The sequence below is a fragment of the Onychostruthus taczanowskii genome, unplaced genomic scaffold (assembly GCF_017590055.1).
Source record: "Onychostruthus taczanowskii isolate IOZ18803 unplaced genomic scaffold, ASM1759005v1 scaffold53, whole genome shotgun sequence".
NCBI classification, from domain to species: Eukaryota; Metazoa; Chordata; class Aves; order Passeriformes; family Passeridae; genus Onychostruthus; species Onychostruthus taczanowskii.
This window is the reverse complement of record NW_024502902.1, coordinates 1,548,350-1,689,236: the sequence shown is the minus strand read 5'-3', so window position 1 is coordinate 1,689,236 and position 140,887 is coordinate 1,548,350. Positions and strand designations below refer to the sequence as shown.

The 140,887-nt window shown below is 45.1% G+C and overlaps 4 protein-coding genes across 17 annotated transcripts; 2 read left to right on the top strand and 2 right to left on the bottom strand.

Moving 5' to 3' along the window:
* Positions 1-2,461: 2,461 nt before the first annotated feature.
* Positions 2,462-5,766, bottom strand: CHADL (chondroadherin like). The gene is made up of 4 exons (XM_041416780.1): positions 5,614-5,766; positions 3,862-5,523; positions 3,024-3,190; positions 2,462-2,687 (listed from the first exon to the last, which is right to left on the bottom strand). The coding sequence occupies exons 1-4, from the start codon at positions 5,764-5,766 to the stop codon at positions 2,462-2,464; spliced, it is 2,208 nt and encodes a 735-aa protein (XP_041272714.1).
* A 24,034-nt stretch (positions 5,767-29,800) lies between these two features.
* Positions 29,801-52,365, bottom strand: RANGAP1 (Ran GTPase activating protein 1). 4 transcript variants are annotated; one of them, XM_041416696.1, is made up of 18 exons: positions 52,188-52,362; positions 51,648-51,685; positions 49,545-49,684; positions 48,214-48,341; positions 47,226-47,285; positions 46,387-46,566; positions 45,423-45,557; positions 44,097-44,255; positions 43,810-43,923; positions 42,219-42,318; positions 41,439-41,523; positions 40,897-41,047; positions 40,308-40,421; positions 39,884-39,986; positions 38,047-38,135; positions 36,107-36,228; positions 32,896-32,950; positions 29,801-30,864 (listed from the first exon to the last, which is right to left on the bottom strand). In XM_041416696.1, exons 3-17 carry the CDS (start codon positions 49,654-49,656, stop codon positions 32,938-32,940), a joined length of 1,665 nt encoding a protein of 554 aa, XP_041272630.1. In that variant the 5' UTR covers positions 49,657-49,684; positions 51,648-51,685; positions 52,188-52,362; the 3' UTR covers positions 29,801-30,864; positions 32,896-32,937. The 4 variants fall into 4 exon arrangements, with proteins under 4 accessions (XP_041272630.1, XP_041272631.1, XP_041272628.1 ...); XM_041416694.1 differs by lacking the exon at positions 32,896-32,950 and having other exon boundaries at positions 30,088-30,864; positions 52,188-52,358; XM_041416695.1 differs by lacking the exons at positions 32,896-32,950; positions 52,188-52,362 and adding an exon at positions 51,890-52,069 and having other exon boundaries at positions 30,088-30,864.
* Positions 52,366-56,421: 4,056 nt separating this feature from the next.
* On the top strand, positions 56,422-103,523 carry ZC3H7B (zinc finger CCCH-type containing 7B). Of its 9 annotated transcripts, none has more exons than XM_041416981.1 (23): positions 56,422-56,442; positions 63,088-63,148; positions 65,058-65,091; positions 65,473-65,670; positions 66,514-66,672; positions 69,286-69,366; positions 70,846-70,902; positions 72,296-72,338; positions 76,296-76,555; positions 78,034-78,382; positions 79,366-79,472; positions 80,317-80,479; positions 80,565-80,726; positions 81,349-81,554; positions 82,884-82,984; positions 83,661-83,842; positions 87,351-87,436; positions 92,824-92,957; positions 94,539-94,644; positions 95,714-95,822; positions 97,472-97,605; positions 98,399-98,562; positions 99,322-103,523. In XM_041416981.1, exons 2-23 carry the CDS (start codon positions 63,096-63,098, stop codon positions 99,512-99,514), a joined length of 3,081 nt encoding a protein of 1,026 aa, XP_041272915.1. In that variant the 5' UTR covers positions 56,422-56,442; positions 63,088-63,095; the 3' UTR covers positions 99,515-103,523. The 9 variants fall into 9 exon arrangements, with proteins under 9 accessions (XP_041272915.1, XP_041272908.1, XP_041272914.1 ...); XM_041416974.1 differs by having other exon boundaries at positions 79,363-79,472; XM_041416980.1 differs by having other exon boundaries at positions 70,843-70,902; positions 79,366-79,421.
* An 8,171-nt stretch (positions 103,524-111,694) lies between these two features.
* On the top strand, positions 111,695-134,434 carry TEF (TEF transcription factor, PAR bZIP family member). 3 transcript variants are annotated; one of them, XM_041416917.1, is made up of 5 exons: positions 111,695-112,014; positions 122,472-122,798; positions 124,275-124,495; positions 125,136-125,347; positions 127,289-134,434. In XM_041416917.1, the coding sequence occupies exons 1-5, from the start codon at positions 111,912-111,914 to the stop codon at positions 127,308-127,310; spliced, it is 885 nt and encodes a 294-aa protein (XP_041272851.1). In that variant the 5' UTR covers positions 111,695-111,911; the 3' UTR covers positions 127,311-134,434. The 3 variants fall into 3 exon arrangements, with proteins under 3 accessions (XP_041272851.1, XP_041272849.1, XP_041272850.1); XM_041416915.1 differs by lacking the exon at positions 111,695-112,014 and adding an exon at positions 116,438-116,786; XM_041416916.1 differs by lacking the exons at positions 111,695-112,014; positions 127,289-134,434 and adding an exon at positions 116,442-116,786 and having other exon boundaries at positions 125,136-127,269.
* Positions 134,435-140,887: the final 6,453 nt, after the last annotated feature.

Here is a 140,887-nt window from a genome sequence, read left to right as displayed (position 1 = left end):
TATTGATCCCTTCATCCCCCAGCTTGTAGCTTGTGTTGATACCAGGTTTGCCCCAACCCAGGTGCAGCACCTTGCACTGGGTCTTGTTAAGCCTCATGAGATTCCCTTGTGCCCACTTTTGAGTCTGTTCAGATCTCTATGGTGGCATCCCATCCTTCAGGTGAGTGAAGAGCACCAATCAGCTTGGTGTTATCTGCAAGCTTGCTGAGGGTGCACCTGATCCTTTTGTCTGTGTCAGTAATGAAGACATTAAAAAACATATGTCCCAGTACAGACCCCTGAGGGACACCATTGGTCACTGATGCCCACTGAGACTCTCAGCTGTTGACCACTACCCTCTGCAGGCAACCATCATAACAATTCCTAATCCACCAAACAGTCCACCCATGGACCCATCACTTCACTTTGGAGGGAGTAGTTGTGGGGGACTGTGTCAAAAGCTTTACAGAAGTCCACCTGGCTTGAGAAGTTATCTTCCATGCATTGCAGGAGTCTCCTGGATTGCCTGCAGTTTACCTTGGTACTTTCCAGTAGATGTCAAGGTGGCTGAAGTCCCCCAGCAGGACTGAAGGGTGTGAGCACGATGCCTCCTGTAACTGGGGCAAGAAGGCTTTGTCAGTGGGCTCCCCTTGGTCAGGCAGCTGTAGCAGAGCCTGGCTGCAAGGTTCCTTTTGTTGCCTCAGTGTCTGATTTTTACCCACAGTCTTTCAACCTGCTCGTGGCTGTTCTTCAGAGACAGCTCTTCAATGCACCTCTTGATAGAGAGGGCAACCCCTCTACCTCTCCCTCCTTTCTGTCTCTTCTGAACAGCTCATAGCCATTGATAGTCACACAATTTGTCCCACCAGGTTTCAGTATGGCAACAAGGTCATAACTTTCCAGCAGCGTGGTGGCATCCAGCCCCTCCTTTGGTTTGTTGCCCATTCTGTGTGCTTTGGTGTAAAGGCACCTTGGCCAGGCTGTTGGCTGCATCACCTTCCCAGAGGAGCACCCCTTAATTCCTTTGAGATATTTCCCTGCTGGTATCCCTGCTGGCTTCTGTTACCTGGCTCACCTCTGTAAGACTCCAAGTGTGCTCCCCTGTGTCTGCTATCTCTTCAAGTCACCTGCAGAGGGACTCACTACCACCCTCTCCCTCTGACCTTTTCATACCATCCTACAGCTTGCCAGGGAAGAACATGAAATTGTCTCCCTCACATCTGGTTTAAGCAAGCAATTGGATTACCCAAGAAGCAGTTTAGGAGGATTCACCCACAACCATAAACACCTTCGGTGGTAGCTCTTTGATGCTTACTGTGAGGGACAGTCAGGGAACATCATTCACTGCACTGATTGGTGTGATTACTCCCCTGGAGGAAGCCATGGAACTTTGGAACTCGCCTACACTGAGTTCTTTAGTTTAAGGCCCATTTCACCAAATTAGGCAGTCAAAGATTCTCTTACTCTTTATAGACAGGTGGATCCCATCCATCTAACATGTTACAATCATTAAAGCACACCCACTCTAATATGTTACAATCATTAAAGCTCACACCATTGTCACAAAAGCCAAAACCTTCTCCATGGCACCGGCCTCAAAACAAGTTATTCATCTGCACTATGTGTCTGCTTCTGTAATTTCTTGCTTTTGAACCCAGAATTGCAGAGGACTTGGAGTGTGGTTTGACTTTTTAGTTTTTTTAACAGTTGTACTGTAAATTTGGTCTATGATCCTAAAGCAAACCCTAAAGCCCTGTGACCAACATCAGGAAGAGGCCCAAGGCTTGCATATTGCTTTCCAAGCCACCAAAATCCAGAGTTAGCCAAAACATACCTTTATCTGGACATTTATCTTTCAGAGCCTTTTCAATTTAAGCAAACTTCTGGGGTCCCAACCTATGCAGTCATGGGGAATAGGTTGAGCACATTGTTTATCATGGGATATCACTTATGGGTACTGATTGAATTTTGCAGGAAATAAAAAGGCTTCCATGTGCATATGTTTTAATTCTGAGGAACTTCTGGGAATTAAGGCAACATTTTCATTAATAATTTTTAAGCTTTCTAGCATGAGATTTGGGCCAGTGCAGGACCTTACTGGATGGTGCTGGTTGCAGTCCCACTCTGGGTTCTTCTATGATTTTGGGAGCTGTGAAAGCGCTCTCAAAAACAAAACCAAACTTCTGGATAGCAGCTTTTCCACATGGTTGGATGAAGCCTTGGAAAGAAGCAAGTATTTGGCTTCATTGTTTGCATCACCAAAGCATGCTGCAGATTCTATGCAATGTGCCTTTGTGTCCTGCAAAAGCAAATCCTGCATCTTTGGCAAATTAGCATTGTTTTGGTGGCACCAGGCTCTCCTGTGCACCTAGGGCAATATTCATGTCGCCATGATGGGGACAAGTCTAGAAAAACTGCTCTAGCCAAACTGTAGGTATGGCCCTGTTGTGTCCAGCACATGTCCTACACACCTTAAGAAACTCTAAGCTCTGCTCTTACTGAAGCCTCTGGCTGGAGATTTTCCTGACCTCTTTTTCTTGCTGGGCTTGCTTGCAGCCTTAGTCTTGTTAGGATTGGTTTCCCCAGCTTCGCCTTGTCCCCAGCCAGGACATGTTTGGAAAGTGGTGGAAAGCTTCACCTTCAGCCCCTGGGCTTCTGCAGGGGAACCACAGATGGCCCCTACGCAGAGGTTGAGTTTGTTGATCCACCTGGAAATGTGGTAGAAGATCAGGGAAAGAAATGAGGAAGGACAAAAGAAGGGGCCTAAGTCTATGCCCATAAAGGCATAGATCTATGGATGATCACTTCAAAGTAAGGCAGGTAACCTGGGTGACCTCTGAATGTCTCAATATTTGCCTGCCCCAGCTTGGGGCTGCTTTTCCTACACCCAGAAAGCCCAGGCAAATTCCATCCCTGCACTACATCTCGCCACTATGGGAAAAGACCAAAAATGGCCAGTGTGCTGTCAGCTTGTGCCTTCATCATAGGAGGTCCCGCTGCCCCCCAGGCAGATCCCTGAGGCTGCACCCCCTTGTGGCACTCACCTGTGCAGCGGAAGGAGCTGGCAGTCACAGTGGAAAGGCACATCCTGCAGGTTGAGGATCTCCAGCCCCGTGAAGTTGTTCATGTCGGGTATGTTACTCATTTTGTTGCTCTCCAGGTGTAGGCTTCTGATCTTGGGACCGAGGCCAGTAAAGGCATGGGGGGAAATCTGCAGTGGAGGAAGGGTAAGTCAGGGGCATGCTGATAAAGGCAGGGGAGTAGATCTCTGCCCCTGCACTTCTGATAATTTTGGGGGGCCTGACAACCTGTCCTGAATCTGATGGCCCCACAAAAGAGCTGCTTTAAATAGGGAGGACTGTTAATTAATTCAAGCAGTTTCAATCACATTTTGGAACTCATTAGACTCTTGTTCAGTCTTCTTAGAAAGGAGGTCTCAGAGTGATCCGTGGGTGCTGCTAAGATACACAGTTTTTATGAGGGTGCTGCTAACACCACTTCCTTGAGAGAATGGAAATATTCAGGATAATAGCAGTGGAGAGGCCTGCAGGACAGCCTGTAATAAGAGAAAGAGAAATCTGGCCAGAGCTGGGGGAAGGAGGTGATTTAGGGAATGGTCTGGACTCCAGTGAAATTGGGTGTTTAAGGACTGGAAGGAGTAAGCTTCTCCCAAGGGAGCCAGGAGCAAAGTTGAAGCAAGGGAATGTTACAGCTGGGCCTGAAAAAATCTGTCTTCCCAGCCAGGCTATGGAACATATGAAGGCTTGGGAATTTGAGGACATCTGTTTGGGTGACCCTATAGGGGCCACCAGCCCTGGGCAATGTAACCTGTTACGTGCCCTGTGGTGCCACTGCCCCTTGGGAGTCCCATAACACACTCACCCACTCCAGGCCCATGTTGTCCAGGTAGAGGTGCTGCAGGCTGGAGGCCACTGGCAGGAAGACACCGTCCCCCATGTGCTTGATGGGGTTTCGTGACAGCTTCAACTCACTCAGGGCAGGTAAGCCCCGCAGGGCTGCTGTGGGCACCTCTGACAAGTGGTTTCCCTCCAGCTGCAGCTTTTCCAGCATCTTGGTGGGAGCCAGGGCAGCTGGGGCAATGTGCCTGATGGCATTCCCAGCTAGGTAGAGCCAGCGGAGCCCCCTGGCTCCGGCCAGGTCGCCCTCCACCAGTTCCCCGATGGCGTTGTGCTGCAGATGGAGGGAGATGAGGTTGGGCAAGAGCCGGAAGGTGCCTGCAGGCACACGGGTGAAGGCATTGTGGTCCAGGTCGAGGTAGGCCAGCTGCGGGGCCCCCTCAAAGGCAGCAGCCGCCAGGGTGGAGAGGTGGTTGTCGGTGAGGTACAGGTAGACCAGGCTCTCCAGCCCCCGGAGTGCCCCGGGGTGCAGCACCCTGATGCTGCACTTCTGCAGGTGGAGTGACACCAGCTCCTTCAGGCCAGGGAAGGCGTCCGGTGGCACTGTCCTGAAGGGGTTTCGGCGCAGGTCCAGAAGGCGAGTGTCCTCAGGGAAGTCCCGAGGGATCTCCCGCAGGTCCCTATTCTCACAGGACCCATGTTGGAAATCAGGGGAGCAGACACATCCCCGGGGACACTGCCGGCTGCCAGCTGAACTTGGCTGCTCTGGTGGTGTGGTGGGGCTAGGGGGTGGGTGGAGGCGACTGCATCTCATCTCAGGTGGCTTCAGGGAGTTGAGAGACCGGCCATGGAGGGCAGGGGGTGCAGCACAGGCACCCTCAGCCTGCACTCGTGCCCTTGCCAGCCACTTGTAGAAGGGGCGCAGGAGGCAGGAGCAGAGAAGAGGGTTCCCTTCCAGGCTGACCCTTACCAGCCTCCCTGTCCCAGCCAGGGGTGGCAGCCCCTGCAGCTGGTTTTCCCGGAGGTCCAGAACACGGAGCTGGGGACTGCGGGCAAAGGCATCGGGTGCCACTTCCTGGAGGGAGGCATGGTCCAGGAAGAGGTGCTTCAGCGACGCCATGGCCAGGGCTTCCTCGGCCACATAGGTGATGGGGTTGTGGCCCAGGTCTAGCCAGGTAGCCGCATCCAACCTGGCCAGGGCCTCGCCAGGCAGTGCCTGCAGCTCATTGTGGTCCAGGCTCAGCCTGCGGAGGGCAGGCAGAGCAGCAAAGGCCTCACTGCCCAACACATGGAGGGCATTGTGAGACAGCTGGAGCCATCTAAGAGACTGCAGACCCTGGAAAACCATGTCTGGGAGGTAGACCAAAGCATTTGCCCTCAGGTCGAGGACAGTGAGGGACCCCAGATGACCAAAAGCACCCGGCTGTATCTCCTCAATGCGATTCCCCTCCAGAATGAGCTGCTGGAGGGAGAAGAGCCCATCCAGGGACTCCTGGTAAAGGAGGGCTATGCCATTGGAGGCCAGGTTGAGGTAGACAAGCCTCCCCAGACCCCGGAAAGCCCCTTCCTCCAGCCTCTCCACCTTGCAACGCTGCAGGTCTAAGTGTGTCAGGTAGGGGGTAGCAAGGAAGGATCCAGCTGGGATGACCATGAAACTGTTGCCCCGAAGGTCTAGTTTTCTGGTGAGCTGTCAGTCACAAATAAAACACCAAATTACCCTAGGACTGCCATACCTATCTTCTCTCCCCATCCCTTGACCTTTCATCCCCTTTCCCACCTCTGGGATGGTGTCAGGGATGGCAGTCAGGCTCCCATTGAGACACAGGACATGGGCACGGAGGTTATCGCAGACACATGGTGCAGGGCAGCGGGCGGCAGCCGTTGCCCCCAAGGCCACTGCAAGAAGGAGGAGCCCCCAGGATGGCTCCATATTTCAGGGCACCTGTGGCTGGGGAGAGACAGATGTAAGGCCAGGAGAGAGGCGAGGTTCCCATGCATCCCCAAACAGCATCGCCTGCTTGGAACCCCCTGTGCCAAGAGGACTGCTGCTGTCACCTAGTCAGGTCTCACTTTCTCTTGCTCTCACACTATGATTTCACAAGTTATAAATGAGGAAGTGTGGAAAAAAGGAGGAATTCTTGGAATGAAAAGTGAAGGTCACAGCTAGCAGGTCACTCACAAGGAGCTGGCTTGCAACAGACACCCACCCCACCCCTGCATTTTCTTCAAATATCACTAACTTAAGATTGCCTTGGTCTGTCCAAGCTATTAGTATCTCTCCTACAATTCTTTTTGTCAGGCAAGCAGGTGTAGCCATCCAGAGAATGTGATCACACAGGCTTCTGAGCTGCTACCCTTCTTTAAATGGCAGATGTCCCATGTCTCCACCATCCTGGTAATCTGCCTCCCACCCTGCAAGCTCCCTGCTTCCCTCCTAAGCTATTCATAGCATAGTGTTTGGAATAGAACTCCACTGTTTAGCTGCAGGAAGGAGAGGTTGGTTTTGGCTGGGCAGGAGTGAGCCCCTGGGGTGAAGGTATCAGAGAGAGGCCAAGGCTGGGAGAAACACAGAGGAGGCAGCAGGCTGCAGATATGACCAATACATCCTGCTAAGCTCCCAGACAGCATCAGTAGGGTCTGCAAGGCTTAAATTTTTGGAGCCACTGTAGTGCACAGCCCCATGCCCACTGTAGCTCGTTGTCCCCTGTGGTCCCATGCACCAACACTACTCTCCTGCTGTCACCCGCTCTACTCCTACTGCAGCCCACACACACACACACACACAGGGCCAGCCCTCTCCTGCACACCCCTTGCCCAATGCCACCAGTGTAATGTCACTAAACTCAGTCCCCATGCTGTGCCCGGAGCACTGCCACATGCCAGACATCATGCCATCACTCCCTCCCTCACACCTGGAGGGTTCACACACCCGGAGTTTGGAGTACCTGGACTTCAAGATGTGTTGAAGAGAGGAAAGTGTCCCCTACCCTGTCTAGCAGCTGCCGAGCTCCTGCACTGGTGTTTGCTCTCCTTGCAGAAGTGAGAACTGAATGGGCCCCGTTGTGTTGCTTTCCCAGCAGCTCTCACCGGGCAGAGCCACAAACGTGGGAGGAGGAAAACGACGGGGGGGGGAGGAAGGGTAAGCCACCCCTGGAGAGAGGGCAGCAACCCAGACATTACCTCCCCCTCGATTCACCGGGGGCTGAGAGCACCAACCCGGCAAAGCCCATGTGGGGTTTGCGTTCACTGTTTCCAGGGCTCTGCCTTCATTTTCCAGGCTGTGTTAGTCACAGGAGCTCCAGAGCTGCAGGGCAGAAAGATGACATCCAGCCAAATTCAAAGATGAATTGCAATGGCAGTTGTAAGCCTGAGCAAAAGGAGAGGCAGCTGACCAGTCCTGCCACGTTTACAGCCCTCCACTCCTGATTTTACTTTTTTGCTTGTTTAGAAGAGGCTGGATTGGCATTGCCTGCATGACACATCATTAGCTTACAGATGGACATGGGAGCATTCATTTTCCTCCCAGACTGTTGTTTTACTCTCCCAGGGAACAGGAATAGATCTGCAGCCTTACAAAAATATTAGAAGATTTGATACTAGTATCTTGTTCCACTTCAAGCCCTTCTCCTATGCAGCAGCCTCGAGAGAAGCTGAAGCAGGTGAGATCATTGCTGGGTAAATGAGCAAAATAAGAGGCTGGGATGAGGCTGGAGAAGGGCCAGATGTGACACTCGGTGCCTGGTACAAGGCCTTACCCTCTCCATGGTTCTCCAGCAAAGCCCGGGCCACCACCAGGGAGGTTTTGCTGTACAGGCTGCTGACAAGCCAGGGAAGGGGGCTCCTGGCCACAGTAGTTGATGGAAGGGCCAGGCAGAGGGGAGCAGGGCGGGCTGACAGCGGCCAGAGTGGAAGTTCAGGTGTGCTACCTTCACGTCCCATGCCCCATCAGGGAGAGCAAAGAGCGGCTGTCTCATGGCAGCAATCTCAGCTGCCAGAACCAGTATGTCCCAGTAGAGACACTGGCTTCTTCCACGACCTGCCACACATCCCTGCTTCTCTCACCTCACCGTTCAACATGAGTTGGAAGCTGCACCTGCTCTTGCTCACTTACCTCATTGTCCCACGGCTTCTGCCAATGGACGATGGCACACTGAGGCCTGAGAAGCTCCAGCTCCTGTGCCTGAAGGGAACCGTGACCCAACAGCCCCACAGGCTGAGCCTTCAGACACCCAGTCCTAAATGATATTTGCCAATATTTTTTTGCATGGCTAAGTTACATTAACATTAATAGAATAAATTTTTTTTTGCTTGTTTTAATATAATCACTTCAGTCTTTGTTCAGAACAGTGCATTATACTACTCTGGTTTTTATAGCACCTTTATTGTGTAGTAAACAATTTTGATTAAGATACTTTTGTCTAGTTATTATCATAATAAATCGTACAAATTTATATGAATATATTTGGTTTGCAATCCTTTATCCTGAAGGACAAAATTGTATAAAGGTTCACTTCTATAAAATCTTCTGGATTTGCCTTTGTCTGTTGACAGATCTGGGGCTGAGACTGGATTACGCCACACCCAGGTTCCTCTGTGAGGAATTTAGAAAGCAAGAGGGTAATTTTTGCACCTCATGACTGAGCAGGAGGGCTTTTCTAACAGATTTTTTCTGCAGCTCCTATTCTGCCCATGACAGTACCCTTCTAAATTATCACAGGTCTTCAGCTAAAAATGTCACCTCTTTCCCTTCCAAGGTATCTCAGATTTTCTGTCAAAGATGCTGCCTCAAAATGCTGTGTTACAAAAGACTGTGAAAAACTCCCATCACTTGTTTTTAAAATTTTAAAAGTTTAATAGTAATAAAATTGTTATAAAAATAGTAGTAAAATCAGGGTAATAAAAATGTGGACAATTAGAATTAGGACAATACAAGACAATAAAATCAAAGAGTTACGGACAGTCTGGGTACCTTTTTCTGGGCAAAATAAGCCCAAAAAAGGACAAACGTTAACAGAGGATTAAACCTTAAAAGCAATAGCCTGTTGCATATTCGTACATGTTAAGAATATAGTCAGTAATTTGTGGAAATAAACGCTGTATGAAAGTACATCTCATACAAGATGCACAAATTCCATTCAAACAAAGGATTCTGTCTGGTCAGTGTCAACTTTTGCCTCCAAATCCTGACAGCATCTTCAGGGCTGAGTGGGGAAGGAGTTAGTTTCTTCTGAGAAGGGAGCAATAAATACTTTTTCTCTGAAAGATTGAGCTGTCCTGTGGCTGCTATCTTGGTGAAAGTACCCTATTCCTCTTTTTTCAAAAAGTATCTTACATAGCATAGTTTCTATGTTAACATTATGTTATAACCTAAAAGATATTAACACTACTTGAGAAAATTAATACAGCACAACTTTCTAACATAACACATATAATATTCATTTTAATATTTGCAAAAAGCCAATCATAAAATACACATTTTTCACACTTTCCCCTCAGAAATGCCCATTTTTCCTCCCTAAATTACCCCAAATTCACCCGCCAAAAAAGCGCTAATTTGTTTCATGTAATTTATCTCAGGTTTTCTGGCAAGTGACTTTGGACACCCCAAAAGATTACCTCTTGATTTTCCCTCCAAAATGTCCCCTAGCTGTATCCTATGGGTCACCTAAGATTTTATCTCAAAAATATTTTTCATGTCCCATATAGATTACCTCAAGTTTTCCCTGCAAAATGTCCCCTACAGGTTTTGCACCCAAAATATCCATTCTGTCCCTCACAGATTCCTTCAGATTTCCCCCCCCAAAAATATCTCCTACAGATTACCTCAGATTTTGCTCCTAAAATGTTCTATGCCATAAAGATTACTTCACATTTTACTTTCATTCATTCCTTGCAGATTACCTGAGATTTCAGCCCAATGATATTCCTTCAGGCCCTTTAAAAGGACCTCATGTTTGATCACAAAATAAGGAGGGAGGCGGACACAGCGGGTCCGGGTTCCCACTGTTATAAATGAGAAGCTTGACTAGGCCAATATTCAAGCAGCAATTTATTAATTAATATGTTAAAGTATGAGCAATACAGCGCTGGGTACAGTGGGGGAAGTTTTCCCTCCAGCTGCACACCGATAGTTGGGGCTTACAGATATTTATAGGGGTACTCAAAAGCTTTCTCAGCAGTTTCTATTCCCAATTTTTACGTCACAATTCTATACACTATTGTGATTTAGTTTTTCTCAGGATGTATCCCAGAAAGGAGTATCCCCAGATGGTGGGGGTCCGGCTTCCGAAAGAAAAAAGAAGTCTCCGAGCTGGTGAGGTCCAGATTCCAGATGTGGGTCCACCTTTTAATTTCAAGGACTATAAATCTCATAACAGTGATGTCCAGCTTCCCTTGGTTGAAACTATCAATCCTTAAGTTGATGTTCATCTTCCTTTCTCAAACTGCTTTTCACTGTTTTGTTAAGGCCTCGAGATAAGCATGTTTCCTTTTTATATATTCTAAAGCTACAGTTTCAAAGATCCTTACTACAACAACATTCTAAAATTATACTTTAAAAGGTTATTATTGCAAATCTCTTTAAGGCTTAGCTACAAGCCGAAAGTTCCTGTCGAACAGCAACACCCTTAAAGCTTTAGTTCAAACGCCCCTAAATCAACTTAAGACTTATAAAGGTGAATTGCGAACAAAGGATAGGCTCAAAGGCCTTCTTCCATGCTTTACTCCCTCAGTTATTTATTAGAATTCATCTTTATAGCTGTCCCATGGTCGGTTTCCGCTCACAAAAGCACACGTTGCCGGTGTGTACCAGACACGAACCGCATCTCGGCGTTGCCCAGCGCCGCCGCGGCTGAGGGGAGCGGCGGGGCGGGGCCGCCGCGGCCGCGCGGGCAGCGTCGCCCAGCGGAGCCAATCAGGAGGCGGCGGCCGCAGGACGGCCACGCGCCCACCGCTCCCCTCAGCCTGCCGTGGCCCTCAGGGCACAGCCGCGGTCCCCTCAGCGGCAAGGCGGTCCCGCGCCGCCCTCAGGGGTCCGCACGGCCCTCGGTGGCATGCAGGGCGCCTGCCGCCGCCTCAGTTACAGGCAGGGTGCCCGTATGCCGCTCAGAGACCCTCATGGTTCCTCAAAGTCCCCCTCAAGTCACCTTTGTGTCCCCTCAGCAGCGTGCAGGGCACGCACCATTCCTTCAGTGAGCCTCGCGGCCTCGCAGCAGCACACAGAGCATTTGCCACCCCTCCAGTGACCCTCGTGCCTCCTCAGAGGAGCACGGGGCACCTGCCTCCCTTCAGCTGACCCTCATATTCCTCCTCAGAGGAACACAAGTGGCATCTGAATCCTAACCTTTTTTGTAACCTTTTTGTAACTTTTTGTGCAATATTGTAACAAGATGTGCAGGTAAAACAAGCGAGATAGCAAAGCCAGTGAGAGACCAAGCACCATCAAGAGCAAGACAGCAAGTTCCAACTGAATTTCCGAAAGGCAAAATTAGCTAAAAACAAATTACACGGACCAAAAAGAAACACCAGGCATGTGCTGTAGAGGTAAAAGGTTCAAACGTGAGGAAGACTGCAGAAGTTTTCATCAAAACTTCATCAAAATTTTCATCCACCAGAAGACTGATGACCACCACAAAAGGAACTGATGCATCCACAAGAGCAACAAACTGATGACACAGCTTTATGCAAATGTGAGCATGCTAATGATATTGTGATGTTGCATGGAAGGACTTTTAAAATGTAACAGAAGGCTAAAGAAGATCGAGTGAGGTTTTGGCAGAGAGATCCACCTCACTCCCAGCACTGAATAAACAAATACCTGCTCTGTAGCCTTCTGACAACAAAGTTTTATTTTCTTGCACGTTTACCTGCCCTCAATGACACTCGTGGGCCCTCAGCAGCACATGGGGAATCAGCCATTCCTTCCATGACCTGTTATGCCCTCAGTAACACACGGGGCACCTGACATTCGCTCAGGGACACGTGTCCCCTCAGTGAGACTCACATTCCCTCACTGACCCCCACATCCCCTCAGCATCACAAGGGGCACCCACCTCTCCCTCAGTGTTCATTGTGGTCCCTACAGATTAGCTCAGATTTTCCTTCCAAAATGTTATATTCCATTGAAAACACCTCCGATTTTCCCTTCTTAATGTCCCCATCTGCACCTATACATTACCTCTCATTTAAGCCCCAAAATGCCACCTACTGATTACCTCCAATTTTACCTCCAAAATGTCCATTTTGTCCCCTACTGATTTTCCTCAGATTTTCCCTCACAAATTTTCCCTATTTGTCCCACACAGATTACCTCAGATTTTGCCTCAAAAATATTCATTCAGTCCCCTGCAGATTACCTGAGATTTTACCTCAAACATTTCTTTCTGACCCTTAAAAATAACCTCAGGTTTTATCACAAAATTTTCTCTGCCTGTCCCTGCTGAGTTACCTCAGACTTTTCCCACCTTTTCCCACAAACAATTTTCCCCTCTAGAGATCTCTTCAAACTTTCCCACCAAAAATGTCCTCCACAGATTACTGCATCTTTTGTTGCCACAGTCCAGTGGGAATAAAACTCCTCAATTTTACCCCTAAAATGTTCATCCTGCACCGTCCAGGTGATGCCAGGGAATTCCAGCATTCCTTCCCTCTGAAGTTCTTGCTGTTGCCTCTGAGTTACCTCAGCATTTGCCCTCACAAACTGGAACACCGTGCAGTCCTGTGACAGTGCAGGCCTATCCATTTTTTGCCATAAAATCCCTGTTCTTGGTTTTTCAATTGCTCACAACCATTTCTCCCCAGTGTGACATTTCTTATAGTTCTTCCCTTCCCACCCCACAGGTTTCCAATCTCTGTTTTATGTATCCATTCCAATTGTGCATCACAGTTTTATTCTCTTCCTACCATCTGTCTTCCCCAGTATCCTGTTGTATTTTCTCCCCTTAGCATTCAAGTAATCTTCTTCCAGCTTGCTCTGCTCTTTCTTATGAACACCCCCAATCACATCCAAAGCTTTACTTTCCTCTTCTTGAAAATAAAGCACTTAACCCTTCTGGATGCTCTCTGGACAAACTCAGCTTGGGAACAGGCTGGTAGCACTTTGACCCTCAGTCTGGGTGACAGCCTGTAGCACTCACAGGTGACCCCAGAACCTTACCTTAATGCTCTGCCATTCCCAGGACTGGAGATCTCAGTCAATATATTCTGGACATTTAATGACTAAATTACAAATCCATAACAAATGTGCAACTATATTTTTTTAAGGCTGTAAATGTAAACACTTTTGTACAGTTTTGGTGCAGGAGGAGAAAGAGTGTACATCTGAAACAAAACCTACCACCTTCTTCCCCCTGATAATTTTTAGCCCTCACTCCAGATTTTGGGAAATTTAGAGACAGGTTTACCGTAGGACTTTGAGCACTGTTTAACAGCCTCACCTCTGGGATGGCTTTGTGCCCAGAGGAACTGCCAGAGAGCCGAGCCCCGTGGAGACAAAGGCAAACCCTCACACAGCTTCAGAGCTGCTGGGAGAGGAGAAGCTGATCCATGGACTTGCTCCCCAAATAGCACCCACTGGGAGGTGCCCGCCTGGCCGATACCTGTGGTGTTTCCATCTCCAGCTGAGATGAAGTCTGGCGCCAGGAGTCCTGGGGTGGTTTCCTTGGCAACCAGAAGAAATGCAGAACCGAGATGCACGTGACTTTTCAGGTGCTGTTTTAACTCCTGTGAAACAATGAGCTGCCCCACCAGAACTCAGAAATAAATAAATAAAACCAAGGCGTACAGCCAAATGGTGAACAGCATTTATGTTCAAGGGCAAATTTGAGCTGAGCCTGAAATCTGCCATGAAGCAAACCCTCAAGAGAACTGGAAGTATTTCCCCTATTCAATAGAGCAGAGATCTTGCAAGATTATCTACTTATGTTATTTAATAGCCTTTAGATTAGAAATTTCAAGAGATGGAAATTTACCTATATTTCCATGGGATATATAGGTAAATCTAACATTGAATTAATTTTAATGTCTCCATTAAATCCAAAGGCTTCAAATTTCAAATTTTATTGCAGAAAATGCACTGTTCATCAGAAGCACTAGGGGCGTTTATCGTAATCAGAACATATTTTGAAATTATTTTAACAAGACAGTGTAAATTTTAAGCCAAGTCACACAACATCAATAGGAGCAACAGTATATGATTACTCATTGTTTGTATGTAAGCATGTCACAAATTTTCTATGGACAGTAAATTCACTGAAAAATTCATATTTTCATCTATTCAAGTTACGCTAAGAAACATTTTTAGTTCAATTATGTCCAATATTTTTTTTCAAGGAAGAATTCCATTATAAAATATCAAAATACAAAGGAATTTCAAAAGGAAATGTTATTTTAGGTTTCATAGTTTTGGCATTTTGTTTGACAAATTAGCTACTCTTTAAGGGAAAGCTTAAAACAAAAAAAAAAAGAGAGAGAGAGAGAGAGAGAGAGAGAGAGAGAGAGAGAGAGAGACACCCCCAAGAAGTATCATGTACAATGCATTGACAAGTAGTGTTAAAACCAAAAATATGTTGGGGAATTTTTTGTCTTTTGTTTTTAGCCCTTTTAGATGGAGGACCAAAATATTATTACTCCAGTTGAACAGTTTTATTTTTCAGTTCAGTAAACAGTCAGAAACATCCATTTCCCTGCTTTGTGCTTGGGAGGAATAAGCATGTGTGAGGAAGGCAAGGAGAAATTGAAGCAGATGCTGTGGATCAAATAAGGAAAGTAGAGGGAGTAAAGGAAGGACTTATCAAACGTGACAAATCAGATGACAAATGTAAATGTTTTCGAACTCTATCTGCTGACATCAGGATACCTCATAACCACTTCCTTTCAGACCTTTCTGATAACTCCACTCTTTCATTAATTCCTTTGCACCGAGCTAATAAGGAATTACTTTGTTTAATAATTCTCTAAAGATCCAAGAAGGCTTAATATCCTAATAAGGCAGTTTTAGTTCACTAATAATATTGCATTCACCAATATAATTAAATTGTCATGTTTGCTGCAGTAGGCCGTGTCCCTAGCAATGGGGTATGCAACATCCTAATCCACAGGCAATTTTAGCAAAATGAACTTGTCCTTTCCCAGAGCTAAGTATCGGTCAGTGGAAAATCATCAAATAGATGGTTTATTCTGAGAGAATATTTAATATCCCAAGAAAAAAAGAGAAGAACCCTGATCACTGACTTCCTCTGGAGTAAAATTCCCCATGCTTGGGGTTTTGCAATAGCTTATATCCTCGTTTGGCTGTAGGTGCAGCCTCAGGAAAGGAAATTATTCTCAAATTGTCTTCCCCCTAATCAAAAAATTCCCTTCTTCAGGAAAAGAATATCATAGATGCAGGCTCTGAACCAAGGTGTCAAGGATGACTTCTGCTTAAAAGACGGAACTCACTGATGCAGCATCAGAAAAATCTTGCAAATAATTTAATCAGCTGTTCTTTTACCTACATTTCATAGCACTAATTAAACATATAATGTAGAAGTCACCTTTAATTTTCTGGAATTTCGGAGATGTTTTAGGACAAATCATATTGCCTGTTTAGTCTGGTTTACAGCAGGTTACTGCAGCAGACACTGGCTCAAACCCTGAAAAAATGCACTGCCACATAACATCCTGAAACAAGCACTGAGAGATCCCACAAAAACCCTTCCATTTCAATTTCTGTGGATCCCAGTGGTTTAGAGAGAAATTAATATGTGCTTTTCTCTCAGGGTCCTCCATTCATTTGCAGAATGAAAGGTTCTCTAAGCTTTTCTAGCTGTAGGTCAGACCCAACTCTTCACTGTGTATTCAACCAAGATGCAGCTATTAAGCTTCCCTTTAAAATATTCTCATTTCCCAAGCCAAGACCCCTGGCTCAGCACTGTAATTATATACTCCAAGTTCCAAAATTAGCAAGTGATAAAGGTGAAAAAGGACCGAAGCACACAAAATTGGATGGGAAAACTAACAAGCACTTTGTGCTTTGAGCTGACTCAACAAAATGCATGGGAAGGGCAATTTTCATTGGATGCACAGCAAGCAGAGCTCCCACTCCAAAGGCAAAGATGCTTGTCTTGTGTTAGTGTGGAACTGTGGTGGCTTCAGCTGACGAGGGACCTGCCAGCTCTCTGCAGGGAGAGACGCTACAAGTGCAGGCATCAGGTGTACAGACAACTCAAGTGTCTGGCAGAGACAAAAGCAACAATTTCACAGAAACAATAAAACTTCTGTACGTTGGAAACTGAAACATTGTAGTATTTTTTAATTTAAGACAGCAGTTCTTTCATAGCAGAAGAGAAGAATTCAGGCAAAATCTAACAACATATCCTGGGAAAAGCTGTTGGATGTGATGGAGGTTGTTTCCTAATCCAGAAGTGAGATTTCCTAATCTGAAGACCTTCCTTCTTCCACAGTAAACAGGCTTTGTTAAAACAACAAGGGAAGTGCACTGATTTCATGTTTTCCTTTCTTGCTGCTTGACTGCACTCCTTTGCTTTTATAATGAGCAGTAATTCCCCCTCTCATACCCCCTGCTTACATTACTATAGTAGGGCTTGAGTGCTGTTCAGCATGGAAATAGCATCAGATTACCCATCTTGATATTTTGCCAGAGTTCAATAATTGTAGTCAAAGGACACTTTATTTGTATTTCAGCTAGTAAAGTACTAGCTTTTCCTCTTTATTCTTGAGGGGAATTTTAAAATCCTGGGTTTATAACAAGCTAAGCTTTTGTGTTGCTCAGGAGATCTGAAGTATGTTTAAAAGAAAACCAAACAACCCAACATTTAAAATCTTCAAGTGTCCACGTCATACCTGTCCTGTCAGAGCTGGGGCTCAGCACAGAGAGCAGGAGGCTCCATAAAGGAGCCGTTGTGTGGGGAGCAGCAGGACACAGTCCTGCATTTATGGAGGATTGACTGTTCTCTCAGTTTTTTAATCAAAATTTGTCTCAGAGCACCACGGTCAAATATCCCAGCTTACTTTTGCCTTTCAAGTGCATCCTTCACTTGATTGTCAACATAATTCATCCTTCTGTAAAGACACTCCCGGCTTTGTTTTGTTAAAGAGATCACCTTCTCTCCACGGACCACCCTCACTGCCTTGAACTGGGCTGCTTTTTCAAGCTCCCAGACTGATTTTAGTGCCATTTCTATTGTTAATTTTCTCTTTCTCGGCATAAGAACAATGACTAAATAAAGCTATTTTTAAAAAAAGTTTAACTTTTATGTCTTGCCAAATTACCAGTTGCTGGAGGTATCTTGGAACTTGGAATAAAAGAAAAAAAAGGAGGCAAAATTGTGTTTTGCTTCTCTCCAAGCACTATTTTTTTATAAACAAATTTGGGAGAAAAAATGTGGTGAGAAAGATCTGCTTTCCACAGGTGCTGAGTGCCAAGGTGCTCATTGCCACAACTTTTTAAATTCGATTCTTTGAAACTGATTTTCAATCCCTTTACAAATATTCCATGATTCATGGGCAAATTTTCTACATATTGCTTAATTCCACTGTCTACCTACTCCTTGTATGCTTTTGAAACCACCAATTTCCACAAAGACCAAAGAGTCTCCACTCAGGTAATGCAGTTCTGCTTATTCTGTCTTGATCTACAGGCAGAAAAAGCAAGATTTCAGTCATCGCTTTTTTATAGGGGTGTATCATGGTTTGTGAATGGTATTCTCCAATTTACAGCTCCCAGTAAAACCACTCCCTCTTCCCTCGGGTGGGATGGAGAGGAGAACTGGAGGCACAAAAGATAAACCTCTCAGTTTTTGTCTTCAGTTTTGAACTTAAATTATGTTAAACATTATGCTTTTAGTTTCAGCATCAAGAAACCTTAATTAAAAGAACACTTTAAATTATATCATGAAGATATACAATGATGGCTGCATGTAATTTTTTAATACTCATGGTTTTAATTGATATTCTTCACAAAGTTTGCAATGGAAACATGAAATAATTCCAAAGGGCTACTTTGCAGTGTATATATCATGGGCCAGCCTCCCTCTCTCATAAATAGACTGTGCTTGGAAACTAGAATTACTCAACACAGCTTTGTTTAAAAGCCTTGCCTTGGCACCCCCATCCCCCCTGAACCTTCCAGCAGGGAGAACGAGGATGTTTTGGCCCTGTTTCACTTAAGAATATGCCTAATTTCATCACAGTCAGGAAAATGCTTAAGCACCTGCTGTGCTTTGTCTTTTATTTTCTTTTTAAATTGGCCTCTTTGTTAGCCCTTTACTCCCTTTTCAGAAAGTAGAGGGATTTGCAAGTGGTTTCATATCCCTCAGAGTTCTGTCAAAACAGAAACAAGATTTTTACTTGTCCTGAAAGTGGAAAAAGCCCAAGCAAAACAAACACCATAAATACACTACTTTTTCTGAGGAGAAAGATTTTCAGGAGATCACAAGTTTTCCTAGAGCAGCTGGCACAGTGGGAGAAAAAAAACACGATCAAGATTTCCAGTCTGCAAACCCTTCTTCAGTTCCAATACAGAAGCTCTGTAGAGCACAAGGAGTTTTTCAGTTGAGTTTTACTGCACCAAGCGTAGAAACAGATCCTGTAATACATTGGGAGCCCCAGGGTGTTCCATGGACATGGAGATTTTGTGTGTGCAGGAGCTTCAGTCCTTCTCTCCCACATTACTGGAGCAAGTCCTGCAGTTCCTTTTTTTTCTGTGTTTTGGGCAGCTTTTTCCCTTTCTTCCCCTCCCTTTTACTAGAACGACAGCTCTTATGCCTTCCCTTGAACATTTTATAATAATTTTACAAATTTGTACTTTGGGCCAAACTCATATCATAACTAATTGCTTGCCTTGAAAAAATGAGTCATAATTGGGACATACAAGCACCCGGTTTCCCTGAGAAAACACAAATTTTAGGTAGCTGCTGCTAATTTCACGTCCTAAAATGCAACCCTTGTCAGATTCAGCTGGAGTAAATCAGGGTGCAAACAGACAGTAGGAAATAGCCTTGTTTTGACAGAACAGGAATAACCTGGAGTGTATTTGCTCCTGAATAAAGCAAAGATGACTATTGACTCAGTCCCGCTCACTGGGATGATTCGAATTAAGCACCAGATTCAGGTCTTCATATTCAGATCTCAAACACATAAATTTTCTGAGAGCTTGCATGCAAAGCTGCTGGTGTCACTTGCAAACGAACATTTATGGCAGCTCTTCTGCATGTCAGAAGAGAGGAATAGCTTAGAGATAGCTCAAAGACACAAGTAAAACCTGCCAAATTTGTGTTTGAAATACACAAATAGAAGCTGTCAATTGTTTGTTTGTCTGTTTACAAGAGGGCAAACAGGGACAATACAAGCCTGGGATAAGGGTCAGAGAGAAGAGGCTGGGAGAAAAAGGTACTGAGAGGAATCTGAAAAGGGAAAGAACCCTAAAGAAGATGTTCTTCAGAGCTGAAATAAATGCTGGAATCCTAAAACTCAGCAGTCCTTTACTGTCTGCATGTATTTATTAAACCCAGTGATAAAAGGCACGGTTCATTTCCCTCTAAGGTCTGGGCTCACATCTGTGCTGAGCAGAAAAGACAAAAACCAGAGATTCCTCCTCCAGATATAATAAATAATTAGAACATCCTTATTAGCAAGCATGCCCACAAGAAGCTTATCAAAAGCCACAGAAAGAACCTAACTTATATTTCTGACTATAAAAATGTTTATTTAAAAGGCTATTATTATTCAGGATTTTTTTTCAGTGTGGGTTAGGTACATTACCAAGCACACTGTAAATGGTCTATTCTGTTGACATATTCTTGCAGTTGTTCCATGATCTGCTCTTCAAAATGCTCCAAATTTCAAAAAGGTTACAGAATCTAAATTTGTAACACTGGCTTTTGTAAGAAAGTCTTGAAATATTGAATAGTTTCAAATATATAATCTACTTTCCCCACTTTTTCTTTTTGAATTCATAGACTATAAATAACAAGGAACTCTTGCATCTTTTACCTCTTTCTGCCAAAGCTTATGTGTGGGGATTTGACAATTAAAGTTAGATCACAGGTGAAGAAAGGAACATACGATCTCTTTTCCAAGGACAGAGATCTTTTCAGGGAGTTTCCCTTCTCAGGAATATAAGAACTATTTTCATTCTAGAAATGATTGACTTACCCCCTTCAAGTGGCAAGTACCAACTGGAAACAATTACCTTTGGAAAGAGGAAGTTTTTGACTTTAGGATGAGTGAGCACCATCTGTAATTTCGTGCCTTTGGGCTGCCTTAACTAAAACATTCAATACGTTAAAGCCCGGAAAAGGGAAGAGGTGGGGGAAAAAAAAACAAACCAAGACCAAGAAAACCCCAAAACTTTAATTATTTCCAGGAAAACGAGTCTTTTAGCTTTTTGCTTGCATACTAATATTATGCTTGTAGAATGGTTGTAAGTAGTGCTCTTCTTTTTAGCATTTTTTGAGTTTGTTTCAGGTGTCAGTGCTACAGCATTGTGAGGATGAAGTCTAGATATCATCAATTTGAAGTCCAGGGCAGATGATGGATGACCCTCAGTACTGTTTGTAAACAGAGTGCAAATACAGAGCCAGCATAACAGCCTGGCTTGTCTTCCATTTCTGAAATATTAAAAAAATATAAAAGATATTGGTTCATTCAGAAGAGAGTTCTAGAAATTCCATTTTAAAAATGCATCATTTTACATAAGAATAAAGCCCCAAATATTCACATAGAAAGATTTCCCCCACACACAAAGGAAAAGTTTCTTTTTTGATCTTCACACAAAGCAACTGGTGAACTGGTAACCTATCACTTCTGTTAGAACAAATAACTAAAAATGGACTTTTATCTGAATCTTATCCTAACTCCCAGGCAAGCTCCAATCTTGTACCACCTCATTTAAATCACACAGGCCAAGAGACCAAGCACAAGAGTGGGACTTTATGAATTCTGATCTGTCATTGAGTTATTTTACTTAAGTTTTCAAAATACTTGGTCACAATGTATAAAACAAACCTGGCATTTAAAGTACAAGAGCCTTCCACAGTGGGGAGATTTCCTGAAGCTGACATAAGAATACATCATTTCTCAAATCCAGCCTTGATTTCAAGCCTCTTTTCCTCCCCCTTTTCAAGTCACTATTTTTATGGGTTTTTTTAAATGTAGTATTTAATTTCTAATTGTGGACACTCTATTGGTTAAAGCTAATTCTGTTGTTTTACTGCAATATGAGTTGATGCTGATAGAATTATATAAAATGTGAGGAACAAAAAATACCATGAAAAAATAAAAGCTGTAGTAAAAGGGATGAGGCAACATAAACATCTGTAGAAGACAAATTTAACTTTTATCTCCATGGCTGTGATAGCAACATTGCCCATAAATCTCACCTATGAGATTATTAGTAAGCTAAAGCCTTTGTTGATGGTTTGAGCTAATTAATTAAAGAGTAAGTGAACTGATGAGGTGAATGAAACACATCTAAAGCTAAGCTACAGGTCAATGACAGAATAACCATTTGAATTGCTACTCCTCTCTGTGTAATAAAGAACAGCTGGCCCTGCCAAGGATCACAACAATAGATTGGTATCATTTTAAACAATGCCAAAACATAGCTGCAACTCAGAGCAGGGTGGATGGAAGGTGCTCCAAACTTAAAGAAGGAAGTTATAGAGCATTCTTTGCTCAAGGATGAAACAAAGACTTCTATGAGGAGGAGAATTCCCATAAAGAATTATAGGAGAATTATATGGGGAAGGAGAACAGAGCAGTTCTGGGCCTCTCTATCAGGGAGACATGGGTCTGTCACTTTGGCACTAATTTAGGCTCTCCAGGGACTTTCCAGAGGTTCTGAGAGCTACGGAATCACAGGTGACAATGGTCAGTGTCCCACATCCCCCCATCAATTTACATCATTTGTACATTTTGTATTTTCACCTGCAAAGGTCAGTGGTTTCAGGAAACAGGCAACAGTCAGTAAGAAGCTCTCTATAAAAACATCACTGCTAGTCCTTCAGGTCAATATAATCAATGATGTCTTGGTAACTGCTCAGTACAAAATGAAAAAGGTGTGTAAGACTTTGCTTTAGATAAAGGGGAGATGTTTTAGATATAAGGTACATAGGGATGATGCCAATCTCCTCAGTTTTGATGTCTAAGCTGAAATATTCTTATACACAATGACATCTTCATGATCCAGGGACATATAAGCCTTCAGGGTGGCACTCCCTGAGATAGGCAATCTTGTGTCTATTGTATTTTCCAGGAAAAACATTTTTCAAAACTAGAGGGAAAAATTCTTCTTTAACCTTTTCCTGTGTTCACAGTTAAAATTTATGCAGTTTAATTTCCCTATCCCTTAATAGCACTTGAGCTCTGGCATCTTTGCTTAGGATGAAGTGCAGTTGACTTCATTAATAGTGCCGGTTATTTTTCTTAGAGGGAAGCACAAGTAAGGCAGATTATATTGCCTGTCCTCAGCTGCACTTTGTACTGCAGCTTTGTTTTCCTCTTTTCAAATGCAAGGTGTGAAGGCAAAACAATTGCTGAGTGGGCTGTTTCATATCCTAACAAAATATAGTGAGTGACAGGGGAGTTTTATGGTATAAAAGGAAAAGAAATAGAAGATACATGCAGTACTTAGAATGGAAGGAGCTATAGGGAGGCAGAGAAAGGAAATGATCCTTTAGGAATCTGGCACATGGACTGTTATGCTGTTAGTATTTAATAATATTTCTGGGGAGAAAGAAAATTACATTTTTCCTGTCATTTTGCTGGCATCTTATCTTTCCAATTAAATTTTAATAACAAATGGAGTTCCTTCAATATGCTTCAGTCAATTTCATGGGCACATGTCATTCCTGTTTTAAATTCCATGTTCTGTACTGAGATTTTTAATACATCTACTTATGGGAAATGGAGAGGAACAAGAGTTCAGATAATAAATTTGAATAATTGTCCCATCATTAACTTCAATGCAGTGACAACAATTGGCATCACTAGTAGCTGTATCCATGTTATTCATTATTCCACTCTGTGTGGTTGGGAAAAGGGGATGTTTCCCAATTGACTAAGGGCTTTAGTACCCTCCCTTGCATATATATTTTTCAAGGTTTCCAGAAGTCTTCAGGTTCAGCTGCCAAAAATTGAAACCAAGCTGAAATTCTATTCAGGCCCTCTTCCAAGTCTAGCTCCATTTCAATATCTCCTGAGGAAAGGATAAATAAAACAGCTGCAAACAGAGCTGGAGGGAGGAAGGTGGAGGACCAGACTCAAGAGTGCCAGCTGTGGGTACCCACTGCAAAAATATTTAGACAAAACTAGAGACTTCCTCTCACTTCTTCCCACCTGGTAAAAAATCTTCCTTTTGCCACTGACATATCAGACAGTCCTACAAATTATTGCCATTTCGATTTCCATTGTCTCATTTCTATGGCTGAATATTCAGCCGTATAAAATAATCAATCAATCTTAATATTGATGTTATCAAGCACATCTCTCTTTTCAAATGTGTTCTTAGTATCGTGGCATTTTCAGACTAATAATATATTAAACATTAATACATAAATATATCAGCAAGGCTACTTCCTTCAGATTTCCTTCTGAGAATTCAGCATCTATTTCTGGATAAATTTCTGTCATCACAATGCTACTGATTTTAAATATCCTGAATTTTGATCATATGGACATTTTCCCTTGAGGTAGTTGAAGACATTTGTAATTGTCTGTAATTGTGTATGGATTAAAAGGTGATTAAGTTGTACGAAAAACAGAGGATAAAATGCTCTGTCCTCTGCAACACAGTTTAAAAATATTAAAGTTCCTTATCAGCATTTTTAAGACTATATTTTATACAGCATTTTGCAACGCTGAAATAGCTGAGACGAATGTAAAATTTAGTGAGTTTTCGTGAGTCTGGAATTATTTGTAAAAAAAAGAAGGGAATTAAAAAATGTAATTAAAGAATGATGAAAAAAAAATTAAACCCAGAGATAAAAGCCAAATAAGATTTGATGTCTCCTACAATAAAAGATACGTGGTCATTGGATTTTGTAATGAAAGAAATTTGCTCTGAACCTGAGAATTCTTTGGTTATAAGGATATTTCCAACAGCACTGAAGGCGAATGCCAGCTTAAAGATTAGCCAATAAATATATTCTAAATATCAATTGTCAGTGCAATAAATATGTGGTGTCACTGTCAAAACAACATAAAAACAGAAGAAGATGCAAACTCAATGGAAATATGAACTATAGTTACCAAATGACAATAATCTAAAAAATCAGACCAAATTATTAGCAAGATACTGGCAGAAATATTGAACTGTGGATAAATAGTCTCATATTTTCTTAGCCAATCCCAAATTTAGAGATTTGTGGTTTGACACCAGAACAAAATTTGTTTAAATTTCGATTATTAGTATTATGGACAAGAGATGCTCTGAATTATTGAAATTTGACCAAGCCAGGCACCTGTTTATGTAGCCAATAAATACATTTCATCACTATGGTTGCAAAAACAAATGCTGACTAGCAAAATGTGGCTAAGTGATACAAAATGATTGAGAAATAGAATGAGACACGGTCTGAATTGCATTAGCCTCCAGAGTGCTTGAGCAAAAGTGGATTTAACTGGATGAACTGGTGGAGTTTGCTGTCTTAACTGCTACAGCAAGATACATTTTATTCTAATTTAAACTGCAGGACCTAAGAGCAATTCCTACTTCCTTGATCAGGGACTTCAGTCCTCACTGCCACATCAGAGTGAGATCTGCTCTGAATCATCCCCTCCTGTAACTTCATTTCCTTTGGAAGAAAACCTAAACGTGTGCATGAGCTGAACCACAGCTTTATGAAATTCATCTGTCCTTCATTCTGCCCTTCCATTGCTCTTCATTTTCCTTCAGTAACTCCCTTAACACATACAGAAAATACCTTACAGCCAACTCTAAGTTACTCTATAACTACAACTGACAAACAGAAAGGCAACTTGTTTAGATGTTGAATGTTTGGGCACAGTGGAGGGTTGTCAAATATTTTTTTGATTTATAGATCCCCTACCTTTTCCCATTGATGGAAAGGACACTGTGCAATAAATCTGACCTACTGACACTAGATTCTTGTTCCAAATCCGCTGGCGGGCCACAGGTGGAACAAAATCTCATTGTTGCATAGCGGGTTCCAGAGTAATTTACAATTATCCTGAGGAGCACACTGGACCTCCAGTGCTTGACAGGAATTTCACCATGGCCTGCAGTTTTATGGAGAGTCAGATCTTTTCTTCTGGGGGCAAAGCATTCAGTAGGAGTCAAGGAAAGTTAAGTTGGAATGATATGTGTATTTTGAGTCTGATCCAAAGCACACTGATTGTCAGAGGGAGCATTTGCCCACATATTCCTCTGCTAGCAAAGATAACTTTTATAAGAAGCAACCATTTTAATGACTCAGAGTATAAACGGATAACATGAGGTCATAAAGGTATTTCCACGAGGTCCATAAAGGCATTTCCTTTGCCTCCCCTGAAAATCTACGGTTCTTTCGTGGCACAGCAGTTCATATTTTGAGCCAGACAGGCTGCTCACAGACATGCACTGCCATTCTCTATAACCCACAGCGGCAGGACTCAGTTTTATGTGAGAAAAGATCTATTTAAAATTAGTAGACGTGCACTGAACCCAGCACAGATCCTGAGGCCAGGGAACATCTCAGCAGTCACAACTTCACAGGAGAGGTGATGGGTTCTCTGTCTTGTAGTGACATCACAGCCAGGCTGGATTTCACTGTGCACCCAGAGTGATGTAAATATGCACGTAAATTAAAGGCAATGAAGTGTGGTATGTATAAAAAAACCTTCTCATTTAAATCTATGATTTAAAATTTAGAAACATCTTGCTGAAAGGAGACCCTGAGTTTCTGCCTCTTGTAAAATGATGTATTCCAACTCTGGTGGAATTAATTATTTTAATTAAATTCAAGAACAAGTGGAGTGTACTGAAAAAAAAATTCTTTTTGACTCAGTTTTTGTCTGTGCTATTAGAGGATGAGAGAAGAAAAAGTTACATAATTCCTTAGGACAGGTAACTGAGCCTTTCCCAGCTCAGGGATACCTGCATGCTGTGGATCTCTGTTTGCTCAGAGTATGTCAGTGTCCCAACCAATTTCCATCACAGTTTTCTCCTAACTTAAAAATTGCTGTAAATTACCCACGAGCACCACGGCTGCTTGTTTTTTCAGTGGATGAGTTCATCCCTAAAGAATGTCTAGGAGCTATAAATAACCCTTAACCACCTCCTGATTGAACTGGTGGAATGAGAGCTGGCAGTCAGAAGCCAAATGCTTTCACTATACACCGCAATTATTCTTTGCAATAAAATAAACTCCAAATATTTCAGGACTTAAGGCACAGAGGCTCAAAAAATCCAATGTCAGGACAGCCCACTTTGGTAAATAATTACATTTTGGAAAAATGCAGGATAAATTTCATGATGGGAAAAAGTGTGTTAACTTTCACAGACATTTTATATAAGCAGAGGAGTTACACCATGGGTGTCAGAGGGATCTAGACTTGAATATGCCTCAGGGGATGGAACCACTGTCATTTTTGGCCTTTGCTGTCCCACCAGAAGTTGTGAGCAATCCCTGCATTCCCAGAGCCCGCTGGAGTAGCAGCTTGTGGCAGCAGTTATTGAACAGGTTTACCTGACCTTGGAAAAACCACAACTCTCCTCTGTTTGAGATCAGAGGAGCTGATTTTAACAATTCCACAGAGCTCACTTTAGGAGTTTATCCAGCCTTTTCAAAGGCCTGACAAATGCAAGGAACAAAGAGAACTCATGCTTATCAACCCAGCCTTTCAGGATATTGTATCTGGGAGTACGTATCAGCAATTTAAAGAATCCAAGGTCCCAAGTTAGAACTTTATGCCCCTTTATCTCCAGATTACAGCAGTGCCAAGAGGCCAAGTTTAAGCATGATTGTGCCCACTGGGAGCTCTACTGACCCTCAAGCAAACAGGCTCTCGAATTGAAGAGCCAAATTAATCTGAATTAAAACCAGCAGCAGAACAGAGGCAGCCAGCAAGGCCAGGGAAGGAGAGACAAAAGTCATTCACATAAATCAGCTCTGGAAGGAGTTAGTAAAACCTAAAACCAGAAACATTTTATGTTCCCTGAAAGTAACAGGCAAAGACAGGTATAAACCAGTGGAATCCACCTTTGTTCAGTGCTTTGAGATCTAAATGGGAGATCTAGAATATGGGGGGTTTTCTTCAGAAAAAATAAGAATCAGCATCCACAATCAATATAAAAAATCTGTCACCACCACCCTTCAGAAAAACCCAAATACTACCAACACCAAATCCCCCCAAAAAAGATATTTTCTTTGAAGACAGACAAAACCAGGTTGTTATTACCTTTAAAAGCTGAGTCACACCATGTGGACAGTTCTGGATTGCAGCAGACCTCTGAAGATTGGGCATCCCTCACAGCAGAGCTCTGACATGGGATTTGATGGCTACTAATGGTAGTAGCCATCAAAAAATAACTTTTTTTGGTGTAGATGAGTACAGGATGATGTTCAAGCTTATTATTTCATAGCAAGTGGATATAAATTTTAGGTAGAATAACCCTAACTGATTTATAACTGCATATTTTTGTTATCTAATTGTCTATTTCTTTTAGAGGGGATCACATAAATATGAATCTGGCCCTGAAAATAAACAGTCCCTCATGAAAAGAAGTGTGGCATTGTCACAGATCCTACATTCACTCAGGAAGAGTAAATTGATACATTTTTTAAGAAGAATTTTTAATTTCCTAGGCGAGCTTTTCCCTGTTGCTTTAAAAAGGGAAATTGTGAAAAACTTTGATCAGCTGGGTAATTTTTCTTGAAGAAAATTCTTCCCTGTGAGGGTGGTGAGACCCTGGCACAGATTGCCTAGAGAAGCTGTGGCTGCCCCTGGATCCCTAGAAGTGTCCAAGGCCAGGCTGGATGGGGCTTGGAGCAGCCTGGGATAATGGAAGTGTCCCTGCCCATAAGGGGAATGAGATGAGCTTTAATGTCTCTTCCACCCAAACCATTCTGGGATTCTGTGATTTAATGAAAAGACCAAATAATTAACTGATAGCATGATTTTGGAAAGTTTGATGAAATTGGATTTCCCATTTATGCTTTTTCTTCAGCACTTGTTGTATTTTAGGACCCAGAACCTCTGTTAGTTTCACAGGCTTGCAAGAAGTCAGAGGTGATGTTTTACAGCAAAGTTTCCTCCAAAGGTATTAATGAGCTTAAAGAATTCTACCCATCATTTTTTTCTTCTTTTGCTCCTGCTCATCCTACAGTCAGGAACATTAAATCTTTTTTTCTTGTGTTTCTTAGATTAATTTGCAATTCAGGTTTTCCAGCTCTATCACAGAGAAGCCCTTCTTACTCCAGCCTTGCTCTCCTGCTTGTCTTGCCCTTCCTAAAAGACTAATGAAATAACTGAGTGATGTAGTTTGGCTGCTGTTCAGCTGAACTCAGGGACACAAAGAGAGTGCAAGTGTTCCCAAATGAAAGGAAGAGAAAGGACCTTTAGATTATACAAATAATCATCATTAGCTGTCAGCTAATTTCTTTTGATGTCAGCACCTCAAATGATGTCAGCATCATTTCCTGTCAGCTGCTGGATCCAAGGGCTTCTTTCCTCAGGAAGGTGAATGAAACTGTGGAAGAGTGAGGGACTCTGACAGTTCTAACAAGCCAAAATTAATCTAAAATTATTTTGTTCTCATCCTCAAGAAAATGAGGCCATAAGAGAGGTGTTGCTGTCCAACAGAATACATCAGAACATCCTAACTCCTATTTGTCTGGAGCAAATCCTCAGCTGCAGTCTCAGAACTGTGGCTGACAATCTGAGCTGGAGCTTCCATTTTCCTCACCTGCTTGTGAGCTTTGCACCCACTACCCAGCACACTATAAAAGTTGTAGATGTGCAAAATCTCGGAGGGAGGACTCCACACAAAGCCAGGGTGCTCTGAGAGCAAGCACAGACACATTTTGGCAAGATGAGTGTTCTGGTTTGCTAAGCAGGCCACGTTTAAAAATATTGTTTTGCATATTTACAAAGGGCTAGTAGATATAAGCTAAAAAGCCCCAAATCCTGAAGAAGAGCAAGACTGACCGCACCAATTTGGAATCTGGCCAAAGCCCTAAATGCCATGTTGCTGTCATGAGTCTGTAACCCTCTGACCTTTATGAATGCAGGGGCAGTACAACCTTAGCAAGTCCACCGAGCTCTGCCTAACAGATCTGGCCCTTTGAGAACATTTATTTTCTCACAACCACTGCAAAATTCAATAACTACTCCATGCAGTTTGATAAGAGGCAGGGAAATAAAATCAGCATTTAAATGGTCAGAGCACCAAGTCACAGCTTTCCAGAGGGAAATCCAGCAAGACATGGGCTGGCCAAATCTTGGATGTCCATGAAGTCACACCAGAAAGACTTGTGATAAAGTTTTTAGTCCAATCATTCTTAATATTTACAGGTTCCTGTGAATTTTCCTGTGAATGCCTGCCTAGTTTTTTACCCAATGAGATGAAGTGCTTAAATTTACCTCATCCTGGGAATGTGGGACAGTAACAAGTTCAACGTTTGCCTCACACTACTTACAGATGAGTAGCAGCCTACTGCTAATAAGTGTTGGCACTGCTTTTCCTATTTAGACTGTGCTAGGAATTCAAAGATGCCTGGAGGGAAACGTGCTCCTCTGCCACTTTCCTGTTTGGACAGGAGCAGGAGACCACCAAGCAAAGAGAGGGGGCGCTGCAGAAACAAGGTTTGTGACTCGACAGCTTGGCTGGTCACTTCACTGGTGCCTCTCTCCTCACACAAACCAGGCTCCATTCCAATCCCATTTTGTGTTCCACTGCAAACTCTGCAATCACATAAAGCCGCAAAACAGGCTTCCAAAGCCCAGTGTAGGTTTTATAAATGATGTGGAGTTAATTTTTTATTTACATAACATTTCAGGCAATCGACATAAACATTTTTAAGTTGTGTGGAGGAATGTCATGGTGGCTCAAAGGCATGTATGGGCACATGGACAATCCTCCAGACAGATTTAGTGGCATCTGCTGCTACTTGTTCAGTGCAAGAGAAAAGCACCTTCTCTCCCTCTTTTTACATGTGCTTGGCTTTCAAACATGTGAACAGTGCACACAGGTCCAGTGTTTTGTCAAAGGGAAGAGAAAGGGACACATTCCACAGGAATTTCATGGATTGTATTAATTTCCAAACCAAGCCTATTTAATTAGGGTGAGAAGGAAAAGGGCAGGAAGAATAAATGACACAGGCAATGGCAAAAAAAAATTTACAATAAAATATGTTCGCTCCCTTAAGCAATGGCCACCAGGATCAGCCACACTACACAAATATTCCAAGCCACAGCAGAAGGGGAAAAGTACATTAAAATAAAAATCAGCCACACACTGCCTTTGACAACAGACTTGAAAGAAGAACCAAAGGGGATCACACCTCACCCCTCTGGCCCGGAGAAGGGCAGCAGCAGACGCACAGCTCCCTCTGGCACAGTGCTACATGCTATAAGGCAGGAGTCAAAGTCCAATAAAAGAAAATGCCAAACTGGGTTGATCCAGATGAGGGCTCTTCTGGGCCCTGTGTTAATCTTGGCACCCTTGCCAATGCAACCAAAATGGAGAACTCTTCAATTCATGCTGAGCTCACAGCAGTACAGACTTATTTTAGCGTAAGCACCTGCCCTACAGACCAGGGAATCACTTCAAGAGGAGTAGGAAGACAGTTCAGCAGGATTTGTTCGAGTTTATGAAAGCAGAAGGAAGGACAGATTTCCTACAGAGAAAAAAAAAGGACAGCATGTCTGTATGGGCTCTGGGATCCTCTCCCAGAATGCAGCTCCGAGTTCTCTGCTGCTGACAGTCCTGTGGGGAGGGAAGGGCTCATCTCCTGTCTCCTACAGCTGGTGGAGGGTCTGTAAGAGCATGTGGCGAGCAAACGAACAGGAGTCAAGGGCACGGTTGGGTCTGTGGAAAGAAGGGAGAGAGAGATTTAAAACACTGAATTTAAGAATGGCTTTGTGTCTGCCTTTGACTAAGCAAATAAACACTGTTTCCAATGCATTAGGTGTGTATGCCCTGTTATCTTTTCCAATACCATTCCATCACTGCTGCCCAGGTCACTGCTTCCCATTCAGAGCCTGCTGTAGAAAACTCTCTCTCCTGATAGTCCAAGTCAGGAAGACAGTGGCCAAGAATCAGAACATTTATTTCCATAACTACAAACAATCTGCTACTGACTTTTATCTCTGCAGCCCAGTGTCTCATTTTGGGTAGCATGATGGATGTGGAAACCCCCTTCCCTCTCTTCTGGCAATGGGTTTTTCCCATAAAGTTTCACTGTTTAGAGCCCCAAAACACAGGAGATGATCCTGTGAGCACTCCAATCTTTTTTCACCAAGTCATCTGCTAGCTATAATCAGATGGTGACTTTGGTCTCAGGATTTTTAAAGTCTTTAAAAGAGGCAGCATAACCTCCTGTTACACTTCCCTGAGGTTAAGTAACACCTGACTGGATTTGCTGGGCTCATGCTGTTTATGTTTTGCCTTTTTTTTTCTACATTTTCTGTATTCTTCACACATGTATTTGCAGCTCTGTGGTCTATTGTATTAACGACCAGTTTTCCCAGTACTTTTGCATGGCCTTTCCTTAAGCAGAAAGACAAAACAAATTCCAGAGCTCCAAGCCTCCATACTGTCTTGGTTCTTACCAAGGCTGAGAACAACTCTTCAAGATACATTTCATGGACAGAGCACAACTAGTGCTAAAGGAGGGGGCTCCAGAGAAGGGGCTTGACCTGGTGGGGAATTGCATCACCATTTGTTCTTCTAATTGGTGCTTCTTATCAATTATGCCAATTTCCTAAAACCTATAAAATGTACTCACCCCTGATGGGGGTGGACTTTTGGGGACATCTTTCCATAACTGCTTCTGCAGGTCTTCAGATAAAGATCACCTTTTGTATTACCTCCTTACTAAAATTATCTCGAGTTTCATTTCCAGGTTGGGAAAAAGGCAACAGGGCCACCTTTCAGGGTGCCTTACAAACAGCCCACAGAACATGCAGAATGTCACCTGAAAGGGCCCAAGACAGAGGCTGCAATAGTAAAATCAGATTTACACAGAATAATCTGCTCCCTGAAAATAAACCATGGAAATACACTCACAGCAGGGTTAACACGAGCCTAAATTTCTGTAACATTTCCAACGTGTCCCAGTAATGTATATTTCTGTTTCTGCAGGCTAATTGCTGGCTCAGCATCACTGAAACTTTTACCAGTCTCAATCCATCCATTAGGGAACTTCCTCCAAAGAATTTTAATCCAATGCTTTCCACTGTTCTGAGAATAGTAATCATTAAAATTTTACCTCTCTCCCCCCTCACTGCAGCACAATAACCTTTAACAATGAACAGCTGTAAAGCCTACTCAATCTAGGGAAAAAGGTGAGCTGAAATAAAGAGTGGAGTATCTAGGGAGGAGCAAGGAGTTCACCTCCAGGTGTAGAGCACACGACCAGTAGCTGCAGAGGTTGTTTGGTGCCTCGCTCCATGGCTGCTGCCATGAACAGAAGCACATCCTGGAGAAGACTCAACCATTTTATCCCCCCAAGAGCCATTCAGTGCCTCATATTGAACACAGTGTCACAGAATTACAGCTTGCAGTTGATCTTCACAGGGGCTGGGAGACACATTTCATCTTTGGAAGACCCAGCCCTGTTTGCCATGAGGGAGCTGCTTCCATCCAGGCAGCTGCCCATTTTTGGAAATAGAGAACCTGGACCACTGATGTTGATCACAGATCCCTCAGCCCCCTCTCCTGACACTAAGCCTCCTCTAGCAATAAAATCCCCTTATTTGCTGTGGAGTTACCTGCCTGGCCCTCTATGCTACAGACTGTTGGAAGAGACCAGTGATGTGATGCAATTCAACAGCAAAGAGCAATATAAAAAACAAAACAAAAAAAACCAAAAAACCAAACAAAGACAAATCCCATCACCTCCAGCAAGTCACAAGTGGGCAGGCAGACATCCACATACTTTCAGTATTTCCACCTAAAAAATTATGGGAAAGAAAGCACATGTGGATTCACAGCACCCTCTTGCGTCCAAAAAACCCAAATAAGGCTTGACAGCAAGCAGAGTAAGATGGATGCTGTTTACAGTCTGTATCCAAAATTCTGTAATTATTGACTAGAGAACACTGCCTACAACAACAAACTGTCACAAAAGGAAGGAGGTAAATGCCTGTTCCAGAAGCCTCCTTGCAGTGAAAGAAGCAGAGCTCTGGCCTAGGCAGCTACAAGAATTTTACAGCTCTAAAAGCCCAGAAGAGCTAACTGCAAACCAAAAGGAAAAAAAAACATAGAAAATACCACAAAAAATGCATATTAGTTTTCTGCAAATGAAGGAATCAAGGAATCATAGTTTGACAGAGCGTGATTAGATTTGTTGCAGAAACAGAGGCCAGATGAAGTTCTGAATATTACTAGGCTAACCAGGTAGAGGTTTAACTTCAGGTTTGCAACTATACTCTGGCTTAATTCCAAGAAGAGATAAGGGCTAGAGGCTAATTGAGAAGCTGTGTGTTGGTTTTGGCTGGGAAAATTTTCTTCACAGGAGGGGCTGTGTTTGGATTTGTGCTGGAAGCAGTGCTGCTAACACAGGGATGTTTCAGTCACTGCTGAGCAGGGCTCACAGAGCATCAAGGCACTTTGTTTCTCACCCTACCCCAGCAGCAAGCAGGCCTGGGGGCACAAGAATCCAGAGGGGACACAGCCAGGACAGCTGACCCCAGCTGTCCAAAGGGATAGCACATGGCATCATGCTTATCAGGTAAAGAAGAAGGAAGAAGCTAGCTATGATGGAGCTTTCCTGGAGATGATGGAAGTGATAAATTAATTCTTCATTTTGCTTTACTTGCAGATACAGCTTTTGCTTTACCTATTAACCCAGCTTCATGTCAATCCCCAAGTTTGCTCACTTTCAGTCTTCTCCTGCTCTTCCCCATCCCACTGGGGTGAGAGTAAATGGCTGTGAGGGCTTTGGTGGCAGCTGGGTGAAACCACACCAGGCTCTTTTAACTGGACTGTGGGGTTCTTGAACTGTTTACATTTACCCAGACACAGAGTTAAGAGCTGTTGTCCTTGTTCCCTAAAGGGGAAGCATTGCAAGAAAGGCCTATGTTCACATAAGAGACAGATTGCTTGTCTCTAGTGTGGACTTCATTACGCAGCACAGGACAAAAGCTTCCCTCTAAAAGCACAGCTTGCAACAAGTCTGTAAAGCAGAAAACTTCAGCTCCAAGCACTTCATAGCACCAGGGCCAGTGGAGGCTTGGATTAACACTGGCACACAGTACAGGAAGGCAGGAAGATCTGCCTTCCACTAAGAGAGGCTCCCAACTTCCACAGAGCCTATGAACAGCCTCATACTTCCATCAAGAGACTCTCCCTTCTTGTTCCTGTAGTGAAATGCTGGCTCTGGCTTCAATAGGGTTGTTGATGATGAATTCATGAAGACCAAAATTTTACTCATTATTTGGTCATATACAGCATCAGCTACAGCTTAAAAGTATTTATTAGGAAAAGCCTACATGCACATGTACAGGAAGAGGGGAGACAAGTGCCTTTTCTGAGCAAAATTTGTTAGGACACTTAGAATTAAGAGGCTACTCTGGGCATTGCTACCTGACATAAACAATTAGGACAGTCAAATGCCCTGAACCAAAGTCTTTCTCCTCTCTTCTCAGCTTCCAACAATTTAAATTCCATTTTGAGGGCTGGAGCTTGATCAATAAGCAAGGGTAAGGTAGCACTGCAGGAAACAGCAGAAATTCAGTGATTTTCTTGCTTAAACCTACAATGATTGAGCTGGAGGTATATTTGTTCAGTTGGTAAAGCACATGGTCACTGGCTTGTAAGTGCCTTAACCTGATCAACACAAAGAGAGGAGGCAGCAGGAAAAGTGTTCCACAAGAAGGGCCTCCAGCTAGCATTTGCACATGTGTAAACAAGATGCTTTATTTCCCAAAACTGACAGTAGCATGGTTGGTGTTTATGCAGCAGTGGTTTGTGTCCATATCAGTTTCGACAGCTTCAGCCACACCAATGCTTGGAAAAATTCTTTTCCCCCATCAGAACTGGCCAGTGTCCAAGCCCAGTAGAACCAAGACAGACAAGCAGTATTTGACTGCATTCCTACTGCCTACATTTCATATTGACCACAATTATCAAATGCCTCCACCTTTCACCAGCAAGGCATCCTAAGCAGCTGCTGCCAACCCATATATCATGAAATTCAGGAAGGCTTAAGCCTCATTCTGGAACCAGCTAAAAAGCTGCTCTCACCCTGCACAGCACATGGTCCATGCTGAGGCAGCCACCAAGCTCCAAATAGATTTCAGGCCTCTGCTGTTTCACCTGGAGTGACGAGTTTGGACTGCTTCCCCTCACACTGTTGAACAGCAGTATCAATGCTACTGCAAATCTATTTGGTGGGTGTTTTTTCCCCAAATCTCATCAATGCTAAAGTTGACACTGATTTAATTCAGGAGAGATATGGTTTCCGTAGCCATTTAAGGCATTAAAAAGCAAAAGCTGGTGGGGACAGGGGTTGGCTCTATACCTGTTGTGGAAGTAACAACATTCAGTACAGGCAGTCAGTAAAAGCAGCTTCAGTACTTATGCTCCCCATTCAGTTCTCAGAGAAATCACTAACTCTGTTGCTGTCACAGCAGGAAGTTCCACCATTAAAAACAAATCCAGTCTTTGTGTTTTGCAGTTTTCATCTGCTGGTGTTCAGTGTCACACAGCATGAGAACTCTGGCAGAGCTCTGCTGACCCTCTTAACTCTCAAGGAGGACTTGGAGGGCATAGTTAGATCCAGTGTATCCACAGCTCACTCATGCAGTGGCCAGAAACCCAGCAGGTTTCCTTAAGCTCAAAACAGCTCTTCCATGAGAGGCATTAGCAGTCTCTCCTTCAGAGCCACTTCCTTGCAAAGCCAACTTCCCACTTTTCACTCTTTAGGATTTTTAACTCTGAACCTCACATACTGCAGTAAACAAGATAAAATAGAGGCCCATTAAGCTATTAATGTTTCAGAACAGACATTTAGTGGCCCTTCACAACAGCTTACCCATAGCTATTAACCCTCAAAGAGTTGCACAAGCTCCCACAGAGAAGACTGCATGGCAAATACAATACTCACTTTGTAACAAAAGCTGAGAGAACTGGGGCCAGGGATTTAGGGAAATAATCCTGCTGGACCATATGGTTCAAGGTCATAAGAATACCATAGAGGCTTGGTACAGTTTTGATCTTCTCTTCACTCTGAGAAATGGACAAGAAATCAGACATCAGGCAACTGGGATTTGATTTAACCCACTGTAATTCCCAGACAAAGAATCCTCTGCTGAATGAAGTGCTCCCACACACTGCAGGACAGAAAGCTGGTCAGATCAAGTACAAGACAAAGGTAGCCAATTCCATAGCCTTCCAGCACCTGAAATGTATCAAGAACATTCTAGTACTTATCAACTGACAGTAGTACTAATAGGGAAAGGGAAGTAGTGAATCTGCAAGTGAAACAGCCAAATCTTCCCAGAGGCTGTGTCAGTGTTCTCCTGAGGAATTTTACCAGACTTCAGTCTGCAAAAAATTCAGCTGCCTTAATTTTTATTGTATTATTCTGTAGCTCATTTTTATACTACCTGCAGCTCTCTGACAGGCTCCCTCCAGCACCTGATGCAGGGTTCCCAGAACTGGTCCCACAGCTATGTACAAGATAAGGCCAACAGTCACCCCCTTGCTTACATGATGCATAAGTTATTCTTATTCCTAATGTAATGATGCCCCACGTGTTCTTACATTATTTTCATTTATTTCTCTACTGGCATTTCAACAAAACTCTCATTCTGCAGTCAGGACCCAGACCTGTGTTCCGCTGTATGACCTTCGAGTTCCAAGTATTAAGAATATCTGTTGCTCAGATCCTTCCAGCTACACAGGACTGAAAATGCAGTATGCACCTTCTCCACATGCAGGGGACTGGGGATGAATCAGGCACATCACAGATGCGAATCAGCAAGCTGATCTTCCTGGGCTTTATCACCAGTGCCACTTCCTGGCTTGAAAGAATTCTTCAGGAGCACAGGTTTGTGCTTTGTGCCTCATGCATTTTGCTATTTTCCATATGGGCAAGAGGTAGGTGGCAGTCCTCAAAACAGGCATTCTGCAGAACCAAATGTCACCTTGGGCTCCATTGACCTTTCTGGGAAGTGCTCAGTGCTGGTCCAGTATACAATGAATCCAGGGAGAGGCAAAACTGATTTTTAGGAGATTAAGTCATATCCATGCATGTCGACAAGGGTCTGAATGCCAAGTTGGATACTACCAGAAGGACTTAAACCTGTTTAATTGCAGGCTGCTATAACAGATTTATGGCATTTCTGTAGTTTGGAATTGTCTTAGTCCAAGTTTATATTCTCAGCTTCCAGGTCTTGAGGCAGTGAGAAACTAACTCTTGTAGCACAAGCAGGCAAAGATGTTAAAGGATTTGCAGAGAATCATTCCACAGTCACCATTAGTAGCTTTATTTTCAGTCACCTCACTGAAAATAAAGCTACTAATTCTATGAAAATCACAGGCTTCCTACTGACCCTCCATCTTCTCACAATAAGTTTATTCCTTGCAACTAATCACTTAACACTAGCATTTGGCAAAGAGTCTCCAAAGCATGAAGTGGAATGCCATTGATCTGGCACGAGTAGATGATACATATTTTTGAGACACGCTCTCAAGAAATGCCCTAAAGGACTCCAGTAACTAATAACATTGACATGGCTTTCATAGGCACTATAGCCCAGCAGCAGCATTATTGCCCTGGCTGAGCCTCCCTACCTTCAGGGAATGACTGAGAATACAGAGCACATTGAGCAGGAGATGTACAAAAAGGCGACACATCCTTCATCCTAATGCAACCTTGTAATTTGCAGTTTCTGCTGGACCTGCAGACTTCCATTGTCCCTGGGCATCAGGCATGCACAGGCACCCAGCTGCTTCCATGGCAACATAATTACCCAAAATCCTGCCAGTCTGGCCTTCAACAGCCTAAACAGAACATGACTTAACTCTTTCCTGCTTCCTCACCTTAAGTAGTCCCATGTGGACCAAGAGGTTTGAGATGAATGCATCTGAATTAAATGTGGCAGAACTGAAGGCTTTTTTCATCAAGGCATCTAAAAAGAGATAAGCACATTAGTGTAATGAACACAGAAAAAGGACATTTATGGATTGTAAGATTGTAAGAAACTCAGCTGTTAAATCAGTTTTGTGATATAGTATCTGTTAGGATTTCATTTGCCTCTGTAGCTATAAGCTCTGAAACATTAAGACAGGTAAAACCCCTTAAGTATAAAGGAGAAAAAACAAAATTTAAAACATCCAGCAAAACACACAAAGCCCACATGAGAATTCCCACACTGCCAAGCTTCAGATGCAATACACCCCAGTCCTATGAACCACCAAGCAGATGCTCTGCTCAGTGCATTTCAGCATGCATGCTATGAGTATACATGCATATAAACATGCATACAAACGAGCAGATGAGCTAGAGCTCATCAAGAGGCAGAGCCTGACTTCTTAAAGGCCAGCAACAATTCACCTTTTAAATGAAACCACAACGAATGAGAGAACACAATGAGAAAGTTTGTCAGCTGTTTTCTGGGCTCCCTCAGGACCAATACTATGCCACAAACAATGGGCAAACCAATGCTTTAACCTCTCATGTATACAAGGTGGCAAGGCAACCCATTTTTGACCTCTGACAATTCTGTCTGGGCTCCCTCAGGACCAATACTATGCCACAAACAATGGGCAAACCAATGCTTTAACCTCTCATGTATACAAGGTGGCAATTCTGTTTCTTAGAATGGGCAGAATTCACTAGAGTGGCTGTAGAACAGTGCCAGACATTAACCAGGGCCCTACTGTCAGCTGATGGCTGCTTTAATGGAAGGAAAGTAACTGCCAGGTTCTACCTGTCCTGAAGAAGCAGGGATAAAGATAAACATGTTAACAAACACACTCGGGACAACAGTAATATCCTTTGTTCCATTTTTTACTGGAGACAACTCATAACAGGCAGGAGCCAAGGTGCACTAGCTCAGTGAGGTGCCAAATGACTGTTTTTCACTGATTCAACCCATAACCAACTGCAAGAGCTACTGTGCTGTTTGTAAAACAACAGTTTCACCACATCTATAAAGCCCAAACTAGGGAAAAGCACAGTACACCACTTTAAGTGGTCTTCAAAATAACTGATCCAATTCTTTTACACAATAATGATGGGTAGCTCATGTGTGGGAGAACTGAACTGCTGGGGGATTCAAAAAAGATGAAAGACAGTGGTCAGATGCCCAGGATTGTTTGGAAATGCCTATTTCCAAGCAAAACCATGAAGGGATATACTAGTAGTCCACACACTAATCAGAGCTAACCCAAACTACTACTCCACTATAGTGTGAGAAGTGGTCCCTTCTTTGAACATTGGTTTCTGTCTTGCCCCATGCTGGAAATCTCTGCTTCCTGAAGAAATTAAAGATAAGAGACATCAACTAGGAGGTCTCTCTTTACAACCTCATAACACTACACTAGGGAGGCTACTTCCTGCAAACCACTTTTTAAATAAACAGCCTTGGAAAGGTAACTGGCCTTAGAACACAGAACTACTGGCTATGGACTGCCCAGCATCAAGGAGATGCAGCAGTAAAGGCAGCATTGGGCCACTGCAACAGAGACAGGCTTTGGCAGCACAGAATATAGCCAGGTTCAAAATTAATCTTCCACTCTACACAACAGCAGAGCACAGCTTGGCACTCTTATCTGCCAGGGACAAAAAGGCCCAATGAACTGGCTCACAGGGGCCTTGTCCACCTTGCAGTGGTGTCTATGGCACTGAACACAAAGTGAAGAAAGGCCCAATCACCTGTTGTTTCATGCACTGCTGTTTTCACTGGGGCCTCATCTTTGAAGACTGAGGATATCCTTAGGAGGGTTGCAACTACTTTCTCTACATCAGATGTATCTGTCTGAAAGAGAAAAAAAAAATAGAGATCAGTTAACTGCTAGACAGCTACACCACATGGGTCTCTGCTAGGGCTGTGCAAAGAATTAGTCTTCAGCTGACTGACATCAGTTTTGCCTTGGCCATATCACAAGGCACAAGCAACACAAACACAATTATTTTATGTAGAAGCTCTGATGCCAGTTTAAGCATTAGCTGCATCATCTGCTTCCGTAAGATTCTTTGGGATCACTGGAGAAAAAGATGCAAATTTAGGTCAAGTTATCATCTCTGGCAATTAATTTTGAGAGAAAAATCAAGCCCAGACAAGCACCAGCTCACCTACCTGCTGAGCTATCAGCACAGAGCACTTTGGTCCTAGTCGCAGCAGCTTCTCTGGTGATGGGAAAGCAAGGAACGTGGCAACATCCACAGGAGGAGATGGCACTGGAGTCGAAGCCTGAAACAGGTGGAATCCATCTCAACTTTATTCTTGGAAGTAAATCAATTGGTTCAGCAAAAGCAGATGGGACAGCTCAGGGCACAGCTATACCAGGCCAGAACCTGTTCTGCCTGAAAACAGCCTGAGGCTGACCCAAGCCCAGAGCTGAAGTGGCCAGGATCGGCCAGCACGAGGGCACGGCACTGCACGTACAAGGAACCCACCACTTCTGAACATGGAAGACTTCTGCCACCCATGTGCTGCTACAACCACTACTCAGTGTTCCCTCCACACACGTGTACAACATGCCCACTTTAACCAAACACATTTTCCAACCAATCCATTTCATCTCCTGAATAGTGGTACAAAAGTGCCAGCCCATGCAGGAATGTGACTGCCTGTCAGCACTTCAAGTTCAGACCCCACAATCTCATTTCCTCCTTTACTCTTCTCTAGCTGATGAAACCAAAAATCCATCTGGCAGAAAGCTTACCTGTGAATCAATTATCTTCTTAGGAGTCAGTGATTCCTGTTCTTCTGCTCCTCTCTCCTTCAGCTGTTGCTGTTCCTCCTCCTCTTCATCCTCCTCATCTTCATCTTCCTCCTCCTCCTCCTCATCATCATCCTCCTCCCCTTCATCATCACTAAGGTTAGAATGTTACACATTCCATTAATTACACACCTGGAACTCCCGTACATTGGAACTCAATTTTTCAAGATCAAAAGAGCAGCCTCTCCTCAAAGTCCTACTGCAAGAAGCACATCCCACCTACAACATACCAAGAGGACACTCAGACATCAGTCACCCAGCTGAGAACAGCAAGAAAAGATCAACAAACACAATCAGTTACTTATGCTGAGGTAAGTCCATCAAGGAAAACAAGACAAGTTTAAGACATCTTTGGCTGTGCTCCACACTCAGAACAACATCCACCACCAATGAGAGAGTTCTTATTTTAAGATGAGATAGGTCAATGGAAGTGTAGATTAAAATTGTCAGAAAACATCTGATTTAAACTCTGGTACCATGCCTACCTCAAAGATCCTAGCACTGATGCCATATTGAAGCCTTCCAGGATCTCATGGAGCTGCTCACACACCTCTTCTCCCAGACAGTTACCTAGGTTGACAGAGGAAACAGTAGACTTAACAGATGCACACAAGTTTGTTCTTGAGGACTTAGCTGTACTTTCTTGTCTATCTCTTGTTTCTGAAACCAAACACATGTCATTTTTGCACAACACCTTAGAGGCAGCAACACAAACTGCACTTATCAAACAGTTGTTAAACAAATTTCAGCAGCATTACACAATGGTTGGAGATGAAAATCCCCTAATGCTTCAGAGTTTGAGAGACTTGCTGTTATTTCTCTAAATAGCTCTTGTTCTTAGTGATTCTAAAACAAGGACACACAGCACAGCACCAGTGAAATGCAGTGACCCAAAGTATGAACAGAAAAAGCCAACAAAGTCAAAGTTCTCACACTCTTCTGCAGAGCTACACACAAAGGTTTTTGTTTACCTGTATGAAGTATCTGAGATAGAACTGAATAATTAAGAGTTTTACTGAAAACAGGTATAGGTATCAGCTTAATCTCTGCACCTTCTCAGGTGTACCAAAAGTGCTTCCCAATTAACTCAGTTCATGGTTCAAAAATTCATTTCCTGCCCCAAGGTCATGCAAGTTCAGCTACTGAGTACTGTTTCTCATATGCTGACAATTGCAAGAATAGAATATATGGATCTGTCAACATTCTTCCTAGTGTTTCTCATTGGAATCAAACTATACATACTTTGATCTAGCAAACCTACATACCATTGAGATCCAACTTCTCCAACTCTGTCTTATCTTCAATAGCTTCAGCAACAGTCAGAGCAGCATCTCGCTTGATCTCACAGAAAGACAAATTCAGTTCCTAAAAATGCAGAAGAACATTTTGTCTGCAGAATTCCTATTAAGATCTATCATATCCATAAATTTCATGTCCTCACAAGTGTCCTGGAAAGACTTCCATTTGAAGAGGCTCCTAGCAAAAAAAAAGTGCTATTAATTGAAAATAAAGCCTGATATACTTCTACCTCATATACTTGAAAGGGGAATTTTGAAATATACTGGTGGTAAAGGGCAGCACTATTAAAGGTGGCAATTTTAAAATACCTAGAAATCACTGCTCACCTAAAAGGTAGCAGACATTTCAGTCCTTAGCAGTCACCTGACTGGAGATCTTCACTTATCAAGGGGCTCAAGAGCACTCCAAAACTCCCACTCTGGTAAGTCTAACAGAAGAAGGGCAGCTACTGTACTAAACAGATTGCACATTTCCTTTGACACCTCAATTGCAAGTTAAGGCCTTAAAAAAAAAAAAAGCCATGAGTGGTATTACTTCTGACAGACCCAGCCAGCAGAGAAACCATGTGGACTAGTAAGAGTGAAGTAATTCAACAGCCAGACACCATCCCCCACCATTCCACACTGTGCTCAATCAAACTCTTCCTGAGAAGGGATTGAATATTAACAGGAGAAGGGAAGCAGTCCTTGAACAGAATGAATCAGCTGCAATTGCTTCATGCTACCTTCCCTTAACCATTTCTGCTCTGGAAAAAAAATGACAACTTCTGTCTGTTCATCTCAATATCCCATAACTTAAGTTTGCTTGGGAGATTCAGATGAGTTCCAGCAGAATGAGCAGAAGCCCAAGCAAGGGATCACACACCACAAAGAACTTACTCCTTTCTATACCAGGTTCATACACACAAATAGGTATCAGGTTAATTTTTGTCTCTGACTGCAAGATTAGGAATCACACATTCAGCATCTGTCTCAGGGTAGTTATGACTCATGGCAGGTGTTTCTAAAGATCCTAGCTTGCTTATGTCATCAATTTGACTTCAGCCTATCCAGAATGTCGTCAGATTCAAGTCCTGTGCAAATACCGATGTAGGAGGCTATGGTATTGCCAAAAAACTAAAAATACTCAGACCCTTGACTGATGTTCTAACAGAGAAAAAGCATTAACTGTATGAGCTATGAAATGCTGAAAAGACAAGCTGCTCATGAAGTCCCCTTCATGTCAGCCCCCACTCCTGAAGCTCTGGAAAGTTCTAACCGCAGGTACTTCCATTATCAGATTTCTTGAGTAGCACTTGCTGAGTTGAGCCAACAGCTGCAAAAACATCAAGCAAAGACTAAACAGATCACTGGTACACCTCCACAGAGCACAGCCCTCACTGGATGGTGGGATGCCACTGACCTATAGCACAGCTTGTTGGATTCAGTTGTGAGCACAGAGCCTGCATGGGACTGAATTCTATCTTAAAGTTATCAGTAGCAGTAGGAGAACAAACAGAAAAACATGAAATGGAAAACGTGACATTTTTCCAAAGAGCTGAACAGCAAGCAGACATACCTTTAATTTATGAAGCCCTTCTTTAACAGCATCAGCAATAGCAACAGCACCCTTGGAACGCACCAGGCAGTCCCCAAAGTTGATCACTTCAATCTGACGAAGCGCCTTCAGAGTCTGCAGAGCAAGACAGCACAGATTTGAAAGTGATCATGCAGGTAAGTGAGCATCCTATTACTTCTGGAATGTCATCCTTCCTATTGCAACGTGACATGGTTCCACCAACCCAAAGGTGCTAATGCCAACCAGACTGGAGACAAAACCCAAAATAACTGCAGAAAACAACTCACGTCTGCCATGGCCACAGCTCCTTTCTCTGTGAAGGTGTTGTCATTCAAGTTTATAACCTTAAGCAGTGGGTTGATAGCAAAGGCCTGTGCCAGTGCTGTTATGCCAGGATGGTTGATTCCATTCTGTGGCATATGAACCTCTTCTAGAGTCCCAATGATCTGGGAAAGGACAGAGACAAAAAAAAGCTTTTAGAAAGTATTCAGCTTCAATTGAACTTCAGCTCAAGAATATGCTGCTCCACTCTTAGGATTTAGATTAAATTGTTTTGAGTTTCAAAACTCCATTGTTCTTCTACAGTGAATTATTGACCAGCAATTCTATATCAAATCTAAGTGAAATCACAGATGCATGGCAAGTGTCAGATAAATACAAAGCCCTGATTCAGAGACACAAGTATCATTGTCCTATATGCCTACTCTAAATAACTTAACTGTTCTTTTCCTGTGGTTCAAGAACACTGAAATAGACCACACATCACTTTAATTTTCTAATTAAAACCTACATTTTGTCCTGACCTGAGAAGCAAACATGTAAGAAACCTAGTACAAATACTGTTGATGGACTAAACAGCATGTCACATAATGCAGTAATTAACTCCCTTTTGGTAGTGCCATCTTGATTCTCCACGAATCACATTGTTATACAATTCTATTATTTAAAAAAATCTTTATTTTGTCATGATTACTGATTAATCAAAATCACATCTAGGCAGTTCTTTACGAAAAAAGTCAACTTGTAACCTGCAATATCATTGCCAATATACCTGACAATATGCACTGTAATTCAGAAGTCACTTTTAGCAACAGCTGAGGTCTGAAAAGAGAATTAGGTGGCCCCAATCACAGTGAACTGCCTTCCTCCCACAAAAGTGCAAGTGGGCCAGTGACAGCTAGAGAAAGCCAGGCAACATTTCTAGCTCTGACCAGATGATCCTAGCAAAAACACCAGGCTGCTTTTGCCAGATGACTGAGCAAGCAGCACTCATGAGAACAAGCTGGGATACCCAGCCCAGTGCCAGTCAACAACCATAGCATAGAGAAAGGAAAAGGAACAGGACTATTACATTACTCAGGAGATGACTATTTCTCCCTCAGGTAACTACTTTACACAGCAACTAGCTATGTGTTTGGAAATTTAGGTCATAAAAACACTCAGTCAGCAACTCTAATTCCTCTTGTTGAAGACTCCAGTTTTAGCAGCAAGAAACATTGTGACTTTAGTGAACAGACCACCAGCTCCTGCCTTCTGGCTGAGGCAAACTCTCTGTGCACTGAGTCATACCTTACTCCAATTTGCTGTCAAAGCAGCTCTGGTTTGATACTCACCCCGAAGGCTTCAGCCAGGGCAGTGGCACCATCATTCTCCAGACGATTTCTGCCAGCCACAAATATTTTTAAAGCAAGAGGCTTGCCCTGGGCACTTGATTTCCTGTGACACTCTTTCAGAGCAGCTGCCAATATCTAAAGATAAAACAAGCAGTTTATACTCCCCCAGCATATGACTCTACAGGAATCTGTGCTTTGTAGATCCACCTCTTGAGAAATACTTTGGGCATCACTGACACTTACCTGCTTCTACAAGAGGGTATACAATAAAACTCTACCTGCAACACTTGCACACTGGTCTCAGGCAAGAATTGATAATTTTGCAACACTAAAACACACAGAGCCATCAAGTACATTTTGCTTCTAATCAGGCAAGCTTATATGGGCAGGAAGTTGACCATGAGCTACCAATACTCACTTGAAGCAAAGGAATTCTACTGGGCTGCCCTGGGAAAAAGCACCCACAGAAGGTCAGATCCTTCTCCACTTAGCCTTGTGAAATTCATCCTGTGAAAAGCACAGTATCCAGGCTCCCACATGGATTTACTGGGGCAAGTCCAGCAAAGTGTACCGAGGACAACTGAAGAACTGGAGAATTTTACTCACTAGGATAATACTGACCCCTGAGATTATTAAGTCTGTAGAAGAAAAGCCTCTGGGAGACATATTAACCATGTGTAAAAATAGCCAGAAAAACAAGATAAGGAGAGAAGGTGGTATAAAGAAGACAGAGCCTTTATAAAGACAAAACTGCACCCAAAGTGCAGAGAAAACACCATTTTTACACAAACTCCTTTTTTTACTGTGAGGGATAGGCTATTCATAGAGCTTGTGAAGTGTCCATATTCAAAACCTGACTAGACCAAGCTTGAAGAACCCGGCGTACTTGCAGTTGCCTTAAGCAGGGGAGTTGGCAATCAAAGATTGCTTCCAACTTCATTCCCAAAGAGGAGATAACCCTTACCTTGCCACCACCAATGCCCATGCCACAGTTATTGAGCTTGAGTTCCTGCAGAGTGTAGCATGCAGGGCTCTTCAGCAGAGCCTCAAAGCCACGCACACCGTCTGGCCCAAAGGCATTGTCACTCAGGTCCAACTCCACCAGCTGGGCTCCAGCAGCAATCAGTGCATCCCCCAAAGAGATCTGTAAGGAAACAGATGGCAGTGGGAGGGAGGGAATGGATTAACTTTCAGTGACAGCATCACTGCAGTGGCTAGGTATGACAGTGATGCTGCAAAAAAAAAAAAATTCCACTTTGAAGATCTGCAAAGCTGCATGAGGAAATAAAACTTCACCGCTACATCCAGAGAGAAAGTTGCACAAATTAAGCTAAAGATAACCATAAAGCAGTTACCAAGACATTATCCCATCCCTTTAGGTTAAATACTTTTCAAAGTGAATTTCCTGCTCTACACTGCTGAGGGAAATACTGTTTCCATCAATGCTGAGCTTGTGTTCTGGCTTCACAGGACTCGAGGAGACGAGGAGCTCTGTAATGCCTTAGAAGACACAGCCATACAATTTCTTTAGAAAGCTTAGCTCTCACTTTATCTGCTGGGTCATGAAGATGGTTTTTCCCAGTGAAGAGCACCTTCACATGGACTCACACTTAACCTTTAATCAACTCCTCTCCATCTCATACAAGAAGAGCAAAAGAGAACCACTCACCTATTCTGAGACATTTAGTGCTAACAGCACAGAGAAGGATCAGCTCTGAACAAAACACAGACTCCCACAAAAAGCATGACAGGTGAGAAAAGAGGTTATATTAGTCAGAAGTCTCAGATCTAGTTTTTACTTACCAAAGCAGGAGGGATCTCAGACCTTAGCCTTCCTGTGAACATGTCACTCCAATGACACCTCTAAAATAAGAAGCATACAGATAAATCCACTAAAATATTTAGGTCAACTCAGCTGTAACAAACATTTACACATACAAGATGCTTTATATCACTGGAGGCAACTTAATGCTGTCTCCCTTCCCTTGGGTTGTCATTTGATTGTACTAAAGAGCTGCAAGAACCAGTGTTACAATCACTTCACCTGAAAGGACAAAGTAAATGAAATTCACACTATAAATAAACATTATACAAGAATTCTTGTTTGTGATCAAGCTGGAATTATTTTCTGCTGAGAAAATTGCTACAAAAAAAAAAAAACAACAGGAAAAGAAGAATACATTAGCAATGCAGATTTTACTAAGGTATGAAGCACAACAATCTGAACTTACTGGAAAAGCCACACTTGGGTGATTAATGCATATCAATGTCTCATACCACTCTCCTTCAAGGGACAGTGTAGTGCCTCTAGTAGCACAGCATCCCCCTAACATTAGGCTAGAGCAGTAGTAGGAAAACATAGCTTGAGCAAAGATGAACCTCCTGTTGCATTTCCTCCATTATTTCCTCCCTACTCAGACATTCTCTGAAGATGCACTCTCCAGAAGATTTGACTCAGTTTTTCAGAGAACTTCATTTGAACTTAGTATTTTGTTGCCATGGCTTTGTTTACAGATGCTGCCTTCAACAGAGGCTCTTCCTCTCACAGCTTCCCAGCTTTAAGATTGGAAGCCTTCTACACAGGAAGTTAGGGATGCCAAAGGTATTCCCATTATCCCAAAGTCTCCAAGTTATGCTGTATTTTCATAAGATTGCTCCTCCCTCCTGGAAGAGCCACCAAGTAAGCTTCAGGGGTAACTCAAGGCAGGTTTCTGCAGGAAGAGCCTAGACAGGCCTTCAATACTTCCACATTATGTCTTCACCTTGACTACCCCTCACTTAAGAATCTCACCTTGAGCTCCCTTTTCTTCTCCAAGGCTTTGGCAATAACCTTTGCTGCCTCCACTCCCACTGTGTTGCCTTCCAGGCGCAAGGCTTCCAGGCCATCAAATTCCTCAATTTGTTTGATCACTTCTTCAGCTGCAAGAAGCAGATAATCTAGTTGGTCTTTTAACCATTGTCTTGGTTAACACAGTAACCCTCTGAGATCCATTAAAACTTGTTCAACCTCTAGCAAAAACAGCTAGAAAAAGACCTGAAACAGCAATGGGAACAGAGCTGAAGTGTCAGGTCACCAGAAAGAACACTCTCCATTCCCTACCTTGCCTTCTCAGGTTTTTTTTTTTTCTTGTTCTATTCTGATAGTCATCCTCCTATTTGCAAAAGTAAGTTTCTTTATTTCCCAAATAAAATTCTTCTGCCATTCAGCACATGCTTTAAAAGCTACAGTGTACGTCCCTGGAGAGGTGAAAGACAAAGTTAAAAGTTGATGGGCATTAATGTCACATCAACAGGAAAAATCTCCCACTGACTGGCAGAAGTAATGTTGGTTTAGCAAACACATCAGGGTGGAACAATTTAGCTCTACAGTAATCCTATGCAAGGCAAAGGGGAAAGCTGCAGTCTCTCCTGCCAATGGGAACTTGATATTGTTCCCATGCTCCAAGGCCCTTCCCATAGTTCAGTGCCTTTGAACTACTAAATCCATCTGTAAAAAAGCTCCACCTTCAGCATCAGCAAAAAGAAAAAGCTATATAGTATACATATAGTATATATGCTATATATGCTATGATTTGCTATATACTATAGCAAATAGCCTCTCTGAAAGTCATGCTGTTTTCCTTGCAGAAATGTTGATCTAATCCATACATTTTCTCCAGGTATTTCCATGAGCAGCCACTGTAAGACTTATTGTGAAACACACATACAGCAACAAGACAGAAAGAAAGTGAACTATTGCAGCAGGCTAACATATCACCCACTGCTCTGTGCAGGTCTTGTTCCAAGAGCTGTGATACTGCTGTTTTTAAAAGGAGCACTGACTTCTAATGCCCAGTAACTGTCAAAAGCACTTGGAGAGAACACCAAGAACAAAACCACTGCAAACCAGGCACCCAAACCCCAGTTACAGCAGCTGCAGCACTGCCAGGGCACCAGGTCAAAGCAGGGTACCAGAAGGGCAGGAAACATCCCTGCCAGAAGCAGCTGTAGCTGACAGACCCCTGCATCACAGGTATGCTATGACAATTTGGCACATCTTTCTGCAGGATTAGCAGAAAGTTTACCACAAGATCTGACAACTTCAGGGAGATGCTTTCAAAGCACAAGGGTATTTTCTCTTACCATCTTCAGCTGTGTTGAGTTTAAGGCTCTGGCCTTTGAAGCTCAACTGCCCACCACCTACTTTGGTTTTGGCAAGTGACTCTGCAAGCTTCGTGATGTCTTCTGATGCCATTTTCCCGTTTTTTTCCAAAAGTTAAGAACTGTCAATTAAAATAAACAGTCATCATAAAAACTCTCTAGCTACAATAGATAATCTATACAAATAACCATACTTATTTGAACACTAATGTGGATTTTGTTACTCAGATATCTAATTGAGTTTTCAATGTCATTACTACTTTTCCCCAGAGCTCAATTAAGACAGCTAAGCTAGATTAATATTCCAAAGCCAGCCAGTCAGTCAGATGGTGCTGATTCTTCCAACACTGACAATATACTTCATAAATAAACAGTAGGTAAAACTATGGATTAAGGCCACATTAAGACATTACTCTTTGTGCAAGATTAACAATTACAAAGCAATATTCCTCTCATTTCAACCTCCATCCTTTAATTATATGTGCTGCACGCTTCCCCTGCTCGCCAAAGCAAGCTAGAATGAACACAGTTGCTTTTCCTTTTCAGTTATATTCCCAGAAGTGCCCTTGTCAGCACAGTTCCAGAAGCACTGAGTTGCTGAAAACATTGTGTGTGCTGCATACAAAACTCTCCCAGCTTCCTGGGTGCTCGCTCCTTTCAGATGCTCCACACAAACAAACAGGATGATCTTACACCTACAATAAATTACTGAATCTACCCTTGAGGCCTAAGTTTGAAGCTAACCATGCCTGGTAGCATCTGCATAGCATTATTCAATGAATATTAATCACTGTCTGAAGGAACTGGCCTCCATCCACTGAGCAGGATAAACAGAGTACATTTCTTATCCCACTGCCTCTGCTGGGATAAAAGGCTACACACAACCAATGCTTAGAAACCACACACTTAGATTTCAGAAGTCATAAGGAATGAAGTTCCATTCCTGCAACAGAAAACTGGTTCCCTTCCACTCCTGTCTGATTAGAAGTGACCCCACACTCTCGTAGCTGTTTGAGGTCAACAGTGCTGGTTTTAAAATATCCCCTATACAAATGCTCCATATTTTCCTCCACATACTTTCCTCTGGATACCCATCTGTAAAGCCTCCAGCTTCCTCAGAGTATGACTTCTCTACAGAGGTCTCTAATTTTAATATTTCTTTTGGAAACAAGGGGTGACGATCTCCAAGGCTGAAGAACGTAACTTTTCTAGGATAACTATCCTCTCAAGGAGGTGCTGTCAGTAGAAAGAAACCTGATGCCTACTGAGGCTACCTGGAGCAGAGGCTAGACAGAGTTCAAGGAATAAAGTAGGTATTTACTGAAAGGCATTCAAAGGATACACCTTGGGCAGTACAAGAGCCTGGCCATGGCTCCACCCAAGATGGACACCCGGACACGAGTTTTCACACTTTTATAAGTTTTGGTCCATTTATATAATGAGGTTAATTGTCCAATTTCAGGTTGAGGTTATGAATTCCCATCCTCCCAGACTGCTCCCCTCAGTTTGCTGTTGTTTACACTTTTTGGGCCTGAAGCTGCAACAGTGCTCTTGGTTCCCAGGCTGGAAAAGGATTGCTTTGTCTGACTGCCCTGGGAAGAGAACTTGCTAACACTTTATACGAAGTTCAGAGTTACACACTAAGGCAGCAGTACAGAACTTGAAAAATATGAAAGCTAAAACGTAAGGCATCAAACCCACATAACTTACTCCATTCCTATCAGACCACCCAGATACCAAACTCATGGTTATTTCCAGCCTCTGCCAATCCAGCACTGAGAAGGAAGAAAAAGAGGACATCCTCCAAACCATGAAGGCTTCACCAGACAGGAACAGAAGTTAAAATCTGCAGAAGTTAGTCTGTCCACCTAGTTCAATTAACAACTTTACTCTTAAAATCAGTTCCATTCTACTATGATCATCTTCCTTACAGATGTTTACATCGTCCTGGCTTCTCTTTCCCTTGAATCTCCTTTGTCATTCTTCACTTTACACACAGACACCTAACCTCAACATACAAATCCAGCATCACATCCTGAAGCACGTTTTCTAGCACGTGTCAGCCACACCCAAATGTCAACCTACCAGAGGTCTCCTCACTGTCAATCCTTCCGCAGAGAAAGCTTTGGAGGGGGGGAAAAAAAAAAAAGGGAAGAGTCAGTCTGTTTGGCAAACACAACAAAGCTCTGAAAATGCCTAACGACAAGTTTCCTTTTCACTTAAGGGCTGTATGAAACTTTACGCTTCCTGAGGATCACAGAAGTCAGTTCAGACGAATACTTTAATTACCACACTTCTCCGACCCCAACAGCCAACACAGCGGCTACCTGCTGCTCGCCCAGCAACGGGGCGCCTGCCCGAGGCCCCCGCCAGCCTCCGAGCGCCGCTCGCTCCAGGGGTGACCCGGGGCTCCTCTCTTCCCCCGCCCCACGCAGCGGGGCCGCAGCCGCGGGCAGGGACCCGCGGCGGGACACGCGTGACGCGGCCCGAGCGGGGACCCCGCCGCGCCTGGGAGCGCCCCCCGCAGGCGGGGCCGAGGAGCGCGCCAGCCCGCGGGATCGCCGCCGCTCACGCGCGGCCCCGCCGCCGGCCGCTAACGGCAGCGGCTGCCGCCTCCCCCCTCACCTGCTCGGGGATGCCGCCGCCGGGGAAGGCGCGGGAGCCTCACGCCGCCGCCGCCGCCGCCGCGCCGGGGCCGCTGGGTGAGGGGCGGGCGGGGGAGGCGGAGGATTTGAACGCCGGCAGTTCTGCTCCCCGCTCCGGGATTGGCTGCTGCGTCGTGACGTAAAGGGACGCGCTCCATCGCCGCGCCGCAGCCGGTGTCGCCACGCCGGGCGTGGGCGGGGCTGCGGGGGCGTGCGCGGCGGCGGCCGCGGGGCACGCCGGGAGCTGTAGTCTTGTTCCTGCCCTGGGCTCCGGGTACTCCGGCGGCCTGAGCGGGGCCGTGCCCGGGCCGCGCTCACATCCCCCGTCCGTGAAGTGTCGCTGGGGCAGCTGCCGCAAGCCCGCAGGTGGGACACGAACACCTTCTGATGTGAAGCCTCGCCTAGATAATGTCTATGGAGTCTCCAGTTTGTACTCGCAGACCATTCTGCTAAGGAGGGCATTTCACAGAATCACAAAATCTGTTAGCTTGCAAAAGATCTCTGGGATCATCGAATCCAACCTATGAACAAACAATACCTTATCAACGAGAACATGGCACTGAGTGCCACATCCAGTCTTAAACACCTCCAGGGACGGTGACAACACCACCTCCCTGGGCAGCATGTCCCAATACCCAGTCACCCTTTCTGTGACTCAATTCTTCCTAATGGCCACCCTAAACCTCCTCTGGCACAGCATACGACTGTCATCTGTCGCTTTCACCCTGGAGTGCAAAGTCATTCCTGCTCCAGGATGGAAAAAAGCCTTGGTTTGTGTGACAGCCTTGTCTGCACATTGTGCGTGACGTTTTCTTCCTGAGTATGGAAACAAAAGCACATCGGATGAGTCTGGGCACAGAGCTGCCTGCTTCTGCATGGGTTTGCACAGCGCCTCTGTCCCTTCTCTGCACCCTACAGACACCAATGTAGGTTCCATTTCAGGTGGCAGATACCTGGAGAGATCGCTGTTGAGGAGGGCCATAGGTAGGATTTGTTCTGCTGTTTAGTCCCGAAACATTGTAAGAGGCATTTTCCAGTCTCTCACAAATTTCCCACCGGTGGTTTTAATAAGCAGCAGCAAATGCTTATATGGAGCCAAGAAAAGATTGTCAGTAGTTGATGGTGCTGGGTGACCAGCCTCATAAATAGTAAGACAAGTTTCTTTTGCAACTGAAGAAAATTAAGAACCTCTTAGACACTAGACTGGCTGTATGTGAGAAGCATAAAGCTGCCAGAATACATAGAGCTGATGAGGAACTAGATTAGTGTGATCTCAAGAAGGAGCTTGAACCTGGAAAATACAAGCAAGAAATTTGGCATGGGATATTAGTTCCTCACAATTTTTAGTAATAAACAGGATCTTATCAAATACATCAGATTCCCTTCCCTGTCATTCTTCCAAATTCTGGTTTTGCCAGAGGGGCAAGAATAAAGGCATTGACTATAGGTGCAGCTATATTGGAATGTAGGTGTACCTTGCCACTGTAGTATAGATCCATACATTCATTCTTCCTAAAAAATAGCTTTACAAATTAAAGCAACTTCTATGACACTGTATCTGGTTTGTAGCAGGGGTTTGCAGTGTTTGACTCCTGCTGACTACCTGCACATGAGACTGAGACCTCAATAACTGCACTTGCAAACTGTGAAAATCTTCATGTTAGCTGCTAAGGAAAGATTTTACTTCATGAGAGGAGCGGTACATGCCAACCCGTGACCTCGCAGGACACCTCTCAGTCTTACAGACAAAGGAAATTGGGATGGAGGAAAGCACAACATGACTTTAAATGGAGAAAGGCAGTCCTGTCAATCAATGCTCTTAAATTAAAAACTAGCGTTTGTTCCAGCATAACTCTTGATTGTGTGTAAATTTAGTTTTGTTCCTCTTTTTCCTCATCACCTCTTAACCTTTCTTCTCATCCAGCGGTGATGTCCTTCCCTTTCACAGGTGCTGCAGGGTTGGAGGTGTCCTCGGCTCTGTGACTCATTTGGTGATGGCTCTGCAGGGCTGCCCTCCCACTGTGAGCTGGCATATCTGCTCTCCCTGTGTTTGCTTTCTGCCTCCAGACCTGCTCCACCTTTCTTCTGCCCAAAACCATTCCATCAACAGGGTTTGTCATTTAATGTACATTTTACTCAGTACCAGAGGCCAAGCTTAGTTTAGGTTCTAGTCATTATCAGTGTCACCACCTTAAATTAAGAAATAACAAATTTTCTGAAGAGTTAATAAAAATAAACATTGTCTTATCCATGGATAGGAGCAATCTTTGGATCAAAACCATTACCTAAAAATGTGCATTGCAATAAAATATTGTGAAGAGCATTAATGTTGTCCAGTATCATAAGGTGCTCTATACAAGTACACAAGCCTGTATTTCATAAATTACCAGTTTATTGTGAAATAAATAGGCAGGAGATCTTTCTCCTTTTTTAATGCCTTTATTAAAGAGAATCAGCTTAGGTGGGGAGAAATCGGCGGGTCGCGCCCACGCCGCCGCTGCTCCCAGGAGTGGCACGAAGGAGGAGGATGATGATGATGCAGCTTTGTCCGCTGGTCTGCAGGCAGAGCTGGGGACTGTGTCCTCATGAGAGATTAGCAGATTCCACCTTTTCAGTCCAACACTTCGGGTCCTCTCCCTAGTTAACATCTTAGGTTAGGGTGAGAAGCAAAAAGGATCCAAGCAGGCGCTGGACTACGCGCCCATCCTTAGACATCACCTAGGTCCCTTAATTCTATGTTGGCTCGTTGTTTTTAGGGGTTTTCCTGGAAAACTGTAAGATTTAGTGCAATGCATTTCTCGTCTGCGTTCTAGCTCTGATGCCACTCCCCTGCCCTGCTGCTGCAGGGTCCCAGTGTCGCTCCCTGGCAAGCACCAGGGGGACAATGGCTAAATCACCAGCCATTAACAGGCAATTGAAGAAGAACTCTTAACAATGAAGCTAATTTAACAGCAACTGGTCCAACCGGTTTTAACTCTGCAACCTTAAAAAAAAATAGATAACTTTTTATTCATAACATATTGTGTTGGCAATGCTGTCAGAAGCCAATCCTACTCAGTGTAATAAAGTCCTTCCTTTTCTGATCAATGATTTTAAATATCAAGCAAGTTTGGTACACTTCAGGTGTTACCTTCCATCTGCCTTTGAATCTTGGCAGAGTACACAGTTGCAGAGCACAAGCTGACATTCTTGTGGGTCACTGTAAATAGAGAAGTGAGACACTCAGGAGTAAACAGGTCACTGATTAGATTGGGAAAAAGCTGGTAATTTAAGCCAGTGTCAGTCTGGAAATTATTAATCTAATGGTAGACAGAATCCTTTAGGGAGAGGAAAACTGTTCTACCAGGGAGGCTGTACAAGCATAAAACTCCTTGCAGAGGTTATTTGAAGTTAGTGCAGGTGGGTGGGGATGGGTGAGCCCCCAGCTAAGATGGTCTGTGTGTCTGCACCTCCACAACCCCTCCCACGGTAGAACACGTCCCACTCAGCCTCCTGAACCAGCAGGTCTCTTCCTGGGGCAGGGACTGCTTGGAGATTCAGACCACTTGCTGGAAATATTGAGGGATTTGGGATGAAAACAATCCAAAAATCTGATTCCAAAAAGTGCCTAAACTCACATGTGTATGCATAAATATAAATATATATATCATCTACATACATATAATATATATGTCGATTGTATATTACCCAATAATATATAATTTAATATTAATATGGTTTATTAATGCTGCATATATGCATCTACATATATATAACATATATACACGTGTGTGTATATATATAAAATATATGCAGATTGTATAATACCCAGACATATAAAATATAATATTGAGATTTAAACAATTTTTTGTTTTATTTTTGTATTTAGTTTGGTTCTGCTGTTGTTGTTTTGGTTTTTTTTTGTTTGTTTGTTTGTTTGGCTTTTTTATTTTTGTTTGTTTGTTTGTTTGCTAATGTATATTCCTTTCCACCCAAAGATTTATGTTTTCAGATAATCTTATTTACAGGGAACCCCCTCAGCAGCGCAGGGTGGAGTGAGTGAGGTCTGGCTGGAGCAGATAATTGCTCGGCCATCAGCGATGGCCCTGGCCCCCGTCCAGCGAGCACAAATGGGTGGGCACAAGGGTCACTGCTTCACCAATGTGATAATCCCAGGGGGGGTCTCACAATTCACTTCCTCGCCGCGTTCGTATGCATGCATTCCCTCTGCAGAGGCAGCTTTGCTTTCTCTTGGGGTATATTTTTTTTATATCAGCAAAGATAACCAGGAAGAAAAAAATGTTTCATTAAAATTAGAACGGAGAGTCGACTGCTGAAGCGCTTTATTTTTTAAATTTTTTGTTGGTGTTGTTTTTAAAGCCTAATTCACCTTAAAGAATCTCAAAACCAGCCTCAAGGGAAAGATTTGTGGATTTTTGTAATGGAAAGCGGTAGCCTCTAGGGCCCAGAGGATATGCAGGGAGGCATTTTCTCTTGCTGGTGCAGCTGAGAGCGAGCGAGAGAGAGCGAGACCTGGAAATGAAAGTAAAGAGATCAGGAGGCACATGGAGGGAGCTGCAGGGGCAGCCGATCCAGAAGCAGAATGCTGCCTTCTATAATTAAATAGCACTTACTATTATTATTACTTCTAGTAATAATACATTAATAATATCTCTAGTAATACAATACCATTTATCAAGGAAAGTTTATGCATAGTGTGGGGGGAAAACCCGAGGAGAGGTGAGTTCTTTATTATTATTTTGGGGGGATTATTTTTGTTTTAGATCAATTTCGTGTGTGTTTGTGTATGTAGAAAGGGGTGGACTTGAGAAACAAGAAATTCTGGATGTTGCTTCGTTAGAAAGTAAAGGTTTCAGATAACTGCATAGATGAAATGTTGTGTAATTGGAAATTAAAAAAAAAATGCGGTGAAAATAGTACGGGTGAGATTTTGAAGCTAATCCCTCTTCCGCCAAAAATGTGGGATTTGCAAAAAAAAAAAAAAAAAAAAAAATATTGTCAAAGATCCTAATCCCACCCCCTGGAAAAAAATGTGGTAGTCTAAAATTGCATAGCTAGGGGGAAAGACCCTGGGTTTACGTGGAAAACTTAGTATTAATCGCGTTCGTGCCTGTTTGTGTTTTGTACGTTCGGGATGTGTGTTCTGGTCTGTATTTAGGCTGCAGTTTTCCCCTCTTGTTTGTTCCAAACCCCATGAAACGGCGGAGAAGCCCTTTGGAATTGCTTTTCAGATGGACCTTCCGTAGGGTCTTCTAAAGTTTATCAAATAAGAAGACTGTGTTTTGGCTTTTTTGGGTTTTGTTTTGTTTGTTTTGGTTTAAATTCTTTAATGTTTTAGACAGTTTCCGGGTGGCAGGGGACGTTATGTGTTGGGGGTTGTTTTTTTTGTTTTTTTTTTTTTCCTCTTAAAGCCGTCTCCCAGACTCTTGGAGATGCGTGGTTTTTATTTAAGCGGGTGGGGGATGGGGAAGGAGGGAGAGTATGTTTTGGTTGGTTTTCCTTTTCCCGGGAAAGCCTGGATGTCTCCTGCCGTGGGAGACCCCTCCCAGCAGGGCCGCGGTGTTGGGAGTGCCGGGGTGCCGGCGTTCGGCAGAGTGGCGGGGGTGCGGGAGGCGCCGCCGGCCCCTCTCCGCTCCAGCGGCCGAGGTAGCGCCTCTCCCGGCAGCGGCCTCTACGCAAGGCCGGGGATCGGCGGCCTAGTGCTGGCAGCGGGGGGAGGAAGCGAGCGAGGGTTCCCGCGCCCTCTGTGTGGGAGCCAGCCCCTGGATTTAGTTTTTCAAATGAGACACGGGAATGCGAGCTGGGTGGGCAGAAACCCAGGAAGAAGTGGTTTAGGCATAGGCAGCGTTACCCCCCAGCTCTGTCCTGGCTCCTTGGCTGCGCTGCAGTGGGGGCAGGAGGAAGGGTGGCCTGTGGTACATGAAAGTGTTGTGTGTGGAACACAAGGCTGAAGCGGGTGGAAAATGAGGTAATGGGGGATGATGTGGTCAGTTGAGGCTTTAGCCCCCACCACCATCTCCCTCTCAGGGAAACTTAAAGAGTCACCGCTTTTATTTTCAGTGGGGGGTGAGCTGGTTGTTGCTGCCTTGCTCTGCATTCACTGGGTGCAGTGAATATTGCTGGGTGCAGCTGGTGGCACCCCAATGACCCCAGTGATGCTGCAAGGCAGGAGTGGCACCAGTGGGGTGCTGGGATGTGAGATGGTGGCCGTGGAAGTTCCTTGGGGCGGCTGGTGCAGGGAGGGACAGAGGAGTCAGCCCCGCTGGGCACAACACAGTGGTGGGGAATCCAAGAGCGGTTGGCTGTGAGAAGCAGTGAAACCCAGGGAGTGGGGCATGGCAGAAAGCAGCTGCAGGAGCGAGCAAGAGCCCAGTTATGTAGTGAGCTCTGTAGTTTGTCCTTTATTTGATGTATGCCCCGTTAGCTATTCTGCTGCACCACTAAGGTGGTCAAACTGCAGACAGAAGAAGACTCCCATGTTTCAGACCAGTGCATCCTGGAACCTTTTTCCTGGGGAGCTCCAGTCTCAGCTCTACAACCTGCCACTTGCATCTGAGGGTACTTATTTGTAGCTGAAATGTTACAGTCCGTGCCTGGAAGTCAGTCAAGTGTCAGTTCATTGCCATCTCAGAAATACAGTATGAAAAACTTTGCCCAAATTCAGCTCTGGCAGGGTTATCAATAAGAGCTGTGTCCTTGGTAAGATAAACTCAAGTCTTTCTGTTCATCTCATTTTTCTATTATCTACCCATCTAGAGGATATCCACCCAGTTTGTGATTCAGTCACCCAGTTCAGTGGCTCATGCTTCCTTCTAAAGGCAAGAAAACCATTTTGCCTGTCTATATCATTTTAATCCTGTCTGGCAAATGGTTTGTAATTTGTTGACAAGCTGTGAATAAAGTTCTCTCTAGATGCTAGACCAGGGAGGATAAATGTCTCTGGACTAAAAGGATAAGAGTTTTGTAGTGGACATATAAATACTCAGTATTTGAATTTTGCTGGTGATTTGAGTGGACAAGTCTGGACAGAGATTTGGTGGGGGAGAGAAAAGGGGCACTTAGACACAGTGCTTCATAAAGTATTTTCTACTGTGTTTCTAAAAATATTTGAAAGCCCAAGAAAACAAAAGCTAAACAAGCTTTGCACTTAAAATTAATTATGCAGTAGCTGTGGTATAGTGTGTAGCAGAACTGAAGTGTTGCTCATGTGGGTGGCTCACTGTGTGTTGGGTTTGCTGGTGTAACAAGTGCATGGCTTGGTCTGAATGTTAAATGCAACACGGTGAAGAGGCTGGAACGATGAGGGGACGCAGAAGTGACTGAGTTTGCTGGTGAGGTGGTGGAGGAGGAGGTGTGAGGAGCAAAAAGAGGAGTCTGATTGGCAGCCTCCTGCAGTGGTTGGGGCAGGCAGGACAGGTGAGGGGTCTGCCACACGTGAAGGAGATTGCAGGTGTGGAGTCACATTGAAGGGGAAAGAAAGGTAGTCGTTGTGAGAGATGTGCAAGAAGTTGTTGGGTAGAGCACATGGTGAGTGCTTTGAAGGTGTTGCGGTGAGGGGATGAGTCTTATGTGCAAAGTCATGACATAAACCTGGAGGTGTGACAGACCTTTAGCAGAGAAAGCTGGTCACCCACTTGCAGGGAGGGAGGAGTGTGGGGCAGTACCAGGGAGCTCCAGTCTAGAGGGGAGATCAGGCCTATGGTTTATGTTTAAAGAAGGCAATGGAGGGTTTTGGGTTGAAGAACATTTACTCTGGAAGATGAGGGTAGAACTGCAGAGCATAAACAACATTCAGGGCACAGAAGGTTGCCTTTTACCAGGGTTTTATAGCAAGGATCAAACTGTAGCTGTGTATTGTGGGACTTACAGAGATGTTATAGGCTGGTCAGCCATCCACATGAAGCAAGGGTGAGTATAGTCAAGCTGCATGCAGTAGCAGTAGTGATGAGGAGAGGAAAAAACAGAAGGGGAGCTTCAGGATGCAAGAAGAGCTGGGTAACTCTAGAAAAGAGACATTCTGTAGCCATTCCCAGTAGTCCTTTGGCTGCACTCCAGGTTTGGGTCAGTAACATTTGCATGCCCTTCTCTCTGGGCAAGCAGCAGTAATCAGTTCTCTCTGTAGCACAGGCTCACATCCTGCGGTGTAGGATGTTTTAGCAGCGGGGTCAGGGTAGCTGTGAGAACAGGTACTGATCTCTTCTTCACTCCTTGCAGTGTTTTAAAGGCTGAGCTCAGAAACAGAAGTAGACCATGTGTATTGAAAGCTTTTTAAGGTGGTGATGTGTTTTGTGGATATACACAATTGTAAAGGTGTGCCACAGCATTTTTGGAATGCGGCCATTGACTTGGTGGTGACCACTTGAACACTGCCCTCCCCACAGTCGCCAATAATCTCCCTTTTCATCAGATCCTTGGGCTTCTGCTGCACTTCCCTGACTTTTGTTCCCTCCAGCATGACTCAGGGAGCAGCAAGAGCAGGGCTGCACCTCCAGGCAGGACAAGCAAGTAGCTGAAGGTGATGGCAGTCACCAGCAATGCCCTCACTCACAGGGTACAGTCCCACCACACATGAACAGTGTAGGTAGAACTAGATGCCAATAAGAGTGGTCCATCAGCAGTCCCAAAGAAGATGAGGTGGTGAATCTGGTGCAGGTCCACCCAGCGATTCCAGAGGTAGGAGATGGTGCCAGAGACAGGAGTGGGAACAAGCTGCCTGCAGTGGAGGTCTAAGGTTTGTCCCAGAGATAGAACTGAGGACAAGTTCACCTACAGTATAGCTCAGACAAGGCAGGAGCTGGACCTCTGCTGAAACGGGGCTCCTAGACAATGGACAGAGGACAGAGGTGGGGGTCCAAGGTGAGGCTATTTGGAGTGCTTCAAGACTTTTAGTGTGTTCAGCTAGAAATTCTTCTCCCTGTGCTTTTCCCATGAGCCTTTGGGATGGTCCACTTGACTCCTTCGCCTCTTCTTCTCCCCTATGGTTTCTCTCTTGTCATTTCCTATGGAGGCCCTTTCCTCACTCTTATCTCTGATGGCCCTCACAGTTTCTTACAGTGATCTGGGGTGCCTCTGTCCTTTCATGTCTTTCACTGCTGCCTTTGTGGAAATAGTTCCTATTGCTTCTCTTCTGCTTCTCTGTTCTCTCTTACTTCCTCTGTCTTTGCAGAATTTCACACAGGGAGAAAAAAGAAATTAATTACCTCTCTCTCCTTGTCTACCTCTCAAGCCTGTCTGCCTGTATCCTTAGTGATCATGTTAACCTCACAATCTCCTTGTTAAATTTCCTTCTTTCTTCCTGATTGCTCATTATCCAGGCTATTTGTGAATCAATGCAGGCCTTCTGTTGATGTTGTGCTGAAGTATATCGGCTCTTCTCCAACACTTCTGTTTAAAAGCCTTTGTAGAGATGTTGATCATCCCTCACCTTGTCTGTTGGCTTTCTTGCTGCACTGCCCATCCTGTTCCAAGTTCAGCTGCTTCAAGTCTCCTACCTGCTGCTTGAACCAGATTGCTCCCAAATTTACTGTCTGATGACTTAGAAACTGCACAGTGTCACTTTCAAGCTCTTGCTTCCTTCTGCTGCCACTTCCTCTCACTCCAGTCTTTCCTGCTTCCCCCAACTCTTCTTGTTGGTAAAGGGCAGGTTCAATTCTACATTTTGTGTGGCACAGAGCATAATCAATAAGGGCTTGCTGAGTTGTCAGGATTGATTTTTATGTACCTTAAAGGCCCCTTCAACCTGTTCAGACTGAGTGTGTCATTGATACTGCAAGATATCTTAGAATGATAGGGATGGTCTTATTGTAAAAGGGAGCTGGATGATAATGCCCTCCAAGTTGTTGTAGTGTAGAGGTGGACAAATTACTTTAGTATCTTCTCAGAGGCAATCCTGGGTTGGGAATGTACAGTCGCTTCATCTCCATCTCCTTTCAGTGTTTCTCTACTTGCTGCCTTTGTTCCCAAGTTCCTATTCTTCAAATGCTGAGCATTTTTTGTGGTCGCAGCTGGTTGATGTGAAATTTGCTGTCATCAGCAGCTCAGTTTTGCCACAAAGTGCCATCCTTTCTCGCCTTCATTATTCTTGTGTGACAGACCTGTGTACCTTGGATAAAGGTCACTGGGGAGCCATTCCAAGATTTTCTCCCAAACTGCAGAGGATGAAGTGCAGATAGCTTTTGAGCCTTCATAAGGTGCTGCCCACCCCAGTTTAAAGCACTGCAGGACAGGGCTCTGTTCCCTCTCCAAAGAAGTGTTCCCCAGTCTGTGCTGCTCTTGTCTGCTGATTTTCAGCCTGAAGTCCCCATTGCATGAGTTCAGTGCTGTCCTTTTATGTGGACCACAGCAAGCATTTTCATCTCCTTCCTTTACATCTCCCTTTGTGCTGTATCTCCATAAACCTTATGTAGATAAGGTATATTTCATATGCTGTGCAGTAAACCAGTTTAAATCTGTCCCAGATAAATAGTGGTCAGAATTTCATATCATGGGAGGGTCTAGGTGCAAATTCCTGAAATGACTGCCAGTGCAGGCAAAGATGGTGTTGGGTTTCTTCCCTTTCCTAGAAGGCAGTCATGATAACAGTTGGTTCCCATTGCTTTATTTACTGGCAGCCTAAGCAGAGAGCTCAAATTGAAGTAATTCCTCTTTGCCCCTGTATCCTATCAGTGGCATGTGAGAAAAAGCAGATTCTTGGTAGTGAGCTGCTTGCCATGCTGTATCTGCAGTGTGGATAAATCATGGGCTTTGCTGTTCAGGGCTTCTGGTCTGGAACATTTTGTTAGTAGTAAATTCAGGCACAAACAAAATACTTTGCTGTTTAATTGCCAACAAGACCTAAAATGACTCACTTTGTGTTGTTTCTTTTTCTTCTTCCTCCACAGCAACCATAATGGAGAGGCAGAAGAGAAAACAAGAAATAGAGAAAGGACTTCAGTTCATTCAGTAAGTGGACAACCTCAGTGTTCCCTGTGGATTTGGAAGCAGTCATCTTTCTGTTGAAGATTGCAGGAACTGAGTTTTTCCTATTTACTGCTTTGGATTTGCTGCATGGGAAAGAGATACTGTCCTGAGGATTTTGACTGTGATTTTTTTCAGGGTGTTTCTTGTCCCTGAACTTAAAATTCTGTAATTTTAATTTCCTTTGGTTTTGCCCTCCACTGCAGTTCCAGGATTATCTTTACAGTCAGCATAATGCTAATGGCACTTGGACCTTCTACGTCATCTTCAGCATGATGATCTCAAAGTGCTCTCTGAACAAGGTTATCCCACCTTTGTTAGGAAGGGAGGCAGTGTTTCAGTTCTGTACGTGGGGAAACAAGGCACCTTACTTGTTAGGCACCCCATATGGTGCCTATAGGAAAGATATATAACCTGCGTTCTTTTACAGTTGCCAACCTGTAATGTGGATGTCTCAGATCACTCTTCTGTGAATATCGTGTGGCCTTGTAGAGCTTGAAGTGATTGCTTATGTAGTCGTTACAAATCCTAGTACTTCCTTATAAGATACAGTAGCATTCCTCCTCCAGTGTTTGACTTAGCAGAGGCCTCAAACTCAGGTCTAGGTTCCATGATGAGTAAGGAAGTAGTAAGATTGTAATCAGATTGGTTTGGGGTTTCTTAAGGTCTGCTTTGTGGCCTGCAATTACTATGCCTGAAATCCGTGCCTCTACAGTAGGAAACCCCCTAGATCTTCCATGTTACATATTTGTATCCTGTAATATGGCCATGATATTTTCATTCCAGTCTGAGACTAAATAGGGCTGATAGCCCAGTTTTGGAGAGGTAATTGTGAGATTTATATTGGTAGCACTTATAAAAATGCACAAGATTCTGGGAAAAAAAATAATTTAGAAATATGAGGTGTAGTTCATGCATCTGGGGTGTATCTTGCACTCTGAACCAGGAGCAGTGCCATATGTTGGCTTGTTTTGATACAAAAGAGGGAGTACAAATATGTAAGCAGCATGAATATTTCTGACAAAGCCATGACATTTCCTGTAGTTAGTTTGAAGGAGTGATTAGATGAAATCTAAAAAACATTTATTCTGTAACTAGTAACTTCATGTATGCACTGTAGGTGAGAAAATCTATGAAAGGTGCTGAGGATTCCTCTGGAGCCTATTGATTTGTCCTTGAAGAGAAACAATAAATATATGTGGACCAAGCCTGGATGAATTGGGTGGTCCAATTTGAAGAACCGAACCTTTCTCTTGAGTCTCAGTGCTGTTGTAGGGTAGATGTTATCCTCACAAGTGCTGCCAGTGTTTGTGGTTCAGCCTTGGCCAAGAAAGTTGGAGTTAAATGAGCTGAGCTCCTGAATCTGCACTGTTTTCTCCCTTCCTTTTGTGGGATAGGCCTAAAGGCATGTGGCTAAGTTAAGACAGAGAAAAGTTATCGCATTTATCTCTGTTTGTCTCACAAAGAATTTGAAGAGGTCTTGGAGTGCCACTCTGGTGTCTCTCATTAGAGCCAGATGCACATAAAATACACTTGTATTCTTCATGGCAGTCTCTCATGGGACTTTATAAAAGATGGGGTTTTCAGGTGATTGTCAGAAGGCACATTACAGAGGATCATGTGTGCACAGAAAATAAATGAGAATAAGACTCCTCTGGTCTCAAGTCCCTCTTAGATGTGATCATCTCTTGACACTGCTGTGACTGTCACTGAGCGTAGTGCTCCCTGTGTTCTCTTTGCCTCAGCTGCCTTTGCAGTGATAAAATGTTCAGTAACTTATTGAGATCACCAGCACAAGACCAGAAAAAGGATCTCTTCATCAGACAAAAGCCCTTGTTTGCGTTGTTTGTTGCGTTTGCCTCTTTCATGAATATTTTCTCTTCTTTGTCTTCAGGTCCACATTACCCCTAAGCCAAGAAGATTATGAGGTAATGGAGATTTTGTTTGTTGAAGCTGGGAGCCCTCTGGTTAGCAAGATTTGTTCTGTTGCACAGGCATTACTTTACATGCCAAAAGTGAGGAATGTGGGATGGTCTGTCACAATTTGCCTGTGACTTAAAGTTTTAATGTTCTGATGAGACAACTTTCAGTGAAAGGAGAAGACACTTCAGTATTCAAGAAGAATGGGAATTTGACTGGATTATTTTCCTCTACCAAAAAACCTGATGTTTTACAGGAGAGTAGGGATGCACTAATATCTTAGTGGGCAAGCAGTTTGCTAAAAGATATGGAAATGAATGGGAAATTGGGAAGCCTCTCCTGTTTCTGAATATCCACTTGAGTCTATTTGTTCTCTCCCTGCTGCCCAGGCCTTTTTGCAGAAGTTGGTGAGAAACTTGTTTGCAGAGGGCAATGATTTGTTCCGAGAGAAGGATTTCAAGCTTTCCCTGGTCCAGTATGTAGAAGGGCTGAATGTGGCAGACTATGCAGCCTCTGATGAGGTGACCATCCCAAAGGAACTCCTCTGCAAGCTCCATGTCAACCGAGCTGCCTGCTACTTTGCCATGGTGAGTGCTTTCCCAAGTCATCCCCAGGAGCCAGGGTTGCAGTGCTGTGCAGTTGGAAAAGATGCCACGAGGCATTTCACCTGGTTTTGTCCACTCCCTGTTCAAACACTGCAGGAGACAGCAGCACACAGAAAAATCTGCAGTCTCCTCACAAGTGTGTCTTGCAAGACCAGAGGAGGAATGTGAGGGGGGGGGCCAGGCCTAAGGTACTGACAATGCAGTTCTGCTCTTCAGTGGTGAGGAGTTAGACCCATCCAGTGTCTTCCAGTGCTGAGCAAGTATTTTTCTGGAATACTGTTTATTGCTCTGGAGGCTCTGGCCTCCTCCATTGAGACACTGGAAGACAGTAGGGAGGCTTTGGGTCTTGAAGGAACTTGCAGCATACACATGGAAAAGGATTCTGAAATACCCAGGCTTTGAAAGGCTGCATGCTTCCATTTTACTAAGGCATGTAACAACTTTCCTTTATGGCACAACCCCAGAGCAGGCCCATCCTGTTTGTAAGGACACTGAGTGCCCTGAAAATTAGCAAGCAGTCACATAATTAAAGACTTTCAAGTGTAATATGCTCAGGGTAGAGGGGGAGACAAGATATGGTTGCTCAGGCAGCCTTAGTTCTGTCATTCCTTGACTTTGAAGTGTTTTGAGTTTTGCAAGATTTAACAAAATGTTCTGTTAGTGTAGGTGTGTTTTCACGCTGGTCTGTGCATGAGGTAACATATGTACTTCCACCTGCTGCTTGTATTCCTGTTTTCTGCTGAGAGATAGAACACTTGCATTCACAGAGAAGGACAAGTTAGCCTGCTGTGCCTCAGCTGACTCCAGGTGGTCTGTTCCATGCAGGGGTTGTATGAGAAGGCGCTGGAAGACAGCGAGAAGGCTTTGAGTCTCGACAAGGAGAACATCCGAGCGCTATTCCGGAAAGCCCGTTCCTTAAATGAACTGGGAAGACACAAGGAAGCGTATGAGTGCAACAGCCGATGCTTGCTGTCCCTCCCACATGTAAGTTTTTGACACACAACTCATCTTGGTTTTTGTGGCTCACAACCTTCCTCTCCTGCTCAACATGCTTAGTGTGAGGCCAGAGGATAGTGGAAGAGAAGTTTTGTCTGTTCCCAAGAACATACTTATGCCCAAAAAATCTGTTTCTCTGACTCAAAGATGTTTGTCCTCACATGTTTCTTCAGGACAAGTCACCTATTACAGATAGTGCCAGCCAGGGACACCAGTTAGTGACAGCAGGTTCGTGGTCTGTTTGTGAAGACCAAACCCCTACTCTAACAAAAGGTGAACTAAAGCCATGAGAAGGCTTTAATTGGCTGCTTTATTATCTCTAATGGAAGTGACTAGGAGCATGGGATAAATGAGAACTGGAGCTCTGAAAGGAAAACATGGCTGGTTTTCCTGTGTTGGATACAAGTGTCTCACATTTCACTTCCTGATTGCTAAGGCAAAGTAATCAAGCTTTTTATTTTCTTGAGGAAGATGCAAAAGTGTCCTTGACATCACATGGCGTAGTTATTTTTGTGTTCAGGGGTGTGTGAATTTTTGCATGTGGAGAGGACTATCTGCATATACTAGTTACTAAATATTCCTCATAGTGCTTTTGAGCATCCTCTTAGGCCAGATATTGATCTGGAAAGCAAACTGTGATTACATGGATTCAAGTGAACACTTTGCTGATGTTGGTTCTGATTCATCACAGTAATGTTATTACAAGAAAAATGCATCCACCTCAGCAGGACAAGTTAACATTCCTTTACTATTAGTGTTATAGAAGCAATCTTTGAAAGCCTTGTTAGCAGTTAGTTATTCCTTTTGTACAGCTTGTAAATTCTAGCTTCTTTGACTTGGCAGTACAGGGTTACCAAAAAATATTAAAGATATAATTTTTGGGGAGTCCCAAGGAACTGTTTTATAAACAAACCCTTTGATTAACAAAAGCATCTAAGGTAGGTGTTCTTGTAAAGCTATATGTGGCTATATTTTACATTGCAGTTTAGCCACTTAATTTAATCGTTATTTTAACTATATAGTTATGTTTACATAGCTGCCATTATTATAATTATTTTATCAAACTTTGTAACAGGAAAGTTCAGCCTAAAAATCTCCATATTGAGTGATCTGTGTTTCCTAGTCTAAACAATTCAGCCTTGTAAATTAACATACCCCATTGTCTTATTACCTGCCTAACAGAAATCATAAGCCTTCTCTGCATCAAAGGCAAGTCATGCTATCCGTCATTTCACTCCTGTTTCCATTACCCTCTGGAGCACACTTCTATCTTCACATTGCTGTAATTGCTGAGAACTTTGTTGTGGTCAAAACAAAATCTGTCTTAAAACTTTTGATAAAGGATGTGCCACTCATTTGGCTCACTGTCTGTCAGAGTTCCCTTATTTCTGGGTGCAGATAGTCAGTGCTGCAAGTTTGCAATTCTCAGTATGGTGAAGTTAATACTTCTCTGTGGTACACTTGTGTTTGGTATGGCATGGGGTGTTTTAGAAGAAGAAATGGACAAGCTAGATTTTGTTTTCACTGAGTTCAGTGAAGATGGTGCCAAGACTAATGTTGAGGGTGTGGGGGAGCACAATCAAAAAATGTCACTCCAGATTGAAGGGAAAAGTTACTGATATGGTGGTCTGGAAGAACCAGAGGCTTCTCAGCTGTTGAAAGGGAAAGGATTCAACGTGCAGGGAGAAGGAGATTAGAAAGACCAGCATGGCAAGTAGAGAGAAGAGGGCAAGCTTCAAGGTTGGTCATGAGGTGGGAAATGTTGGAAGATTAAGGCGGGCTATCACAACAGGTTGGGCAGATAGATACTTCTTTTCCTCTGGAAAAACTGTTGAAGTACTCTGATATTTTTGCAAGCAGGGAGAGAGAGGAAAACAGAAGGAAACAGTTGTTAGTGATATATAAGTGTAGAAGACTGTGGCAGGTTGTTAGTCTGGGCAGGAAGCCCATGGTGGTGTGTGAGTGGGCATGGACACTGGGCAGGGAGGATGGTAAAATGACACACAATGGGGAAAGCTGAAGATCTGCTTGACTAGGCTGAGGCAGTTTAGCTGGAGCTGGAGACAGTCAAAATGCCTTCTAGCTAGCAAGTAAAACTGGGGCTTGGTTTCAGCTTTAAAAAGTAACAAGCAGAACAGGCTAGTGGGTACTGTCTGCATATCAAAACTGATGATTAACTCTGCAGCTGGCAGAGAGGGAAGACATGCAGCCTCCTTCCCAGGCATGGAGACCTTGTGGAAGCTGTATCAGCAGCCAGCCTTGGCAGCTCCTTCAGCCAACTTGCCTGCAGGACTCCTGAACCCTGTTTTTGCAGAGCGGGTGCTTTGTTGGAAGCAGATACTTGATACTGATTTTCTGCAGCATTGAATGAGTATAGGGCAAAACTCCTGGTGCAACTGCAGCACCTTGGCAGCACTAAATGACAAGAATGCTGAAGTCTGTCTGGACTCTCCTGGGGCTGTTCTGGAAATTATCTATCCTGCTGCTGTCTGAAGTTAAGGCTTGGTGCAGCCCAATGTGCATAACTGCATTCCTCTTTATTTCATCCTGTGTGCCACAAAGGCAAAACTGAAAGTGTCCCATCAATTGTTTTGTCCCCAGGATGAAAGTGTCACACAACTGGGGCAGGAGCTTGCCCAGAAGCTGGGACTGAGGGTTCGAAAAGCATACAAAAGACCTCAGGTATGACTTCTTTTGTCTTAAAGGCTGTCCTTTGCTTGTACAAATTTACTTCAGCAGAAGTGGTAGTTGCTTTTCTGCAGTTACAGACATGTGTACACAACCCTGCCAACTCCAGCAGGCCGCTGGCAACCCTCCTTGTCCTGACCCTCTGACTCACTTTGCCTTGATCCATTTCTAGCCTCATAGCTGCTCTGTGTCTACTGCCAGGATGTTTTCTGAGACTCAGCTGGTCCTGCAGGAGAAACTTCCAACGCAGTAGATGCCTACTGTGTGGTTTGCAGGAGAGGAACACAGGGCCTGATCCCAAAGCAGGTTTTGCATCATAGTCCTCTCCCTGTTATGCGATGAGAAGGATGGGATCCTCTGCTGCAGTGGAGGCATGGCTGGTTTTATAGTGCAGTGGATCATGAAGGGTTTCTGCCCCATTTCTAGGCATACACTTCTTTGTGGTGGGGGAAAGGCTTGGCTGTGGGAGAACAGTGGGTGCACACCTGGTCAGAAGCTGATTGACCCCAGTGGCTGGATCTGTAACTTGGCTCTACACGGAGGTGCTGTAGATGTTTACACATGTACCCTGGGATGGAGCTAGAGGGCGTTAGGCCACTGCTAGCCATAAAGCTGCTCTCCAATAAGCTGCCTTGGTCACAGATTTTGTTCTCAGGAGCAGAGAACACGAGCGAGTAGCGGAGTCTGACGTTTGTGTTTGCATCCTCGGCCCCAAGCATGGGGCTGTTAAACAAACAGTGTGTTCCATCTGCAGAGGGGCCCCTCTGTAGCATGAGGTGGCATGATTGGTGGGCATCTGGTTTGCAGGGAGCTTTTAGGGTAAATCTGGCTGTAACATGTTAATCCTCTCCCCAACAAATGTCGTGTGTGATTTGCCTAACCTAAGAAAACTCCTTGATCTCGTAGCAGCTTTCCACGCTCTGAAGTGTTTCTGTCTCAAAGAAAGGGAATTTTATGTGGAAATACTTTTTGTAGCTGTTCACTGTGTTGGCCTTGCCACCTTTTTTGCCACTGTCATGTTACTCAGCTGAGATGGGCTTAAACCACCTCTATGTTAGAAGTATAAAAATTAAACACTCCAGAATGCTTTTTATTATTTGAAATTCTGTGATTGGTATTTTGTTAACACTTTGCGATCTTTTGTGTAGCGTTCCAGCTTTCACTCCAGTGTGGTAATGCCTTCCCAAAGTGATAATTTCTTAATAAAAAGCAAACCTATCTGTTTCTCAAGGAAGTTTTTTTTTTCTCCTGGTTGTGGGTCGGATGTTCTGAGGTGTATGGAACAATTAAATGTCCCTTTTCAGTATTGATAAACGTGCACTCTTTTGTCACAGTGGGGTAGGGTAACCTTTTGGGTGGCTTTTATTTTTGGGCAGTGCTTGGAAGGAAACCATATTGTAACCCAGCTTTACCTAGTTTATGAGCATTCGTGGGCTGAATTCTGCTCTAAGACCTCTCTCTTCCTTGCAGCAGGAATTGGAAACATTCTCACTACTCAGTAATGGCACGTCAATCAGTTCATCAAACCAGGTAGAGTTTGCATCCTGTGGTTGTTACTATTTATGGATTGTGCTACTAGAATACTTTAAGGTTTTATTTACATGCAAATTTATAACTGACTTTTAGGTTTGAACTGTTTTAATTAGTGTTTTCTGCTCTTAAGGGATATTGCCAAGAAATTAATTTCTTTGAAAACATTTCTCCTGACATAATTTTTTATGTTGGTAATTAGATCACCAAAGATGGTTATTTTTCTTAGTTATTGTGAATGTTTGCTATCTCTTGCATTTTAAATAAATTTTTGTTTTCAAAAATGAATGTTTTGAATGTCTAACAACGATGCTAAGAAAAGTCAGAAAGTGCAACTGCTGAAGAAACATATAAAATTAAATTCTATGGTGTACTGAATAAGGTACATACACAGTTTGTGTATTGTTTGTATTGTCCTGGGAGACCCAGCTGGGCAGGGCAGTGTACAAATACTAAGGTAAAATATAAGAAATTATTGGTTTCCTTGGTCTACCACTAGGCAAAAAAAAGTCCCAACAAACAAGCACTTGCTATTTTTACAGGCTGTTTGGTATTTCACAATGCTCCTTAAATCAAATAAACAATAAAACTATAAACATTGTAATTTTGTACAACAAACTACTAAAGAACTAGTTTACCTCTCACTGTTCTGTGATTTGGCTTCACATCTTTCTAGCAAGGCCAGTCAACTTTATTTAATAGTTGTGCCTAGTTTTTAATTTCAAAATCTTTTCCTTTTATAAGAATTGAAAACAGTGCAAACCCCACTGTAGTAGATGCAATATTACAAGACAAATGCTTTACTTGTGCCTTTTTAAGCTTAATCTGAAGGCACATGTACTTACCTCTATTTATGTTTCTGTAAAATATGGACTCAATTTATTCCTTGCCTTGAGCTCCAAGTCAGCAGTTGTCTTGGCAGAAACATTTTCCTGTTTTGAATTTGCTGTAGAAGTTTGTGGTTGTTAGATTGCAAAATATGTGAACTAAGAAAAGGAACGTTGTGTAAGATCAGGCTAATCAGATCTCCCATGCAATGGGCTGACCAATTGATGTGTCCTGGGACTTGGGACACAGTGTTCTCATCCACACATGAAATACCCTGTTCTATGTATGGAGTTGCTCACATGGTTGGACATTGTGCAGGCATGGTTTTCCTTTGTAGCAAAAGGATTTGTTGGCTGCTGAAGGTAAACATGAATAGTTTCCTTGGATCAATGGCCTCCTAAAGTCCATTGGTTTTACTGTTCCAGCACAGAAAAAGGCCATAAAGGAAAAGAAAGGGTCATATACATTTAGGAGTAGTGAAGAGTCACATATGTGAAGTGTGGATGTCTGTTTAATAACTTCTTACAATATTTGTCCTCTCCCTTTCCCTACATCCTCTTTGCAGACTACTTCCAATGGATTGGGCTCAATAGATGACATCGAAACAGGTAAAGATATTGCTCTCCTCAGACTTTTGTGGCTTCAGTATGGTGTGTGACCAGGCTGGCAGGCTCGAGAGGTTCATCATCTGCATTTGTGTCTCTTCTGCACACTCCTAACTTTGGTAATTGGGAGAAGGAAAAAGTGGTGCAAACCAGGAGTGTTTTTCTTGAAAAACCAGATTTTGTCCAGGCACGGTGAGAGATGTGTCTGGGGGTTAAAAGGGTCTGCTGAAGTACACAGCTCTTTCCAATTGTGCTTTCTTGAAGCTGCTCTTGGCAAAGCTTCTGAAATTCTGCTCCAAGGTAAAACAATCCAGATAAAGTGAAGTTAAGGTTGTTTTGCTCTGAGTGCATATGGTCCTCCAAGACATTGAGGTGGAGGAATTGAAAACAAAGGAATTGGGAGGAACCCAGGGAGAGCCGAGTTCAGAGTTAGGCACCCAGGAGAAGAAGGAAGATAAGCAGGGTTGCTTTTCTCATGCTGGGAAACAAGTGACCTTAACTCTGCCCCTGTAGAAAGGCTTGCTACCTTGTGTGCTGGAGCACTGAACTTCTGCCTCTGAGCACATCAGTCTTGTTCCTTTGTAAGGTCGCTCTGTGTGTGTGAAGGTAAGTGTGAGGACTTACTACTGCAAGTAGCAATTGCTCTTTTTGTAGAAAGAAACTAATTTCATGATTAGGGTGCTTTGGAAAGCATGTTAGTTCTCTGTTGAATGCCAGTTTAGTATCTGCTTGCTACATGAGATCATGAGACCCAGTTCTGTGAATTAAGGAGAGTTTTTCAGGTTATCTTGCTGTGCTAAAATTAACTGGACTCCTACTACAGACTAACGAATGACTGCATCCAGTAAGCTCTTTATCTAATCTGGATTTGGTGTAAGAGCAGCATGCCACCTTTACTGCAGATCAGGCAGACAGAGCCTTTACTGCTAGGAAATCTTTGCCAAAGCACTGGAATTGTGTTATCCAATTGCCCTGAGCGTGGTGTGCCACCAGGACGACTGTGGGTGCTGGGTACCCTGAGAGTTTCAGATTTGAAGAGTTTTTTTAGCAAGGGTTTTTGTGGTTGTTGTTTTGTTTTGTTTTAAAGTGCAGACTCTTGAAGCCTTTCCTCCATGATTTGCTTGAAGTTATCTGATTAACTCAGCCCAGTCCTGCAGAGAGATGATGGCTCAGATCTGGCTCAGTATGGCCATTGGCCAGCTAATGCACCAGGGAACCACTGCTGTTTTGGAGAGCAGAGCTAGAAACAGTGCTTTTAAAAGCTTGTCCCTTGGAGACAGGCAGGTGTACAGCCAGAGAAGCTACCAGCTGGGGGAGCTTGGTATGAGAGACTTGGTTCATGGGCATGTATGGACAAGCCCCTTGTTGACCTTATAATAATACGTGGGGCTGAGTGTGATGGCAGGGGCAGAAATCAGCAGGTGTGGGTGTGCCTGTGAGCTACTCATCAAAGAAAGCTGTTTTATTCCTTTAAGATGGAGCAAACGTTAGGGGAATGCAGAGGATGCCTGAGCCTTCTGTAAGGAGAGAGGAGATGTGGGTATAACAGCTGGTGGTTAGTGAGGTCAGCAGATCTGGTGTCCTGAGGAAAGCAGGAATGGGAAAGGAGAAAGAGGGGAAAAAGACTGGACAGAGTAGAGTGGGAGGAAGTGGCTGAAGGAATAACAGTGTTTGGGTGGTCAGGGAGAGGGGAGTGGACATCTTCCCTCTTCCACTTGCAAGTAGTGGAACCTGTTGGTCCCTGCTCTTTTCCTTGCCCTTCACATGCACTGAGCTGGGGGGGGTCTCATGTTGTTGTCTGCCTTTTGGTCATGCATTCACCATTGCTGGGTTTGGCCTCTTAGAGTGTGTGAGGGCCTCTTTTCTTTGCTTCCCAGTCTGAGTGGAAAATGCAGGGCCTCATTTGGTCCTCAGAGATGGTCTGAACTGCTGGATCCTTTTGGATGCCCTGTCATTGTGCAGCCTTTTGCTCCCCGCTGCACGTGTCCCCATCCCTCCTGGCATGTTCTGAACTTCTTGTTGGCCTCTGTAGGGATCTTGACAGTACTCCAGATTTAAACATCTGAAAAATTGGAAAGCACAAGCCATCCCTTTGTACTGCAGGGAATCTGGCCAAGCTTCCAGCCATGAGAAAAGCTGGATAGCTGGCTCCATGGCGGCTGGTGGTTCTGCACCAAAGGATGAGATAAGTCACTGCAAAGGGGGCATGGCGTTGGAGCAGAGCCCGATTGGTGGGGCAGCTGCAAAACTAAGGACATGCACAGCCTGTGGGAAATGCATTCAGCTGCACACCGAAATCCTGTGTTGGATCCCATAAGGTACAACATGTGTTTGCCTTCAGCGGCATGTTTGAGGATGTGGAGAGGGACCTGTGTCTGTTCCTTGCCACTTCTCCTGCTTCCCTGTCTTTTTTCATGGCTCAGCCTCCAGTGCCTTGCACAGTGACCTTTGCTGCAGTCCATCCATGTGGGCCATTCACAAAAAATACTGGAGGAAAGGTTGCAGGGGTTAGTGCTGTGCTCTGGGTGGGGTGAGAGATAAGGAGGCATGCCTGTGTTTGTCATCTCTGCTGTTGTTTTGTTCAGGACTTGGGGGTTTGCTGGAATTGCTGATTTGCTGAGCTCTCTGAGAAGAAGCTCTCAGTTTGCAGCCAGTAACAGGGCTCACTCTCCTGGTCCCTGATGCAAAGGAATGGCCAAATTCTCTTGGGGGCTGAGTGAACAGACCTGGTACAGACAGGATGCAGCATTTCTTGCTGCATCAAGTTTTGTGTCTCTGAAGCTTGTCTAGTTTCTTTCCCAATTTTATCAGTCTTTCTAATAAAAGCTATTGTCTCTCCTTCCAAACTTTGCCTTGCTTTTATAGCCTTACTCTGTTGCAGTTACAGTGCAGCCAATGGGATGTCGATGAAGAAAGCAGCATCTTTGTCTTATTTCTTTTCTTTTATTCCAGGACATCTGCACAGGGGCAGAATTAAGGTAGTTTGGGTGCTTGGTTTGAGAAGTGCAAATGTAATGCTGCATTTTCCAAATTTCTAACATTTGAACTTTTTTTTAACCTTTAATTTTTTTGAGAATAAAATGCTCTTCTGTGAAGAAAATGTGCTTGCAACCTTAACTTCACTTAACAGAGGTTTATATTGCATGATGGAAACATCTTATTACTTCAGTAATGTACTGGAGAGAGGAAGAAACCTTAGGGAAACTGCCTCTGCCTCTTTCCTGCCTCAACCCCGCCTCACATGAGTTCCCAAGGGCATGTTTGCTGATCAGATATTGAGGGGGGAAATGAGTAGCAACCTCCCACTTTTGGACATCAGGAAGGACTCAAGAGCAGGGAATTTACTTGGGTAAAGACAGCTGAGTGAGTCTGATGGGGATTTTTGGGACACATTGTTAGCACAACCTGATCCAACCACTCAAGCTATGACTCTCCTCTCAAAAGGGCCTTGTGTGTTTTGTCTTCTTCCATTTAGGATGCCTGGGTTTTTAGAGAGGGTGTGCAAGTAAGCAAGCTTTCAGCTGGGATATCAAAGCTCCAAGGAGTAGAGAAGGCAGTGATCTCTGCCAAATGCATTAGTGAGGAACATTAAAGTAAACACCAGGTGGTGGGTCATAGAGAAATTGTATTACTTGCCTCTGGCCTTTAGTCCTGGCCATAATGAATTTGGTAACTGCTCAGCCACAGGTTTTGTGTTGTTCCTGGTTGCTGTATGTGCTTGCCAAATCCTGACAGTCAGACTGCGCACCGGCCCTTAGAATGTATTTTAGCTGTTGGTGAGCCTTTGGAAAGTGGGAACAAAAATGAAAGGGCAAGTAGAGCCTCTCCTCTCAGAAAATTGGCATACTTGGTTTTTGTGATTTGATGGAGTTGTACAATATTGGTTTTGCCATGTTGTGCTCTGTTTGTCTCCTGCAAGAGGCTCTCCTGGTGACTGGCTCTGTTTCTCTCTCATCACAGACTGCCCTATGGACCTGCAGTGCCTCCCAGCTCCTGTGGCCACCTCCATCCCTGTGAATGAGGGGCTGGCCCCTTTGCCTTCTGACTCAGATGCAAAGGGCTTGCCCACCTCGCTTCCTGCTGCCAGCTTGCTCCCATCTCCAGACTGTGTACCCTTGCCAGTGCCTGAGAACACAGAGGATTTCACAGATGGGGATATCATTGGGGAAGAACTAGACTCCCTCCTGGATTCCCTTGCTGAAGGGTCACCATACCCTCTAGTAAGAGCGGGTGCTGCATGGGTCTGCTGCTTCTTTGTTCCAAATAGGTCCTTGGAAGTCCTTGGAGCATGAGATGTGCATGCTGCCTCTCATTCTCTTTCTGTAATTCTTTTCTCCTACCTCTTCCTCTGGGAAAACTCATTCATTCTTTCCTTTATTTCTGCTACTGTGAGTATGTAGAGTGCTCCAAGCGTGCTTTGCTGTGTGCAGGTTCAGGGAGCTGTCTCTCAAAATATACCCAGGGTAGCCCTCCCCTGACATCTCCTTCCACCTGGCCTCTCATGTCCGTGAAGTTGAAGCAAGTGTGAGAGTAGTAAAGGAGTGTGGTGAAGCAGGAATGATGGTTGTATTTTATACAGTGGGCATGCTCTAATCTCCTTGTATTTTGTGCAGATTGCAGTCAGCCTAAGCTTGTTGAACAGGTCTGGGAGCTGCATAAACAATCTGTATTCATACTTATGTTAGATTTTAGTTGCCAGTGTTGCTTATGTGAGCCACCTTGGGTCTGGAAGGAGTATAGTGATTTTCATGTTGGAAAAGCCCTGATGAGAGGTGTCAATGGGTTGTGATCGTTACCCTGACCTTTGCACTGTGTGTACTCAGCTGCCTTGTTTCTCAACCTGAGCTGGTTCAAGTGCCCAGTGCAGGGCACTGCCTTGCTGACTGATGAACTCAGGTATCCCAACATCTCCTCAGGGATCCTGGTCCACACTGTTTGCAGTATGGAAAGATTGGGAGGTCTGTGGGAAGTCTGCAGGTGGATTGAGCTGCCAGGTATCCTTTTGCTCCAGCTAGTACAACACACCCTTCACTGGGAGCCTGTTGCTCTCTGTTGTCATGGTATGACCCCAGACAGCAACTAAGTACCAGACAGCTGCTCACTCACTTTCTTCCTTCCCCTTCCCCAATGAGGAGGATAATTGAAAAAACCCAAACTTGTGGCTTAAGATAAGAACAGTTAAATAATTGAAACAAAATAACATACAATATTAACAACAACAATAATAATAGAGAAGGAGAGAGATGGAGGATTAAAACCCAAGAGAAACAAGTGGTGCACAGTACAATTGCTCACCACTTGCTGACCAATGCCCAGCCTTCCTTAAGCAGCAGTCAGTGACCCTGACCAACTTCCCTCAGTTTATATCCTGGGCATGATGTTCTGTGGTATGGAATATCCCCTTAGTTTGTTCAGATCAGCTGTCCTGGCTGTGCTCTCCCCCATCTTCTTGTGCACCTGCTCGCTTGGCAGAGCATGGGAAACTGAAAAGTCCTTGACTTAGAGTAAGCATGACTTAGCAATAACCAAAACATTAGTGTGCTATCAACATTATTCTCATGCTAAATCCAAAACACAGTGCTGTACCAGCTACTAAGAAGAAAATTAACTCTGTGCTGGGCAAAACCAAGACATCTCTTTTCAGTCTTTGCTCCTCAATACTAATTTGCTATTTATCCTCCTTCCTGCTCCCCTGAAGTCTTTGGTCCAGGGCACCATTCCTACCAACCTGCCAACAGAGATGCCCCAGTTGATTCCTGTGTTTCCGGGGGGAACTCCACTGCTGCCTCCAGTTGTGACAGCCAGCATCCCTGTCTCTACCCCTCTGCCACCTGCCTCCTTTGGCCTGGTGATGGATCCCACCAAGCAGCTCTCCTCCTCCTCTGTTCTGGATGCCTTTGAGGCCCCACCAGGAGGAAGTGGCGGCTCCACTTTAGATTCGCTGGATTCCCTGGATCTGCTTCCATACACAGATACACGGCTTGATGCCCTGGATTCCTTTGGGACAAGCAGGGGGTCGCTGGATACCTTGGATTCCTTTGCCATTGGTAGGTGCAGGGTGATGTGGTTTTGTGTTGCCTTAGCTGTGAATGCATGCCAAAATTATTTCCTTCCTATTTGCTGAGGACATATGTCTTGTAGCTTTCTCTGCTGGTGTGGCAGAACAGGAATATAAATGTAGAAGAGAGCAGTGAATTGTCTTGGACAGAGTAACTGATAGTGCTTAGCTCAAAAGTAATGAGAAAAATCTGTTGGTATGTAATCCCAGATAACCAGTACCTGCATGGAGTGAAATCTAAAGAGGAGAAAGGAGCAAAGGTGTATAATGATGAGTGATGAGATTTAAACTTGGCTTGGTGTCCAGAGCACCTCCCTTGGCACAATTTGCTGGACTATAGCATGATTCCTCCACCTTCCTCCTCAATGACTCTGACATTTTGCACAAAGTGTGCAGAATGGTAATGACTGCTTTAGATGATACAGCACCTTGTTGTTCTGGTCAGAATGGTAGAGGCCAAGGTAGGTCTTTCCCATCTTTGGATTCAGGGCAATGAGTGTACTCTCAAATGGGGCTCTGAACTCCCATGTCATAAGGAGAAAAGCTGTGGAGGATGGTGGGCAAAGACTAAGTCACCTCCTGTTCAGGAGGGAAGTGGGCTTCTTCTTGGTTAGTTTGTTCCTGGTATTGCAGTATATTGGCAGTAAAAGTATTTTGAGAACAGCAGAAATTGGCCACATTGGCCAGCAGTTGAACACTCACATTCACCTCAGCTTTGGGTTGCCATCTTAGTAATGCCAGTTCTCAGCAGCATAGAATCGGGTCCAGTAGGATTTCTGGGACAAGAAGGCATTTCCTGGAGTTTTTCTGAGTCTAGACAGATGCTTTGGGAAGAAAGTATTAAAACATTAAATAAATAAAGCAAATTAATATAATAAGCTGTTGTTTGTCCTTTTGTGAGTAGAACTGCCTCTGAGAGTGAAATGATTGGTTTTGTTTTGTGGGCTCTTTTCCCCTTCTTTTGCCCAGAAGAAACTAGCTCTCAGGAACTGCGACACCCACCCGGCAGCCAAAAACCAGCCCCAGTGGTGAGTGAGCTACTGCCCCGTGCCGACGTCCCAGGGTGCTCTGGAGCCAAGGTAGTAGTGGTGGTGATAGTGGTCACTTGGGTGATGTAGGTAATTTGGGCCCCTCCTCTTACCCTGCCCTCGTGAGTGTTGCCTCCCATGTTGTGGGAAGGCAGGTAAAGATTCCCACTGAGTCAGTAGGAAGACATTTGTTCCATCTTTGTTTTTATCCGTAACTCCATATTGCCAAGGTAAACATGGCGTGACCAAGGCTGTAAGGTCAGCAGGGGATCGTGGAAGCTGAGGTCCCACTGTATCTGGCAGCCACATAATGTTCAAGGACAGGGCAGAGTAAGCCAACTTTGACTTCAGGCTACTGAAGTTATTTGTTGCTCTCTGCCCCTATCAGGAGGCTTCTCCAGATGTTCTGCTCCTGTCGTATGTCTCCAGTCTTGGAGAAAAAGGGCAGGATGAGTAAGCTTGGAACAAAAGTTATTCTTGAGTTCCTGTCCCCTGCTGGCCCTGTTAGCATCAATGTGAATATCCTGAAGATTGACTGATAAGCAGTTTGCATTTTTTCTTAGCTTGGGATAAAGTTGATTTAAAAGTCTTTCATTGCAGAGTAGATTGTGATGGAAGGAATGGGAAGGAGTGAGGAAGGCATTTTGTTCTGTGGCTCATGATAGAAAACTGAGGTCTCTTACCAGTAGGAAAGAGGCCTGTCTTTGAAGTGAACACACCACAGTGTTCATTCTCTTTGAAAAAGTTGCGGTCATCTCTTCTGGAAATGTCATTTCAGGTGTGAACATTTTGATGAGAGAGAAAATGAGAAACTGGAGTGGGGCAGGGGGGTGGAGAGGTCTCTTGCCCATGTGGTTGCAGAGCTGAACAGAGAGGTGTGTGTGTTTTCACTCAGGTCAGCCTTGGTGGAGTGAGTCACCCAGCTGTGCCCAAGGCCACTGAACACCTGCTGTCCCAGCCAGAACCAGTAATGCCCAACACGGCTCTGCTGGTGAAGAACCCCCTGGCATCTACTCACGTTTTCAAACAGGCCTGTCATATCTGCTACCCCAAAACAGGTGATGCATTTACTCTGCCACCAGAGCACTAGCACAGACTAGGAATTGGCTTTCCGCAGGCTGATGGGGTTGTTCTCTCTGGCAGGGCCCAAGGCTGGTGATTACACCTATCGGGAAGGCTTGGAGCACAAGTGCAAGCGGGACATCCTGCTGGGCAGGCTGAAGAGCTCAGAAGACAAGACCTGGAAGAGAATCCGTCCTCGCCCAACCAAAACCAACTTTGTAGGATCCTATTATCTGTGCAAAGGTGATCCGTGGCAGTTGGTTGCTGGGAAGGGGCTGTACCAGGGGAGACTGGGAGGGAAATTCTGTTTGATATTGCCTGCTGGCTCTACGGTGTCCTATTCCATCAGTAGCAGGGCTGTGGTTCTGCCTAGGGAAGTATTCTCTGCCTGCTCCTTTGCTCCAGCCCATCCCACAGTACATGCAGGCAGTGTGACCAGACTGGTATCCCAAGGCAGTGTCATTACAAAGTACCCAATGAGGTGGGGAGATTGCAAGAACTAAGCTAAAATGGCCCCTTACTGCTCGGCCTATGGGAGAACTTAACCTGTACTTCAAAAAGGTGTTAGTTAAGTCATGATTTATCCCTGGCCAGGCACTGAATTAAAGAGGCCTCTTGTTTTGAGATGGTTTCCCCAATAGCAGCATTACTTGAGATTGTCACCATTCAGTAGTTTGCATTAACTCCTGAATGTCTTGATATAGGGGAACTTGGGAGGAGATGTCTTTTCCTTTTTCTTTCAGCTCTCTGTTTTCTTGCTTTCAGTTCCATGTGAGGTGGGCAGTGGGAGAAGATGAGAGAGAGTTTAGTTTCTGACTGGACCGCCCTGCCTGTGTGGTGGTGTGTGCTGTTTGTTGCTTTGTAGATATGCTTAACAAGCAGGACTGTAAGTACGGGGATAACTGCACCTTCGCGTACCACCAGGAAGAGATCGACGTGTGGACGGAGGAGAGGAAGGGGACCCTCAACCGTGACCTCCTCTTTGACCCGCTAGGTGGGATCAAGCAGAGCAGCCTCACAATTGCCAAGCTCCTCAAGGAACATCAGGGCATCTTCACCTTCCTCTGTGAGGTACAGAACTGGTGGGAGGGGGCAGGCATCCATCATCTCTTCAGTATGTATCTGGACCATTGATATGTTGATAGTTACCACCACAAAAATACAGTGAGATGACTCATACTGGAGTGCTTGCAATGGAAACTCTGGGAAGGCCAATAAGGTGGGAGTCTGTTACACCCAACCAGGGTGAAGAGGCAGACAAAATATTCTATAGGGAGATGGGCTAAGTCTCATAATTGTTGGCCCTTTTTCTTGTGGAGAACTTCAACTTACCAGGTGTCTGCTGTAAGTACAGCGCAGCAGAGAAAAACAGTCCAGGAGGTTCCTAGAGTGTGTGGAAGAGAACTCCTGACACAGCTGGTGAGGGTGACAGCTAGGGAAGGCATCCACTGGGTCTGGTGTTTGTGAACAGAGAAGGACTGGTGGGTGATACAGTGGAAGCCACCTTGGGCACAGCGGTCATGCAGTGGTAGAGGTTTCAGTTCTTGGAGCAATAAGGAGAGGGGTCAGCAGACTGGCGCCTTGCCACTTCACCTTCTGAAAGGCAGACTTTAGCCTCTTTAGGAGCCTGGTTGGCAGAGTACCTTGGGAGGCAGTCCTGAAGGGAAAAAGAGTCCAGGAAAGTTGGACATGTTTCAAGAAGGAAATCTTAAAGGTGCAGGAGCAAGCCACCTGTAACTCTGTGTGTCCCAGCCAGTGCCCTGCTCCCAGAAGGACAGTGAGCATTGTACAGAGGAGTGCAAGAGAAAGGAGTATTTTCTCTCCTTAGCCCTGCAGCTGAACCAGGTGCTCACAGCTTCATGGGATCACCTGTCTCTTCCCCAATCTTGACATATTGCTTTGAATTGTAATTTAGCCCCAGTTACTTCAGAAATTGGAATTCCATAATGCAACAAATTTCCACTTGATGTCTGTGCAGAGCTACTGATTGGTCAGTTGAGAATTGCCTCATACCACTTTAATGCTCTGCAGCACAGAGTTTCCCATGTTGGCAGTGCATGTAAAGGGACGTGTTCTTTGCTGTGAAGTGGCTGTTCTTTTTTCTCCCTTGTTCTTGTTCTATTGGCTAACAGGGAAAGAAGAATATGCGGCTCTGACCAAAATTTTTCCAACCACAATGGAAAATACTGTGGAGAATAAGCCAAAAAGTGTTGTCCGGAAGCTTTTCCAGAGATTGACTTGCTTTATTTTAAAGCCCTACCACAAAGTTTTCACCACACTTCTTTCTAACTTTGAACATTAGAATAGGCTGGCTCTGGTTCTTCTTTCTCCTCTAAGTGAAGTTGCTCTGGTTCATTGCTCTCTAAGATTTTCCCAGTATGCTAATTCTTCTCTTCTCAGATTTGCTTTGACAGCAAACCCCGGATTATCAGCAAAGGGACCAAGGACACACCATCTGTCTGCTCCAACCTTTCTGCAAAACACATTTTCCATGACAACAAGTGAGTGAACAATTTTTTCTCCTGATGGGAACCATGTCTCACAAGTCCAGCCAGTTTAACTCCAGGGCTCTGGTCTCTTTCTTTCTTTCCTCTCTATGGGTTCCAATCATAGGACAGCTCAAATGATGATAAATAGCATTTCACCCTGCATGTTTGCTTCTGGTGCTGAGGGATTTCAGGCATCAGCAAAGCCCTTTGGCATCACTCTGTTAAGTTTTCCATTGACTTAATTAATAAGGCCTTTCAGTTTGGCCTTTACAAAAACGTCAAAACAAAGATCCTCTAGCTCAGGATCCTGCCTCTGTCTGGTAATGAATGTTTAGGAAAACAAGTATAACAAACATGTCAAGTACACAGTCATACAGTTCCTTCAGATTCTTGGTAACCTGAGACATGGGGAGATGCTGAACCAGAGGAGTTGGTATCTTTGCTGTGTATTTTGAAACTTGTCTGATCTCTGAACTTAGGCAGAGCATCACCCATGTGCTCAGGGTGAAAATAACTACCCAGGCTTGATCAGGTGGGAGGGCAGGGGTTTGCTTTTCCCAGAGGGAATCTGTCTCTCCTGGTGTCAATTTTCTTGTGTCCTTTGCCTGCCCAGTCAAATGTCTGGATGTCATATGTAAGTAGGAGGTGGCGAGGGTGTGATCCCCTGGTGCTTTGTATTTTTCTGCAGGTGTCTGGTCCACATTGTGCGTTCCACCTCCCTGAAATATTCCAAGATCCGTCAGTTCCAGGAGCACTTCCAGTTCGACGTGTGCCGACATGAGGTGCGTTACGGCTGCCTGCGTGAGGACAGCTGCCACTTTGCTCACAGTTTCATTGAGCTCAAGGTCTGGCTGCTGCAGCAATATTCAGGTGAGTGTGACTTGGCTGGTGTTGTGTTCACCTGAGTTTCTTCCAGTGTGTACCCAGGGCGAGTTGAGAGGGAAAGAAGGTGATTTGGGACTGCTGAGAAAGTGTCACTCGTTCCTGCATATTGCTTACTCTGCCCTCAGGGACACAAAAGAGATGACTGTGAGGTGATTTGGCCCTTGTCCATTTACAGGAACAGGGCTAATATAATTTGCAGACCAGAAAGCCTTTCCCTTGGGACCAGCTGAATAAATTAAAATTATAATTAGGTAGATAGAGCTGAATCCCAAGAGCTGTTTGGTGCTTAGATCTTGTGCAAATAGCAGCTGGACCCCTGAGCGAACATGTCTTGCAGTGAGAATGGCAGCGCAAGTGACAAAGCAGTTGGTTATATAAAGAAGGCTGTGAATCTCCAGTTTCTCAAAACAAATTCACCAACAGCAGGAAATTGCAAGATACTTGGTGTTTCCTAAAAAGCTTTTGATGACATGCCTCAGGAGAGGGTTTTACAGAGATTATACTCAGGGAAATCACATAGCGACACTGCCACTTTGAGTCCTGTCTCTTTTTCTCTGTCTGATACATTGGAGGTTTTCTCTGACTGCTGTCCTGTTGGCTGTGTAGGTATTAGTCCACACACAGTGCTACCTACATGTTTTTTCACCACAGGGTCTCATTTAGTGCAACACCCAGCCTGGTAATGGGAGTACTTCAGAACTGAAACACATTATGGATGTTTCTCGTCATTCTTTGATGTCATAACTGATGTTCAGTGCAGTCCTTGGCCTTGGCTTCAGCTCATGAGGGACAGTGATGAACAAATAGCACACTGTGGCAAATGCCATCTTTAATCTTTCTGTTTGCCCTCATTTTCTTGTGGCCTCAGGAGATTAAAAAATTACAGCTCTGGAGTTTCTAAGACAGCACATTGCCTGTGAATCATGGGCCACCATTGCTGCCCTACATGCTTGTGATACTGCTCATTGTACTCTGGGCACTCTAATATTCAAGTACCTTGCTTTTATCCCCATCCCAAGGTTGGTTTATTTTAGTTGTTTTGGTCAGGTTTTGTTACTTGAAAACCTTTCTTCCTTCCCTCTGTGTTCCTTCCTCTTCATCCTGCAGAAGAAATAAACTGATTTTTTTTTTTCTTCTTTCCTTCTTTATTTGAAGAAATTATTTCAAAGGGAAAGTTGAGGAGATGAAACAAGCCATGAGTTAAGCTGCAGAGTTGATCATTAAGCCTTGTGCTTAATGATCCACCTTTTCCAATGATAGGGGAGACATTATCTTGTGGGCTTTTTTTCTGCAGGGCTGTATATATGAGCCTGCTTTCCTTGTTAGTTTGCCTCTCTCAAATGTAGCCTTCATTATGGAAACCGAGATTAAAGGTAGTTGTTGCCATTCTCTGGGAATGATTCCTGCTTTGGAGCAGGAAGTTTCATTTGGACACTATTTGCTTGGCAAGAATAGGAAGAGGGCAGCTTACATTTGAAACACTTTACAGCCATTTGAGCATTTACAGAGCTTTTGGCTATGTTCATGGGGATAAAGGATTGTATTAGTGGAGTAAAGGTTCCCAAGATCTGAAAATTGGACAGGCGGGACTGTTTTCTTGTTCACTGTGGCTTTTCACAGGCATCTCTTGCTATCTTCTTCCACCAGTGGTAATAACAGACTCTTTGTCTTCACTAATGATATTGCAAAAGATGCAGAAATATTATAAGTAATCAACACATGGGCCTTTTTCTTTGTGATGGGTCATGCTTTGAAAAGCTGGTAGATTGGAAACCATCCTTTCACATTTGTGAGGGTTTTTCTTTCCCAACCACCACATTTCTAGACTGTTGAAAGAGTTGAGAATTCTAGAACTGGAAAAAGGCAGTCACAAGAACTACGTTTGAAATTCAGTCTTCTGACAAGACCTGTATATGCTTCTCCCTTTGGTTCTGCACCCCAAGGATCACAGGTGTGCAGAAAGGAGAAGGTAGGAGCTGCTTCAGCCCTGTTCCTGCCAGGTCCAGTGCAGCATGTTAACTTTTTGTTGTTGTTTCCCCAGCTTTAGAGTTTTTGTCTCCAAAATACAAATCATCATTGTGTCTTAGCCTGGAATACTTGGGCATGGAAGAGAGAGTTGCAATTTTTCTAACTCTATGTCATTTCTTCTGGGATTAATGGTTAAGAGGTAGAATATTCACCAACAGCTCTGATCTGTGAGCAATACCAGTTATGCAGTAGCTGCCATTTTAAAGACCTGAGCAAATGTTCTTGAAAAATGAGTCTTCTGAGTGCTTTTCATCCTGTTCAAGTCCTGTGCAAATGGCAGTATGGTGCCTGATGGGGACATGAACAGCCAAAATCACAGACAGAAAAACTGAGGTCAGGAATGCTGTGACTTACCCAAGCTACACACAGCCTAAGCTGAGATGAAAACTTTGTTTGGTGGCCCTTAAGTTCTGGAATGTGCTGTCTCCCAGATCAGTGATTGTGTTTATGTAATACTCCTGGGGAACAGCTCACTTCAGTAATAAAAGCTATAGGCATCAGCAAAGCAATCAAATTTGCAATGTCTGTGTCCTGGGGATGCTGCATCAAGGCCATCCTCAGCACCCCCCTTGCAATCAGCTGCCTGTGCAAGATATTTGCATCAGTTTCTTTTGGCAGCTGTTTTGGGTCTTTAGAGCACTTAATAACTTGAATGCCCATCTAGCTGGCTGGTGCTAACAGAGGCTGTTCCCTCACCACTTGAGCTGGTCAGGAGCTAATTCCTTAGATAAGGTCTGACCAATCCTTTTTCTTGTTGTCTGATGTTGTATTTCTGATATCTGAGACCTTGCAGATCTTTCCTTGCTGGTTATTTACTAGCAGCTGTTCCTTGGTTAGTTTTGCACTGCTGGTCTTTCCTTGCTGCCTTGGTTGTGCTTGGTGTCTATTTGTGTTGAATTTCAACATTCCTCTTTGCCTATGGGGAGCCCTCTCAACTTGAAGGTGTAACAGGCTAATTAATCCCAGCAGGTAATAGGTGAGACTTCTGGGGTCTTGGAAATGCTAGATGTCTCAGTGGGTCTCTTCCAAGCTAGAAGCAAAAACTTCATGTACAGTAGATCAATAGTAACAAAGCATTGCCTTTAGGACCTTGGTAGAATCTGCTGATATGGGGGTCGGGGACAGCCTTGGTCAACCTCTTGAGCCTTGTGAAGAATTATTTGCTTTAGAAGCAGCACCTGGGTCCTTTGCAGACTGCCTGAGTAGAAAGCCAAGTCTGAACAAGTCCAGGAGACCGAATTCTTCTTTTGTTTGGCTTGTGTAGAGAGGAACTTCCTCAGCAAGGGATTAGACATATTCTGTGGTGGATTCTGCCACAACTCAGTCCTGACATTACCGGGGATATTGTTGGGAGCTGACAGCTACTCAGGGATTACTAAGCCCAAAATAAAAAGTCCTGCAACACCTCCTTTTCTTCTCTTGGCCAAAGGAGTGTAGCTCAGTTCTGTCTCATTTTTGTTCCCAGGAATGACCCATGAAGATATCGTGCAGGAGTCTAAGAAGTACTGGCAGCAGATGGAGGCACATGCCAGCAAACCAGCCAACAGCGTGGTAAGTAAGGTCCACCGAGGGCTTGGAGACAGATATTGCTCCCAACGGTTCCAGCCCTTTCTCTCTTTTCCTCCCACTGTTGTGCCTGACAGGTCCCAGGCAGACCAGGCTGGCCATTGAGGTGGAGGAGAGCTGAGAGCTTTCCTGGTTGCAGTGCTAGTGTTGAGCTTTGTGCCTTGCTTTGCAGTGTTATTATCTGCTCCCTGCTAGGGTGAAGCCTCCAGGTCACTGAGGGCAACACACATGAGAATGTTGTTTCCTGTGACACCCTTCCTGGTGAAACTGGGAGGTTTTGGGGCAGTGGTCACAAAGTGGGGACCAAATGTGTCCTGCTGCCCTTTAGTGGCCAAAGGGCAGTAGAGCATTTGAAGGATTTCTAAGGAATGACTCATGATGTATAGGACTGATCTAAATGCAGGAGTGGGTGGAACTGGCAGCCCAGGTGCTGACAGAGATCTTAGTGGTGCTTCACCAGGAGGAGGCTGGGAGCTTTGACTTACATTTTTGCCACCAGTCTCTCAGTGTGGAGGGCTGAACCCTCCAGCACTGCCAAGAGTGTACCAGGGTAGTGTGAGAGGCATTAGAAGCAAAGGGCTTTTCTTTGTTTACTTTCCTCCTTCTTGTTGGCTGTGGGCAGTGCTGTCTTATCATTTTTTTAATCCCAGAGGGAATTTCTGTACTGTAGGAGCAGAGCCCACCCAGTGAGGACAATTCACAGCCCAGTCCTGAAGCTGAACTAAAGCAGTTTTTGCCATTAGAACAGGACAATGGTGAGGAAAGTGTGTAAATCCTTTTTGTTCCCATTTGACAGCTTTCTTTAACCTTGGCAAACCTGAGCTTGCCATCCCTTGGCCTGTGCCTTACTGTCTGAGCAAGAGTGTTTCACTTTTGTGTGGGATCTGTCACCCAGGAGTTCCTCTGCAGAGACCAGTGCCAAGTGCAGTCTGTGAGCACCCTGTGGAGTAGGTCTTTTACAGGAGAGGAATCTGAGTCACTCATGTGATGTTTAGCTGCTGTTTTTTGTCTTGGTTGTGTGCCATCAGAAGTGTTCTGAAGGCTGTAGGGCACTGATGCTGGGGAAGCATCTGTGGGAAGGTCTGGTGGGCATAGCTTAGCCTAACAGAAAAGATGCAGGTGATTGCACTGACTCTTGCAGTGGGCTCTGTGTCCCCCTGTGCACTGGTTATGCTGCATGAGTTGGATTCATCTTCAAGGGGATGCTCAGCAATAAACCTGTGCAGCTGTTATGGTCTGAAATGGTTGGAGGAGAGGAATGGGAAGCAGCAGTCCAGAATAACCAAGAAACACCACGGTCTATAGTTCCCAGAACTGTCTGACTTGCTTAAGGAATATTTTCTAAACTCTCAGGAAGCTGAGCAGGACAAGTTTCTTTCTACATCCTGTATTATATGAGAAGTGGATGATCTGAATGGTCCCTGCAACCAGAGCTGGCTGTGATCTCTTTCTGCGTGGTGCGGGGACAGAGGCAGTGGCCTGCATCTCCACATGGAAGGAAACTAAATGTGAATTTGCAGCAGTTTGTGACAGCTGTTGGATTTATATCAGCAATCCCTGCTCCATATGTGCCTTGCCATGAGAGCACAGTCCAGAGATTGGTTCTGTCCTGCGTGCTGTGAATTTACCTGCATTTTCCTGAAAGCTCTGTCTTGCCATTCTCTGTGCAAAATGAGGGGATTAAAAAAAAAGATAAATGGACAGCTGTTTTCCTGTAAGCCTTGCAGCTTCAAATTCACCTTTGTCTGGAGGTGCTGTTGCTAGAAGAATAAGCTGTACAGCAGGTATGGTCAGAGCATGTCCTCTGAAGCACATGGGATCTGGATGCTAAGTGAGGGTTCCATTTCTGGATGCTGGGGCTTGCAAGGGGCAGAGGATCAGGAAAGGAAATGCCAGAGCCTGCTAGATCAGGAGATAGGTAGAAAGCTACAGTTTCTGGGCCCTGTGGGCAGTGCTAGGGCTAATGCCCAGTGGCAAAGTCTGACTGTGGCCCATAAATGCCTGTGACAGAGTTGGACTGCACCCACAACCCTTGCAGGGTGCAGAGGCAAAGCAGCAGCCGTGTTGGTGCGGTGAGAAAGTGCCTACCAGCAGCACCACCAGCTGTGTGTAAGGATTGGCAGCCTGGCACTGGCACTGTGCAGGGAGGCAGTCAAGTCAGTCAGATGTGTGTGTTTGCAGTGGCACACCATGGCTTTGGCAACAGCACGTCCTCAGCCAGAGGGCTGTGCTTTGGGATGAGACTCGGGCTTGCTGCCGAAGGCCCTGCGGGCGGGACTAGCTATCTGTTGAGAGATGTTTACTTTTGCCATTGTTTTCTCCTGTCCAAGCAGGCTAACGTGACTCAGAGTTTTCTCATTGTCCTTCCAGCTTTCAAAGTTGGCTGCCTGGCAAAGACAACTTCCCAGGAGTGCTGTAAAAACAGACCCCTCCTTCCCACCATCCCGTGTGATCCACTCTCACTCCAGTTCCCTCTGGTCAGCGGAAGCAAAGTCGCTGTGGGAGATTTTGCTGCAGTTTTGTCACAGCTGCCAGCTGGACTCAGCACCCAGGGCTGTCCAGTTGTGGAGAAAAGAGGCAGGCAGCATGCAGGGGCCCAGTAGCTGTGACAGTGAAGGTCAGGAGGCTTAGCAAAAAATAAAAAATGAAGATACGCTGTTTGCCAAGCACCTGCCCGGAATCTTGCACTTGGCTCCACAAATTTGGCCTCACAGCAGCTGCTGTAGGAGTAAACCCAGTGGCCACAGATTGAAGAGCCAGTCAACAGCAGGAGGGGCTGTTGTAGGGAGCTGGGTGTCCTCTCATCACATCCCAGCAAATTGAGGGGTTGTAGCGCTCATTTTTTCTGGTTTTCAAAGCTGCTTTGTTTTTATTACCCTAGCCAGCACCAGAACCCCCATGAAAGCTCATCCCAGAATTATCAATTTAAGCATAGAGAGGAAAAATGTCTCCATTAAGGAGTCCTTGCACCTAAGTACTGCTCACTCAGTTAGGTGGCTGAGTAACCTGGGCTCCTCATATAGTCCCCTGAGGTATGTAGCTCCTCCAGAGAACATTTCAGTATTGCTGAGAGGAGTTCCTGAAGCTGGGAGACATGAATGGCCGTGCAGGGTCTGTTGCTTTCTGCAGAGCCTGAAGTGGAGAGCAATCGTGCCAGAGACTTGTATTTATTTGGTTGCCATGGTGCTTAGCTAGCACTATATTCTCTGGCTTCATAGCAAGGGGTGGTGCCATAGCCCAAGGCACTTTTGCTTGGCTTAGTCTGCTAGAGCCTCATGTGATATAATTTCCACACTGTTGGTTATCAGCAGCCTGCCAGGTATGTGTCTTGCCTTTACAAATACAGTCATGTAGCATTAACAGGAGCCACTTTGAATTTTTGCTTGGCTCCTAATCCCCTGGGAGCACACATGCCCACTGGATTGACCAGCAGATTGCATGACTCAGATGAAGAAATGCACAGGGCTTCTTTTGGTTAAGACTTTGTGGAAAAAGCAGCCCAGATTACCAGAACTACCTGAGAGATATTTTCTTTCTCTCTGATCTCTTGTCTCTTCTGCAGACACTCAGTGTTTAGTTTTGCTGGGTCAGTAGGTTTGAGCAAAGCTTCCTGGCTGTGCTGAGAGGTATGTCACCAGGAGGATAGCATGGGATTGATAAAAGAGAATGCTAGCAGTGCCATTTTGTTACCATAGGCCTATAGGTTTGATGGGTCAGTAGTGAGTGGTAGTGGAATTTCCTTTGAAGACCAAGTGGAGATTAAAGCTACTGTTCAAAGGCCACATATCTGAGAGGGAGGCACCTTACTGCCTTTCATGGTAGCCCAAATCCCAACTCTGCTCATCTCACAGCCAGCTGCTTTGATGTGTTCTTGGTGGTCACCAGCACAGGTGACAGCTGACAGAAAGTGATGAACGAGTCATGTGCTGAGAGCCACCAGAAAGGTCATTCTCCCAGAAGAGAGACTACCCTCTTTCAAAAGAGATTATCTCTTTCAAAAGAGATGCTGGTTCTCTGGGAGGGTCCTTTTGCTGGGACATCAGAGAGCTGATGGCCTCATGTATGCAGCACAGGTGAGGTCAGCTCCCCAGTCAGCTTTCACAGTGACAGAGGACCCTTTACATGTCAGCTCTGGTTCTCCAGAAGACTATGTCTGGAGGATGCAGTGGTAGTTGATAGCTGATGTGGCCTCTCCTGGGAAATACTTTGATTCTGTGCTGCCTGTGCTTGCTGTTTCCCCTTAACCTAGGGATGCAGCCAGGCTCCATTCTGCTGCTAATCAATTGCTGGCAGAAACCTGCTCTTCAGGGACTCAGCTTGCATGTCTGGTTATTGTGAGATGCTCAGGGTTAAAGTCAAGGCATGGCAGGTGGAACGGGCTGCTGATGTGGCTGACAGTCAGAGAATTGTTTTGCTGGTGCATGACCTTTGTGCTTCATGGCCAGCTCGATGACCAGGGTGTTCTCTTGTACTCTCACATACTCCCGTGCTGAGGGCCACTGGCATCCAGTCGGGTTTGCTTTTTGGTTCGGAAATGAACTGGAGACACCAGCCTCGTGTTCTTCCAGTGGTGATACAGAATGCAAACAGTTTTCCAGAGATTTGCTCAGAAACCATGAGGCACCAGTGATATGAGATTACCTCCTTTTCTTTTCCTTCTCCACAGTCTGTAAATCATAATCCCAAACTAGCCTTTTCAGGTGGGGTGGGGGCAACAAGTGCAATGGCTGAGAAGATAAGAAATATGTGCATTGTACCTCTGTCCAGAGACTGTGATTTAACTGCTTGTGAAAGTCCGTGCAGAGGAACTGTGAGAGATAGAAACCTATCCAGAAAAGGCTTGGAAGGATATCAACAAGAGGACCCAGCTCTGACTTTATTGTCAAATGTTGGGTGTGACACAAGGTTCTTGGTCCAAAAGCAGGAGTTTTGTGTCCTGCATTGTGTTATGGTCCAGCTTCCTCCCAAGGGGCCTCTCTCGGCTGCGTGACCAAGCACTCTCCACAGGCAGAGTGGGACATGGATTGCCCTCTCTGCAGGGAAGTGGGCATTAAGCTCGGGGGTAAGTCTCACAGAGCTTGTCTGTGCACGAAGGTACACTGCAGGGGTTTCACAGCCAGGCCTGGTCAGTGCTGGAAGCTGCCAGGCTGTCTGTGCTTTTGGCCAGATGTCAAAGCCCAGGAAATCATGCTGAAGCAAGCAGTGGTTTTGCTCCTGTCTGGTATCTCGTCGGGCCACCGGCTAACATTGGCGAAGGAGAGCTGATTGAATCTGGCTTGTTGCTGGCACACAGGCGTGCAGGAAGCTGCCAGAATCTCTGTGGCAGGTTTGGGGGTGCATTTTGCCTCTGTTCACCTGGTTCTTTTCCCCAGGCTTCTCCCCGGAATCCCACGTCAAGCACCTTTGACCTCCAGATGAAATTTGTGTGTGGCCAGTGCTGGAGGAACGGGCAGCTGGTGGAGCCAGATAAAGACCTCAAGTACTGTAGTGCCAAAGCCCCCCACTGGTGAGCAATTCAACCTTCCCTTTCCTCTACCCCTCTTCAAGGGCAGGAATTTTTCATCCTGTCTTCTCCAGGGCTTCATTTGGCATCTTTGGAAGAGTCTGTAAGGTTTTCTAGAAGCCTCTCACTGTTCGGGGTGTTTGTCACTATAGCAGGCATTGCAGATAGCTGTTTTCCAGCTTCCTTCTCTCTTTACTGTGGGTATTTGCTGCCAGCATCGTGCAGACTGTTAATCCTGGCACAGGCAGTCCAGCTCCTACAATTCCCTTTTTTTCCAGTTCCTACAATTTCTTCTTACAAAGGCCACTAACAGAGTTCTCCTCTGCACATGTTTATACACTTACCTGTTTGCAGATGTCTGTCAGGTCACGATTAGAAATTATTCAAGATACTCTGCTTCCTTTTAAATTAGTTTCCCATGGCTCTTTCATTGCTTTGGTTGCTCCTCTGTGATGCATGCCATGTCTGTTTGTACTTCTTGACTCCTTGGGGCCCATGAGAATGTTTGGTGTGATAGAAGCATTGAATCCTAGAACAGTTTGGATTGGGAGAGACCTTTAAAGGTCTTCTAATCCAGCCATCCTGCAATGAGCAGGCACCTCTTCAACTAGATCAGGTTTCTCAGCCCGACCTTGAATGTTTCCAGGGATGAGGCATCCACCACCTCTCTGGGTTGTGCCAGTGTTTCAACACCCTCATCATAAAAGATTCCTTCTTTATATCTTGTCTGAATCTACCCTTTTTTAGTTTCAAGACAGTACCCCTTATCAAAACACTATAGGCCCCACTAAAAAAATTTGTTGCCATCTGTCTTGTAATCCCCCTAGGAGAGAAATATTGGCTGGGAAGTCACTGTTTGGTCATGGAAACTGTGGCCTGTCTCACCCAGGCAGCCTGCAGGGATAGGATGGAAGAGTTTATAGAACTTGTCTTCCCATAACACAAGCCACAAAGGCACAGTCCAGCTTAATATTGTAAATGTAAGACTTTTGTTGAAGAAGAGACAGAAGCAGCAGTTTCTGGAGGAAGTAAGCAGGTGAGGATTGTTTCTTGGGATAGGAAAAATAGCACCTCTTTATGCAGCTGCTGACTAGAGCTGGGGTTTTTGCTCAGGGTATCTCCTGGTGATCCCTTGCTGGAGCTACAGGAGAATAAATACTTCCTGGCACTGTTCATAAAGTAGTGCTTGTAATGACTTGCATTTCTATTGCACCTTTCAAGCTGAAAATATTCCCAAGTGTTCTTCATGGATCTGATTGCACAAGAATTGGCTGTGTCAAAGGATGGAATGCAGCTCTTTAATAATCTGTGGTGATGCCATGTGAGATTTGGGGAAAATTTTTGTGGCTTTATGAGAAGTGGTACCCCAGGAAATAGGTAACATTTACAGGGAGAAGTCCTCCTAAAATAGCCTTCTTGTGGCTTCTCCATCACAGATGTGCATGTCTAGGAACCACCAGATAGGGCAGGGACAAGCTGGACAGGAGGATCTGCTCATCTCTCAGTGTTTAAGGGTCTCTGAGGTAAAGAACCCTTGTTCTGCTCTTTCTTAATGTCTCTCTTGATTTATTCTCTCTTCTTCAGCTGGACGAAGGAACGCCGTGTCCTGCTGGTGATGTCCAAAGCTAAGAAGAAGTGGGTGTCAGTCCGACCGCTGCCTTCCATCCGTAACTTCCCACAGCAATATGATGTAAGCCCCACGCCCAGCATGGCCAGCTGCCCCATCCCTTTCCCTTTCCCTTCCACCAAGGTGCAGTGTTTTAAGGGCTGCTCCCTTGAAGACTTGTCAGGGAGGCAAGCACATGATGGTTGAGATGGGAGGTAAGAACAGACTGATGGCAGCAGAATACATCCAGCAAAAGGATGGAGCAGAAGAAGGAGCAGGGCCCATTTAAACCACTCTGTGCACAAATGAGAGTTTCCAGTGTTGTTGCTAATGCATAGCAAGAGCTGTTAATGCATCTCTGGCTGGCACAGGGTTTGGGAATGAAATTTAAGACTCCCCTTAGGTCAGGGTTTCTCAATGTGGGTGAGAGGCAAGACGCTTGGGAGAAGCCTATCCCTGCCTTTGCTGTGACTGTGCACTATAGATTGTGAAACTTGCTCACAATGCCTTTTGAAAGTAAAACTAAGAACTCAGCTAAAAAGCCATGTGCTGTGAGGAAAATTACAGATATCCTGCCTCCAACCCCAGCCCCAAATGTCGTTATAGAGAGTTTCTTCCTCTCCTCTCTTTTTTCCCTGAAAGGAGAGAACTGCTTCCCCCTACCCTATGGTAGGTTCTCCTTTTGTGCCAGGACAGGGGGAGAAGAGATGATCAGTAAATATGATGTTTAGAAAGTTTCACATTTTCTCTGGCAATGATGCTGTTGGTAGTAGCTGTGTGTGTGCACCAATGTGGTCTAAGCAATCTGTAAGGCCACTCTTCACCCACTCAGAGATGGCTGGAGAATGAGTCACCTTTGGGGACCAGCAGCTTCATCAGCAGGAAACACTATTGGGTCAATCCAGGATGCTCCCTGCTGTTGCCCTGTATCTGCACCTGGTCACCTATGGAAATGGCAGCAGGTGCTGAACTGCCTGTGTGTTTGTGTCATCAAGAGACTGAGGAAAAGAATCATGAGTTAATGATATATAAAGTGTCCTGTTTGCAACCTCTCCTGTGCAATTTAATGCCCCAGCTGGTTATCAAACCCACTTTCCCCTCTAGCAAGGACTGATTGTGCAGATGCTAAATTTTTCTCTCTGTCTTTTAACAGTTGTGTATCCATGCACAGAATGGCAGGAAGTGCCAGTATGTGGGCAACTGCTCCTTTGCCCACAGCCCTGAGGAGAGGGACATGTGGACCTTCATGAAGGAAAATAAAAGTGAGTGGGGGAAATGTGGGCCAGAGAGTTTGGGGAGAGGGAAGAGGACATTTGGACATCTGGAGGGTCTGTTAAGACATATTCTTGACAACAGAGATGGAGCTGGACAAGGCTGCTGCCATGAGTTTATGTGGGATTATGGGTCAGGTCTGTCTACAGCTGCTCTTTTCATAAATGGGCATGTATCTCTTGAGTCCCTTGCTGTGGGACTAGTCCACAATAGTTTTATGTCTTACATTGCTTCACTGCTGCCCTCTCTTTCTGCATCATCCCTTTAGAATCAACCCTGTACTGTCCCTCCAGTTGCCTGTAATGTCCCAGGCCTGGCTTTATATGGAGCTCTGCCAAAGCACCAGTCCTGGCCTGTAGCTGTTCCTGTATCTTTCTTGTCTGTCTTCGATCTGCCTTGGCTGTCTTACCTATTTCTGCTCATGTTCCTTGATCTTGGGCTGTGGCACTCCCTGCTCATGGCATTGTGTTCCAAGGGGTGGAGTTGAGATCCTGAATGAGGACATTGCAGGGTGGTGCCTTTGTGGAGGAACTTGTCTGTATTTAATTCTGCAGGCTTTTGGGTGATAGTTGGGGATTGCCCATATCCTGGACAGCCTGCTCTGTGGCAGAAATCCTTGCTTATTCAGATCAACACGAGGCTGGGGGAAAGGGGCTGCTGTCCAGGTGCTCACCTGCCTCTGTTGGAGCTGCTGGAAAGCCTGAAGGATTTCAGGCCTGCCCTGAGTTTTTTTGGTTCTGTGGAGGGTCCTTCTCTCTGCTGTGCCAAACTGTTACTTGTTGCAGTTCAAAGCATGTCATTGCTGGGCCTTTAAAGCACATCAGACCAGTCTGGATGTGTTTACTCAAGCACAAAGGTGAATCTTCAAACAACGGCATTGTCTCGGTTTGGGGGAGTTTGCATTCATTATCCCCAGTTACCTCAAGTTCCTCAATTACTCATTTAGCAAGGAGTAAATCACTAATACATCACACTTAGAGCATCATATCGATATCTGCAAACATTTATGTTTCCATAGCCTCTCTCAGGAGCTGATCTTGCAAAGGCAGATGTCTAGTTAAAGCTTCCACCTCAAATTTCCCTTTCCCACAAGTATGTTGAGTGGCTTTTAAATCAAAAGCCATGAAATACATTGACTGCAGTTCTCTGGGCAGGTTTTGAACTTAGAGCAAGCTATCATTAGGTCTTCCTCCCCTCTGCAGTGCTTCCTGTGGCCAGCTTGCCTCTAAGCTTGGGCTTAGAGGGAAGAGATGGATCTGAAACCAGCCCTGCCTTAGCTTCCTGGATGGGATGTCTCCTGAGGTCAAGTAGAATCAGGCTTCTTGCAGAATCATCTTGTGGGGTGAATTCCAAGGAGATCTTGCAGCACTTTGCCACCTTTCTGAAAAGTTTGTGTGGCTGTTGTCACAGCTGGCCCTGGACTGATAGAAGACACCCCCTGTGCCAGGTGGTGTGCTGTGAATTTGCTCCTCTCCCCCGGGGTCTTATCTGAGGAGGTGACATGGGGCACAGGCCCTCAGTCTGGTGCTGCTGCACAGTCAAGGGGAGGGAAGGACTGCCCCCGCGGTTGTCCTTTTCTCATAGTTTGTGGATAGGGTGGGAGGTTTTTAGAGTGGCTTCATGTGTCATCTTTGTACAGTACTAGATATGCAGCAGACCTATGACATGTGGCTAAAGAAACACAATCCTGGGAAGCCTGGAGAGGGAACACCACTCACCTCGCGAGAAGGGGAGAAACAGATCCAGATGCCCACTGACTATGCAGACATCATGGTAATAAGCTGATCTCTTGTCCTTCATTCCTCCTCCTCCTCCTCCTCCCCAGTGCTGCCAGCTTGCCTCTCTCCTGTGCTCCAGGTGTGCTAGCAGGGACTTCATTGCTCTAGTGGAACAGAGCCTGTATTAATGTAGATTTAAGGGACAGCTTGGAGCAGCACAGCAGGGGCAGCAGAGCTAAAGTGGGAAGAGATCGACCTGGGGTCACCAAGGCTCTACAATGGCTTTTCTGTTAATCCCCAAGTCATTAGGAGTCTGCCTTAGGTTCCCTTTAGCATGGGCTCAGCCTCTCTCCAGGGTTCCTGCCTGCTCCTGGGCAAGCTGGCAAAACCATTGCAGGTCAGAAGAGGGAGAAGCTTGGAGAAGAGCTGGCACAGAAGCCTTGGAAAACTAGATGCAGATGTTTCCTTATGCCATGGGTGATACTGATGTAAGGGTCTGTGCTGCTGAAGAGTCCTGCATTGCCTGTGAACCTGGGGACCTTGCAGTGAGACCCCACTGGGGCCATCAGCAGGGACAGGGGCACCATGTCAATGAACTGAGCTGCCCTGTCCCCTGAGCCTGTTTGAGCCATAGACAAACTCTGACAGGGCATCTCCTCTGTTCCCCTTTAGTGTCAGCACAGTTCCCTAAAGATTATATGGCAGAGAAGTGTGGGTAGTCGTAGACTGAGTGGACCTTCCAGGATGCTCTGGAAGGAGAGGGGGAGAGGCAGTGCCAGCATAGGGAAGGCCAGTGCATGTGAATGTTATTGCACTGACTGATCCTTTTCCCTGTCTGCACCGCTTAGATGGGCTACCACTGTTGGCTCTGTGGGAAAAACAGCAACAGCAAGAAGCAATGGCAGCAGCACATCCAGTCGGAGAAGCACAAGGAGAAGGTCTTCACCTCAGACAGTGACTCCAGCTGCTGGAGCTACCGCTTCCCCATGGGCGAATTCCGGCTCTGCGAGAGGTACCATTATCTCACCTCCCCCCTGTGCCACTGCTGCAGGGACAGGGGAACAGGCCCAGGGCCTCTGTCATCCCTCCTCATCCTCTCACAGAGTTCTTGGAGACTTCTGCATGGAGGAGTGGGATGAGATGACAGGTTTGCGTGACAGTGAGGCTGCTGTTGGATGACAGAGGTGCTCAGCCACAATACTGAGGGATAAAAACGCATTCCTGAGCATGTGTCTTTAGAAAAGGAGAGCTTCCTGTCTGCACCTGTGCTCTTCATAGCCAGGATGCTCTCAGCTCTCAGGCTGCTGAGCAGCCTCCTTGGCCCACTGCTTGGGGGAATCCCCAGTGCCTTATTAAATGGTTTGAATGTCTCACGCCCTCTGAATCAGCACCTTAGGGTGCCTTCAGAAAGCTTGTGATGGTTAAAAATGCCACTTTGGTTAGCAAGAAGGTTCTTTTCTTTCATGCTGGTTACCTGGCATTTCCTCTCTTGTGCATTATTTTTTCCTCATCCCTGCTGGTCCAGTTCCAGCTCACATTTTTTTGTGCACTTGACTAAATCCCCTTGTAGCCACTTCTGGTTTTGCTGCTCTGTTTTTTTCCCAGCCTTGATCTCTTTCCCACCTGCACATGGGTTTGCAGGACAATCAGCTCACCCTTAAAAAGGAGAGTTCACAGCATGTTTCAGTGGGTCCCGATCAAGTATCCCAGAGAGAGAGCTCAAAGCCCTGTACTGGGGGTGCCCTCCTGACTGCGCTCCTTGTGCTGGCAGGTTCCAGAAGAACAAGACCTGTCCTGAGGGAGAGGAGTGTCGCTATGCCCATGGGCAGGACGAGCTGACAGAGTGGCTAGACCGGAGGGAAGTGCTGAAACAGAAACTGGCCAAAGCTCGCAAGGACATGCTGCTCTGCCCCAGGGATGACGACTTCGGGAAATACAACTTCCTATTGCGGGATGACGTATAGTGTGAGCTGGGGGGAGTCTGTCAGCTGCAGAAACACGGGGTGGGTTTTCTGAATGGCGGTAGCAGGGAGAGCGAGATCTCTGTCTCGCAGAGAACTTTTTCTTTTCTTTTGTTTTAAGATTATGAGACAATGATTTATTAGTGAATGGATTTGTGAATTTGATTCTCGTTGGCCAGCGACACCACGCTCACTGAGTTTGTGATCCATCTTCTCTCTCTTCTTTCTCCCAAATTCTCCTTCCACTTCATCTTTTTGTTTTCACTGTCCTTCATTCAAAGGAATTAATTCAGTCTGTACTGGGCTGCAAATCAGAGAATTTCTCCTTCTGTCATTCTTCTGTCTTTCAATTCAGAGTATGACTGCAGAGGTCTGGAGGACAGAGCCGAGAGAGAGGGACAGAAAAGTTGTGGATGCCCCATCCCTGGTACTGGTCAAGACCAGGTTGGATAGAGCTCTTAGCAATGTGGTCTAGTGGAAGGTGTCCTTCTAAATGACAGGGGGATTGAAACTAAATGATCTTATGGTCCCTTCCAGCCCAGACTGTTCTATGATTTTATGAAATCTGGTGAAAAGGTGACCATGAATTTCGTATGTTCCTTTTCTCAGTGCTGCAGACTAAGCGTCACTTACTCTGCTGCAGCCCTCTTGCTCTTCTGGGAGTTTTGTACCAGAAGGAGTTGTGGTGCAAAGAAGGAAAACCACTAGATTTGGCTTAAGAGATCTAGGCTTATGCTCTAGCTGTCTGTATTGCCCTGAGGCATCAACTGGTGCTGAGGAGGATAACAGCTGTGTGGTATAAGGAGCGCAAAGTAAAAGGAGCAAAGTAATGAAACTGCTTGCAGCAGCAGGAACCAGGTTGTAGGTGACTGTAATCAGAAAGCAAGTTGGTGACTTCTCATTAGAAGTCTTTTTTAGTGCGTGGCAGGTGTTCAGGGCAGATAGCTTGGGTTTGTTTTTTTGGCTGGTGTGACTGGTGCAAGTAAAACAGAACCCATCTAGGAGGTGTAGCGGAATCTGTGATGCAGTGTGTGTCACTGAGTCCACACAGCAGTATCAGTCAGGAGGGAGGTGGTCACCAAAAGGAGCCTGTGTTTCTGTGTTGCCTTGTGTCCTGAAGAGAGGGAGGGAGGGAGGTAATGATGTTCTTTCTCACTCTTTAAATGGCATGTGTTTCTGGTTACTTAGAGCTGCATTTTTCCCTGCACTGCCAGAAGAACTGGGTGGGGACCCATTTAAAAGGACACCATTGCGCAGCACAGGAAACGTTAAGCTAATGGGAATCCAGCTGGAAGCGCTTACCAGTACCAGAGGTCCAGCCCCCTCCTCCTCAGAGCCAGAGCAGGGAGCTCGCGGATGCACAGTGCAACCAGGATGCAACCCAGAGCAGGGACAGTGGTGGAGGAGTGGCACAGCAGGACCCAGCCACGGTCTGCTCTTGTGCTGCCTGATGTGTGCTTTGATGAGTAACCAGTAATGCTGAACTCTGGGACAGAAGTTTTGCTTTTAGAAGGGGCAGCAGTGAGAAGCGGTGCTGCTCCGCATGCCAGCCTTGTCCTTTCTGTCAGTCTCATCCTGTAAGCAGTAAACATGCTCCCTGTTCTGAGCTTCCCTCTCCTTCTCTCTTCTGCAGTCCAGCTGTGCTCTGCAGTTTTGCATGCATGGATGGCACCATCCAATCAAACACAAACACATCTCCCTCCCAGCCTTTGTCAGGGATGCCTTTTTCATACAGGTTCTCCTGGGACAGCAGTCTAGGAGCCCTTGGGGCTGGTAGGGCTGTATCCATGGTAAATACAATCTGGCCATGAACTGCTTGGTGTCTTAGCATTGCTGCATCCTCCCATTCCTCTCTGCTCCCATATCCTTGGGGTTCAAAGCTTCAGAAGAGATGGGATGTGGAAATCGGGAGACGTGGAGATGGTGTGGGGCAGCTGTCACCTTTCTAAACCAGCCTTCAGGAGGGTGCTTCAGCTCCACTGGGACAGTTAGGGTCCAGTTATGGAGCAGAGTGCTGGAATCTTTCCAGAGATGCAGTGTGCTCTAAGTAAACTGAATGCACTTCTGCACTTAGAATCATTAAGTTGAAAAAGACCTCAAAGATCATCAAGTCCAGTTGTTAACCTGGCACTGCCAAGTCCCAGACTAAACCGTGTCCCAAAGTGCCACATCTACATGTATTTTTAAATACCTCTGGGGATGGGGACTCGGCCTCTTTCCTGGGCAACTTAACCACTTTTCTGCTAAGTTGTTTTTCCTCTCCCTTAAAATATGGATGGTAGTCTCTGGTTTGCTATGAGCAATATCAGACATGGCAGTTTTTGAGTGGTCAGGTGCTGTATTTTCTCCTCTGTTCTTTGTGGTAGCTACAGTACCTTCTCCTGGTCATCCTTGTGCTCAAGTGGTCCAGCTTTTAGAGATGGGAGGAGACAGGCATCAGCTCCTGGGTTATCTTCTTCTGCTCATCTTGGGCAGAGATGCCAAGGAAGGAAATCTGGATTGGGGGACACTGGAATGTGTTTTTTATTTTTAAAACAAACCTTCATCTCCAGTGTGACTCTAGCGTTCGCTGAGCCGTGATTTCTCATGTAACCTAAACAAGCTACAGAGTGGGTCACTGTCCCTTCTCCCCGTCTCTGCAATGAGAGCTGAGCTGCTCAGTGGGGCTTCAGAGGTTCGGGCTGGGGCCGAGATGGGGAGAGGGTGAGGTGAGGTGAGGGAGGCCCACAGTCATGGGGTTTGCATCAAGTGTCTCTTTGTTTTCCCTGATATGATAACCTGGTCTGTGGTGTTGCAGTACTTCGTCACCAGACTTGTTTTAGTGTGTATATATGTGACCCTTCCCATGAAGCATATATACACAGGTATTAAATATATCGCTCTATATAATATTATATGTGTGTGGTATCGAAGGAATCTTTTAAATGAGGGTAAAGGCAAAGGACTCAGGCCAGGAAACGCAGCATCTCCAGTTTAATTATGAAGCCTTGTATTTGGGATAGGGAAAGGGAAATAAGAAAAGAGGGGAGGGTTTTATATAGATAGGTATAAACTTTGAGATGGGACAGATTTCCCTGTTCACATTTTTGAAACCCTTTAGGATGTCCTTGCAGTCCCATCTCAGTTAGAGAGTATTATACTGCTAACTAGTGAGTAAAGTTTTAATATAAGGCTTTGCTTATATTATTTAAAGGGACATTGTGAAAGGCAGGAAGTTTCACACTTGACTTCCCAGGCTTGCTTTATCAGGCCAAGAGGGTTTTCTTCAGCACATTATGTGCTCTCAGCAGAAATGCTCAGTGCTCACAACTCTACAGCAGATAAACCACAAATTGTAGAGGCTGCTTTAGTGGTGTGTTCAAAAGACCCTGTGATAACTCTCTCTTCTTTATTTGTGTGAGAGAAGAAGAAGAAAATTCTGCAGCACAGAACCAAATTCGAGGGTTTTTAACAAAGAAAGTGATGTTTTAATTTTATAACATTAGAAGAAAATCTCATAATCTGTAAAATAACCACTGACATTCACACAGAGCAGAAACTTACTAAATGCTGAAGAACTTAGTGAAAATCTTTTCCCAAATTCCTTGGTAGGGGTAGGGATTTAGGTGACACTGGCATTGGAGTTAACCAGGCCTTTACAGGGAGAAGTAAAAAAAAACCCAACAAAACAACAACCAACAAAAGATACCCTACTTAGCTTGTATGAAACTGTATGTCAAAAATTGATGGGTTTTAGCAAGTGAAAGGAAAAGATAGCAAGGGGATGCTGCAGTTCTGAGCTGGGTAGTAATGATTTTGAGTCCTTTAATATGTCTTCATGTTAATATAATTTAAGAATACCACGCTTTACTATTAAAAAGAACTTAGTATCTTTCATAAGGTCTAGTATCAGGATAAATATGTAGATGTTTTAACAACATTTTTGTTTTTGTTCTTAAATAAAGAAAGAAAAACCAAACTTGCTTCTTTTAGCCTTTGTAATAGAAAATAAAAGTGTGCACTTTAAACCCTCTCTGGATCCAGAGTGTGTTTGTGTTTTTCAAACAGCCTGCAAAGGATTTTAGCTTGCTTTTGCATTTCCCTGCTATGAGAAGGGAAGAGGGGAGCACGTCAAGCATTGGACCAGGGGGGCTTTCTCCCATCTTTAAGTATAATCTGCTACTCTTCTTGCTGAGTGGAAAATTGCCTTTGTGCGTATTAACAGTTGATGCAGTTCTTCATCAGACACACAGTTCTAGTGAACTTTAGGTGTATTTAAGATGTTTTTCCTTCTCCCTAGTGCCAAGAATCCATGTGCTCTGCATTAACACATAGTTTCAGGTGTTTGGGTAACCTGTGTTTTGAAACCTCCAGTAATCGGGTAAACACATTCATCTAGAGATTCTTCTGTGTAGGCTGCTCTGTCCAACTGGGTTGGCCAGTTCTTTTGCCTGGCAGTGTGCACCCTGCTAGGTGCACGTGTCCTTAGCCCTACTCACCGAGTCGCACACAGCTCAGGCCATGGGAAGCATCTGTGCACTTACTTTCCTCCTAGAAATGATGCTGTGTGAGGAAACTGCACTGGGGGAAGGGGCCTGTGTGAAAACATTCATTAATAAACCCAGCTTCTTTATTTTTTGAATCCATCATGATGCAGATTAATCTAGAATTCTTGATAAAATCAAAACTGGAGATGAAGTCACGGGGGTCCCGTGGATATGCCCTGTTACTGCTGTATAAACTGGTAGTGACCAGAAGGTCATATCCAGGAAGGCCTGAAGAGACAAGATTTGTCACACATTTCCTTGATGTGCCTTCATACAGACATAAGAACTCATGTCCTTGTGATCAAAGAAGAGGCCTGAACACATTCTTGTAGTGCAGGGGGAATGCGGAGCTGTGTACACTTCCAAGGTGCATCAGTTGAGTACATACAATGTGAGAGACATTAGTTTTACATTCCAAAGATTGTTGACGCCATGCTGGCAAGAGTTGAGGTTAGCTTTTCCAGTACAATTGAAAGCAAAATTGTCAAATTGTGAGACAGACAAAGCACCAGGAGAAAAACACCTGTTCTCCTTGCGGGTTTGAGCCTCAGCTGTAAACTGGTGTTTCTTCACTGAAATAAACTTGTATTTTGGAGAGGAAGAAAAGGAGTGGTGATTTCAGTTATCAGATCTTCCTAGGAACTTCAGCAGATACAAAGACAAGGCAGAGACCCAGGTCAGCCAGGAAAAATCCAGGTTCTGTGGAAGATTTAGAGGAGCAGGGTAGAAACCTCTGAGAGGTGGGAGGAGGGCTTTGTACTGAAGAGTTAATGCCATCACACAGCAGCCTGTGAGAGGGAGTTTGCTGCAGATGAGAATCCCAAGCAATCCTGTAATGGAGTCTGCCTACCACACTATAGAGAAACATTTCTGGGCAGTGATAGCAGATGATGCAAATGCTGTCATCTTCATTGTGTTTGCTGCTGCCATTGCAACCAGGAACAGGGTCATGTTGTGTAGTGTCCTGTGCACAGTGAGCAGCAGAGAGTTCCTGACATGCGTGAGCTGGGGAGGTGTGTTCGTCACTGCCTGGGCACAGAGGATGTAACTATGTAGGGCAGCTGGGGGGAAAAACATGGGCCTGAAAGCAACAAGCTAAATAGTAAAAGAGGCCTGGGTGGGAGTGACTAGTTGGAGGGAAGTGGAGGAGGAAAGGCTGTGGGCACACTGGCTGAAGCACACAGCTGTTTGATATGTGGTGGAGGAAGGCACTGAACAGACTGGGTTGGATGCTGTGGGATGGCCATGGGCAGAGGTCCTGTGGACACACAGCTATTGGGGCTCCCTGGAAAGCTCCAGGCTCTGGTTAGGAGCTGAGCCATGTCTCATTCAGCCTCACCTTTTTCTTCCCAGGATGGGAGTGGATAGGACAGGACCTGTCCATTCCACATAACTTCTCTCCCATCCCAGATTGATTATCACCTCTTGTTTGTGTGTGGTTCTTGCTCCAGGCAAGAGCAGTGTGTGCTGGTGCCACTGGGACAGAAGTGGTGTTTCCTGAAAACAGCTCCAGGTGCAGCAAAGACAAGAACAGGGACCAGACCAGATGACAGCTCCAGCTGACTCATTTCCCACCACAACAGTCCTGTCCCTGGCAGCTCCCAAGACTGCCCCTTTCAGGAATGCTCATATCTGCAGTTTATCTTGTGGATGGCAGTGCCCCAGAAAACTACTACTTGTTCCAGAGAGCCTTAGGAGGCACAAACATAGCAGAGACCCCATAAATAGGGTCATTCATAACCATTTGAATTAATCCTCCAAAAAAATTACATTTACCTAGGGGTGGGATAGAAGTCTCTAAAGCTAGATGCCGGAGTAGATTTGGCTTGCCTTTGAATTGGAAAAGCACTGGGCTCTGGAGGTGCTCTTTGGCATATTTCCTTTGTTCTCAGTGGATTTCCTATGTCTGCCTTAGCTGTGGGCTTCCAATAGTGCTGCAGCCCTCCAGGCAGATGTTTGGGAAGGATGAAGAGCTGCATACTTTTGCTAATTGAATCCCAAGGCATGTGACCCTGTCTGTACCCCAGCAAAGCTCTGAGGCAGAGAGGGAAAGTCCTGCTTTCATGGGAGTGAGATGGCCTCAGTTTTCCTCAGCAAAATTGCTTGAGAATAACTGCAACACAGCTGGGCATTGCCCCTGGGAGTTGTGGTGGGGATTCAATACAGCAGCAGCGTTCCAAAAGAAGCTCTAGGCAGACTGGAGATTCTCCTATTTGAGACCATTCATGTCTTGGTTTTGGGGTATCAGTGGCAAAACTGTCAAAGCCTTTAGCCAAAACTGTCAAAGCCTTTAGCCAAAACTGTCAAAGCCTTTTTAAGGGTCATTTGTTTTCTTTCAGCCCACATGCCTTCCCCAGGCTCAGCTGACTCCTGTATCTTTCTGTCAAGCTCAGACACCTTGTGCTACAATGCTGCAGGATCCCTGCTCTTGCTGGGGACCATGTTGTCCTTAGCACATGTGAGAGGAGGAGATGGCTGATAGACAGCCTAGGTCCTTACAGACAGCCTTGGTTTTGAGAGAGAAGCAGCCACAGGAATGTGTCTCTTGCTGTCCCACCCAATGATCTCCCATGGCCCAACATCACAGACCTTGGATTTCCCCATCCTGATTTCAGCCCCTCGGTTTATTGCTGCTCTTGGCACCTCCTGGACTCTGCCTCCTGCCAAGGCTTGTTCCAAGAGCTCCCAAAGCTGTCTCTGTCCAGACTGTCAGAGTGTTTTCAGAGCAGGGAAATGCAAAAAGGCAGCTCTAGGTGTCCTTCCTGCTCAGGACAGTACAACTTCTGGTGATCCCAAGACCCTTTCTCACGTTTTCTCCCTGCCTAGCACCTAGTTTTCTGGCAAATGGCACCTCACAAGGAAAGCCACGTGCAGAGAAGCAGAGCTGTGGTGAGCCCAGCTGCCATGTAAGCACCTCAAGAAGGGGGAGATGTCTTGGCAGGGGTGGTGGGGAAGCAAAGCTCATTAACCTTTTGGCACTCGTTTTGGGGAATTAGTTTTTAGAAATTCTTTTGCCTCAGGCAGGAGGTGCAGGCACTTCCTTCCACTGAAGTTCACTGATTGGCTGGGAGATCCCAGTGCTGCTCCTCCACACAGGGAAACAGGCAGGCACATTTGTACACATACATAGGAACATGTATGCATGCCATACCCTGCTGGGGAAGGAAGCCCTTTCAGAGGTAGGAAGGGAGCTCTGAGGAGTGAGGCATCTGTGTCACATGTTGCTACCATCAAAAGTACCCAAAGGGTTGCATGCTCATGTTGCAGACACCAGGCAGGGTCTTTAGCCAAAACAGAGCCCTAGTCCCACTTTTCCCACACCCTCCCATTACTCCTCTTCATTACTCCTTCTCTCACCTCCTTTTCCTCAAAGTAAGCTGCTGTGGATGCTGACACCCCTGTGGTCTGGCCACAGCCTTCCCTGCTGCTGCTGCTCTGGGTATTCCTGCAGCTCCATGGATGTTTGTTGGCACTAGCAGCATCTCAACCCAGAAGAAGACGAGTTTCTGGGATGTGGTGCAAGTGTCCTTTCAGAATGGCCATGGTGAAACTCAGCCTGCAGGCCTCTGCCAAGGTGAGAAAAATTCCTTACCAAGCCAAATGTACCACACAAATAAATATTAAGCCTGGAAGCTGTAAGAGGAATGTACAATTGTCCTAGGAACTAGTACAAGAACAAAAATTTGTACAGATGTCTGTAAAGAAGCAGTGATTGACCCCTGGCAAAGTGTTTGCTTGGATAAAAGAAAGAGGAAACCACTTACCAAGCTGGGTTTGGTGCAAGAATCAAACCCTGTGGGCCTGGAGCCTCCACACAGACTTTGAGAAGTAGGCTTGATTTGTGGGATGTACAGCAGAAGATGTCTCATGTGAGGTACAGAAATTTCCAAGTAAATGCTGCACTGCCAATGTGAATGGTCTTGGGTGACTGAAAGAAATGGAGGGAAAAAAGGAAAATAGTCTTACTTCAAGAACAGCAGAATTTGCAAATCTTCTAAATGTTTTTATCCTTTTTTCCAGATTCACTTCAGGGGAATGTCATCTTGTATGCCACCACAAAGTCACTTCAGTACTGCTGGCTCCTGCCTGTCCCTTGTCACTGCCAGTGATCATACAGAACACATTACACCAGGCCCCAGATCATACAGAACACACAACAGCAGGTTTTATCTCTTGGGAGGCATTGATTTGACTCTCCTCTTCCTAGCTTGCTTATCTTTTAAACAGTATAAGATATTTAAATGTATTTATCCCTTTGCCAAAGTGGGTAGCATGCTCTGGGGATGGATGGATGGATGGATGGATGGATGGATGGATGGATGGATGGATGGACGGACGGATAATATTGTTGCATAAGCTTTGTGTCCTTAGAAAATAAGATAAAAAGGTTTTATTTTCTAAGAGGACACATTCCATTAGATTACCAAGCCAAACTTTCACCTTATTGGTGGAAGCTGAGATGAAAGCAATTAGTAATAATAACCACTAATGCCTTTTTTGGTCAAATGTCATTGCTGCTGCTGGGTTACCATCAGCTGTGCTTTCAGACACACCTGAGGAACAATTAAATTCCCTTTTGTAGTGGTGGCCTCATAAATCCACGAGCAGCCAGGTGCCACCACCAAGGACAAGACCCACAGCAATAATCTGCAGGAGTTCCTGACTGAGGAGGCACACAGGTGGGGCACTGGCTCTTCTTTTGGGTCTGAGGGAGGCTGTGAGACACTGGCAGGAGTGGAAACAGGGGAAGGGCTGCTCCAGAAGCACTGTGAAAGTGGCCCTGTGGAGGAGTTGAGGAAATACTCCTGGGGGTGAAGGAAAGATGGCAACTTGGACCCATGAACAGAGAGCCCCTTTACCCAGCTTCTTAATGAGCAGGGTTGTATCAGAGGTCTGAATGTCTGAAAAGATTCCTCAGGGTCTCAAACTGCCAGCAAGGCTGTACCTATGAGTAACACCTCAGCAGTGTTGCTCTACAGTTCACTTTGGGCCCGATGGCACACCTCTCTAGAGAGATCCCATTAGAGACAGAAGTAGAATCAGAGGTTTTAGAAGAGACATTTACATGCTTTGGTGTCAGCAGAAGCACCTGAACACTGCAGGAAGGCAAAGAGGTCAGGAGAAGGAAGGTACAAGGATTGGTTACTCAATAAAAAAGAACAATTCTTTCGAATAAAAATGTAAAAGGAAAGAGAATATGGACCAAGGCAAATGCTGAAGAACCCACTATCCTCCCCTCAGGACTGCTGAACACACTCCTTGGGCAAATGTGCAAAGAGGTTCAGCCAGCACAGCTGGGTGGTGTGGGCAGCTGCCCAAGAGACCTGCAGAAAATACAGTGAAGTTAGCCCTGGTGTCTGCCAGTTAAATTGGTGTTCCTGGAGTCTGGCCTTTGCCATCACGTTAGGTGCCTCCTTTTGTGTGCCATCCACTTAGGGCCAGTATAAGTTGACTATGTCTGGTTGAGTCTGTGAGAAAATGTGCTGTTAAGGGCTGACTGGGCATCTGAGTGATGGCTGGAGCAGAGCTGCCAGCACCTCCACTAAAATGGGATCACAAAAACAATAAAAACATACCTGATCTGACAACAGTGCAGCCAGCACAAGTGATGCAATCTGTGGCCATGCCTGCATCTTTCCAGAGACAACATTTCAACTTCCTTCACTAAAGCAGCTCAAATGCTCTGCTCTCCTTGGCAGGGACATGGGGGCAGACAGACATTCCCTACTGCTATGACTCTAATCCATAGTATATTTTCTGACTCCCTGGGGCTTGAAGACAGGGTGGTGTTGATGCTTCCAGCTAGTGATGTTACCCAAGCTCTTCTGGTGGGCAGGAGCTCATTGTTCTGGGATTCTGAATCAAGAGGGACATACAGTATTGGTAGGAGACTGTGGCATGGCAAACACTAGATGAGATGTACATCTCATCACTCTCAGACCTCTAGATAAAAAATTAGAGATGTCCATTGCAGGCTAATAATTCAAACTGCTAAGAGACAATTTAGATTATCTTTAAGGTACTTTCCAACTCAAACCATTTCATGATTCTATGAATTTTCTTTGAATTAATGCCTTCATTTTCTGAAGCCATAAATGTCAGTCAGTTGCTGCAGCAGTGGCTGTGAAGTTCTTGGGTCCCTCCAGACATGTGGTCAGATGTTCAGCTTTCATAACAAGTTTGAGCCTGGGACAAAATCAGGGGGTCCAGCTGCACCTGGCACTGGACAGCTACCATGTTCCCAGTGACTTTCCCCTGCCAGCTGTGATAAGAAGCAAAACTAGGCACATATGACAGTAGCTATCCCAAACATCCATGATGCCTGGCATGACTGGATGGCCTGGAAGATTTCAGGTGAGGACATGGATCTCCTGGCTGGCAGGCTGTGCTCCAGGAAGGAGAGATGTGATCGTGTCTCTTGCTTACAGGAGCCAGAATGCACTGACCACCTGCAGACTCTGCTGTTCCAGCTTTGGGTGGTGGAGAACACTGTAACAGCCCAGGTTCTCCCTGAATGGCTTCACCACTGATGGTTATGACTGGCTCAAACTCTGAAGAGGTTGTATCATAATTACAAATTCTACTAAATTAACTATTGTGTGATTTCTGAGCCTGATTAGATTGGGATCTAGATCACGAGTCTTCTCCAGCTAAACTCAAATTCTCAACTACCCAACCTGGCTAGGTAATTCCTTCTTTTTGGTTTCTACTGGGTTAAACCAAATGCATTTCCTTATGGAACCAAACACCATGCCTGATTTTGCTGGGCTGTGTCCAATTGCTGTGGCTCACAGACCAGTGCAGGAATACCTGGTTTCTACCAACCCGCACTGGCACTCTAAGGCTGAGCCTGGCAAAACGGACAGGAACAAACTGAGAAATGAAGGCACTTCTGTTGAAATACCACACTCACCAAAAGAAAAGAGCACAGCAGATGTAAGATGCTACTTCCCACACCAGGTTCTGAAAAAGAGGATCAGACCTTTATCCTCCTGTATCCAGTCCTTTTCTCCATGCTAAAAATTTCACTGACAGGAGAAGAGGGGCTTTGTGTGCTCAAGATCTTACTTAACCAGCTGTTGCCAGGGTATTTGCAGGGTTCATGAACTCTCTTCCCGTACATCACTGCTCTAAGAGGAGGCAGTTTGCTTCCTGATAAAATTCTGTGGCACTTCAGAAGAAAATTCCTGTATTTTGTGGATGATGCACACTTTATAAGAAAGAAATCTTGTGCTATTATCAATATTAACTTAGGAGGGACACGCAGTAATTGTTGCATCGCATACAAATAATGTCACTATCTTCATCTCAGCTAAGAAGTTAGCAGGCAGATGCAGACAGCATGTGTATCTCCCTGTAACAGCCTGCAGAGCTTGGAGCTCCTCAGAGCCTCCCAAGAACGCATCAGAGGATCCCTCTCCTGTTGTGTTTGCAGCCAACGTGCACCCCTATTAGCACACACTTGCTTTTTTCCCCTTCAGACACATGTATTTGTTATAACACCTTGGGAAGGAAAAGGGTGCTGCCTTTGCAAAGTTAGATAACTGGCCCAGTTCTTTGCTGCCGGATTGGCTGGGAGAGGCCCTGTAAAACCACGCTGGCCAGGTGCCCAGCCCAGCCCTGCAAGGCTGCAAGCTATTTCCACAATTGGCCACTTCAGAGTGGGAGAGGGGGAGGTGAAGACAGCCGGGTAGGCTGCATCTCTGCCAGGCTGCTTCCCATTCTCCTTGTTTTTTGTCAGCCAGAGCAGTTCGGCAAACCTGCTCCGGGTGCCTCCGAGCCCATCTCGCAACGCCCAGGACAGTGGGGTGTCACGTTGGTGGCCAGGCACCTGGCCCTCCCTTAGCTCTGCTGGCACAGTCCCAGGACAGGACATGTCAAGCTGCAACAACCCTGGGGGCCCCACTGCCCTGGACTTTCCGGAAGTCCTGAAGTCCCTACTGGAGTATTCCTTGCCCTGGACCAACAAGATGACAGGTAGGATTGAGAAAATATGTACTGGGGGTTCTGTTTTGATTTCTTCATCCCCTCCTTCAGTTGCAAGGTGAGAAAGGGGCAGATCTTGTTTGCTGCAAGCCCTTCCAGGGTGCGTTTCCCCAAAGTGTCCAAGTCAGACAGGGAGTCCTGGCACTGTGCATGTTGTGCAGTGAGGAGGAAAACGGCAGCAATGGATTGATTATAAAATCATGCTGAGCTCCTGATCCTTTTAATCTCTGTGCTCAGCTACTTCTTTGAAACCCTCAAAGATTCATGCACAGAAAAGGCTTGGGCACAAATATTCAAGCTCACATAGAAGCGACTTCCAGGATTAGCACTGATTGTTGTCCTCTGGTTAATAACCACTAAGTCTCCAGACACTGCCTTTTCCCAGACTCAGACTGTTCAGAGAGCGCAGCCTGCATGGGGCAGGCTGACTGTGCAAACTTTGTTTAATTGTTTATCAGTGAAAAGCTGGGACAGAAAACACAGCAAATGCTGCATTTTCTTTGCAAGAGCACTTCAGTACTCCAAGGCTTTCTCACTCTCTGTGCAGCATCCTAGAAAACAAATGGAAAGGACCCAGGAGGTTATTTAGTCTGGGTTTTTGCTGTGCTGAACACTTTGCTCATGCTGCACTGATGACTTTGCTAATGCTGGGTCTTCTCCAAGCACCCATCACACAGCTTGAGTACTCTCTGGTTTTGGTTAGGATGCTACACAGCCTAGACAAGCTGCTTTTTGGTTGTTGTGTTTTAACGTTTGCTGCTCGGTGCTGGGAAGTGTGTGGGAACACCTCAGCTCAACAAGCCTATGTCTGGCATGAGTGAGTTGAGCTCTCAGAAATAAACATGCACAGAGCTTGCTCTTCCCTAGGAAGTTGCTACCAGGACATCCAGGCAGCTCTGCAGTGTTGAGGGGCAGCAGAACCCAGGAGCAGAAAAGCCAGACACAGTGTGGAGAGGGACCCTGCTCTTGCTCCAGGGTCAGTGGGAGAAAAGGCTGCTCCTGTGCCAGTAAAGCATTCATGTAGGGAAAGGCACCTGCCTACATCTGCTGTAATACAGTGAGCTCTATGGCACATGCACAGCTCCCTGTGGAAAAGGGAAATAGGGCAAGGGGAACTGCCCCACCCCTAAGGGGCTCATTTTGTCACATTGCTGCTGCCTCCTGTGAGCTCTCTCTCTTCTTTGCTGAGACTGCCCACTAACAGGTGTGTTTACATACCACACTGTATGAAGTCCCACCGTTTGTGTGGACCAGGGCATGTTTTCCCAGCTGACAGTACCCAGGTAGAAAGTAGAACTGTCTGGGAGGAGGCAGTAACAGCCAAGGGCAGCTCCTATGGTACAGAGCCTTGCTGTGGCTGAGCTGAGTTTGGCTGCTTTTCTGGGATCTCTGCTCACCACAGCCAAGTGGATTCAGTTAATCCAAGGGAGGAGTGCTGGCAAGACCTATCTGTTTAGAGTAGGGGGTAGAGGAGAGATCAATGATTTGAAGAGAGAATAATTTAGTCTTAACTCAATGTGACTTATTTGGCAGCTGAGAGTGCTGTTTTGTGGCAGCCTTCTTCCCCAGCTCCAGGACCACCCTGCCTTTCTGCATCACTTCCCGTAGTCCTCAGAACTGTCTTTATTATTCTGCCTTCCTCTCCAGACCAGCATTCCCATCGTGGCCCTCTTCCCACAGAGCTCAGTTCTCTCCTTCTGGGTCTCCATACTTGGACAGTACTCATCTGGATTTGCTAGTTCTTAGGCCTCTCTCTGAAATTCTCTATTCTGCTATTCAAACCTCCCAGTGGGGCTTGCTGACACCCTGTGCCCAGCAGTGAGCTGCTTATCACTTGCCTCCCTCCCTGCTGCACCCCAGAACTGGGTTGTTCTGTATCATCTGGCCCTGACAAGACTCCCAGCAGTAACAGCCAAGGCCGCTGCGTTCCTCTCCTCACGTCTCATTGTCCTCCACTCTTCCTTCTCCGCTGCAGAGTGAAAGCAAATGTAAAAATCCCAGGCAGATCCCAGCTTAACCAATAAGTAAAGGTTGTGGTACAGTGCCTGCTTTCTGTTGGCAATTGCTTTGAGTACCTAATCCCCAGAGGCAGTGAGGAAAAGCTCTCAGGGCAGCCTCCCTCCTAGCTGGCAGGGCAGTGTTAATGCTGGAGCAGGGTGATGTGAGAAGCAACCCACAGGAATGTTCCTCAGGAACTCCCTCCCTCCTGGCCTTTGGGAAGAGCAGCTAACACTGTGTAGTCTAGACTCTCTCCAAGGAAAGTCGCAACTCACGGTGGTGCAGAACAAAACTTAGTACAGTGGAGTATGGCTGGAAATGTGCTGGAGGAAGAACATGGTCAACCTAAAGGGAAAAGCCCTGGAGTAAAAGCTGCTGAGTGGTTTTAACAAGCTCCCCTCATACAGACATTACCCAGCAAAGCAGCTGCCATTGAGCTCTGCAGGGGGGACGTGCGCAGACCCTGTTCCTTGAAGGAGTGTTGCACAGCATCATCCTTGGGGGCCACCAGCACTGACAACAATGGAACAAAGTGACCATGAGAGCCACAGCTGAATGGGAAGCCTGCAGCCTGCCCCACTTTGGCTGCGTCTACTTGCCTAGAAGCTGCTCCTTTGTGACCTCACTTGGTTGTGTTCTTTATCTACCACCTATCAGTAGCTGTTTCCTAGACAAAAGCACCACCGCGGGCTTGCTGCCCCTTGCCGAGCTGTGTGTGCTGCCTCTGTCGTGTGTGGTCTGACATCTGTGTCTCATTTCCCTCTGTGAAGTGGCATCTCCCTTTCACACATGTGCCTTTTCTTCCTGCCAGCTGAGCCTGGCAAGGCGGAGGGAGGCCATGGAGGGGCATGTAGCAGCCCTGGAGCACACTGGGCAGCGGAGCATGACCTGCTCTGCCTGCTTCTTGCAACTGGATTTATCAGCCTTGATAAACGATGCATTAACCTGCGCCCTTGCAGCCTATACTAACCGGGTGTCCTTTTCCAAGCTTCCCGTTGGGCAGCATGTGTGCAGGAGTTGCATGGGGAGTCATTCCTTGTGAAGGAGGGAGCAGACTGGGCCTCCCAGCCCACGCAAGAGAAGTAGCTGCTGGGCAGGGCAGCTCCACATCTGCCCAGGTTGGGTGGCGATGTCCTCTGGTCCTCACTGCAGTAAGACAATGGAGAAAAACACCTTCCCTGTGTGACTTCAAATCCATTCCTTTTCCTGGGGCATGTGGAGAAGGGTTTAGATCTGATTTTAAGTTTTTTTTTTTTTTTTTTTTTTTTTGTTGTTGTTGTTGTTTTGGGGGGTTTGGTGTGTTTTGTTGGGTTTTTTTTGTCACAAAGACCATCAGGGTTTATTAGTAAGGGATCGGGTAACATCATGCCTTGCCAGTTAAATGAAATGTCTGAGGTTTGTGGCAGGGAAGTTCAACCAAGCAGATGCCCAAGTGCCTACCTGAGAGGAAGATGTCTTTTTTTTTCTGCTGGCACGTATGGGAATGCCTCTGCTCTCGGGCTCTGTTGGATGCAGACGGGCCGATGCCAGCGGAGCACATCCCTCCCTTTCCCGGCTCGCAGCCCTGTACGGAAGGTTCGCTGCAGCCCCTCCTGCCGAGGGGAGAGCAGCCACTGCTGACAGGAGAAGCCTGTGGCTGCAGCATGACACTTCTGCGAATTTATTCATTTGTGGGAGAGGCTCCTCAGTATCCACCTATGCTCTCGGGAACGAACTTGGCAATATTTGCTCCCTTCGTGTGTTCAGCAGCTTAAATCCCAGCACGGCATCCTTGCTGCTAGAGCAAGGGAGCCGCTTGGAGAAACACAAGAATTTCTTGTGATCGTGACAATTTGGAAAGGCGGCCTCTCCTCCCTTCCCCCATGCCGGCACTGCAGTGAAGTCCCTCTCGCTGCCCGTGTTATGTAGGGCACGCCGCTGCGGGCATCGTGTGGGACGGAGGGAGATTAATCCAGGCACGCGCGAAAGGTGATTTCGGGATCCTAAATGAGGATATGCAAGGGCAGGCGGGAGCGCTGGCGCCGGGACAGGACGGGCAGGGGGCTCGCAGGCGTCGCGCTGCCGGGACGGCCCTCACGGGCGCCCGGTGGGCCGCGGCCCCTCAGGCAGCGCCGGGCGGCGGCAACTGCGGAGGGGCAGGAGGCGCGCGGCCTCCACCGCCCACGCGCGCGGCCGCCCCCCGCCTCCTCCGCCCTCCTGACGGTGACGCAGCGCCCGCGGGAGGAGCGGGAGGGGGCGGGGCTCCGAATGCTAATGAGCTCCGTTGGGGCCCCGCCCCTGCACGTGCCCTGACGGGCGGGGGGCGCGTGCCCGCGCAGGCGGCGGGGAGGGCAGGGCGGGGAAGGCGGGGCCTGTCCGCGCGGGGCCACCCCCCTCGGGGGGCACGGGCCAATCCCGGGGCGCGGAGAGGCCGGGGCGGGGCGGGGCCCCGGAGCTCATGAATACTGAAGCACGCGCCGGGCGTCAGCCGGCTGCGCCTGCGCCGTTCGCTCCGCGTTTCGCCGCCGCTGCTGCCGCCGCCGGGTCCCGGGGAGCCGCCGCAGCCCCGCGCCGCCGGTGACCGCTGACAGCCCGCCCGCCCGCGGGGAGTATGCCCGGCCGCGCCGCGCACCAGGAGGCGGCGGCGGCGGCGGGAGGACCAGAGCCCACTGCAGCCGGAGGGAGCGCGGGAGCCGCCGCGCAGCAGGAGCGGCGGGGCCTGGCGGGCGCGTTCCCGCTGGTGCTGAAGAAGCTGATGGAGAACCCGCCGCGGGAGGCGCGCCTGGGTGAGCGCGGGGGCGCGCGCGGGGGCAGCGGGAGCGCGCGGCGCCCCCCGGTTATCCACCCCCACCGCCCCCTTCCCGCCCCGTGGCTCGGAGGGCGGGACCCGCCGGGGCACGGCGGGACTGGCCGCGGGGGGAGCACCCGCGGGAGAGGCCGCACGCCCCGGCCCCCTCCCTCCGCCCCGTCCGTCCCTCCCTCCCTCCCTCCCTCCCTCCGCCCCCCTGGCCGGCCGAGCCAAGAGCCGGCAGCACGGGATCGCTCCCCGCCTCCCAGGATCGCCCTCTCCGGGGCGTGTAGGTGCCTGCGCTGGGCAGAACCCAGCGCTGCGGGAGCGAGCGGTGGGCAGGAGCCGAGACGTGACACGCTGGTTTTAGTCCCTCGGCTCTCTGCAGCCTCCCCCGCCTGTAGACGCGTAGCTGGGAGCAGCGGTGAGAAGGTTTCCAGTCTTGCTTGACCTTAATTGCTGGGAAGTTGCCCGATGGCACACGAGTAAACAGCGGATCCCCGCAGATTAGGTTCGGTGATAATCCATAAGGGTATGAGTGACTGCCTGCACATGCAGCCCTGCATGGGCTGGAGTTGCCTCTCTGCCGCTGCTGATGTGGACAGCAGCTGTGTAAATAACAGTGCTTATAGTCTTCGCTGCTGATGAAGCCCTTTCTTTTTTTTTTGGCTTTTTTTCCTTTTTTTTTTTTTTTTTTCCTTCTCATCTGGCAGTATTTTTGCCTTTCTAAGTATCAGTTTCATTTCGAGGAAGGCTCAGCATTATCTGCACTGCTGTAATGCCCTGTGTACTGGTGTATAATAAAAGAAGTCCTTACACCTACGAATTTTGAGGTTCAAAATAATTTTTTAAAACAGTAGACAACATCCAGGGTAAACCACAGCATAAGCAAGGTTGGCAAGATTGTTACCAGTGAGGATCCTACCTACCTTGCATGTCTAATATTGCACAATACCCTTCAAATCCGTTTTGTGACTCTGGAGACTATATTTTTCTCCTTTCTGCTAAAAAAAAAAAAAGAAAAAAAAAAAGAAAAATAAGTCAGCTTGTGATAAAGGTTTTAGTTATGTTGCTATGGTGCAGAATGCTGCAGCACACAGAATCTTGAATCTACAAAATAATAGGATTTCTTAAGATATTTCTGCACCTAGTCCTTTTTAAAGACATTAGTGCCAGCAGGGGCAATTTCAGTTCATGTATGATTGCTGACAGGGATTCGGTGACTTTGTCTTGGGGCTGATTTTTGTGTTCAGAATCATGTGATGTGGCCTATGGAGATGTAAAATTCTGAAATTAATGTGATTGGGAGGTAGTGCATTGTTCTAAAATTAGAAACATTTGATACTAGATTGATTACTAGATGACCCCGTTCCAACTCGTGAAGGTGTTCAGCTGGAGCCTCTGAAGCTTGCTAGAGAGTCCATTTCATCTTGATTATCCCTCTCCATTCATGGTGTGACAAAGTTCAGGTTGTTCTTGTTCTTAAAATTTCTCCGTAGTTTTCTTTAGTTCACCTTGTTCTGTTTCACTTCACACTTTGTGGAACTTGTTGCTCACTGTTTATTTTGGTCTCTGATACCTTTTTTGTTTGCATATTTAAGACAAAAGAAAGAATGCCTTCATTGTCAGCAGGTAATTACTCCTGATTTACAAAAGGCTTGTCAGTAGGCTTGAGACTCAACTGACTTTAGAGGGTCCTTGATTATTTTCTGTTCTTTTAACAGTGATACACTAAAAATGTAAAAAAATTACGCATTCACTTAATCCAGTGGTGCATTTTCAGCAAACCTTTTCAGAAAAGACCCTGCACTTTTGTCTGGAATGCCTATTGACAAAACCACAGTTTTCTCTCTTATTCTGTAAGGAATTATATCAGCTAGCTGCAGTGTCTGTCCATTTGTAGTCTCTGCAAGCTACCTGTGGGTTTTCCAACTGCTGTGAATAATTTGACTACCCAGTCAAAGCAAGCAGCTTTCTAATCCTCCTGAGCAACACAGGAGGGAGGTCAGCCAGTTCCAGCAGAATGCCATCCCCTTGAATGCCCTGCCATGGACCAGGCACAGCCTTGCTGGGAGTTGCTGTTGTGTACGTTGTAAGGATTAAATAAATAAAAATAATGATATTTTTATTAAAAAAGGAAAAGTCCTGTGGGTTAAGGGAAGGCAATTATTATTCTGGAGCAGGAGTGTAGGTCTCTTCCATTAGTAAGGAGCTGCTGCATGCACTCCAAAGAATGCCTTAATCACCAGTTGCATGCTGCTGTGGCAGGAGGAATGCCTCAGCAAACATCACAGTAATGGGCATTAGGGACAGGGAGCTCTGCAGCCTGCTTGTTCCATCCTCACAAGTAGGACTAAAGATTTATGGAGCAATCCACCTAAATATATATATATATATATATATAGTGATTTCAGTATAATTTGACAATATTTTTTTGGTGAACAAGAAGAAGTTTGTCAAATAAGTATTTGTTCATTTGTGGCTGGGCTAGCTCTTGACAACGTGCTGGCCAAAATCTTTTGGTTGGTTTTTGGTTTAGTTGTTTTTTTGGTTTTGAGGAAAAACCAGGACAGGGACTAGAGCTCTTTTCATGCTGCTGCTTTTGGTTGAAACAAGTATTTCCAACAGTTCAGTAACTGGAATGGTCCACTTAAGTCACTGTGCTCAAATGGTGTCCTCACTGTTAACAGCAAACGTACAGCCCAGTTGATAGGTCACAGTAGCAGAATGAGGGGGCTAAATCAGACATGAGCCATCATCTGCAGAAGTACAGTCCAGATTTATCAGGGTGACCTTGAATCGCTGCAAATGGAGCCTCTTAGGATACTGCAGCTCTACTGTCAGGTAATACCTGTTTACACTATAAATATCTTAAGAGAATTAATCTTTCAGGTCTCGGTGCTGAGGTAGGCAGAAACTTCCCCCTCAAGATGCAAGAAGTTAATTAGTGTTTCATTAGATGTTGTGCACCCAAGCAGGATGTTGTGTGGCAGAAATAAAGATTAAATGAATAGAAAGAAAGCCCGTGGGGAAACATCAATGCAAAAATGATCATACAAAGGTTTTACCATGTTATGTATCATCTTTGAAACCGATAAGCTCCTAATATGTGTTAATTTCTGCTATTTTATTTCAGATACTGTTAGAAGTGAGGGAGGAGAGAGAGAGACAGCATAGCTAAACAAAGACAGTACTGGGGGCCCAGTGCTTGCTGAGCTGTCAGCTTGTAGCAAAAGGACAAAAATTTCAGATGCTTTTCTCACGTGGAGGAAGGATCTAATCTGGTGTGAGCCAGGGACAATCACAAGAGGAAATTGGAGGAACCACAGTGTTTCCAGGTTACTGCAGGACAGCAGGATGATCATGCACATTCAGAAGGCATTAAAAGATCTGACAAGAGCCACATATGCCAGTAGTGTAGTCTTTTTAGCATCTGGCTTCTGAAAAATATTTTTAAGCCTTATATTCAGTCTAACAATCAGTTGGGTTTTTTTTTGTCCTGTCTTGGAGGTGTTGTATTAGCTGTTGCAAAACAGCAAATAAAAAAGCAAAAAAAAAAGCACTGTTGGTTTATATTAAAACTGGCATAACTTATAATGGTGTACTGTCTTCAAGAGTTAATAATTTTTTTTTCTTTTTAGTTGACATTTTGACTTGACATTTCACAATTTTTTAATCATGCTAATTAAAAATAGTTGTCTACAAATAATTCATTACTGTTGCTTGGGTTTGTTTTGGTACTCTCTTTACTAGGATATCATCCCCAACATCCAGTGCAAATCTGGGTTTTGTTGTGCTGGGCACTATGAAATGTTGGGGAGTACACAATCTCTACTCACAGGTGAAATGTTCGTTCCAATTTGACAGGGTGTGCTCCAGTAGTAAGGGAAATCCTCCTTATATATGGAGTAGATGCTGTTTCTTTACTGGCTTCAAGTAGGAGCTGTTGGAAACATTCTGGTTATTTACATCATTACTGTTAACCTGCATGTTTGCTTTACCCAAGCAAAGGGTAGGAAAGTTGCAAACTCCCCATGAAAAGGAGTTTATAGCAGGAATAGGAGCTGGAAGATGGTGGTTCAGAGGGAGCAGTGTGAAGTGGCAAGGAGAAGGCCAAAAGCTGCAAGGTGATACTACCAAAGCTTAGGTCCAGGAGCCACTGGTCTGAATTTAATGTGTCCTTTAGGTGCTTGCTCTTGATCCCAAGCTGGTGGCTGTTGAATACTTTCTCAGCTGCTTGGTTTAAAATCAGTATCTTTTTTTGTATAAAATATTCAGAATACGGTAGATAATTTACTTTGTATGGCAGCACTGTTCTTTAAGCCATAAAAAGCTCTTTCAGTCTCAGATCCACACCAGCTAAGGCAACAGCGGAAGGAATGCCACTTTTATCAGAATAGGTTTTATATAAATAGGCTTTTCTGATTTAGAGCCGAGTTTCACCCCCACTTCCACCCCCGATAAAGAAAAATGCTCCTTTAGCATATTGTAGCCAGTCTAGAAAACCCTAATGCCAAAGATTGGTGCATTTTGTTGGGCTAATCTCTCTTAATACTGGAGATCCAAACTGGTCCAATGTATGTCCTTGGAGTTCCTGTTCCATTGAACTGAGTATTTGTTGGCTTCCATGGTAATGCCCAGTTTGCAGTGATTAGGGTACAACTGGTGACTGTCCCTTCCTTTTGACAGCAGTGCTGGCTCAGTGCTGGCAGTACTAGCACTGCTTCTGGAATGCCTCCTTCACTGCTGATAGAACTGCATGGAGAACTGGATCAGAAAAAATTACTTGGATTTTTAATTTTTTTTCTGCCAGCTTATTTTTATCTCTTAAATTATGTAATTATTCCATAACTTGAGTTTTTTTGCTTGGATTCTGTCCCAGACAATTGTTAAGATTCAGTAGCTATGGGGAACATAGAAACAGCCATTTTTCTGTAATATGTGCACTGTAGCACAGTAAATGGAGAAAAACTCATCAGTCTCTTGTGACTTGGGGGTGTGATGTGGGAGTGTGCCTTATTAGACATCTCCCCAAAGAGTGAAAATTGTATGTAGGTACTCTGAGCTATCTATAGTGAGCAGCACTTGGAGCTAAAATGCTTTCTGTGGACATGCTGAGTCATTTCAGAGAGAAATGCTTCTAAAATGCTGAACAATAGGCATCCAGGTCTCTGGTGTCCTATGGACCTTTTGACTGATTTTCAAATGTAATCTAAAAACACATATTCCTCTCCCGTTTGTATTTAAATTATTGTTCTGCACCTTCCTTCTTTTTGCATAGAATAAGCTACTCTGCTTCCTCAGAATTTTCTTAATGGTTTCCCATGTAATCCTGCTTAGGGACACTCACTTTTGTTGTGTTCTGAGATGGGTATGTGAAAACCAGGCTGTTTTGCAGTGACTGGTTAATCAGCTCCATGCAGCACTTCATCTCCCCTTGGTAAGCTATCACAGCAAAGATGCTGCTCTGCAAGGCTGCTCAGCTGCCTGTGGCCCAGCCATCACTGGGGGTTAGAGCATTCCATATTTAAATGTTGATTTTCAGCATCTGGTTTTCCAGATCGCATCATGAGGCAGAGCCATGAGCTTTCTGAATTTCCTTTCATGGGGATTTTGTTGGACTCTTAAACCTTGAGTCTCTCCTGTGTTTCGCCTTGTACAGTGACCTACTTGTATCTTTCAGATAAAGAGAAGGAGAAAATAAAGCTTGAAGAAGATGAGGCAGCAGCTGCCAGCACTATGGCAGTCTCAGCTTCCCTCATGCCACCCATTTGGGACAAAACTATTCCTTATGATGGCGAGTCTTTCCACCTGGAGTACATGGATCTGGATGAGTTCCTGCTGGAAAATGGAATTCCTTCCAGCCCTACTCACCTGGATTTGAACCAGAATCCACTCTTGCCTGTGGCTGAGCTGGAAGGGAAGGAATCTGCTGGTGCTTCCACTGGTTCTCCTGCATCATCCTCTTCCACTGCAGTTTACCAGCAATCTGAAGCAGCCTCCAGCACAGGTAGATGGAATAATATGGGGCTCTGAGGGACTTCCGTTGTTCTCATATTAAAAGGTGTCTCTTTAGATCAAAGAGGAGGTATGCTAACGTGTCAGTGTTTGCTGTGGCAGGTTAAACACTTAAACATGCTCAATATAGAGCCTTAGTTCATGTGTCAATTCATGAAGATGCTGCCTCTGCTTTTCTTTACCTCTTCCTGTCCTATAAAGAAGGAGTGTCTATCAGTGTGCAGTCTGTTTGTCTATCAGTGTTCCATCTGCTTTGCTTTTGAAATTATAAGAGCTGAAATAGCAACATAAAGTATTTGCTTTCTTGGTACTGCTAATATAGTAAGAAGCTGGACAAGCTGAGAAAATACTTTCTCAGGTTATTTTACAACAGATTTGATAACTTGTCACAAGTCATTTCTACTACCTTGGTTTGGTTGGGTGAACTTATGTGAACTTAATGTACCTCAAATAACAATGTTAAACAGAAAAACAATGACGCAATCTTTTTTGTGGTAGCCTGGGAAATGTGAAAACAGATACTTGGAAAAGGTGTTTTAATGATGCAGTTTGATGTTCTGTGGTGCTTTGAAGTGGGAATGGAGGAACAGACAAACAAAACTGTGCTTAAATGGTAGTAGGAAACTTCATTTGTAGTACAGAGATCTTCTCTATTAAAGAACTCAGCTGCTCAGTTTGCCCTAGGTTTGGAGTTTAAACATGATAACCATCACAGTACTATTTTGTGAGCAAGCTTTACAGAAAGTATTTTGCTCTGGACCTCTTGTGAATCTGTGGGAAAGATAACATGGAGCCCCTTCCATAAGTTACAGGGTGTGGCTTTTTTTCTAGGTGGTATATGCAAAACTTATTTATTGATCACTACTGCACGTTGCAGTGACATGCAGTTTTGCAACTCATGTGTATGAAGTTTTGCAAACAATAGATTAATATGATAAAGCTCATATCAACACTACCAGTGTCAGACTTCACTGCTGGGGCATTTATTTCTATGTGGCAAAGAAGAAGAATGCTGTTGCATTTGTAGCAAATCCTCCTTTATTTAGTCAGTTGTTTGGAAGTCTACTTGTCTGACCTTCGAAGGTCCCAGGGACTCGCGTCTTTGGGCAGGCTTGTTTCTGTGAGGATTTGTGTGGTGGAAAACCAGGCTGATACAAGCTTCTCTCTTCTTACTGCTGCTGAAGGTGCTTTTTATGTGTGCAAAGCGTGTGATTTTTGCCAAGGAGGTATTAACTCCTGTCCTGCATCTGTCTACTCATGTCTGTTATTCTGGCATATGCTCCTAGAGTTACATTACAGACTGGACTGAACTCTTGCTCTGTACCAACAGCAGTACAGCACCCACCACACCTCAGGGAAGCACCAACTAATTCTGTTAGATATTTCTCACCACAGGACAATAAAGTTGGCTTCTTTGTGATTCCCTTCATCCTGCTGAGTATATTGTAATTTCTCCTGTTGTTGCCAGAGTCCCCACCACAAAATGAGAGAAATACTCCCAGCCCCATTGATCCTGACTGCGTAGAAGTTGAGGTGAATTTTAACCCCGACCCTGCTGATTTAGTGCTGTCCAGTGTGCCTGGTGGTGAGCTCTTCAATCCTCGCAAACACAAGTTTACTGAAGAGGACCTGAAACCACAACCTATGATTAAAAAAGCCAAGAAGGTTTTTGTCCCAGATGAGCAAAAGGTAACAGATTTATTGCTGCAAACTCTTCTAGGCCTTGATAAAAGTTTCTGACTCTTTGTTCAGACACTTTGACATACGGAGCTAATGCAGTTTTCCTTCATGACTGGGCAGAAGCACTGCCAAGAATAGAATTGGCAAGCCAACTGCTGTGCTTGCTGGTTTGCAGGTTTTGGTATCATGAGCTAATTACTGTCAAGGAGCAACTGATCATGCTATACACAGAAATTAGAAGAACTGTCAAGTCAAATCCTCATCACCTGCACTTTTGAAGGCCATTGTCTATATTTGCCCAATATTGTGTCTAATCTGGATTTAAGCAACCCAGACAACAGAACAGGTGGTTTTACGTAAAAGTTCACTCCTGAATTGAAACTAAGTAAAGGAAGCATTTCAGTTGAACAGCTTCTTAATCCCCAAGTCTCTAAATCTCTGTAGTTCTAGCAATGCACTTGGTTAATGCTAAAAGAAGACTTGTGTAAAGATGAAATCTTGCAGTACTGCATGGTCTCCATTTTGATTCCAGAGCCCTGCAAACCTGTGGAGGAGATTCCTCAATATAGCAGTCAGTGTGAATATCATTATACAGTAAAGAGGTGTCTCCAAAACACTCGTCAGTTTGGCATCTTTTTTTTTAATACAGGATGAAAAATACTGGACAAGGCGAAAGAAGAACAATGTGGCAGCAAAGCGTTCCCGTGATGCTCGGCGATTAAAGGAGAATCAGATCACAATTCGGGCGGCCTTTCTTGAGAAAGAAAATACAGCCCTGAGGACGGAGGTGGCAGAGCTGCGCAAGGAAGTGGGACGATGCAAGAACATTGTTTCTAAATACGAGACCAGATACGGACCCTTGTAAGCACACCCTTTTCCTTGTTAGGGCTCTTTGTTTTAGCCTCTTAGACTTCTCTGCCTTCTGTAGAGACTCCCAGAAATAAAGTTTATGGAGGCTTTGCCATTTTGCATCTACACTAGAAAGAAACCAACAAAACACAAACAAGCCCTGTTTCTCTTGGCACAACTCGTTCAGGCCCTTTCCTGATCATTCTGTTGTCCAAAATCTTAGTGTCCATATTTAGAACCCTGTTTTCAACACTGATAGAACATTTTCTGATGTCATACAATTGAACAGATTCACCTGTCTGGAGAAATAAACATGGATCCCTCCAGACTGGAGAGAGCTTTTGCTATCTGTTCTATCCTTCATTTTTAAGTGGAGAAAGAGCCTAGCAGACTCTCCTCTCTCTCTCTCTTCCTTTTTTTTTTTTTTTTTTTTGTTTTGTTTTGTTTAATTTTCAAACTCTTGCTCTTTTCTCCTCTCCATTCCACCTCCCCCTCCCACTAAAAGTGTAAAACATAATTTTAGGATATAAATAGATGTTGCTGGGCAGCATCATGATTTGTTTCCTCTCCCATTCAGAGGCACTAGAAAGTATCCATTGTATAGAGCTCTGTTCCTGTTGAAGAGGAATAGGAGAACCTTTAGGACAGGAAGACAGGAAAACATTCAGTTTCTTGTAAAAACACAAGTATTGCAAGGTTAATCTATGAATGTTATGCAGAATGGAGTCAGTGCAGTTTAGATTACAATGCTGTCTAAATGTCTTGATAGGTTCTAATCCTGGATGACTTGCAGAAACCAAGGAGAGAGAGCAGTAGTGAATCACTCGCTTTACATTTGTGGACAAAATAATTTGTTGTGGGTTCTAGATTGTATTTCTACCACCACCCCTCCTTTTTTTCCTTAGAGGGTCTTCCCTCTTGAACTGCTGATAAAGCAGCATGTTGCACTTAACTGAGAAGTAAGGGAGATTTAGAAAAAGAGGTCTGGCTCATTAGGCTGAACCTTGAGTCCCAGCTGTTAAAAAATGGCCAGCACCTTGTGCTTTGAAAGAAGGGGCTTTTTAAAGAAGTAAACAAGCCACTGTTATTTTACTGCACCTTACCTGTTGTGCAAGAGGTTGAGAAAGAGTTTTGGTCCTTTGCCTCGTGGACACACTATGGGATAAGCTACACCCACTGTAAACGCGAACAGTTTACCTCACTATCTCCTGTGTAACAGTATATCTGGTCTGTCCACGCTTGCTGGTTCTATCTCCAGCGTGTTTCCTGATAGAAAATTAGCACACAAGACTTACCCTCTTGGAAGTAATCCGTTCTCAGCACCAAACACTGCTTCAACAATTTATGGTGTTAAAAGAAAAAATACGCTGTGTGTGATGTTGAGACCTTCTACACGACCTACAACTGCAAGAACTAGAAGCTTTACCAGAAGTATATGTCTAGAAGTCCTCTTAACAAGAGAAGCTGTCTTAAGATAGTGGATGTGTCAGAACTCTTAGGCTATACTTCCTGGGATAATATTTATATTGAGGAGTAAATGTGGGATGGTGATGTTGCGGGTAGTTGCAGTTCCTCTATTGAAATCTGAAAATACATTAGAAAAGCATTAGGGTTTTTTTTTTTCTATGCTAAAGACTAGCTTGTCTTTTAAACATAATGTGGAAATTATGAGTTTAGAGCAATTTTGTGTTGAATTCTTAAGGAAGTGGAGAAGCAGGCTAATCCACAACACCTAATGTATGCTTTGAACTATTCTCCCCACCCCCCGCTGTTGTGCTCTTAATTTGACTAGAGTGGCTCTTGATGCGGTGTTGGTCTAATTTCTTTCAAACATACTAAAAATTGTCACTCTTTCAGCAGGGGTTTTTTCTTTCACAGGGTGGTTTGTGGTGGTGATGGTGGGAAGTATGTTATAAATAAATTGTCACACTTAACACTTTGCTTTGTTTAAAGTGACTTATCTGATTCCGAGTGATGCAACTTTAAAGACTTTTAAAAACAAAGAAAGTAAAAAGCACACATGAATCGCCAGTCTTCAGAGTGAGCAGTGAAATCTATGAGGTGTCCCAACACAAACAACTGATGATGACCCTGCCTGCCTCCTTGCCTGCAAGTACCCCATCTGACTACCCAGGGCTGGGCATGATGAAAAGTGCAAAGTCTCCTTAATTCTGTATATGGCTTTCTTATCTGTCTTTCTCACTGTAACTATGAACTACAATAAGCTTACCTACTGGGGTTTTGTCAAGACACTCAAAGTTCATGTCTCAAAGTCTGTTGACAGCCTGTGTGAATAGTGACTCTTCATTTTGGCACTCGAGTGGAAGAAGAGAGGGAGTTTTAAATGAAAGTGTCTGTGTATATAAAGAACTGCTATATTTTAAGACTCTTTTCCCTGCAGTATAATGAATTTTATTTAATACTGCGGCTCACTTCTGGTACAGTGTAGCGTATTGTGGAGTACTGTGAGTGCAGAACTAAAGACAACGGGAAGACAGCAGCCCAAAATGTGAGAGACTTCAGTGCAGAAGATTACAGCAGATGTACTGAAATAATCCAGAAAGCACCACAGTGTGCCATACAGAGAGTAATAAACCTCTATCAAATGACCCATGTAATAAACCACGTCGGTGGCTTTCCTGCTCCACAGCTACACTGCTGTAACCTGCCTTTTCCTTTATTTAATTTATGAGGCTCACTTTCTTTTATGGTATCTTGCTGGAAAAGGATCTATTCTTCTGCTAACAACTTAGCAATCATGGAAAAGGTGCTATTCTGAGCTGCTGATCTCCAAATCTTTTGGCAGTCTGAAACTACCGAATGAGTATTAGCTCCAGGAAAACAATGGCTATTAGTTGCCATATTACCGTTTTCTGTCTCTTGACTGCAGGACAACTGTGGTGCTGAAGGTGAAACACCAATGATATCCCACAGTTACAATGGGCAGCTTAAGAGTGAGGACCCTTGTGCTGGTGTGGGAGGGTAGATGAAAGCTTGGATGGATTGTGGAGATGTTTATTGTGTTTAGAAGATGGAGGAAGTAGGTGGAAGTTCTGTCGTAAGAATTTCATCAGCATAACAAAAATTTGCTCTTAATATTAAGGAAGCTTGAGAGCTAAATCTGTGTGGGGAGAACAAGAGTAGTTACTTTCTAGGAAAGGAGTACAGGGCCATGCTTGTAGCCAAAATGGAGCTTGTAAGACAGGAGTGTGTTCATGCCAGGAGATTGATGAATAGCATACACCTCAAAAAAAATAACCTTGAAAGCTTTCTGAAGCACAAGTGCCAAAATTATGAGGCATGACTAGTTACCAGCATAGCTCAGTGCTACCGTATTGAACAATTATTTTGACTCCGTGTTTACCCAAGAGATTCTACCCCTAATTTCAGAGCAGAAATACAAAGAGAAAATTTGAGAAGCAGCAGCTAATATTGTAAGCTTAATTAAAAAAAAAAAAAAAAAAACAAAAAACAACCCAGGATTCATAACCAGTGTTTTAACAGCATGACCTTTGTACAGAGCTTATATATTAAATGTAGTTTTTGACCTATCATTTTTAATGGATGATGTACTGAAGTCAAGAAAGTGTTTTTAATTTTTGCTGGTTACCAAAGTATACCTATAAGTGTATTATTATAATTTGGGATTATAAAGCTCTGAGATAATCTTGGGATATTTTTATCAAATGGACAAATATCTTAGTTCCATGTTGCTGATATGGCAGCATATATCTCTACCTGTATTGCGTATTGCTGATTTGGACTGATATTTTCTGGTATGTACTGGTTTTTGCTTTATTTTGGTGATAAAGGCCTAAACCATGGATTAAGAAAAGCAAACCAGCAACAAAACAAGCAACCATGACAGCATGTAAATGTAGCAACTTTTTTCAGTTATAATTTCTAAATTTTCAGTTAGCCCTGGCTGTTCTTAAATGTCATGCTTCCTGTTTAAATCACAAAGCCAAAAGCTAAATAACTGGGCAAAGAGTTGCTTCATTTGGATCCTGATGTGCTTAGAAATATCTTTTAAATAACTTACATATTGTGTACAGGATTTGGTTTTACAGTATGTCATGACATTTTAACAGCAAAATATATTCAGTCATTGAGATTAGCATGTGCAATTCTATTGTTTTATTTTTGTTATCTTAAAAGCTTACACAGTGGAAACTAACAGTGAATGTTCATTAGATCTTTCTTTCAGAGAAGACTGTTAGCAAACATTTGTGCTTCCCTGTAGGACAATGCAGATTTGCACAATCTGTGATTCATGTGTCTACAGGTTGCAAAACTGGAAAATCGCACTTTAGGGTGAGTGGAGCTCAACTTCTGTAGCTGGAGAATTTGGTGGTGTTGTTATTAAGAAGCAGTATCTTTAAACATAGATGAGAAGGTAGTAACTATTTAAAGGAGTGCAGATATAGCCAGACAGAAAACACTGTGCAATGCTGAATTTCTTTCTCAGTTTTTGCAGTCTCAGGAAGTTAAATTTATTGCTCCAGAGCTTTCTGCTCCTCTTGGAATGATTCGCTATATCATTTTGTTCCTTTGACTAGGATGACAATCCTATCTGTAAGTGACAATTTGGGTATGTTTTCTTAGTGATCATAAGAAGACAAATATTCTTTTAGCGCAATTTGAATATTAAAAGATGCTGACTTGACACTGTTAGGCTGTGAAGTTCTCTAGCCTTGGAACATACTCTGTAGAGGCCATAAGTTTGCCTGATGCCAGCCTACCCCATTCCACAAAGGGACCATTTCCAAGGGGAGAGAATAAAGGGCATGTGCACCTTTCAGCATCACTGCAGGGATTGCTGGGAAAGAGAGCAGTTCGTGACAACTGTACTTTCATTAGGAAGAAGATGGACACCACATGGCCATTTCATAGTACTAACTTTGAAAATCTATAAACTGTGGATGAAATTTGTGGACAGTGAGTGTTGTTTTACTCTATAGAAGACAGCAGCTATGAATAAATAATGTGCAATTTTTAATACAGTATTGCTTTCATACATGATGATCTAATCTGCGTATAGTGGGTTTGTGTCTAAAAATTCCAAGAAGCTTAATCTTTCACCTGTTGCCAAGATCTGTTCCCACTGAAGCTAGTAACAAAGATCTCATTAACTCCCACAGGAAAAAGTCTTTACTCTTACGTGGTTATTGTAAAGTTTTAGCAAGTGCTGGAGTCTTGGGTGTCTTTGCTTTACTCTGAAGCATTCTGTGCTGGGATCAGGTGGATACATCTCAGATTGCAGGTGTAGTGTTGGTAAACTGGTCCTGATAGTTTTGATATTCAGATAATCTGAACTCTGCTTTTTTTGGTCCTTCATGGACAGAGTGAAAAAGTAGTGTACTATAAACTTGTGTTGGAGAAGAAATGATTTTGGCTTGTTTGGTTTTTTGCTAAGCGTCTTTTTGCAGTAACATTTTATGTCTTTTCTGACAATTCTCCATTTCCTTGCTGTGCTGTTTGAAAGCCCAAGGTATTCTAACTAGAAATCACTTTCAGCATTATCTGCAGGCCCACTACTAATTGTACCAAATCAATTTCAAGTTGGGAGGTGCAGTGGAAGCCCAACAGCTTTGGGAATACTGTAATAAAACCACTGATGCGGATTTTTTTTTTTTTTTTTTGGTAGATAGCAAAAATAATGGACCTGCACAGAGGAGAATATTGCTGCTTCAGTATTGTAAGCCATCTGAGCATAAAAGGACTTTGTTCCTTGTGATCAGGTGCTTTCACTTTTAGTGAGAGAGAAGGTATCTCAGGCCTTTGTAAAATCCAGACAGGCTTTTGTTCACCCTTCTAGTTTTAGCTGCTAAGCACAAGACGAGAAATGCAAATTTATCTTAGGGCATAAATCTCATATTTTTGGCAACATACACCCAAATCCATAAAGAGCAAAATCATTTGTTAGTGCTAGCGCTGTGCCTTTGCAGCACTACAAAACTCAGACTGACTTTCTAGATGTTCACATAATTACTCTGGTCTGTATATCTGCCACTGTAACATGGTGAAAATAGATAAACTCACAGTTGAAGCATGGGAGAAAGGCAGAAAGAAGAAGCTTAACTAAATATTTGTGGAGATGCTAACATAATGCTAATTGAGAAATTACAGTGATTTAACTCATCACAATGCAGATTGACATACAGATGTAATTTGTTTGATAGTTCGCTATCCCTCGCGAGTCACTTTTGCAATGCAAACTTCTGGAAGTTCAGACACCTACAGGGAAAAAGGAATCCTTGGAGTAGATACATACATAGATACTTGGCAAGGAGAGCAAAGAACGACAGAGGAGAGTAATGCAAGAGTCTGACCTGAGTGAAATTGCTAAAACTGACACCTCACTGTTTACATTTTTAGGCCAATTTGGATCCCCTCAGTTTAGCATCATACTGAAGAGAAGTAATTGTTTAGGTCTTGGGAATCTCCTTGTCTTGATCCTACTTCCACAGTCCAGAAAGCAGTGAAAGGAATATACAGATAGGAAGAAGAGTTACTGCAGAAAGGCATGAAAAAATAGCTGTCGCTTCAACTAAGTGTGCTGTTGCGCTGGGACTTGACCTGCTAATGTGACCTGGTCAGTGCTGTCTCATGAGGAAACTACTACCTGAGGCCCCAATCTTTTAAGGCCTCAATTCTGCTGTCATTTCTGCATGGGAAGAGCCCTATATCTATAGAGAACCATGTGGACTTCACAGGATCTGTTATTGAATGTGAAGCTCTGCCCAGGCAGTCAGCTGCAGAATTGTGTACTTAGAACACTGTCCAGTTGTAGTTACAGGGCTGTTGATATTAAGTGTAATCTGGGTGCCTGTTATATAGCCAAAACCCTTGTTACTTCATTTTCCTAACTAAGGCATGAGCAGAAGCCCTTCGCTGTACAACATCTGTAAAAAACTTTAAAATGTACTTCACATACGTCTAGTAAATTAAGGCATGTGATTTTGGTCTGTGGGTCTCAACAAACCTTGCTCGTGTCCCTGCCCGAATGTTTCCTAGATCTGCAGCTATGTTTCAGTGAGAAGGGGTGGTGGGATTTGTTTTCTCGAGGGGGCACAATAGCAGCTCTCGCCTGGCACGCCGGGGTGAGCGCTCGCTGCTGGCCGGGATCAGGGACGGATGCATCCTCCGCACTTTGATGTGAAGTCGTCTGAAATATGGTGATAAACATAATTATTGGAATACTGTATTTTGTATAACTTAGAACATGTAAATACACTTTTAAAACTAATCTGTTCTATGAAGTAATAAATAAGTGCTTCCATTGTAATATCTGAATATTGTTAATGCTTCATGTAGCTTGATTTCGGATTATTTCTTTCCTAGAGAACTACAGAAATCAAAACAAAGATTGATGTTGTGGAATTCTAGTCTAGTTGTGATGCTTTTTATCAACAAAAAATGTTTTAAAAATAATAATGAGCTACTTAAGCAGAGAAACTAAGATTTTGAGGGAACTGATTCTCTTCCAGTCTTTCTTTAACAGTAGTCACTGATTACATTCATAATAGTATCCTTCCCATCCTGTTAGCTGGACAGTTGATTTGTTTGTGAGTAGCATTTGGAAAGTAGCAATATTAAATTATTTGTAAACTTTAGTGACTGAAGAAAACTAAAGCTGGGTGGTTTTTGTTGGGTGTGTTTTTTTTAACTGTTCTCTCTTTTGGCTCAAACAGATCTGTCTCCACCTTTCAGCCAGACTGCAGCAAGTTGCAGTGCAGCAGTGACTGTTACTGAAGCTCATTTGTGACCTAGATAGTCTACATCTTTATTAGTTCCATTATGTACGTAGATTACACAGGTTTCCTGTTGTGGTGTGGAGAGAGAGAGAGAAAGTGATTAATGACTTGTGGTTTTGCTGAGTACATGTTCACTGGATGCTGCACAGCTGGACCTTTCATCAGCTTTCATGACCTTTTCTATCTTGTGTTAAAAAGAAAAAAAAAATAGAAAACAGTGGAGTAAGAATCATAAGTAGTCTGCTAGGAAATCTGAACGCTTGGGTTTTGAGGAGGAGGTGAGATTAATCCATCAGCCTTCATGAAAAGAGATTAGCCTGTGATGACACTTTCTCCAGCCATAATGGAACTTTGTCTTTAATGCTGTACTGGAGCAGTCTCCTCTCTAGTAACAGCTGTGTCTGCAGTGTTCCGTAAATGACAAAGCCACATCTTTTATAGTGGGCAGAGACAACGGCATCTCTCCTTATTTTCTTCTATTTTCTTTCCTCCTCTCTCAGTGTCTCTAGGCTGTAAAATAGCTATGAAACAGCTAAGCAAATGTGCAAGTTATTCTGAAAACTCTGTTCTTGTTAAGCTTTTTCAGACACATCCAGTTTTTAACTGAATAATTTGAGGGAACTCCTATCTGCTATATTTGGCCTGAAATTCTGTTGCCTCTTGGATAAAAGTATTTTTTTGTCTTCAGATGTGACACTGATCTGTCCCATTCATTCAGTGGGATGGATGATAAATCTGCACAGTATTTATATAAGATATAAATCTGATCTTAGTTTTACTGTGTGTTAAGTTGTTTAATCTCTTGGATGTCTACTCCTTGAGGTTGTCTATATAATTCCTGTATATGTAGCTGCTTTTTGAAGCAGTCCATCAAGAGCATTTGAGATCATCCTGACTGAAAAATTCCATAGAAGTGAAAGTGATAATAAAGCTTGTAAAGCAGCTGGGTAAAAATGTATTGCCATAAATGGTTTTAATTTATATATGAATCTTCTGTCCCAAACTGCTTATTTTGTACATAAACCTAAACACTCCTGGCAGCTGATGGGTGAAAAATAAAGGTGCTTAAACAGCAATCTAATGAGGAAAGGGCATTTCACTATTACAGAGTTGGTATTATTTTATATTTCCATTTATTACACTTTTTTAAATGTATAAACCACAGATTTGAATTCTCAAAGTCTTCAGCTTGGATTTTGTGAGTAGTTTAAATCTTCTCACCTCTCTGCTCGTAACTGGTTTTTAAGAAAAAGAAAAGCTTTTGTTTAAAATGTAAAATTTTGACTGTATTAAATTCTGTTAGTACCCTTCCTTTTTAAGAAATAAAATGTATATTCCACTATGCTGAGATCCAGTAATTTTGTTCTCTAGATAGCATACTGTGTGGTGTACAGCTCCACTGCCATCATTACACCTGCAATTGCAGTGAAGTTGGTAGACACTAAAGCAGCTGATCACCTTTTGGAAGCAGGTTCTTGCTGTGCATTTTCCATGTGTTAAGTGTGCTGGTAACAGGTATAAATTCCCTGCTTTTATTTTCTGGATTAAGTGATTTCAAAAGCATTGCAAGGTTTTGTGTTTGTCCTGCAATGACTCTTGGTTGAACTCTCAGGTAGGGGGAAAAATCTGAGAACAAGTCAGCCACAGACATTCGGGCCATGCTTTGTTACGGTGGGGCTGAGAACATCCACAGAGTAATCAGAATTTTACTTTTTTTTTCCATGGGAAGAAGTAAGGTTCTGAGTAACTAAGTTTTTTTTCCATGAGGACAGCTTTCTCTGTACCTTTCTATGCTTTTTTTTTTTTTTATAACTAAACCTTGGTTGGTTGGTTGATTTGTTAAGGGTTTTGGTTGGTTCGTTGTTTTTTGCATTGGTGGTTGGGTTTTTTTGTTTTTCCAACAGCTGGTAATTGAAGTTCAACCTGGTAGAAATTTGTGTCTTCTATATATTCACTGCATCTCACACATGCTTTCAAGGTAGACAAGATCACTGATGCTCCATTATAATCTCTAGATAAACTGCAATAAGGATCTTTGTTGGATCTTGACTTCTGTAAAAGGTATCTTGGGTGGTTAGTGATGGAGGGTGGTGGCAAGGACCAAATAAATTGTCTGTGAGGTGTTTTTCTCTGGCTGTCTTCCGGAGCCATGGCAGGATCAGTGACCCAGGCAATTTGTTTATGAAAGCAGAAACCCTTCCTCTTTAGAGGGAGGGGCTTGACCTATACTACATACCAAAGGCCAAGGACTTGACATGACCAAGCCAAGGATTTGCCTTAGAAACTGAGTGGATCCAAGGCTGTGCTGGACGTATCCTTCTGGTGTTACATGGCCTTAACACAATGGAGGATATTTGGCATTTTTTCCCTGTTGGGATATCAGCTGGCAGCAGCACCAATGTTTGTTACACTGCCTTCTTTTCAGGGAGCTTGTATGTTCTCTTGGGTGGGTGGGGAGTGAGTTTATAAATGTACTAACTCTGCACATTATATTTCTAGTTCCCTTTGGGAAATGTTGCAGCTATTAGTGATCTGAAATATGACAACTGCTTACTCAGCCTTCTCCCTGTTGTGTTTTGGGAAGATCTGGTGATCTTGGGACTTTAGATACATTGGTACTCATTTTTGCTCCTGCTGGCTACACCAGATCCACAGAAAATCAGAAAGGATCTGTCTCCAGTTGGGTCTGTAGCACTCCATAGCAGCAATGGAATGCCATGGTTGAGAAATGTGCAAGAGCTGCCTCTGCCAAGCACCTTGGGGCGTTTTGCTTGCTCTTGGCTGTGGTTGCTGGCTGGACGTGACCATTGAGAAGATGTGTCCCAGGCTGCTGAGGAAATGGAGAGCAGACTGACAATAAGAGAGTAAAGCCAGAAGCTGATGGTATAGCTATGACAGACATGTGCTTAAGTGGGTAGGGTGTCCCTGGGAAATAATTGCAAAAGAGTAATTATGGGACTAGCCTTCCTCCCATGAGGAAAGGAGGTGAAAGAGGCTGGCTTGGGAGGTGGAGTGGAAAGTTGCTGGCAGTACTCCAGATGTTGCAAGAGGTGAGTTCATGTACCTTATCCCTCTGTGCCTGATCGCAATTTTTATGATCAAAACTGGCTCTTGTATGCTTTATTCCCGAAATATGCATCCAGCTTGCGAGAGCAGGCTCAGCACCCCCCTCACCGCCGCTGAAGGCTGGAGCAGCAAGGCTGTGAGCCCGATCGTGAGTGTGTTCCAGGGTGGCAGTGAGGCGGCACAGGGCCCCTGCCCCAGCCTTGGTGCTGCTCAACCCACCTGTGCTGGAGAAGGCCGCGGCTGGCTCCCAAGCAGCTGCTGCTTCAGCCTTCGTTGTCTGCTGGCGCATTCATTTTGTCCTGATGATTGCTAATTTGTTCCTAAAGCCTTATAGGGTGTAAAATGGGAAAGACATCATCTGAGCAGAAGTAATCTCATCATCTCCTAAGTTCGCATACTGCCTCAGTCCATCAAGCCATGGTTGCTCCGGCGTCCAGCTCCTGCACGCTGCTTGCAGCCAGGGATAAGCTGCGGTTCCAAATCTTTATCCTGAAGGAAAGGCCGGTTTCATCAAGTCCTAGGACGGCAGTCGTCCCGCAGGGCGCATCCCGCGGTGTGACACGGTCGGGGAGAGCGGGCAGCCAGCGCCGCCGTCCCCTCACGGCCCCCGCGGCGCCGCAAATGGCGGCCGGGCCGCGCCCTGCCGCGGCGCCGCCAGGTGGCGCTGCCGCAGCGCGCACCGCCCCGTCCGGGCCCCGCCCGCCCCAGGGCCCGGCGGCCGCCGGGGGTCCCGGCACAGCGGGGCCGGCGCCGCTCGGTTCGAGCTCAGCAGGGTAAGGAGCAGCCTCAGCCTCCTGCTACGGCACCTGCCGGGCTCCGACAGCTGTCCGCAGTCCTCCGAGTTGACTCCCGCAGCCCTTACGGAGGTTCCCGCGTCAGGGCAGGTGTGCCCTGCAGCCCCAGTGCTGAGGGGACAAGGGGCAGGCACAAGTAGCAGGTCGCAAAGGCTGAGGGTCTCGTCGTGACAGTGCGGGCTCCGTGCCGCGCTGAAACATAGGGCTGAGGCTCTGGACTCTTTTGGGCCTGCCCGAGTCAAGACCCTTGGGGACCACCCAGGGAACGTCCCGACTGACTAAAGGCACCCTCTCCTTTCCCGCGGTCAAGGTCCACAGAAACCTAAGGATGCGAACAGCGGCAGGAGCGAGTGGGAGAGAGCAAAAGTGTCTCTAGTGTTCCCCAAGCACCTGCAACAGGGGAAATCAACCAAGGAGTGCCAGAAGGGCATTGCCTGCCATGAGCAACACCTCAAGCTCCCCAGGTTGCCACAGCACACCAAGCCTGAGGGAAATGCTTCCCTAGCCCTAGAGCTGGCTTTGTCCTGAGCCTGTGAGCAAGGCAAACCAGCACACCCAGAGCCTGACTAAGAGCAGCAGGAGTGACCCTATTCTCCTCCCTGCCTCACCCCAGCCCCGTGGCTACTGTGGCCAGAGAGGTTACAGAAATGAAGGAAATTCATTTCCTAAAAACCCAGAAGGAAAAGAGGTGATCTCTTTCTTGCCTCTTTAAAGATCTGGGAGGACCCTGAAGCATGACATTAATGATATGTAACCAACCTACAGAGGATGCAATACACTGCGGTTTCAGCTGTGTACCAATCCCTCTGGGGACCAGTTTGGGGACATGATTGCAAGCTTCATTTCAGACCTGTCTATGGCTCATTCTGGGCTCCCTCCTCTTCTGCCATGCAGTGACTACCAGCCTGCTGAGTCTCTTACCAAATTAGGCTGCTTCTGCCCACCTTCCAGCCTGACAGACTGTCACAGAAGTTTATACCATGGCTGGCTAGGAACTTCTTTCTAATTTTAATTCTAAATGTATTTATGATCCAGATGAGCTTCTAAGAGAACAAATTAAACATTTGCCCTAGCATATCCTTTTGATACATGGATGCTGTCCCCCCTCAAATCTCCTGTTTTAGATTAAACAAACTTCACACTCAAAATGGCCACTCACAAACCTGCTCTGTACCTGCTACAGGCCAGCTCCATCTTTCCTGAGGAGGGGTGTCTAAAGAAGCATCTGCAATGCCAGGTGAAGAGGTACCTTGCACTTGCTAGTCTCCCCAGACAATTCTTTGATGGGCAAATCCTTGAACCGAGTCTTTATTCAGAGACAAAGTGGCAGCACATGGGCAGTGTCCACCCCCTGCATGCCTTCTTCCAATGCTTCAACTTGAGGGGTGTCTTGTTTACAGCATTCTGGGGCAAAACACTGCTGGTTTTGACAACTCTCCCTGTGACTGTCAGAGCCCCTTTCTTAGACAGCTTCTCACCCACCTTGCCTCTTCCTTAGTGGTCCCGGTGCCAACAACGCTCACTGGGAGATGGGACAATTATGCAGGCCCCTGATCCGGACCATCTGTCTCTTGCCCTCACTCTGAGGGACAGGGTGGTGCTGGGGTATCATGTTTCTGCAGTGGAAGGTAGGTTTTTCCCCCCTCTAGATCCCTTCTGCTCTTCTCTAAGGAATTGTGATAACCCTGTGGCTCAAGGAGGAGGGAATGACCTTTCTAAAGTTACAGAGAGAGGCTGGGGGAAAGAAAGGAACACTGCTGGTCCTGCCGACAAGCAGGGCTCTGAGAGGTGAAAGAGAGAATGTCAGGGGACTGTTGATGGCCAAGGAGGACTGGAAGAGGACACGTCCTCTGGGTACCACCAGCCCTGTGCTGAGGTGCTGCACGTACCTCTGTGGCAGTACAAAGAATTGCTCAGGACCTGTTCAGCAGAACCCAGCAGGACCAGTTCCCCCATGGGCTGGCCATCCACACAGCCTGGCTGAGGCTGTGGGGAAAAGAGCTGGAGAAGGAGGGCAGGGGAAGGTTTAAAAATAGTTCCCCTCTCATTTTTGCAGCTGTCATTCATGGTGCACAAGCCAGCCCGAGGCCTCACAGCTCCCATCCACATTACCCCTTACATAATGGGAGACACGCGGGCATCGCTTCGGGCCGGGAACAGGCATCAAGCTGGGAACAGGCGGGGACGTGACATTTACGCTACCCTGCCAAAGCCGATGAGCAGCTCCAGGGTGTCCAGGCCCTGAAAACATCCTGTGGGTTGGGGAAGGCAGCTCGTGTGGCTGTCAAGGGCAACCCAGCCACAGCCCCAGCCTGGAGAGGAGGCGAGGGAGAGCGGGATGCAACCCAAGATGAAGGCTGGCCTCCGTATTGGCTGCTGGCAGAAAGCTGGTCCAGCCTGCCAAGCCACTACGGTGCTTCTGGAGGAAACAGCTGTGGGAAGGGGTGGGTGGCTGTGGGGAGGTCTGTGGGAAACACCACAGTAGGTCCTGAGGGGTGACTGTTTGCCAGAGGGGAAGATGTGGCCCCAGGCAGCAAACAAGTAAGGTGGGGTGCAGAGATGTCACAGAGAAGCAGAGAGCAGGGATTGCAGAGTGGCCTTCCAGGGAGGGGAGCCAGAAAAGAAGCACAGGAAGGTTGAGGGTAGGTCTGGGGAGAAAGAAAGGGACAGGCAATGAAGGATGGGATGGTGCTGAGGGGAGCTGATGTGAGAAGGGGGCTGAGGGGATGGGGAGAGTTTTGAGAAGGAGGCAGGGTGGGAAGGGCAGTTCTGGAACTGTTGGGGAAATGAAGGATGACTGAAGTGCTAGAAGGAAAGGTGAAGGTCCACCAGAACTGCCTATCCTTTTCTGCCACCTGGGTGCTACAGGACAAATGTTGCAAAGGGCAAAAGAGCATATGATGTCCCCCCTGTGTCAGCCATGCTGGGCTCAGGTGCTGCTCCTGCATGTTTTTTTCCCTACTCTCCAAGCCTCCTCAGCTTGGAAAACTGCTAGCTCAGGGAAATTCCAGAGACAAGAGGCTGCGCATGTGGCAGCAGGTCAGGAGGACAGAGCTGGGCAGTGCTGGGGAGGCCACTGCTCTACACCTGGGAGCCTCAGCCTCCCAGCCTATCTCATTTAGAAGTGCTTCCACCCCTCCCACCTTCTGGCCAGGAACTGAGCCATATGTCTGCTCACTGTAGGATCCTCTCTTCTTTCAAAGATCATCGGCTTTCATGCTTTATATGCCAGCAGCCAGACTGCCTTGGGTAAGGCATGAGTCACTGTGGTGTGGTTATTTAAAGTGTGTCTCCTTAGCGCCAGCCACGTGCCTGTGCTGTGCAGGCTGAGAAGGAACGCGCTGCTGGACCCCAGAGTTTGCACATGGAGGGCCAACTGCTGAAAGAAATGCTGAGACTGGGCTAGCTTCTCCCAGAGCAAAGGGAAACCTTGACATTTCTCAGCAGCCCCCTGTCAGCGGGAAGAACAATGCGACTTGTCCCAGTCTCAAACCAAACCGGGCTATTTCCACATCCACAAACCAACCATACTTTACAGGAGGTGACTGTGTTACCTGGGGGCTCGGCAGATCTGGGGCTGGTTTGACAGCCATGCAGTCACCCGCTGCACAGGAGGCATGACCGGAGTCGCTAGGATGGTGCTGGGATGGTGCTTGGGTTCTCCTAAGGCTGGAGCAGAAGATGGAGTCCAATCCTGAAATTTCAAGCATCTAAGGACTTCTAACAACTGTGGGGGAAATGGATGCCTTAGCTAGTAAATATTTATGGCATATTCTAACTCCTCACTGCTGTTTTCCATTAGGACTGACATCCCAGAGCAGTGAGTAAGTCCTACTGTATGTCCTCCCTGGCTCTGCATCATTCAGCAGGACGCGCTGCAAGGCTGCTGGCCTGTGAATGAGTCGAGGCGTGGGGAAGCTCGTTCTCCCCCTGCA

Coding starts and splice junctions, on each gene's coding strand:
- RANGAP1 (XM_041416694.1), bottom strand. CDS start 49,656: ATGGCATCAGAAGACATCACGAAGCTTGCAGAGTCACTTGCCAAAACC. Junction 47,286..48,213: donor AGAAGAAAAGGGAGCTCAAG/GTGAGATTCTTA, acceptor TTCTTATTTTAG/AGGTGTCATTGGAGTGACAT. Junction 42,319..43,809: donor AAGGGCTTCATAAATTAAAG/GTATGTCTGCTT, acceptor CTGCATTTTTAG/GAACTGAATTTGTCTTTCTG.
- TEF (XM_041416915.1), top strand. CDS start 116,612: ATGCCCGGCCGCGCCGCGCACCAGGAGGCGGCGGCGGCGGCGGGAGGA. Junction 124,496..125,135: donor TTGTCCCAGATGAGCAAAAG/GTAACAGATTTA, acceptor TTTTTAATACAG/GATGAAAAATACTGGACAAG. Junction 125,348..127,288: donor GAGACCAGATACGGACCCTT/GTAAGCACACCC, acceptor CTTTGTTTAAAG/TGACTTATCTGATTCCGAGT.
- ZC3H7B (XM_041416972.1), top strand. CDS start 63,096: ATGGAGAGGCAGAAGAGAAAACAAGAAATAGAGAAAGGACTTCAGTTC. Junction 94,645..95,713: donor ACTTCCCACAGCAATATGAT/GTAAGCCCCACG, acceptor GTCTTTTAACAG/TTGTGTATCCATGCACAGAA. Junction 97,606..98,398: donor CTGACTATGCAGACATCATG/GTAATAAGCTGA, acceptor TGCACCGCTTAG/ATGGGCTACCACTGTTGGCT.
- CHADL (XM_041416780.1), bottom strand. CDS start 5,766: ATGGAGCCATCCTGGGGGCTCCTCCTTCTTGCAGTGGCCTTGGGGGCA. Junction 3,191..3,861: donor ACAACATGGGCCTGGAGTGG/GTGAGTGTGTTA, acceptor CCTCCACTGCAG/ATTTCCCCCCATGCCTTTAC. Junction 2,688..3,023: donor CAGCTCCTTCCGCTGCACAG/GTGAGTGCCACA, acceptor CCACATTTCCAG/GTGGATCAACAAACTCAACC.